Source organism: Schistocerca piceifrons, chromosome 10 (genome assembly GCF_021461385.2).
Source record: "Schistocerca piceifrons isolate TAMUIC-IGC-003096 chromosome 10, iqSchPice1.1, whole genome shotgun sequence".
NCBI lineage: Eukaryota > Metazoa > Arthropoda > Insecta > Orthoptera > Acrididae > Schistocerca > Schistocerca piceifrons.
The window spans coordinates 117,122,500-117,266,678 of NC_060147.1; the positions used below are offsets into that span (position 1 = coordinate 117,122,500).

General features: G+C 44.2%; 1 protein-coding gene and 1 pseudogene across 1 annotated transcript; both read right to left on the reverse strand.

Annotated features, from left to right (window-relative positions):
- Positions 1 to 41,803: 41,803 nt before the first annotated feature.
- LOC124718738 lies at positions 41,804 to 107,842 on the reverse strand. Its single transcript, XM_047244354.1, has 2 exons — positions 107,799 to 107,842; positions 41,804 to 43,028 (listed from the first exon to the last, which is right to left on the reverse strand). The coding sequence occupies exons 1-2, from the start codon at positions 107,840 to 107,842 to the stop codon at positions 41,804 to 41,806; spliced, it is 1,269 nt and encodes a 422-aa protein (XP_047100310.1).
- A 27,166-nt stretch (positions 107,843 to 135,008) lies between these two features.
- LOC124719314 lies at positions 135,009 to 135,126 on the reverse strand (annotated as a pseudogene).
- Between the last annotated feature and the right edge of the window lie 9,053 nt (positions 135,127 to 144,179).

The window sequence follows — 144,179 nt, forward strand, 5'->3', positions numbered from 1 at the left end:
TGCACCTGTCTGGTTGGAAAGTGTACATGTGAAGAAGGTAGGCACAAAACCTAACGACACAATGCGCTGCATTACTGGTTCCGTCAGACGGGCCGACTTGGAGCAGGAGAGGCACCACAGGACCTTTTAAATTCCACTGTCTATACTTTTACAAATAAATTCATAAAACTTTGTCACCATGACCAGCAAGGATTCAGGATTCACACTCATAGCGGTGGAAGTTTACAAACTTGACAAAATATTTTTTTTTACCTGTGAAATTTCATCATTTTTCAGTTACTGTTGGCAGAATTTGTTGCTATAGTTACACTTGTCTTCATAAGTAGGAGAGACTCTTCAATGAATTTTGCACAGCATACAAACCATACTTACAGGTGAATGAAACTCCAGAATTTATTTAATTTATGAAAAAATGAATAAGCTGTTACATTTTAAACTTCATGATTAGAAAAAACCTCAAATTTTATAGTTAATTATATCAACTTTTACCAGTTTTTAATAGATTTTCAAAATTCTAGTGTTTCATGCACCTGCAACTATGGTTCGTGTGCTGTGCAAAATTCGTCGAAAAATCTCTCCTAGTTCTGAGCAAATGCAGCCAATAATAACTGAAAAACTGATAAAATTTCAGATATAAGAAAAAATTGTTACTTTTCTGAATTTCCACTGCTATGGGCGTGAATCCCGAATCCTTCCTGGTCATGCTAAAAAAGTTTTATAAATTTATTTGTAAAAGTATAGACAGTGGAAATTAAAATGTCCTGTAGTGCCTCTCCTTCTCCAAGTCGGCCCGTCTGACGTCCTACCACCCTTCATGCTCTTTGGCCGTTTATCGCAGATGTGTGTGACAGTGAATTCAAAAATAGTTCAAATGGCTCTGAGCACTATGGGACTTAACATCTGTGGTCATCAGTCCCCTAGACTTAGAACTACTTAAACCTGACTAACCGAAGGACATCACACACATCCATGCCCGAGGCAGGATTCGAACCTGCGACCGTAGCAGTCCCGCGGTTCCGGACTGAGCGCCTAGAACCGCTAGACCGCCGCGGCCGGCTGACAGTGAATTATCCCGCTAAAAAAAACTTACTTGTCCCAACCTTGGTCTCTGAGCCAATTCAAGCTTCAAACTATTCCACAGTGAAGTATAATCGTGTGAAATTTCCAAGCAATCTGAAGATTATTCCTTGGGAATCACAAAAAACGGTGACCATCGTCGTACCAGTGATAAAATTGTTTTCCTTCTTCGGTGCACTTTAACCAGCCTGTGGCCATTGTTTCGACTGGCTTTTCGATCCTGGGGGATAATAATGGCTCCAGGTTTCATCAACAGACACAAATCGTCGGCAAACGTCCTGCGGATTGCGATTACACGTCGCCAGACATTGTGCTCAAATGTTGTGCTGGAAACTATTTCGGCCGACTGTGAGCAATCGCACCCAGCACACAGCTTCTTCAAAGCCAATGCTGCTTGCAGGATATTATGTACTCCCTCGGTGGAGATGCCTATAGTCTCAAGTGTCAATTTTTTTTTTTTTTTCTTCGGCCGTTTTGTGTTAACATAACGTTTTTGACGATGGTTTCGTCTGTGCTGACCTCAGTCGGATGGTCGGAGCGCACTTAGTCTTGGGTGCTTGTCCGACAACGTTTAAATTCATTAATCCAGTCAGTTGCAGCATTAGAAAATTGCAGCGAAATGCAAGATGATCTGCAGCGGATAGCCACTTGGTGCAGGGAGTGGCAACTGACTCTTAATATAAACAAATGTAATGGATTGCGAAAGAAAGCAGGATCCTTTATTCTATGATTATATGATAGCAGAACACTGGTAGTAGTTACCTCGGCAAAATATCTGAGTGTGTGCCTACGGAACGATTTCAAGTGGATTGATCATATGAAATTAATTGTTGTTAAGGCGGATGCCAGGTTGAGATTCATTGAGTCCTTAGAAAATGTTGTCCGTCAACAAAGGAGGTGGCTCACAAAACACTCGTTAGACCTATACTTGAGTATTGCTCATCAGTGTGGTATCCGTACCAGGTCAGGTTGACAGAGGAGATAGAAAAGATCCAAAGAAGAGCGGCGCGTTTCGTCACAGGGTTATTAGGTAAGCGTGATAGCATTACGGAGATGTTTAGCAAACTCCAGTGGCAGACTGCAAGGGAGGCGCTCTGCATCGCGGTGTAGCTTGCTGTCCAGGTTTCGAGAGGGTGCGTTTCTGGATGAGGTATCGAATATATTGCTTCCCCCTACTTACACCTCCCGAAGAGATCACGAATGTAAAATTAGAGAGATTCGATAGCGCACGGAGGCTTTCAGACAGTCGTTCTTCCCGCGAACCGTACGCTACTGGAACAGGAAAGGGAGCTAATGACAGTGGCACGCAAGGTGCCCTCCGCCACACACCGTTGGCTGGCTTGCGGGGTATAAATGTAGATGTAGATTGGTTGTGTTGGGGAAAGAGACCAAACAACGAGGCCATCCGTCTCATCGAATTAGGGGAGGATGGGGAAGGAAGTCGGCCGTGCCCTTTGAAAGGAACCATCCCGGCATTTGCCTGGAGCGATTTAGGGAAATCACGGAAAACCTAAATCAGGATGGCCGGTAGATGTAGAATCGAAAGTAATGACGGTGCAGAGTCCACGTGCATTTCATCCAGTTGTGTTCTGATTTGTGAGGCAGTCCAACCCTTCAAATGAAAATGCTTAGTAGCAGCACGAAATTCCGTTTTCTCCAGTTCCAGTCGCAGTCGACACACTGACCAATTCAGACGGCACTCAGCGATGAACTGTTCGACGTACATTGTTGACATCTTTCATTGGAATAATCGTGCTCAGCGAGCATCACGACGCAACAAAAATGTCCCATTGTTTCATGGAAATTTACCAGACTCGACTGACGACGCTCTTATTTTTACTTCCGCATACATCTCGCGAAACGACCGTCACGAGAAAATTCGGGAATTCAGAGCCATTCCAGAAGCTTACCGACCATCATTCTTCCCACGCGACATTCACGAATGAAACAGCGGCAGAGGGATGGGGAGGGAGGGGGGGGGAGAAGAGTATCATATAGTGCTCCTGGAGTGCTCTGGAGAATAATTTCACGACTGAGGATACACTTTCAGAGATCAGATTCATGCTCTGTCGATTGTATGTGGATTTTTGTTCGTACCGGTCTGCGTGTGTAGTCGGCAGACGATAGAGGGGGAGCTCGTATTTCGCGCTGTCGGCCAGATCGCAGTGAGCGGCTGCTAGCAGGGGAGAGGTTGCCAAAATCCCGGCATTATTCTGCGGTCGCGCGGGCGGAAGCAGCAGCAGCGTAGGGCCACCGAGCCCTGGGTGTGCGCGTGCTGCCGACTGCGCTGAATCTCGCGCCATCGACAGCGCTTATAAATCTCGCCGAGGATTTTACGCCGCGATAAACGGTCCTCGCCTAGAGCTCGCTGGCTGCCTGCTACGTTATGGATGTCTGCTTTTTAAAGCACTGCGCGGCGCGGCGTGCTTTACGGCGCCGGCGACAACAGGGCAATTACCGCGCGCGGTCGTAAGTCAGAAGTGGCGTCCGTGTGTCCAACAGCCGATATCCACACGCGCACTGCTGTTGGATATAACAGGCAGTAGGGTCTAAATTGTGCGACTTTCTGGTCAAAATAGATCGCTCGTCTGATATCAGCGTGCAAATCAACCGCCGGATACCTTGCGACAAAACCTGTGACGTCAACGAGCCCCTGATCAACATGTATACTCCAAACAACTGGGTCTGGACTGTCCTAATTATTCGGCTCATTCCATGTCCATTCACATATGGAGTGCGGGAAGAATGACAGTTTAAAGGCCTCTGTGGGTGCTTTAATAAATCTAACCTTGCCCTCACGATCCCTACGGGACTGATAAGTGTATGGGATTATAGTATGTGTCCAGATTCATCATTTGAAGCCGGTTATTGAAACTTCACTCGGAATAGTTTGCATGTATCTTGAAGAGTCTACCAGTTCAGTTTCATTATCTGACTCTCCCATGAGCCAGACATACCTGTGACCGTTCGTGCTGACCTTCTCTGTATACGTTCAACATCCAGCATTAGTCCAGAATGAGATTGTCACTCTGCAGCGGAGTGTGCACTGATATGAAACTTCCTGGCAGATTAAAACTGTGTGCCGGACCAAGACTCGAACTCGGGACCTTTGCCTTTCGCGGGTAAGTGCTCTACAATCTGAGCTACCCAAGCACGACTCACGCCCCTTCCTCACAGCTTTACTTCCGCCAGTACCTCGTCTCCTACCTTCCAAACTTTACAGAAGCTCTCCTGCTAACCATGCAAGACTAGCACTCCTGAAAGAAAGGATATTGGGGAAGTTTCATATCAGCGCACACTCCGCTGCAGAGTGAAAATCTCATTCTGGAAACATCCCCCAGGCTGTGGCTACGCCATGTCTCCGCAATATCCTTTCTTTCAGGAGTGCTAGTCTTGCATGGTTCGCAGGAGAGCTTCTGTAAAGTTTGGAAGGTAGGAGACGGGATACTGGCGGACGTAAAGCTGTGAGGACGGGGCGTGAGTCGTGCTTGGGTAGCTCAGATTGTAGAGCACTTGCCCGCGAAAGGCAAAGGTCCCGAGTTCGAGTCTCGGTCCGGCACACAGTTTTAATCTGCCAGGAAGTTTCAACATTAGTCCTAATTCTTACAGGTCCCACACACTTCAGCAACACTCTAGAACCGGTCCCGCGAGTGATTTGTAACCAATCTCTTAGGTTGACTGACACCACTTCCTCAGTATTCTACCAATAAACCGAAGTCTACCACCTGCTTCACCCACGACCGAACATTTGTGACCATTCCATTTTATATTCCTGCAAGATTTTACTTCCGGGTATTCTAGTTTGATTGCAGTTGCGACTCGCTGAATTATAGTCGTAGTATCTGCCTCGAAGTGACTGGGTGGTTGTGTTGTCATTATTTCAACATCATTCATGAAAGTGTCGAGATTGGACTGAGCAAAGATTGGGAATTTGTACCTGATAACCACGCAGTCGAGCGCCCCACAAACGAAACACCATTATCATATGAAGGGCTTACTTAAATAGTGGTACAAGTCCACTTTTGTTCATTCTGAGATACAGAGCCCTAAAGTTAAATGAGCGCTGAAAAATCTGCAGTTGAGATACCAGAAATATTCAGGCATATGGCTTCTTGCTAGAAATAAACCTTTCTTCATGTTTGTTTGGACCATTGTCAGAAGCATTATAGACAGAAAAGTGGAGGTAATGGACTTGTCCCACTATTGAAATAAGCCCTTATATAGTTGTAGTATACTAATTCTCTTCGTTTTCTGAAGTGTACAGTTTCTTTTGTAAACGTTTAAAGGAAGTCGACAATTTTTGCACCACTTTAAAGTCTTATAAAAATCTGACTGAATATTTTAAGCTGCTTGTTTCAGGCAGTACTTCTCTCTAGGTAAATGCATTATCTACTAAATCGGAGATGTTGGTAGTGTCTAAGATCGTTAATATTCAACATGAACAGGAAGGAAGCCGGCCAACTTCCCAGAGGTAAACTAGAAGTTATTTCTACATCTGTCTATGACTGTTATCAACGGTAACATTGTGTGTCCTCGGTACGGAGAAATCCACAGTCCACGCCGTTTCATCTGATACTCCATACTCCATACTTTCGTACTTTTTATGCAGAATGTAGACTTCCAAATTTGAGTAAGCTGAAGAAAGAAAGCGCATTCGCAAGCGTGGAGACGGGGGACGCACGCGAACAGGCACTATTACCGCATTCCATTCTGGGATCACAGTTTGTCCGTGATTGAAGGTGATTTTGAGAAGGTCTCATTTGCGAGAGAGAGAGAGAGAGAGAGAGAGAGAGAGAGAGAGAGAGAGAGAGAGAGAGAGAGAGAGAGAGAGGGGGGGGGGGGGACGACACGACGAGAAGAAAGGTTTCGTTCCTATGACCTCTCCGGAGTTCTATGACGTTTAATGTGCAGGCTACATTCCACAGTGAGTGCCTTGCTACTCCTGCACCATCATTTGTAGGGTACCGGTTCGAATTCCCGTCTGCCCATCCAAATTTAGGTTTTCCTTGAGTTAGCTAAATCGTTCCAGGTACATTCCAGGATGGTTCCTATGGAAAGGACACAAGTTATTTCCTTCCACGTCCTTTCGTAATCCCACCGTGGGCTCCGTCCGCCATGACTTGTACTATCGAAGGGGCGCTCTACAGTTATCCTTCGTCCCTCCGTCCTGTTCCACCCCCCCCCCCCTTCACCCCATCCGCTATCACAATTTGCAGTGACTTAGCGGGCACTTGACGCGCTAAAGAAAATCTAACAGATAAATGGGAATAGTTACTGACTACACGGTCCACAAATAAGAAAATCTCAAAACTTGAGTTTGTCCAAAGGACGGATGTCGCGGTGCATTAGAACGAGCATCTGAGAAACAACGAAGCTAGTTAGCTGTACACATGCTGCTCTGGTTATCGTTTGTGGACAGTAGTTTAAGGACGGCGAAACAAGTAGTAGGCGATAAGGTGTTGGCTGTTCACGCCCAATCACAGAACATACACGTCGGCATTTACCAATTCGGCAAAGTAGGTTACCCCTTTCCACATACGAGCGCTTTTGTCTGCGCTTAACAGTGAAATTTCCATTTCTTAATGTCGCCATCCTTCGTTTCATTTACACCGATAGTTGACTTTCCTGTACGTTGAATCACTCCTTCCGACGATCACTGATTTTTAGATTTCTTCACATTTTTCCTCTACCAGTTTCGCCTTAGCTGCCGTGTACTTATTTACTTCATTCCCAAGTGATTTATGTTACTGTCTTCCTATCATTCCGTGAACATTTCTGCATTTCCTTCTTTCGGCGCTGAATTGAAACATTTCTGCTGCCCTTCTTTCGGCGCTGAATTTCTGCTGCCCAAGGTTTCTTTGCAGTTACCTTCTTTGTACATGTTTGACTGTCCAATTTTCGTCATTGCACTTCATAGAGGTGTCCACTCCTCTTCTACTGAGCGGCGTACTGGATTTTTCCTTATCATAGTATCCAAACCCTTAGGATTTGTCGACCTGCAAGAAGTATTAGAATTGTCCTAACACCGTGTCTTGATCGTCCTTCACTTTTGCTTCCATTCTCTCGTAACTTACTACACTGCCCTTCAGTTTTCGTACGGGAGAGGGGGGGGGGGGGGTGTCCAAAAACATGATACTAAGTAAGAGATCATTGTGGAAAACATCGAAGTTCATCAACCTTGTTATACTGAATACAATTATGAATATTATTTAATGTACGAGATGCTCGAAATGTTTATCGTCCCGGCAACAGTAGAACACAGCCGGTTCCAAAACTGTCATAACGCGATGGAGTGTGACTGACTCAAGTGGATCCATCTCACTTCCGATCGCCGATTTCAGACGCTCCATTGACTTAGGGGAATCTCTGCAGATTGTGTCTTTGATATAACCCCGGAAGTAGTAGTGCCATGGGTTGAAGTCTGGACTGAATGGGGGCCTCAGTATCTCGTGCCCCGTGAATTTCTGTGCATCCAGTGCAATCAAACGCTCACCAAACGTAGTTCCTAGCCACGTGAAGACGTCAGCAGCTCTGTGGGGACGAGTCCATCCTGCATGAACCAGTAGCGGCGAGTCATTTGGCACGGGCCGCTTCTTGGCCAAAGTGCCGCTCCAGCACCTCTAGATACTGTGATCGTGTGCAGGACGTTCGGTGATTATCGAACCAATGATCCGCTTTGACGACACACCAAACCATACCGTGACCCTTTGCGGATGCAGTGGCGAAACCACACTGTGATAAGGATTTAAAGTACTTTTGGCTGTTGGCGTAACGACTCAATCGAAAGCGGGCCTCGTCACTGAACCAGATCTTTTGTTTGGCACAATTTTCGAGTTCCTCGACCGTGTAGTTTGGGGAATCTCGCCGTCACACAGTGTTCACCACCTTCAGTGGCTGGCACCTCTGGTTCTTGTAGCGACGCAACCCCACCGCTTTAGTGAGCCTTTGTAATGATATTTTGGACATGCTTAATTGCTGGGACGTCCATCTAGTAGATGTGGGTGGCTCATTCTCAAAGAATGCGCGGACACGCTCCCCGTTGCCATCGGTAACGACTGTATATTTTCGGCCCGACCCCTTGCTTCTTGCATCCCAGACACTCCCGGTGGATTAAAATCTGGCCAATGCCCCGTAAACAATGAAAATCGGTGTGAGATGAGGACCAGAACATCGACCACCTGATGGCTTCAAAATCGGTGCGACATTCTAGTGCTGTAACTTACCGCGCGATAACCACATCACTAGACGTCCTTTTCTTTCCTAACTCTGACATGCCTGTCGAATGGTAACATTACTGAGATTATTTTCTCGAAGTTTTCTTGCGATAAATAATTTTTCCAAGGGCAGTCATTCCATATTGCTTCATTTCCGTTAATGAAGCATTCACCTCAAATGTCAATATATGCGATATTACAATATGGACAAATTATACAGGGTGCTACAAAAAGGTACGGCCAAACTTTCAGGAAACATTCCTCACACACAAAGAAAGAAAATGTTATGTGGACAGGTGTCCGGAAACGCTTACTTTCCATGTTAGAGCTTACTTTCCGTGTTAGAGCTTACTTTCCGTGTTAGAGCTTACTTTCCGTGTTAGAGCTTACTTTCCGTGTTAGAGCTTACTTTCCGTGTTAGAGCTTACTTTCCGTGTTAGAGCTTACTTTCCGTGTTAGAGCTTACTTTCCGTGTTAGAGCTTACTTTCCGTGTTAGAGCTTACTTTCCGTGTTAGAGCTTACTTTCCGTGTTAGAGCTTACTTTCCGTGTTAGAGCTTACTTTCCGTGTTAGAGCTTACTTTCCGTGTTAGAGCTTACTTTCCGTGTTAGAGCTTACTTTCCGTGTTAGAGCTTACTTTCCGTGTTAGAGCTTACTTTCCGTGTTAGAGCTTACTTTCCGTGTTAGAGCTTACTTTCCGTGTTAGAGCTTACTTTCCGTGTTAGAGCTTACTTTCCGTGTTAGAGCTTACTTTCCGTGTTAGAGCTTACTTTCCGTGTTAGAGCTTACTTTCCGTGTTAGAGCTTACTTTCCGTGTTAGAGCTTACTTTCCGTGTTAGAGCTTACTTTCCGTGTTAGAGCTTACTTTCCGTGTTAGAGCTTACTTTCCGTGTTAGAGCTTACTTTCCGTGTTAGAGCTTACTTTCCGTGTTAGAGCTTACTTTCCGTGTTAGAGCTTACTTTCCGTGTTAGAGCTTACTTTCCGTGTTAGAGCTTACTTTCCGTGTTAGAGCTTACTTTCCGTGTTAGAGCTTACTTTCCGTGTTAGAGCTTACTTTCCGTGTTAGAGCTTACTTTCCGTGTTAGAGCTTACTTTCCGTGTTAGAGCTTACTTTCCGTGTTAGAGCTTACTTTCCGTGTTAGAGCTTACTTTCCGTGTTAGAGCTTACTTTCCGTGTTAGAGCTTACTTTCCGTGTTAGAGCTTACTTTCCGTGTTAGAGCTTACTTTCCGTGTTAGAGCTTACTTTCCGTGTTAGAGCTTACTTTCCGTGTTAGAGCTTACTTTCCGTGTTAGAGCTTACTTTCCGTGTTAGAGCTTACTTTCCGTGTTAGAGCTTACTTTCCGTGTTAGAGCTTACTTTCCGTGTTAGAGCTTACTTTCCGTGTTAGAGCTTACTTTCCGTGTTAGAGCTTACTTTCCGTGTTAGAGCTTACTTTCCGTGTTAGAGCTTACTTTCCGTGTTAGAGCTTACTTTCCGTGTTAGAGCTTACTTTCCGTGTTAGAGCTTACTTTCCGTGTTAGAGCTTACTTTCCGTGTTAGAGCTTACTTTCCGTGTTAGAGCTTACTTTCCGTGTTAGAGCTTACTTTCCGTGTTAGAGCTTACTTTCCGTGTTAGAGCTTACTTTCCGTGTTAGAGCTTACTTTCCGTGTTAGAGCTTACTTTCCGTGTTAGAGCTTACTTTCCGTGTTAGAGCTTACTTTCCGTGTTAGAGCTTACTTTCCGTGTTAGAGCTTACTTTCCGTGTTAGAGCTTACTTTCCGTGTTAGAGCTTACTTTCCGTGTTAGAGCTTACTTTCCGTGTTAGAGCTTACTTTCCGTGTTAGAGCTTACTTTCCGTGTTAGAGCTTACTTTCCGTGTTAGAGCTTACTTTCCGTGTTAGAGCTTACTTTCCGTGTTAGAGCTTACTTTCCGTGTTAGAGCTTACTTTCCGTGTTAGAGCTTACTTTCCGTGTTAGAGCTTACTTTCCGTGTTAGAGCTTACTTTCCGTGTTAGAGCTTACTTTCCGTGTTAGAGCTTACTTTCCGTGTTAGAGCTTACTTTCCGTGTTAGAGCTTACTTTCCGTGTTAGAGCTTACTTTCCGTGTTAGAGCTTACTTTCCGTGTTAGAGCTTACTTTCCGTGTTAGAGCTTACTTTCCGTGTTAGAGCTTACTTTCCGTGTTAGAGCTTACTTTCCGTGTTAGAGCTTACTTTCCGTGTTAGAGCTTACTTTCCGTGTTAGAGCTTACTTTCCGTGTTAGAGCTTACTTTCCGTGTTAGAGCTTACTTTCCGTGTTAGAGCTTACTTTCCGTGTTAGAGCTTACTTTCCGTGTTAGAGCTTACTTTCCGTGTTAGAGCTTACTTTCCGTGTTAGAGCTTACTTTCCGTGTTAGAGCTTACTTTCCGTGTTAGAGCTTACTTTCCGTGTTAGAGCTTACTTTCCGTGTTAGAGCTTACTTTCCGTGTTAGAGCTTACTTTCCGTGTTAGAGCTTACTTTCCGTGTTAGAGCTTACTTTCCGTGTTAGAGCTTACTTTCCGTGTTAGAGCTTACTTTCCGTGTTAGAGCTTACTTTCCGTGTTAGAGCTTACTTTCCGTGTTAGAGCTTACTTTCCGTGTTAGAGCTTACTTTCCGTGTTAGAGCTTACTTTCCGTGTTAGAGCTTACTTTCCGTGTTAGAGCTTACTTTCCGTGTTAGAGCTTACTTTCCGTGTTAGAGCTTACTTTCCGTGTTAGAGCTTACTTTCCGTGTTAGAGCTTACTTTCCGTGTTAGAGCTTACTTTCCGTGTTAGAGCTTACTTTCCGTGTTAGAGCTTACTTTCCGTGTTAGAGCTTACTTTCCGTGTTAGAGCTTACTTTCCGTGTTAGAGCTTACTTTCCGTGTTAGAGCTTACTTTCCGTGTTAGAGCTTACTTTCCGTGTTAGAGCTTACTTTCCGTGTTAGAGCTTACTTTCCGTGTTAGAGCTTACTTTCCGTGTTAGAGCTTACTTTCCGTGTTAGAGCTTACTTTCCGTGTTAGAGCTTACTTTCCGTGTTAGAGCTTACTTTCCGTGTTAGAGCTTACTTTCCGTGTTAGAGCTTACTTTCCGTGTTAGAGCTTACTTTCCGTGTTAGAGCTTACTTTCCGTGTTAGAGCTTACTTTCCGTGTTAGAGCTTACTTTCCGTGTTAGAGCTTACTTTCCGTGTTAGAGCTTACTTTCCGTGTTAGAGCTTACTTTCCGTGTTAGAGCTTACTTTCCGTGTTAGAGCTTACTTTCCGTGTTAGAGCTTACTTTCCGTGTTAGAGCTTACTTTCCGTGTTAGAGCTTACTTTCCGTGTTAGAGCTTACTTTCCGTGTTAGAGCTTACTTTCCGTGTTAGAGCTTACTTTCCGTGTTAGAGCTTACTTTCCGTGTTAGAGCTTACTTTCCGTGTTAGAGCTTACTTTCCGTGTTAGAGCTTACTTTCCGTGTTAGAGCTTACTTTCCGTGTTAGAGCTTACTTTCCGTGTTAGAGCTTACTTTCCGTGTTAGAGCTTACTTTCCGTGTTAGAGCTTACTTTCCGTGTTAGAGCTTACTTTCCGTGTTAGAGCTTACTTTCCGTGTTAGAGCTTACTTTCCGTGTTAGAGCTTACTTTCCGTGTTAGAGCTTACTTTCCGTGTTAGAGCTTACTTTCCGTGTTAGAGCTTACTTTCCGTGTTAGAGCTTACTTTCCGTGTTAGAGCTTACTTTCCGTGTTAGAGCTTACTTTCCGTGTTAGAGCTTACTTTCCGTGTTAGAGCTTACTTTCCGTGTTAGAGCTTACTTTCCGTGTTAGAGCTTACTTTCCGTGTTAGAGCTTACTTTCCGTGTTAGAGCTTACTTTCCGTGTTAGAGCTTACTTTCCGTGTTAGAGCTTACTTTCCGTGTTAGAGCTTACTTTCCGTGTTAGAGCTTACTTTCCGTGTTAGAGCTTACTTTCCGTGTTAGAGCTTACTTTCCGTGTTAGAGCTTACTTTCCGTGTTAGAGCTTACTTTCCGTGTTAGAGCTTACTTTCCGTGTTAGAGCTTACTTTCCGTGTTAGAGCTTACTTTCCGTGTTAGAGCTTACTTTCCGTGTTAGAGCTTACTTTCCGTGTTAGAGCTTACTTTCCGTGTTAGAGCTTACTTTCCGTGTTAGAGCTTACTTTCCGTGTTAGAGCTTACTTTCCGTGTTAGAGCTTACTTTCCGTGTTAGAGCTTACTTTCCGTGTTAGAGCTTACTTTCCGTGTTAGAGCTTACTTTCCGTGTTAGAGCTTACTTTCCGTGTTAGAGCTTACTTTCCGTGTTAGAGCTTACTTTCCGTGTTAGAGCTTACTTTCCGTGTTAGAGCTTACTTTCCGTGTTAGAGCTTACTTTCCGTGTTAGAGCTTACTTTCCGTGTTAGAGCTTACTTTCCGTGTTAGAGCTTACTTTCCGTGTTAGAGCTTACTTTCCGTGTTAGAGCTTACTTTCCGTGTTAGAGCTTACTTTCCGTGTTAGAGCTTACTTTCCGTGTTAGAGCTTACTTTCCGTGTTAGAGCTTACTTTCCGTGTTAGAGCTTACTTTCCGTGTTAGAGCTTACTTTCCGTGTTAGAGCTTACTTTCCGTGTTAGAGCTTACTTTCCGTGTTAGAGCTTACTTTCCGTGTTAGAGCTTACTTTCCGTGTTAGAGCTTACTTTCCGTGTTAGAGCTTACTTTCCGTGTTAGAGCTTACTTTCCGTGTTAGAGCTTACTTTCCGTGTTAGAGCTTACTTTCCGTGTTAGAGCTTACTTTCCGTGTTAGAGCTTACTTTCCGTGTTAGAGCTTACTTTCCGTGTTAGAGCTTACTTTCCGTGTTAGAGCTTACTTTCCGTGTTAGAGCTTACTTTCCGTGTTAGAGCTTACTTTCCGTGTTAGAGCTTACTTTCCGTGTTAGAGCTTACTTTCCGTGTTAGAGCTTACTTTCCGTGTTAGAGCTTACTTTCCGTGTTAGAGCTTACTTTCCGTGTTAGAGCTTACTTTCCGTGTTAGAGCTTACTTTCCGTGTTAGAGCTTACTTTCCGTGTTAGAGCTTACTTTCCGTGTTAGAGCTTACTTTCCGTGTTAGAGCTTACTTTCCGTGTTAGAGCTTACTTTCCGTGTTAGAGCTTACTTTCCGTGTTAGAGCTTACTTTCCGTGTTAGAGCTTACTTTCCGTGTTAGAGCTTACTTTCCGTGTTAGAGCTTACTTTCCGTGTTAGAGCTTACTTTCCGTGTTAGAGCTTACTTTCCGTGTTAGAGCTTACTTTCCGTGTTAGAGCTTACTTTCCGTGTTAGAGCTTACTTTCCGTGTTAGAGCTTACTTTCCGTGTTAGAGCTTACTTTCCGTGTTAGAGCTTACTTTCCGTGTTAGAGCTTACTTTCCGTGTTAGAGCTTACTTTCCGTGTTAGAGCTTACTTTCCGTGTTAGAGCTTACTTTCCGTGTTAGAGCTTACTTTCCGTGTTAGAGCTTACTTTCCGTGTTAGAGCTTACTTTCCGTGTTAGAGCTTACTTTCCGTGTTAGAGCTTACTTTCCGTGTTAGAGCTTACTTTCCGTGTTAGAGCTTACTTTCCGTGTTAGAGCTTACTTTCCGTGTTAGAGCTTACTTTCCGTGTTAGAGCTTACTTTCCGTGTTAGAGCTTACTTTCCGTGTTAGAGCTTACTTTCCGTGTTAGAGCTTACTTTCCGTGTTAGAGCTTACTTTCCGTGTTAGAGCTTACTTTCCGTGTTAGAGCTTACTTTCCGTGTTAGAGCTTACTTTCCGTGTTAGAGCTTACTTTCCGTGTTAGAGCTGACTTTCCGTGTTAGAGCTGACTTTCCGTGTTAGAGCTGACTTTCCGTGTTAGAGCTGACTTTCCGTGTTAGAGCTGACTTTCCGTGTTAGAGCTGACTTTCCGTGTTAGAGCTGACTTTCCGTGTTAGAGCTGACTTTCCGTGTTAGAGCTGACTTTCCGTGTTAGAGCTGACTTTCCGTGTTAGAGCTGACTTTCCGTGTTAGAGCTGACTTTCCGTGTTAGAGCTGACTTTCCGTGTTAGAGCTGACTTTCCGTGTTAGAGCTGACTTTCCGTGTTAGAGCTGACTTTCCGTGTTAGAGCTGACTTTCCGTGTTAGAGCTGACTTTCCGTGTTAGAGCTGACTTTCCGTGTTAGAGCTGACTTTCCGTGTTAGAGCTGACTTTCCGTGTTAGAGCTGACTTTCCGTGTTAGAGCTGACTTTCCGTGTTAGAGCTGACTTTCCGTGTTAGAGCTGACTTTCCGTGTTAGAGCTGACTTTCCGTGTTAGAGCTGACTTTCCGTGTTAGAGCTGACTTTCCGTGTTAGAGCTGACTTTCCGTGTTAGAGCTGACTTTCCGTGTTAGAGCTGACTTTCCGTGTTAGAGCTGACTTTCCGTGTTAGAGCTGACTTTCCGTGTTAGAGCTGACTTTCCGTGTTAGAGCTGACTTTCCGTGTTAGAGCTGACTTTCCGTGTTAGAGCTGACTTTCCGTGTTAGAGCTGACTTTCCGTGTTAGAGCTGACTTTCCGTGTTAGAGCTGACTTTCCGTGTTAGAGCTGACTTTCCGTGTTAGAGCTGACTTTCCGTGTTAGAGCTGACTTTCCGTGTTAGAGCTGACTTTCCGTGTTAGAGCTGACTTTCCGTGTTAGAGCTGACTTTCCGTGTTAGAGCTGACTTTCCGTGTTAGAGCTGACTTTCCGTGTTAGAGCTCACTTTCCGTGTTAGAGCTCACTTTCCGTGTTAGAGCTCACTTTCCGTGTTAGAGCTCACTTTCCGTGTTAGAGCTCACTTTCCGTGTTAGAGCTCACTTTCCGTGTTAGAGCTCACTTTCCGTGTTAGAGCTCACTTTCCGTGTTAGAGCTCACTTTCCGTGTTAGAGCTCACTTTATTACTTTTCTTCAAATCACATTAATTATGGAATGGAAACATACAAGAACAGAACGTACCAGCGTGACGTCACACACTTTGTTACAGGAAATGTTCAAAACGTCGTCCGTTAGCGAGAATACATGCATCCACCCTCCGTCGCATGGAATCCCTGATGCGCTCATGCAGCCCTGGAGAATGGCGTATTGTATCACAGCCGTTCACAATACGAGCACGAAGAGTCTCTACATTTGGTACCGGGGTTGCGTAGACAAGAGGTTTCAAATGCCCCCATAAATGAAAGTCGAGAGGGTTGAGGTCAGGAGAGCGTGGAGGCCATGTAATTGGTCCGCCTCTACCAATCCATCGGTCACCGAATCTGTTGTTGAGAAGCGTACTAACACTTCGAATGAAATTTGCAGGAGCTCCAACGTGCATGAACCACATGTCGTAACGTACTTGTAAAGGCACGTGTTGTAGCAGCACAGAGTATCCCGTATGAAATCATGATAACGTGCTCCATTGAGCGTAGGTTGAAGAACATGGGGCCCAATCAAGACGTCACCAACAATGCCTGCCCAAACGTTCACAGAAAATCTGTGTTGATGACGTGATTGCACAATTGCGTGCGGATTCTCGTCAGCCCACACATGCTGATTGTGAAAATTTACAATTTGATCACGTTGGAATGAAGCCTCATCCGTAAAGAGAACATTTGCATTGAAATGAGGATTGACACATTGTTGGATGAACCATTCGCAGAAGTGTACCCGTGGAGGCCAATCAGCTGCTGATAGTGCCTGCACACGCTGTACATGGTACGGAAAAAACTGGTTCTCCCGTCCATACAGTGACGTGGTCAACGTTACCTTGTACAGCAGCAACTTCTCCGGCGCTGATATTAGGGTTATCGTCAACTGCACGAAGAATTGCCTCGTCCATTGCAGGTGTCCTCGTCGTTCTAGGTCTTCCCCAGTCGCGAGTCATAGGCTGGAATGTTCCGTGCTCCCTAAGACGCCGATCAATTTCTTCGAACGTCTTCCTGTCGGGACACCTTCGTTCTGGAAATCTGTCGCGATGCAAACGTACCGCGCCACGGCTATTGCCCTGTGCTAATCCATACATCAAACTCCGCATTTGTAAACATTGCACTGACTGCAAAACCACGTTCGTGATGAACACTAACCTCTTGATGCTACGTACTGATGTGCTTGATGCTAGTACTGTAGAGCAATGAGTCGCATGTCAACACAAGCACAGAAGTCGACATTACCTTCCTTCAATTGGGCCAACTGGCGGTGAACCGAGGAATTACAGTACATACTGACGAAACTAAAATGAGCTCTAACATGAAAATTAAGCGTTTCCGGACACACATCCACATAACATCTTTTCTTTATTTGTGTGTGAGGAATGTTTCCTGAAAGTTTGGCCGTACCTTTTTTTAATACCATGTACATGTGAAATCAGGAACTAATATACTGTAAAGTTTTTAGGACCACCCTCTAAATGAATGGTATATAAAGGGAATAGGGGTACATCTGGACGTGAGACTGTCTCGCGCTGTTGCAGGTTCTTGCGAAGCTCACGAGAAAGACAGACCTTACCGCCGTCTGTGCCACAGCACGAGACACACCATGTCTTAGTAGTGCCAGCAACCTTTTCCGACGTGAAGCGAGTAACTTGCGGCGTTCGCTGTGTTATTCAGTGGTTTGGTATTTAACTAATTTGTAAATGAAAATCTTATTTTATTACAGTGAGTAATTACTAAATAATTTTTCTCCCGGCTAAAGATTTGGTCAAGTTGCTAAAGAACTAAGTTAACATTGTGTCACCAAATAACAGTTCATACCACAGATTCTATACAACTATTAATTATGATGGAAGCAGTTATCTTCAGCAAAATGATCATTAACACTACCGAATATCAGCCGCGCACAACACTGACGTATGTTACCTGAAACAATATTCTTCGCAACTCGTGCGTAATTAATTTCGGCTCCATACATCAGCAAGAAAAGTTTATCTGGATCGTGCTATGAGCACTGTTTTTTAAATAACCAATCTGATTCGAATTATTTTCACTAAATGAGTTCGGGACAACCGGTGCACATTTATTTTTACACATTTTTATTACCTTCGGCATTTATGTCTGCAGAGCTGCGTAATTTGAATATGCCGCTGAGATAATTGTTAAGATGGTGGCAGACAATTGATAGAGACTTTCTATTATTAGAGCAAATTTCCTTTTAACAGGATAAGTATTTGGAAAGCTTATTAAACTTAGCTTTCATATTGTGCACTATTTAGACTTTCATAAGAAACACAGATAAAAACGCGGTACAAATGGCTATCAGTGGCTCCACTCCTTGCAGCGGAAAGAAATAACCAAGATAGATAATGCTTATTGGGAGAGGAATTACAGTTACAAATAATTATTCTCATATTTATTATAATAATGAACGCTATTCTCAAGAAATAAGTAACAAATAATTAAAATTTCTTAACAGACCTCAGTTTGATAAGTCTTGCGTCCGCAACCTACAAAAGCCAACCAACAACAGGTAAAAACAAAGGAAGACAAATTCAGATCGTAAAAGGAATTTAAAATTATCATTGTCTTTGTATGATACACATCGATATGTCCAATTACATCATAAAATATTACAAATAATTAATATTTATCATCGTTTTCACTGTTTTTCATATGTCGTATAGATAATACACTCCTGGAAATTGAAATAAGAACACCGTGAATTCATTGTCCCAGGAAGGGGAAACTTTATTGACACATTCCTGGGGTCAGATACATCACATGATCACACTGACAGAACCACAGGCACATAGACACAGGCAACAGAGCATGCACAATATCGGCACTAGTACAGTGTATATCCACCTTTCGCAGCAATGCAGGCTGCTATTCTCCCATGGAGACGATCGTAGAGATGCTGGATGTAGTCCTGTGGAACGGCTTGCCATGCCATTTCCACCTGGCGCCTCAGTTGGACCAGCGTTCGTGCTGGACGTGCAGACCGCGTGAGACGACGCTTCATCCAGTCCCAAACATGCTCAATGGGGGACAGATCCGGAGATCTTGCTGGCCAGGGTAGTTGACTTACACCTTCTAGAGCACGTTGGGTGGCACGGGATACATGCGGACGTGCATTGTCCTGTTGGAACAGCAAGTTCCCTTGCCGGTCTAGGAATGGTAGAACGATGGGTTCGATGACGGTTTGGATGTACCGTGCACTATTCAGTGTCCCCTCGACGATCACCAGTGGTGTACGGCCAGTGTAGGAGATCGCTCCCCACACCATGATGCCGGGTGTTGGCCCTGTGTGCCTCGGTCGTATGCAGTCCTGATTGTGGCGCTCACCTGCACGGCGCCAAACACGCATACGACCATCATTGGCACCAAGGCAGAAGCGACTCTCATCGCTGAAGACGACACGTCTCCATTCGTCCCTCCATTCACGCCTGTCGCGACACCACTGGAGGCGGGCTGCACGATGTTGGGGCGTGAGCGGAAGACGGCCTAACGGTGTGCGGGACCGTAGCCCAGCTTCATGGAGACGGTTGCGAATGGTCCTCGCCGATACCCCAGGAGCAACAGTGTCCCTAATTTGCTGGGAAGTGGCGGTGCGGTCCCCTACGGCACTGCGTAGGATCCTACGGTCTTGGCGTGCATCCGTGCGTCGCTGCGGTCCGGTCCCAGGTCGACGGGCACGTGCACCTTCCGCCGACCACTGGCGACAACATCGATGTACTGTGGAGACCTCACGCCCCACGTGTTGAGCAATTCGGCGGTACGTCCACCCGGCCTCCCGCATGCCCACTATACGCGCTCGCTCAAAGTCCGTCAACTGCACATACGGTTCTCGTCCACGCTGTCGCGGCATGCTACCAGTGTTAAAGACTGCGATGGAGCTCCGTATGCCACGGCAAACTGGCTGACACTGACGGCGGCGGTGCACAAATGCTGCGCAGCTAGCGCCATTCGACGGCCAACACCGCGGTTCCTGGTGTGTCCGCTGTGCCGTGCGTGTGATCATTGCTTGTACAGCCCTCTCGCAGTGTCCAGAGCAAGTATGGTGGGTCTGACACACCGGTGACAATGTGTTCTTTTTTCCATTTCCAGGAGTGTATTTATAAAGAGGCATAATTTCCTCTCGTCGCAGTGTAGCTAAAATTTATCTCGTAGATGTTACAAACTATTTCAAAACAAGAGTTCAGTAATTCTTGACTGCGCGGTTAAATGCACGTAGTCTCTCGGTAGTACACGACCATGTTAAGATCTTCAGTGGGTACCTTCCCAATTGCACACTGATCTCACGTGGGCCGTTCGCGAAGTGTGGCGCACAAACCGATTCGGGGCCAACCAGAAATACGGGCAGTGCAACGAACTTATGACGTCACGCTGCTTGCCTGTCTGCCACACTTGGCGAACGCTCGGCTCCATGCGGGGCCCATGGGATTAAATATCTAAAATTGAAAAAGTCTTGATTTTGTCGTGTGCTGTCGAGAACATACTTGCATTTAAACACGCGGTCGACAGTTAGTAAACTCGTCTAAAACAGTTACGAGCGCCAGCAGTCATTGTCAATTGCTGTGACGTACGCGCTACCGCCTATCGTTACGAAGCTGGTATCTGTAACGGGTATCATTGGTGATCTTGCAGATCTCGAAGAATGAAATTGTAATGAAATCTAGACCTTTCGCTGCTTACAGGCGTTTATAAATATCAACGGGAATTTCGTTATATTTTCAATTCTTAGAGCACGCCAGAGATAAGTCCCTGCAGTCGCACTAACGTGTGTGTCCTCGGTGGCTCACAAGGAGACGGCACGACCGTGGGGTCTGGGATTTTTCCTAAATTTTGCGTGGTGGAGGAGGACCCCTAACACCCCACGTGGTTAAAATATTAGGACGCACTGCCCGGAAAATCCCGGGAAAAGTCGATCGGAAGTTTCTTAGGCGCCTTATGAGTGTAAAATGTTAGTCCATTGCCGAGCCGCCGTGTGGCCTAGATGTTTAGGGCTCGGACTCTTATGCCAGAGGTCTCGGGTTCGATTCCTCCTCGCACACTTTTTTCCTTCTGTTTCATTTTCTTTTGTTATTCCACGAATTATTCAGAAAGTTTCCCAAACCTACATTATCTTTAACAAATTAGTTTCATTATTGAATAAAAATTATTTTCTTTTTTTCCAACAACACAATTCATGGCAGTCGGTTTTTCATTGTAAAGTATATGAGGAGAAACATTGAGTTCATCAGAATAAGAAAGTCGATTGGGAAACATTCAATTTTTATACATATAATTATAAACAAGAACGGCAATGGTAATTACCGTAAAATCAAAGCAATAGTTTTTGCGACATCTTGCGCAACATATGAAAGCGCATTTTTTACAATCACAGGGCGTTTGCAATAAATCTGTACAAAAACATGCCTCATTAACATTTACGAAAATGTTTTGAGTTTCTGATAATTTTGAGGCAAACCAGGAATATCGAATAATGTCTCTGAATATTGGTGACTATAATTGATAGTGAATTACAGAATGAATTTTTATACAATCTTCCCGGGAATTAATTTCACGATTCTCCTGTAACAATGCGCTGCAATTTTGCAAGCAACAGAGGAAAAAATGTGCTGGAGGAGGAATCGAACCCGAGACCTCTGGCATAAGGGTCCGAACGCTAACCACGTAGGCCAAACGGCGGCTGGGCAGTGGACTAACATTTTATACTCATACAGCACCTAAGAAACTTTGGATCGATTTTTCTAGAGATTTTCCGAGTAGCGCGTCCTAATATTTTAACCACGTGAGGTGTTAGGGGTCCTCTTTCACCACACAAAATTGCGAACAAGTCCCCGTCCCCACGGTCGTGCCGTCTCCTTGTCAGTCGGATAGAGCGTCTGCCATATAAGTAGCAGGTCCCAGGTTAGAGTCCTGGTCAGGGCACACATTTTTCAACTGCCCCTGTTGACAATTACCAACGCCTGTAAGCAGCGAAAAGTCGAGATTTCATTATAACTTCATGCCTCTTTCCCGTGGGCCTCGAGCCGAGTAGTATGACGTCAGAAGCCCGTTGCGGGGCCCGTATTTCTCGCGAGCTCCAGGCAGTAGTCTGATGACGTCACGCGGAGACTTCCTATAGCTGCTTAGTGCACTGGCCCTGCCTTGTTAGCCAGCCTGGTGACTCGGGAGGTGACGCTCTCTGCGTGTGCCGGCAGGTGTCCGACGTGGACAACGGGTCGGACATCGTGCAGCGCATCACCGCCATGCTGGACACGGCGTCGGCCGAGCAGCCGTCGCCGTCGCCGCCGCCGGCGCTCGCGGGTTCGACGCCCGGCGGCTCGTCGGGCTCGGCGTCGCCCACGCCGCCCCCGGCGCTGGCTGGCGCGCCGCTGCACCACGCCCACCCGCAGCACCAGGCGCTGCACCACCACCATCACCACCACCCGCTGTCGCCGCTGCGGTCGCTCTCCGTCGCTCCGCCGGGCGTGCTGCCGCCGCAGGCGCACCGCTCCCTGTCCGAAGGTCAGTCGCTGCACACCCTCTGTACATATCCTGCCTAGTCCACAGTTCCCTGAATTGATCGGAGATCAACCAATTGTAATGCAGATGAAACTAGACACCAGTATTAATTTAGTAGTACATACTTACGCGTTTCCAAGATGCCTATCATCAGGTGTTGCCTTTCACCAGCTTTACCTGGCGCGATCAGAACGTTGACTAGATCATAGTGCTTTTCTGAGGTGATTCACCTTTCACAACCTTCATAACGGATATCAAAGGGAGAATGAATCTCCTCGGTTGAGTGGGCGTTTGCTAACGCAAATATTGTCGCTTATAAAGGAGAAGTGTTGAAGATTCTGCAGAAGTTGTAAATTATTACTTCGACGTAACACTTCCATTAAACTGTTCGATACAAGCGAGATCAGAGAGAATTAAAGTAGGTGAGGTGTGAGATACACCAACCTCAACAACCAAAATGAATCGCCGACGAGTGCTGTTATACTGAAACCTTCAGATGTCAGACACTGACCGGTACCAAACGTTGCATATCGGTAGGCTATCAACCAAAACACAGGAATAGTGCTATGTGCTGCCGTCTCTGAGAGAGTGCGTAAACGATAACTACCACATGACCTACGGCGAACAGGTAAAGTAAAATTCTGAACATCTGTTGTGTCGAGTTCATTTCGGGAGGTCGGTAGACAGTTGTACGAAGGGTCCTGTATTCGATCCCAGGTACTATTTTTGTGCTCTACTACGTGTGACACTATTACATGGCAGAACATGTTCCTGAAATGTAAAAGGACTGCTCGGAGTTCATAGCAATGTTCTGTTGGCAGTCCGCTTTAGCTTAGTTTATTTGAAAGCAACAAACTTACGTGGCACGTTGTTAGTTTTCACAGAATAAACACAAAGATCAGAATAGAAGAATAAACACACAGTTATCACACGTGCGGAAGTATTATTATTAATATTAAAAAAAATCCGTATGTTTTTGGATAGGGTCCGCCTTCAGCAAAGTACAATTTTGTTTTTAACCCGAATATGTTTCACTGCCGTTGCAGCATCTTCAGTGGGCTTCTATTTTACGGCTGTTAAAAATAATGTTCTTTGTGTTTGTATGCATGAAACTAATACTTTTTAAATCGTAATTACAGATATTTGAAAAACACACAATTATGAATTCATACCTTCTTACCACAGGGTGTGGTTTTTCTGGTGTCTTGTGTTTCTATAGAGTCAGTTTTGTTCCACAGTTTGTCATCTGCAACCACTTACATCTTAAAGTAGATAAATTTTTTAAGCCAAAATTACGATTTGAAAATTATTTCTATGCCTGACGCACGCACGCACGGTCTGTAGTAAGACACTCGAAATTTGCATAGGAATAACACAAAATAAAACAAGTAAAAATTACTTATGGCGCTGTCCATTACCACATTTAATAGTAAACATAGAAAATTTAAAAACCCGGATTCACTCCACGCGAGTCAGTTGTTTTTAATCATCGTGACGGGTGTGCGGTTCCTCGTATTTACTGAATAGTGCATACGTGGCGCCAAATGTGAGCAAGATGGTGTATTAATCTCCACAGAACTCGAATTGTCCGTTTGGCGTGTTGTAACTGCAAGTGGTGTGCTTACTCTTATTGTTAGCAAAATTTTATATGAACTGATTGGGCATGGAACTCCCAATACCAATAAAGGAATACAGTCACTGCAAAGTACATTCAGTCCCTTACATACTGAATCATCTGCCCCTGTTCAAAACTGATAACTTCGGTCCCTGTGCACATAACAAATTAAATTGTCTCTCATAAAAAATATAAATATGCTAACTACAGGCTCAGCGGTGTGCAATGCTGCCCATAATGCTTCGAAATGCACGTGAAATTCTTTTGATGATGATTTGTTTGTGGGGCGCTCAACTGCGCGATTACAAGCGCCCGTACAAATTCCGAACATTTGCTCAGCCCAGTCTCGCCACTTTCATGATGAGGAAATGATGACAACACACACCCAGTCATCTCGAGGCAAGTGAAAATCCCTGACCCCGCCGGGAATCGAACCCGGGACCCCGTGCTCGGGAAGCGAGAACGCGCCCGCGAGACCAGAAATTCTTTTGGCTGATCAACGAGAACATTTAACAAAATTCAATTTCTTTATAAAACATGACCTGGACATGGAGGCGCTACTGATTATGATGAATTACTAACACTGTTTTTTAAGCAGAATTGTATTGCAAGTTTGTCTCTTTAAAAACATTTGGCAATTGAAGTTACGTTACCCACAATTGATTAACAAACAATGACATTTATACAGCAAACATCGTCTAACTTCATTAATGAAACATAAACGCAAATTACCAGGCGAGCGGTCTACCCGACGAGCGGCCCTCGTCACACGACATTTCATTTCATTTCATCAAATTAAATGCAGCTCTGTTAACAAATCTTAGAAACACTACAAAATGAAATTTCTAACTAGCCTTCTCATCATTATGGGGTTGCCCAACAATTACAAACTACCAGCCAACTTGTCTATACCACCGCGCTGGCAAAAACTGGAATCATAATTATTTAACCTCTCTACCTTGGTTGCATAAAGACTTTTGCTTCCATGTTCATCAATATTGACATACGTACATCAGTGTAACACTTGGTAGCTTCACACAGCACACCACAAAAACAGCCTACTCCATAGTCTTTCCCTCAGACAACTACCTAAAACTGTGCGCCCATCGCTCTCTTACTCAAAGACTATAATAATCTCAGGTCAGAGAGCTTTGAGTCTGCGGTCCCGCGCAGTCAGCAATCCGCGTTATCGAGCCTATCAAACTTTCATCGTTTACTAGTTTCATTTTAATTTATTAAAAATACCTTTTCTGGTGCCACATAAAAGCGCGCCCCAGTATACTCCTTTCAGACTAATGTTTCCGACAGGCCATACCTCGTGTGTGAGAACGTAGGCCGATTTAACCGAAGAAAAACTGTTTTGAATTTCACTGTTTGTCGTCCGAAGTCTATTCGTTCGGAAGATTTCAGAGTGGTGTAGTGGCTGGAAAATAATCGCCCGTCTTCGACCGAAGTCGATCGTCGGCGGAATCCACCGATACAGGTGTCTCTGGGATACACAGACTTACGCCGGTATTACACTATCAAATTTCTTTGTCAAAGATTTGATCAAAGATGTGATCCAATATTCCGTCCAATATATTTGACAAAAATCTTTGACGTCATCAAATTTTTCGTCAAAGTTCAAGATGGCTGACAACAACTTGTTATTAACCGCAGCAATTCTACGTACTCCAATTGCATTGTGTGCACATGCGGAAAAGAAGTGGGGGGAAAAAATGGAACCATACATACGAGGTTTACAGTCTTAAGTTTCTGGGATTACAACTTGATAATAAATTCAGTTGGGAGGAGCACACCACAGAACTGCAGAAAGGCCTTAACAAATCTGTATTTGCAATTCGAGTTTTAGCAGACATAGGCAACATAAAAATGAAAAAGCTTGCATACTTTCATTCCATAATGTCATATGGGATAATATTTTGGGGTAAATCTTGAAGTCAAACAAAAGTTTTCAAGGTCCAAAAGCGTGTAATACGTATTATTTGAATTCACGGGCCTCCTGCAGAAACCTCTTCAAAGAACTGGGTACTTCAGATTCTTGCATTGGTACTGGGGGAAAATAAGAAAGAAAATGATACTGTTGGCGGGCCAGAAGTACAGTGAGACTGTCGTTTCGACGTACGAGATTTGCAGGTTAGCTTTTTTTGTTTTGTATTTCATGCCTAGATACTTCCGTAGAGATATTGTTGCATGTGGATCATTATATGTAATGATTATTACAATACATGCAACGATATGTTTGTACAGTTATCTAGGCATGAGAAACAAACAAAAAAAAAAACTATATCTCTCGTAGGCCCAAATGACAGTCTCACTATACTTCCGGCTCGCAGGTTAACTACTGCCTCTCAGTATATTTACTTCTTAGTAAAATTTGTCGTAAATAATATATCTCTTTTTCCAACAAACAACTCAGTTCATACATACAATACCAGGAACAAAAATGATCTGCACAAGGACTTAAAAACACTTACTTTAGTTCAAAAAGGGGTCCACTACTCAGGAACACTCATCTTCAATAATTTGCCAGGAAACATAAAAAATTGAGTTGGAAATAAAGATCAGTTTAAAAGGAGCCTGAAAGACTTACTACTGGCCAACTCCTTCTACTCCATTGGCGAAATTTTTAATAGAAACAAATGATGTATTTATTCATACTATTAGTATTTTTATTTCAGCTTAAAAAAAATCGACATGTTCCACATCCACGAGGATCTCCTCAGCACGGATCTATGGAACGAAAAACTAATCTAATCTGGGTGAAGCCGTGGGTTTTACGACGACACGATAAAAGCATTCAACAAAACTTGTTACGTGAGCTTACAGTGGAAGACGTCAAGTCGTACATCAATTACTTAAGAATGGATGAGCATACATTTCTGTATGTGCTCAATGAAGTGTATCCTCATATCACAAAGCACAATTTTCACTTAAGGACTACTACATCTTCAGAAGACAGGCTCACTATAACACTCCGATTCATTGCTACAGGAGAGGGTTATGTTATGTTAGGTTATGTTAGGTCAGGTTAGGTCTCCAATCTTCTTAATCTATTTTTTATTCAGGGTGCCTCACGTTGTAAAGCGCCTCATAAGCTTCAGACATCTCTATTAATTCTGTAGTTGTCGGCACACACCAATTGTATTTACCGGCAATGGTTATAAAAACACTACAGACGACAGAACGCTGCAGCGATGCTAGCGCTCCGCGTGGTAACATTTCGCATTGCAGTGAACAGAAGACAAGCGATTTCTTTGATCAAATATACGGCCTCGGCCTAGATTTGATCAAATATTGGACGACATTTGTCAAAGATCCCTATTACACTATCAAAAATCTTTGACAAAGATATTGGACAAAGAAATTTGATAGTGTAATACCGGCCTTAGCAAGTGACATATCAAGTGACGCACGTCGGCAGACGAGAAGGGGAATCCCCGAGCGGCTGTGGTCAGCGCCACAGGTGGCAGGCGTTTGTCGACTCCAGGCAACTGCCGGGAAGGAACACGTCCAGCTACAAGGCTGAGGTTCGATGCGCACAAGTGATTTATTACCGCGAGGTCGCAGCTTCATTTTCACGCTTCTCCGAGTAACTTTGAGCTACGCACGCTACGTCTGTGACGCTGGGAGTACGGCGCGAGAACGCGACGGGTGAATTGTCATGCCCGGCCACTGCCAAGTGAATGGGACAGTGCCCCTGTGTTGGCAAAACTCGGAACAGCTGCCACCACCCACCGTGGAATTTCTTCCCCAAAGAGGTGAAGAAATTCCCGTAACTGTGGGATACATGAAGCAAGGCGTATCGTGAAAGCATTAGAGCAAAGGCGCACGGTTTAAAGTATGTGAGAGAGAAGTTTTGTGAGGGCTTTGCCTAGCGGATCAGCAGAAAAAATGATACAGGTACCACTGTTAAATTTCATCGCTGTTAAACCATTTTGCGTTAAACTGGTGGCGTGTTTGGTCAAATGTGACCGCAGCGGTAAATCTTCAATAAATATATACAATTAAAAATAAATTATTTTCGAAAGTTAAATGTAATCGCTGCTTCATTGCTCTGTATCCACAAAATACACAATTTTCAATATTGACGTGAATTAGTCTTATGCGTTCGGCAATAGAAAGATGCAGTGGTTGTTCACGACTGGGTTCACATACATTAGCCAGCATTGTCTAAAAAGCAGTCGTTGAGAATATTCTTCAGGCTTTCCGGCGATCTGTTCACATTTTAAACAAACGGACCGCGTAGAGAGCACCCGATGCGGCGCGGACAGACTAGGAGGCACCCATCACCTTACGGGCATAAATACGAGACTCGATCCGCCCTAGAACCATTCTCGGGTAGCACCTGAAGAAGACAGCGACTTACGTCGTCGAAATATCGTTTGAGAACGACGCGAACATCCGGCAGCAGTCGCGTGTGTTCAAAATGTCAGTGAGAATATTGGCAAGTCTACTTGGTCCTAGCGTTGCTGGGATTTTACAGTCCAGATTACACAGCCTCTGTATACGTAAAGTTTAAAACCATCCCCGGATCGGCAGTAGTCGTGAAAGATAAACCAACATTTGACAGCGCTGGCATCAAAGTCCAGCACAGCGTTGGCAGGTTTGTGAAACACGCTCCATTTATTAGTTGTAATTCCAAATGCGCGCTCGACGTCTTTGGTGACGAGTTACACGGTACTTTAAATACCCGTATCTTGTAGGAGAGGAAAGATCCAGTGCAAGGTCTCATAACAGAATTAGACAAATTTGCGCAGGCGGTATTAAAAACAACGTCGGATGTCTTAATTTTTGCTGGATTATTGCAGATTTACTGTTAGCCCATCAATTTACAGCATACTCATTCCAAAATAATTTACTTAAACATTCTTTTAAACACACAGTAAAATTTTTTGGATCACCTCGGTTCCGAGGGTTCTAGAACCTGTACAGAAAATTGGAATAGACATGATTTCCGCCCTTTTTATTGTTCGTGAAAACACAACATGGCATGTTGAACCACTGTACAACGAGAACTTCAGAGGTGGTGGTCCAGATTGCTGTACACACCGGTACCTCTAATACCCAGTAGCACGTCCTCTTGCACTGATGCATGTCTGTGTTCGTCGTGCCACACAATCCACAAGTTCATCTAGGCACTGTTGGTCCAGATTGTCCCACTCCTCAACGGCGATTCGGCATAGTTCCCTCAAGAGTGGTTGGTGGGTCACGTCGTCCATAAACAGCCATTTTCAATCTATCCCAGGCATATTGGATAGGGTTCATGTCCGAAGAACCTGCTAGCCATTCTAGTCGAGCGAAGGAAGTCATTCACAAGATCAGCACGATGGGTGGGCGGGGGGGGGGGGGGGGGGGGGCGGCGATTTGTCGTCCACGAAGACGAATGCCTCGGCAATGTGCCGCCGATAGGGTTGCACTATCGGTCGGAGGATGGCATTCACGTGTAGTACAGCCGTTACGGCGCCTTCCATGACCACCAGAGGCGTAAGTCACCCCCCCCCCCCCCATAATGCCACCACAAAACAGCAGGGAACCTCCACCTTGCTGCACTCGCTGGTAGTGTGTCTAAGGCGTTCAGCTTGACTGGATTGCCGCCAAATAAGTCTCCATTTGAAGGCATATGCGACACTCATCGGTGAAGAGAACGTGATGCCAATCCTGATCGGTCCATTCGGCATGTTGTTGGGCCCGTCTGTACCGCGCTGCAAAGATTGACTTGGCCGTGGACGTCGGGAGTGAAGTTCATGCAGCCTATTGCGCACAGTTTGAGTCGTAACACGACGACCTGTGGCTGCACGAAAAGTTTTATTCAACATCATGGAGTTGCTATCAGGGTTCGCCACCGACCTCCTATCGATATAAACCCGTATGTACGAGGGTCATTCAATACACACGCAAATTGGTATGTAGAGAAAAAGTTTATTTAAAAAAACAATACTTTTATTTTTCAACGTAATCCCCTTGAACATTTACGCACTAGTTCCAACGAGCTACAAGCTTTTTATTCCGGTTGCGAAGAACTCAGTCTTGAACCAATTTCCCACAAACTTTTTCACGTCCTCGTTATCCTGGAACATCTTCCCACGTAATTCCTCCTTCAATGCACCAAACAAATGGAAATAACTAGATGCTAAATCAGGATTATAAGGGGGATGAGGCAGTACTTCCCAGCCCATACTGTTGATGGTTTCATATGAGTAATATGAGGACATGCGTTGTCTTGTTGGAGAATCAGATCTCTGCTCTGAGACCCACGACGTCTCTCTCACGGCCAACTTCACCCTGCTTAAAATCAAATCCGAGTAGTACTGGCTGTTCATTGAACGCTGCTCGTAGACATAATCACAAAAAACTGGACCTTCACCATCCCAAAACACCGTCAACATGACTTTTCCTGCTGATGCTTGGGATTTGAATTTTTTCTTGACAGGTGAGTTGGTGTGCTTCCACTCCGTGCTTTGTCTTTCTGATTCTGGCTCATAATACTGAACGCAAGATCCATCACAAGTTAAAATTTTGTTAAAGTGCTCACCTTCTCTTTCGTTACATCCCTTTAGCTCTGTGCACACTCAATCTTGTTTCCCGGTGTAGCTGCGTCAGCTCCTTTGCTACCCATCTTGCACATGTTTAGCGGTATTTCAGCTTGTTACAGATAACGTTGTGAATTGTACCAGTACTAACTTGAACCTTATCACCTATCAATTCCAGTGTCACAGCAGTCGGCACGAATAACGCCATCAATTCGACTTTCAGGTGAGGGAGTTGTAACTGCAAATGGTCGGCCAGAACGGTATTCGTCAGTCGCGACTATTTTTTGAACTGCTCTACCTACTTGCAAAAATTTGCACGATTCATACCTTCACCATAAATTTGACACGATGCAATATATATTCACTGGTTTCTCGCCCTCAAGTAAAAACGAATAGCAGAACTTTGTTCAACTAATGCGGATGTTTCAAGTGGACTCGCCATCTTGAAGTGTAGTTTTGTGGTTATAAACAAAACAGTGTTAAATCAGCTGATCAGGGTTCATCCCAGTGATGCCATCTTTAAGCCTTAAAAATGCCAGACTTGCCCCCACTAACAGTTTCTTCCCCCAGACCTACTTGTGCTTCTAATTATTGAATGACTCCCGTAGTATCAGTGAACGTGCTGTCAGTCTGTAAAATGGGAAGGCGCGGTATGTATCTGTTTCACTGAGGACAGATTCTCATGGCGTGGAAGATCGGCAGGAGCGTTTCGGAAGCAGTAAGGACTGTCGGGTGTTAGAGGAGTGATGTGGTGTCTTAAACTCCTGGCGAAACAAAGGTGACACAACCTCCAGACGTTAGGTTGGGCGGCCACCCCTCATTACAAATGTCGACATCGTAGTCTGGAGAGACGGGTAAAACAGGACGGGCGGCGAACTATGGCGGAACTAACATTAGACTTCAATATTGAGTGGAGTACAAGTGTATCTGAACGCACAGTGGACCGAACGCTCCTAATGATGAAAGTAGTTTGCGAAAGGTTGGCCATGCATTGAAGGCAGGGCATCAGGTCTCGCCATTTACTCCTCTGCACGGCCCTCTGTTCTTCGGCGTCTAGATTGTGTCCATCACCGTGGATTGCGTTTAGCATCTGGAACTTCATACACCAGTCCCGTGGAGAGCCTTTACGCTCAGCCTGCTGAACCTCCGCTGTCCAATAGGCGAGCTGTCATACTGAGTCGTTATGCTAACCATCTGTCTTCCATACCTGCCCATCCGACCCATACCAATTTTTGACACCCCCCCCCAGGGGGTCCACAACTCTTTCGTGGATACGTGCGTGGCGAGCACGGGGCCCCGAGCCATTGCAGCCTTCTTTCTCTCCCGGGCTGCATTTCCTTTCCCTTCCCCTCCTTTCCACTCCATACCCCTTTCCCCTCGCCCTCTCCTCTCCCTCTATTGGTGTCCTTGCTTATGTTGGCCCCCGCTATCCTCCTGGTTCTGTTGGTTTTACACTCTGGCTTTGCGTAATCATCTCCTCCTTTTGGCATTCCTTGGTCCCCCTCTGGGGTTTGACCTCCATTCCAAAATTTCTCTTCCGTAGTGTGAGCCATTTGGGGAAGAGCACCTTACCTAGTGTCTCCGACGTGTGCCCTCCTAGTATATTCCACCTTTTCTTCTACGTCGTTGTCTGATGCTAGGGTGCATAGCCAGCACGGTAGCCAGCCCGTGTGGTGGGGTCGCTATGTACCCTTTTGGTTGAGCCCCCTGAACACACAGGGATCACACTTATGATACCTGAGCTGTGACCTCCTCATGCATGCCTTGGAGTGGTTGCTCGTCATTCTGGAGCATCGGAACTCCCGGCAATGGCCGCCGTGCCAGACGGCCCTTGCTGTGGCTGGGTGGCGCCCGTGAGGAGAGCCCCTGATCGGAGTGGGTGGTATCAGGGCGGACGCTATGCAGATGAAACGCATAAGGGTCCAAACCTCTGGCCGCTCTTCTGCGGCCGTCTCTCTGCGTGGTACTGATTCCTCAAGTGCTGCTTCTCTTGCCCCTTCGGCCTTCCCTTCCGTGGCTACCCCCTGGGAGGAGGGTCAGGCCCGTCGTCTAGGGGCAAAACCTTTCCCCCGTTATCTAGTTTGCACCAGGACTGATGGAGATACTTTCACCAGTGTCAAACCTTTATTCTTTGTGGAACACATTGAAGACAAGTTCGGCGAAGTGGACCCCCTGAGCAAGATGCGGTCGGGTTCATTACTGATAAAAACTGCTTCGGCTGCCCAATCTGCGGCCCTTCGTGCCTGTACCCATCTTGGCACAATTCCCGTGTCCATTACCCCTCACCAGTCTCTAAATATGGTACAAGGTGTGATTTTTCACAGAGACCTCATCCTTCAAACTGATGAGGAACTTCGGGACAATCTCGGACGGCGGGGTGTTCACTTTGTTCGGCGTGTTCAGAAGGGTCCTAAAGATAATCGTATTGATACTGGTGCCTTTATCCTGGCCTTTGAAGGGGACACCCTTCCTGAGAAAGTTAAGATTATGGTCTATCGCTGTGATGTGAAGCCGTACATCCCACCTCCTATGCGGTGTTTTAAGTGCTTGCGTTTTGGCCACATGTCTTCTCGCTGTACCCAGGACCCTCTCTGTGGTGACTGTGGACGTCCACTCCATGAGGGGAGTCCCTGTGTTCCCCCTCCTGTATGTGTAAATTGTCATGGTAGTCATTCTCCACGTTCAGCAGATTGCCCAGTCTATAAGAAAGAAAAAAAGATACAGGAGTATAAGTCTCTTGATCGTTTAAGCTACACAGAGGCCCGTAAGAAATATGCACGATTGCACCCTGTGTCCATGACATCTAGTTACGCCTTGGTTACATCTTCATCCCTTCCTCCCCCTTCCTTACCCCCGTCCCGGACCCCTCTCCTTCCCCCCTCCCCTGCGGCTCCCACACCTTCTCCTCTGGGCGCTGCTCCCCCTCCCCAGCCGGAGAAGTGTCCCACTCCTTCGGCGTGTGCCGGTCAAGGGCGCCTCTCCCGGGATGCCCCTTCCCGGCACCTTCCAGGTCAAAGGTCTGCTGCAGCGCGGCGACCGCGAGAGCCGCGGTCTATCGGCCCCCAGGTCGCCCGGTCTCTTTCTGTTCCTGATCTTGCTGCAGCTGGCTCCATTATGCCACACAGCCCTCCTCGATCTCAGCCTGAAAAGAAGAAGAAACATAAGTCCCGGGACAAAGAGCCTCTGGTGTCACCGGAGGTCCCTTCCCCGGCTTCACAACCGGATTCTGACCTGTCGTTTATGGATGTCGCCCCCTCCTTGTCGGTGACAGGTGGGGACCCGGCGGTATGACTGGATTTAGCGTGTTCAGCCCTCATTTAAACCATCGTTCTGTGGTTCTCCAATGGAATTGTAATGGCTACTATCGTCACCTTCCGGAATTGAAATCCCTTCTTTCGTCCTACTCAGCAGCTTGTGTGGTTCTCCAGGAATCTCATTTTACTGATGCTCACTCACCGACCCTCCGTGGGTTCCGTGTTTTCTGTCGAAATCGGGTCGGACCCTTACGGGCTTCTGGTGGCGTTTGTACGTTGGTCCGTACAGACATTGCTAGCACGTGGATTCCTCTCCAAACTACATTGGAAGCAGTTGCTGTTAGGGTCCACTTAGACTCTGCAGTCACAGTATGCAATCTTTATCTCCCTCCTGACAGGACTCTTACACCTGCTGCCTTAACCACCCTTCTTCAACAACTTCCTCCTCCCTTCCTCCTCCTTGGGGATTTTAATGCTCATCATCCTTTGTGGGGCAGTGCCTTTCCATCTAGACGAGGTCTTCTTATCGACCAATTTATTGCAGACCACGACCTGTGCCTTCTTAATGATGGCTCCCCTACTCATTTCAGTGCTGGTCATGGTACCTTTTCTGCCATTGATCTTTCTCTTTCTTCTCCCTCTCTCCTCCCTTCATTACACTGGTCGCCACACGACGACCTTTGTGATAGTGACCATTTCCCGTTGATTATCACGCTCCCTTCCCGCTCCCCGATGGAGAGGTTACCTCGTTGGTCTTTCCACCGCGCCGATTGGCCTCTATATACTGCACAGGTCGAGTTTTCTCCCTCTTTGTCGGGTTGTATTGATGACGTCCTACGTGACGTGTCTGACGCGATTGTTCGCGCTGCTAACCTTGCTGTCCCGCGCTCATCTGGACAATTTCGTCGTCGGCAAGTCCCGTGGTGGAGTACGGCCATTGCCATTGCCATCCGTGATCGCCGTCGAGCTTTGCAACACTTTAAGAGGCACCCATCTGTAGCCAGCCTTTCTACCTTTAAGCGCCTTCGCGCTAAAGCCCGTTATTTAATCAAACAGAGCAAGCGGATATGTTGGGAACGATTCGTTTCTTCCCTTGGTTCCACTGTCCCTCTGTCACGGGTATGGGCTACACTTCGCTCTCTCCAAGGTTGCCATCGGCAGTCCACCCTCCCAGGCCTTCACCTCCCAGATGGCATTTGTACGGACCCATTAGTTCTTGCAGAACATCTTGCGACCCATTTTGCAGTGGCATCAGCGTCGGCCTCCTATCCAGCTGCTTTCCTTCATCAAAAACAGCAGGCTGAAGCTGTCACCTTATGTTTCACCACTTGTGAGTCAGAATCTTACAACGAACCTTTCACTGAATGGGAATTTCTTTCTGCTCTATCTGCTTCTCATGATACGGCTCCTGGCCCAGATTCCATTCATAACCAGCTGCTTCAACATCTCAGTGCTCCACAACGGCACCATCTTCTTCGGGTGTTTAACCGTATCTGGCTCCAGGGTGACTTCCCTTCTCAGTGGAGGGATAGCATTGTGGTTCCTGTCCTTAAGCCTGGTCAGAACCCCCTATCTGTTGACAGCTATCGGCCAATTAGTTTGACCAATGTTGGTTGTAAGTTACTTGAACGGCTGGTAGCCCGTCGGCTCACTTGGGTCCTCGAATCTCGGGATCTATTGTCCCCTTACCAGTGTGGCTTTCGAGAGGGACGATCTCCAATCGATCATTTGCTTCGCTTGGAATCCGCAGTTTCGGCAGGCTTTTTCCCAGCGCCGCCATTTGGTTGCAGTGTTTTTTGACCTTCGCAAGGCCTATGACACGGCCTGGCGCCATCACATCTTACTAACCCTTCATCAGTGGGGTCTTCGGGGCCCACTCCCGATTTTTATCCGCCAGTTCCTGATCCATCGGTCATTCAGAGTTCGAGTTGGTACTGCTTTTAGTTCTCCACGGACCCAGGAGACGGGCATCCCACAGGGTTCTGTCTTGAGTGTCCTTCTTTTCCTCATTGCTATCGATGGACTTGTGGCCTCTGTCGGTCCCTTGGTCGCCCCTGCCCTGTATGTGGATGATTTCTGCATTTGGGTTAGTTCCTCCTCGATGCCATCTGCAGAACGGCAGCTCCAGGTGGCTATACGGCGTGCCTCTGCATGGACCCTCTCCCACGGGTTTCAATTCTCTCCTTTAAAATCGCGGGTGGTCCACTTCTGTCGCCGTACTACGGTCCACCCTGATCCAGAGCTCTATCTCGCTGCACAAAGATTGCCTGTGGTTCCACAGTTTCGTTTCCTAGGTCTTCTTTTCGACAACAAGCTCACTTGGCTGCCCCATATCAGACTCCTGAAGGTAGGATGTTTCCGTAAACTCAATGTCCTTCGCTTCCTTGCCCACTCCTCCTGGGGTGCGGACCGTTCCCTCCTCCTCCGTCTTTATCGTGCTCTAGTTCTGTCACGTTTGGACTATGGTTGTCAAGTTTATGGTTCAGCTGCTCCTTCCACGCTGCACGTGCTGGATCCAGTCCACCATCGTGGTATCCGTTTGGCCACCGGTGCCTTCCCTACTAGCCCTGTTGATAGTCTCCTGGTTGAAGCTGGGATCCCCCCCCTTTCTGTTCGGCGGTCCCAGCTTCTGGTGTCTTATGCCCTTACTATCCGTTCTTCTCCCGCTCATCCTTCCTATTCTATCCTATTCCCAGACCATGGACGTCGCCCGCCTGACTCCCGCCCTCGGGCGGGTTTACCGGTTGGGCTGCGCCTTGCGTCTCTTACCCGTGATTTTCGGCTTCCTTCTTTGTCCTGTCTTCCTCGCTCCCTCCCCTCCACCCCTCCTTGGTTAGTTCCTCGGCCTCGACTTCGGATGGATCTCCGCCGCGGACCGAAAGATTCCATCCCCCCGGTGGTGTTCCGTACCTTTTTCCGCCAAATTTTATGGGAGTTTCGGGATGCTGTTATTTTTTACACTGATGGCTCTAAATCTGCTGATCATGTTGGGTATGCCTTCACGTCCTCTGTTGGAACGGAAAATCATCTGCTGCCACCTACATGTGGGGTGTTTACTGCGGAATTGATGGCAATTTCCCGGGCCCTTACCTTTATTAAACAATCCCAACACAACCGCGTTTTGTTATGTACGGACTCGATGAGTGGCCTTCTTGCTATTGACCGGTGTTTTTCGCGCCATCCCTTGGTCTCTGCCATCCATGACCATCTCGCTGATCTTCACCGTGCTGCTTGTTCCATTGACTTCTTATGGGTCCCGGGCCATGTGGGTATCCCGGGTAATGAGCTCGCTGATCGTTTGGCTGGGGGAGCAGTTACTTACCCCCCGTTTTCCGTAACCCCTCCTGCAGCGGATTTACGGCTTCACATCAAATCCCACTTTGCACAGTCATGGGCCAATTCTTGGGAGGCTACTCCACTGTCTAATAAACTTCGTGCCATTAAGGTGAATACAGGCCCATGGCGTTCTTCCTTTAGCCTCTCCCGCAAGGACTCGACCACACTGTGTCGTCTCCGCATTGGCCATACCAGGCTGACCCATGGTTTCCTTTTGCGTGATGAGCCACCCCCGCTATGTGGTTGTGGAGCCTTTCAGTCAGTGGCCCACATTTTGGTTGCATGCCCCCTTCTTTTGGCTCTGCGTGCTAAGTACAGACTCCCCCACACTTTACCTTTGATGTTGGCTGACGATTCCCGGATGGTCTCTCTGGTTCTAGGTTTCCTCCGGGAGAGTGGTTTTTATTCTCAGTTTTAAAGTTTTTAATCTCCCTCTGGTGTTGGGGCAGGGCGGTGAGTGTTTGGGTGTCTCCCACTGTAGGCAGTGTTCAGAGATTCCCGATTCACCTCCCTGACCAGAATCCTCTTTTCTTTCCCTTTTACTCTGTTTTTACCCCTTCTTTTTAAGGCTTGGTTAGTTTTTCTATTCCCATACGTACTTTCTGCATTATAGCAGTTGTACCTTTTAAGTCACAGGTGGTCTTGCCTATGCTGTTTCAGCATAGTGTTGGGTTCGTTCTCTTGCCAACTTCCCTCATTTGTTTTTACTAATGACATCGTGACTGCCCTTTTACGTTTCCCCTTTATCCGTTTTATTTTTCTGACTATACTGAGATGTCCCGTTAGCAGAATGGAGTCTATTTGAAACAAGGGACTGATGACCTTGCTGTTTGGTCCCTTTAACCTCAAACAACCAACCAACCAACCAACCAACCAACCGATTGGCCTCTATATACTGCACAGGTCGAGTTTTCTCCCTCTTTGTCGGGTTGTATTGATGACGTCCTACGTGACGTGTCTGACGCGATTGTTCGCGCTGCTAACCTTGCTGTCCCGCGCTCATCTGGACAATTTCGTCGTCAAGTCCCGTGGTGGAGTACGGCCATTGCCATTGCCATCCGTGATCGCCGTCGAGCTTTGCAACACTTTAAGAGGCACCCATCTGTAGCCAGCCTTTCTACCTTTAAGCGCCTTCGCGCTAAAGCCCGTTATTTAATCAAACAGAGCAAGCGGATATGTTGGGAACGATTCGTTTCTTCCCTTGGTTCCACTGTCCCTCTGTCACGGGTATGGGCTACACTTCGCTCTCTCCAAGGTTGCCATCGGCAGTCCACCCTCCCAGGCCTTCACCTCCCAGATGGCATTTGTACGGACCCATTAGTTCTCGCAGAACATCTTGCGACCCATTTTGCAGTGGCATCAGCGTCGGCCTCCTATCCAGCTGCTTTCCTTCATCAAAAACAGCAGGCTGAAGCTGTCACCTTATGTTTCACCACTTGTGAGTCAGAATCTTACAACGTACCTTTCACTGAATGGGAATTTCTTTCTGCTCTATCTGCTTCTCATGATACGGCTCCTGGCCCAGATTCCATTCATAACCAGCTGCTTCAACATCTCAGTGCTCCACAACGGCACCATCTTCTTCGGGTGTTTAACCGTATCTGGCTCCAGGGTGACTTCCCTTCTCAGTGGAGGGATAGCATTGTGGTTCCTGTCCTTAAGCCTGGTCAGAACCCCCTATCTGTTGACAGCTATCGGCCAATTAGTTTGACCAATGTTGGTTGTAAGTTACTTGAACGGCTGGTAGCCCGTCGGCTCACTTGGGTCCTCGAATCTCGGGATCTATTGTCCCCTTACCAGTGTGGCTTTCGAGAGGGACGATCTCCAATCGATCATTTGCTTCGCTTGGAATCCGCAGTTCGGCAGGCTTTTTCCCAGCGCCGCCATTTGGTTGCAGTGTTTTTTGACCTTCGCAAGGCGTATGACACGGCCTGGCGCCATCACATCTTACTAACCCTTCATCAGTGGGGTCTTCGGGGCCCACTCCCGATTTTTATCCGCCAGTTCCTGATCCATCGGTCATTCAGAGTTCGAGTTGGTACTGCTTTTAGTTCTCCACGGACCCAGGAGACGGGCATCCCACAGGGTTCTGTCTTGAGTGTCCTTCTTTTCCTCATTGCTATCGATGGACTTGTGGCCTCTGTCGGTCCCTTGGTCGCCCCTGCCCTGTATGTGGATGATTTCTGCATTTGGGTTAGTTCCTCCTCGATGCCATCTGCAGAACGGCAGCTCCAGGTGGCTATACGGCGTGCCTCTGCATGGACCCTCTCCCACGGGTTTCAATTCTCTCCTTTAAAATCGCGGGTGGTCCACTTCTGTCGCCGTACTACGGTCCACCCTGATCCAGAGCTCTATCTCGCTGCACAAAGATTGCCTGTGGTTCCACAGTTTCGTTTCCTAGGTCTTCTTTTCGACAACAAGCTCACTTGGCTGCCCCATATCAGACTCCTGAAGGTAGGATGTTTCCGTAAACTCAATGTCCTTCGCTTCCTTGCCCACTCCTCCTGGGGTGCGGACCGTTCCCTCCTCCTCCGTCTTTATCGTGCTCTAGTTCTGTCACGTTTGGACTATGGTTGTCAAGTTTATGGTTCAGCTGCTCCTTCCACGCTGCACGTGCTGGATCCAGTCCACCATCGTGGTATCCGTTTGGCCACCGGTGCCTTCCCTACTAGCCCTGTTGATAGTCTCCTGGTTGAAGCTGGGATCCCCCCCCTTTCTGTTCGGCGGTCCCAGCTTCTGGTGTCTTATGCCCTTACTATCCGTTCTTCTCCCGCTCATCCTTCCTATTCTATCCTATTCCCAGACCATGGACGTCGCCCGCCTGACTCCCGCCCTCGGGCGGGTTTACCGGTTGGACTGCGCCTTGAGTCTCTTACCCGTGATTTTCGGCTTCCTTCTTTGTCCTGTCTTCCTCGCTCCCTCCCCTCTACCCCTCCTTGGTTAGTTCCTCGGCCTCGAATTCGGATGGATCTCCGCCGCGGTCCGAAAGATTCCATCCCCCCGGTGGTGTTCCGTTCCTTTTTCCGCCAAATTTTATGGGAGTTTCGGGATGCTGTTGTTTTTTACACTGATGGCTCTAAATCTGCTGATCATGTTGGGTATGCCTTCACGTCCTTTGTTGGAACGGAAAATCATCTACTGCCACCCTCATGTGGGGTGTTTACTGCGGAATTGATGGCAATTTCCCGGGCCCTTACCTTTATTAAACAATCCCAACACAACCGCGTTTTGTTATGTACGGACTCGATGAGTGGCCTTCTTGCTATTGACCGGTGTTTTTCGCGCCATCCCTTGGTCTCTGCCATCCATGACCATCTCGCTGATCTTCACCGTGCTGCTTGTTCCATTGACTTCCTATGGGTCCCGGGCCATGTGGGTATCCCGGGTAATGAGCTCGCTGATCGTTTGGCTGGGGGAGCAGTTACTTACCCCCCGTTTTCTGTAACCCCTCCTGCAGCGGATTTACGGCTTCACATCAAATCCCACTTTGCACAGTCATGGGCCAATTCTTGGGAGGCTACTCCACTGTCTAATAAACTTCGTGCCATTAAGGTGAATACAGGCCCATGGCGTTCTTCCTTTAGCCTCTCCCGCAAGGACTCGACCACACTGTGTCGTCTCCGCATTGGCCATACCAGGCTGACCCATGGTTTCCTTTTGCGTGATGAGCCACCCCCGCTATGTGGTTGTGGAGCCTTCCAGTCAGTGGCCCACATTTTGGTTGCATGCCCCCTTCTTTTGGCTCTGCGTGCTAAGTACAGACTCCCCCACACTTTACCTTTGATGTTGGCTGACGATTTCCGGATGGTCTCTCTGGTTCTAGGTTTCCTCCGGGAGAGTGGTTTTTACTCTCAGTTTTAAAGTTTTTAATCTCCCTCTGGTGTTGGGGCAGGGCGGTGAGTGTTTGGGTGTCTCCCACTGTAGGCAGTGTTCAGAGATTCCCGATTCACCTCCCTGACCGGAATCCTCTTTTCTTTCCCTTTTACTCTGTTTTTACCCCTTCTTTTTAAGGCTTGGTTAGTTTTTCTATTCCCATACGTACTTTCTGCATTATAGCAGTTGTACCTTTTAAGTCACAGGTGGTCTTGCCTATGCTGTTTCAGCATAGTGTTGGGTTCGTTCTCTTGCCAACTTCCCTCATTTGTTTTTACTAATGACAACGTGACTGCCCTTTTACGTTTCCCCTTTATCCGTTTTATTTTTCTGACTATACTGAGATGTCCCGTTAGCAGAATGGAGTCTATTTGAAACAAGGGACTGATGACCTTGCTGTTTGGTCCCTTTAACCTCAAACAACCAACCAACCAACCAATTTTTGACGCCTCCTTGCATTTAGGGTATGCAGGCGGACCTTCCTCTCTACTACCGCCAGGAGTCCGCTTCTGTCAGCTGCTACATTCCATTCCTATTTCCAAAAACTTTCTTGACAAATGGCGGTGCAGAACCATCTTGGTTTCGACCCCGGACCTGCCTTTTCCGTGACCATTGTCGGCTTCCCAAGGATAGTACCCCACTCTCAATAGTTGTTAGGCATTTGCTGTTCTATGTGCACAAATGGAGGATGCCACATTTATTTACACTGTGTCGGGGGAGCCTATATTATTGACGACACCCCAATTGTATTTCGCCTTCCCGACCAGTGTTCGGTTTATACCGCGGAGCTTTACGGTGTTATCCAGGTGGTCCAATACATCCGTCGCCATCAGCGGATACAGTATACTATGTGCTCGGATTCGCTCAGCTCTCTTCTCAACCTCCAAGCTTTTTATCCCGTCCATCCTCTGGTCCAACCGATTATAGACTGCCACCATATGCTCCACTTGCGGGGTATTTCTGTGGCGTTCCTCTGGATGCCAGGTCACGTTGGTATACGCGGAAACGAGCTGCCGATATAGCGGCCAAGGCTGCTGTCTCTGTTCGTCGGCCTGCTGTTATCATGGCTCCCTTTGCCGATCTACAGATAGTTTTATGTCGTCGTGTTGCTCTTTTATGGAACACACATTGGTCTGCACTTCAGGATAACAAATTACGGGACATAAAATCTCTTCCCTGTGCTTGGACCTCGTCTTCTCGGCCTCGTTTTCGGGAGGAGGTAATTTTAACTAGACTCCTCATTGGGCGCTGTCTTTTTAGCTTTCGATATCATCTCCCGATTTGTCCCCACTTCCCTCAACTGTGGACGGTGAGATACCTTTTACTTTAGTGCCCCTATTCCAATCGCCTACGCGCCCGTTTATACCTGTCGCCTGATATACCTACCGTTCTAGCAGACGACGCGCGCTCAGCCGATCGCGTCCTTGGGTTTATAAGCGTTAATGAGAGGACATCGGTCATTTGAAGCTCTTTCTGGGGAAAACAACCCCCCTTCAATAACACTTTTATGATTTCCTCCCATTTTTTAGTTTCCCTCGTCCCTGAGTTTCCCTCGTCCCTGAGTTTCCCTCGTCCCTGAGTTTCCCTCGTCCCTGAGTTTCCCTCGTCCCTGAGTTTCCCTCGTCCCTGAGTTTCCCTCGTCCCTGAGTTTCCCTCGTCCCTGAGTTTCCCTCGTCCCTGAGTTTCCCTCGTCCCTGAGTTTCCCTCGTCCCTGAGTTTCCCTCGTCCCTGAGTTTCCCTCGTCCCTGAGTTTCCCTCGTCCCTGAGTTTCCCTCGTCCCTGAGTTTCCCTCGTCCCTGAGTTTCCCTCGTCCCTGAGTTTCCCTCGTCCCTGAGTTTCCCTCGTCCCTGAGTTTCCCTCGTCCCTGAGTTTCCCTCGTCCCTGAGTTTCCCTCGTCCCTGAGTTTCCCTCGTCCCTGAGTTTCCCTCGTCCCTGAGTTTCCCTCGTCCCTGAGTTTCCCTCGTCCCTGAGTTTCCCTCGTCCCTGAGTTTCCCTCGTCCCTGAGTTTCCCTCGTCCCTGAGTTTCCCTCGTCCCTGAGTTTCCCTCGTCCCTGAGTTTCCCTCGTCCCTGAGTTTCCCTCGTCCCTGAGTTTCCCTCGTCCCTGAGTTTCCCTCGTCCCTGAGTTTCCCTCGTCCCTGAGTTTCCCTCGTCCCTGAGTTTCCCTCGTCCCTGAGTTTCCCTCGTCCCTGAGTTTCCCTCGTCCCTGAGTTTCCCTCGTCCCTGAGTTTCCCTCGTCCCTGAGTTTCCCTCGTCCCTGAGTTTCCCTCGTCCCTGAGTTTCCCTCGTCCCTGAGTTTCCCTCGTCCCTGAGTTTCCCTCGTCCCTGAGTTTCCCTCGTCCCTGAGTTTCCCTCGTCCCTGAGTTTCCCTCGTCCCTGAGTTTCCCTCGTCCCTGAGTTTCCCTCGTCCCTGAGTTTCCCTCGTCCCTGAGTTTCCCTCGTCCCTGAGTTTCCCTCGTCCCTGAGTTTCCCTCGTCCCTGAGTTTCCCTCGTCCCTGAGTTTCCCTCGTCCCTGAGTTTCCCTCGTCCCTGAGTTTCCCTCGTCCCTGAGTTTCCCTCGTCCCTGAGTTTCCCTCGTCCCTGAGTTTCCCTCGTCCCTGAGTTTCCCTCGTCCCTGAGTTTCCCTCGTCCCTGAGTTTCCCTCGTCCCTGAGTTTCCCTCGTCCCTGAGTTTCCCTCGTCCCTGAGTTTCCCTCGTCCCTGAGTTTCCCTCGTCCCTGAGTTTCCCTCGTCCCTGAGTTTCCCTCCCATTGCTGCTGATTTAAATTCCTGTTTTTTACACTACACTAAGCCACAGGAGCCGGCCGGAGAGGCCGTGCGGTTCTAGGTGCTACAGTCTGGAGCCGAGTCATCGCTACTGTCGCAGGTTCGAATCCTGCCTCGGGCATGGACGCGTGTGATGTCTTTAGATTAGTAAGGTTTAATTAGTTCTAAGTTCTAGGCGACTGATGACCTCAGAAGTTAAGTCGGATAGTGCTTAGAGCCATTTGAATCATTTTTGAACTAAGTCACAGGTTGGGCGCTTATGACCATAGCTGTTTTCCGTCCTAAAACCATAACAAACTCCTAACGATGGACCTCCGCAGGCAACGACCCGTGCGTGTGCCAATGTTAGCAAGAAGACATCGGCAACTACGACTGAAAAGAGCACGTCACCATCGGCAGTGGGGTTGGCGGAGTGGTAGAGCGTTGCACGGTCTGATGGATCCCGATACCTTCATCATTCCGATGGCAGGACGTAAATCGGTCGTCTTTAAAGGGAAACAGCTTCGTGACACCTATACTGCGGGACAGAAACAAGCTGGCTGCGACTCTAATATGGTCTGGGGAACATTCACGTGGGCATCCATCAGTCCAGTGGCGGTCGTTCAAGACACCGTGACGGCCAAGGAGTATCGCACACTGGTTGCAGACCACGTACACCCCTTCATGACGATCATGAGAGCAGCAGCACTTTCCAGCACGATAATGCGCCGTGGCACAAGGCCAGGAGTCTGTTGAAGTGTTTCGAGGAACAGTGGCGAGTTCCAGTTACGTGCTGGCCGCCAACTCGCCAGATCTGAACCCGACCAAACACATCTGAGGTGTGATCGAACATGGCGTCAGAGCTCATCGCCCTCCGTCCTCCCCGCGGCCACTACGCGGAATGGGAGACTTCTTTCGTGTGCAGATGTTTAGCCAACTTCCACCAGCGACCTATCAACGCCTCATTGCTTCCATACCACGACGCGTCGCCCCTGTTTTCCGTGCCTAAGGTGCACATACCGACTATTAGGTGGGTGGTCATAATATTGTGGCTGACGAGTGTAGATAGTGATCGCTGCGATGCCGTCGTGTGTGCACTAAAACGATTTGTGACGCCGTGATATGGCTGCGCCCGTGTGCATGGAGCCTAAAGCGTGGCGAGCAGCGTGCGTTGTGTAACTACTGTGCTGAGTAACCGGACACGTTACGTCACCACTTTTGCACGCTCTGTTTGTCAGGCTGGCCCAACCAGCTTGTCCGTGCATCAAATACAGACAATTTTTAAAAAAATCAATGTGTATTCTATCCAGTATACCGCATTGTGGCGGTGATCTTACAACGTTATGTCGACGAAAATAATAGTTTCCAATACATCAACTATTTATTAAAAATTGTAATGGGTGTGGTTTATATAGGGTATACCTGAAAAGGGAAGAAAGTTTCATATGTAAAACCTGCTATTAAAATTTTTAAATTCGAATTTCTTTTATTTTTGCATAAAAATGTAACTTAATATTTTTGCGCTTTCAAATGATTGCTTTTTATAGAGAATTTGCACCGGCTGCCAAACCGCTCCCTCAGATAGAACAGATATGCCGACCATTCTCATATTTATAAGCGATTTTATAGCGTTATGAAAATTGTATTTTAGAACATTTCCAGCGGATGTATGTCCATTTTTTTTCTACAGGAGTTCTCGGGCACATTCATCTTAAGATTGATTGCCGGTACAGTTTCGATGTACCTGTACTACTTCCTGTCTCCACTTGGAAAAAGTCTCTTACAGCACTTGTCAGTCGGATTCAAATAACTCCGTTTTGACGCAAATCAGTTTTTGTACCTTTAACCCAGGAATGCTACCCGGAGTACAGTGTCTGCCCCATTGGGGGAACTGGATGCAACCATTTCCCACTAGTGCCACAGGTTTGCACATCAGTTTCATATCACCGGTAGCCAAACTTGATACTGCCTTGGCTACTTGGACTTCTGTGCTTATATTTATCGTGCAGACGGTCTGGGGTACATCTGTACTCAAACGCAGCTATTTTGTATAACGTTGTAATCATGTTCTAAATGAAAATCCAGGCTTCAGTGAGCCGTATGTAATAAGTACATATTTGGAAGCATCAAAAGAAAACATGCCCTACCACTGGATGAATCATTTTGCTTTTTCATCGACTGTCTCCCATTATCTATATAAACGGCAATGTACTTTAAGTTACGCGTTAACTTAAAATATACACTAAAAGAAAAATTTCTTTTGGGGTACATATGTACCCCAGAGTAGTTGTTTTAGTATAAAATGTGTAGCATTCCATGGTTAAAATATTATCAGAGAACTGCTACAAGTAATACTGTTGGGTGTAATACCACTTTTCCACGGTCTTTCATTAATAAATTTACGCACGCACACCCACCCCTCTCAAATACGAATTACAATGTTGCTAACATACTTCGGTCTGTGTTCTCTTACTGCTTTTGCCTGGCTGTGCTGGAAACGCACTAGAGGTATTCCATCGTGCACCACATCCCTTTCATAAATTATACTGTAACGTGTTTCATAAATTATACAGTAACGTGTTGGCAGCATTATTTGTATTCCGTGTATTTTTACCAGTTAACACAAATACGTCGAATGGTATTTATGTTTACGACAACTTCTCACAACTGAACACGATAAGGGCGTTCTTTTTTAAACCACGGACATGCACGAAAAATTGGATCCCGTCATCTGAATGGTAATGCAGTAAAGTAGATGACGTAATGTTTACATCAACGCAAAGCTCAGGATGAACGGTCTCTCCTGATCAAACTCACAACTCGAATTATTTAAAACTAAACAAGAAACAGTGCTAACTCGGCTAATGTTTCGTCGCTTTTTTACCCTGCTTGATACGTGAGGCTTTGGCCATTAGTTTGGTATCGCTCAAGTCATGATTACGTTCCGATGCACGAAGCGAATATCTCTGCTGCGATTCGCGTCCTCCTCCATAAGAAAAATGATTTTACTTCAGTTAAACTTAAGAAATACGGAAACACCAAAAGCCCAACATACACACATAAAAAAAGTATTGCATCACCTCGATTCCGAAAGTTCGGGAACCTGTACAGAAAAATGGAATAGATTAACATAAACATCATTTCCGAACTTTTTTTATTGCTCATGAAAACCACGCATTGCATGTTGTACCACCATACTGAGAGACCGTCACAGGTGGGGGGGGGTTCAGATTGCTGTACACACCGGTACCTCTAATACCCAGTAGCACGTCCTCTTGCACTGATGCATGCCTGTGTTCGTCGTGGCATGCTATGCCCAAGTTCATCAAGGCACTGTTGGTCCAGATTGTTCCACTCCTCAACGGCGATTCGACGTGGATCCCAAAGTGGTTTGTAGGTCACGTCGTCCATAAACAGCCCTTTTCAATCTATCCCAGGCATGTTCGATAGGGTTCATGTCTGGAGAACAGGGTGGCCACTCTATTTCGAGCCACGTCGTTATCCTAAAGGAAGTCACTCAAAAGATGTGCACGATGGGGGAGCGAATGCCTCGCCAGTATGCTGACGATATGGTTGCACTTTCTGTCAGAGAATGTCATTCACGTATCGTACAGCCGTTACGGCGCCTTCCGTGACCAACAGCGGTGTACGTCGGCCTTACATAATGCCACCCAAAAACTGCAGGGAACCTCCACCTTGCTGCACTCGCTGCACAGTGTGTCTAAGGCGGTCAGCCTGACTGGGTTGCCTCCAAACACGTCTCAGACGATTGTCTGGTTGAAGGCATATGCGACACTTACCGGTGAAGAGAACGTCATGCCAGTCCTGAGCCGTCCATCCGGCATGTTGTTGGGCCCATCTGTGCCGCACACACGGTATCGTGGTTGCAAAGATGGACGTCGGGAGTGAAATTGCGCATCATGCAAAATATTGCGCACGGTTTGAGTCGTAACACGACGTCCTGTGGCTGCACGAAAAGCATTATTCAACATGGTGGCGTTGCTGTCAGGGCTCCTCCGAGCCATAATCCATAGATAGCAGCTATCCACTGCAATAGTAGTGGTTGGGCGGCCTGAGCGAGGCATCTCATAGGCAGTTCGTGTCTCTCTGTATCTCCTCCACGTCCGAACATCACTTTGACTCACCCTGAAACTCCTGGACACTTCCCTTCTTGAGCGCCCTTCCTGGCACAAAGTAACGATGCGGACGCGATCGAACCGCCGTATCGATCATATAGGCATGGCTGAACTACAGACAAGAGCCGTGTACGTCCTTCCTGGTGGAATGACTGGTACTGATCGGCTGTAGGACCCCCTCCGTCTAATAGGCGCTGCTCACGCATGGTGGTTTACAGGTTTGAGCGGGTTTAGTAACATGCGTGAACAGTCACAGGGACTGGGACTGTGTCTATGTCTGTGATAAAATATCCACAGGCAACGTCTATCTTCAGGAGTTCTAGGGACCGGGATGACGAGGTACTTCTTTTGATGTATTACCGTGGGGCGGGTGCCTGGTCTGCTTGGACAGGAACCTATTGCTGTAATAAATATGAAGAAAATATTTTCTATGTAATACTGCTCCGACGCAAGAGACGATCGACAGGAAACGTTAGGCGAATGAAAAAACTACAATCAAGAGATGACGGAACGGTGCTAGGCACTTAATTTACGCAACAGGACACAGTAAGGGCATCTTAGGTAAGTCAGGAGAGGAGACTAAGTTGATAAGTCCTCTCTGAAGTATACCACGTGCGTAAATGTCGCTCCAGGACGATTTGCATGTCATTCCGCGGAGAAACAGAGCAAAGGGGACCTACTTTATACTTTGTGCAATGTGAAATTCGTCTTCAGTTGGCTTCGTACATTTGCATATTTCTAATCAGTACTAGTATGGAGACTGCATTTTGAACGCTGCAGGTGTCCTAGGAAAAAGTTAACATTTCGTCACCACTTTGTCCCGAATCATATTAAAGTTACGTAGGACCAAATTGTGAAGGAAATCTCAAAGATCATGGAACATGTAAGTACATGAAATTACAACATAAAAGTAATAACAGATAAAAATAAACTGTTCATGAACCCTAAAAGTCAAGACATCAGTTTAAGTAAACGCAATCAACAATACAACAAAAATCAGCTGAATTTTTGAAGGAACTCCTCGACTGAAGTAGTGACCGATAAGGAAACTCTCCACACCTTTCTGTGCAAGAGTTAAGGAAGTCCGATCCAAATGCAGGTTTGATTACTGCCGGGTATTAACTAAGTGAAAGCTGCTTATGCTTGGGAATAAGGTAATATTGTTAACAAGAAATGACAGTAAGGAATATTTTTTTATTTTTTTTTTATTTTTGAGAAGCCATTGTCAAATACCCATACTCGTAAACAGGGGTCGACAAGAGGCTCGTGAACTTACACCACTTATTGCCCCGAAACGCCCGGTTCTATGCCAAAAATGGTCCTTTAGAGTGGGAAGAGTTGCCCCAAAATACAATACCATACGACATAAGCGAATGAAAATAAGCAAAGTAGACCAATTTTCGTGTCTAACTTCAGACAACACCGTTCGAATAGTGAAAACGGTAGCAGTAAGTCTTTGAACAAGGTCCTGAACGTGGGCTTCCCACGACAGTTGACAATCTATCTGAACGCCTAGAAATTTGAACTGTTCAGTTTCACTAATCATATGCCCATCCTATGAAATTAAAACGTCAGGTTTTGTTGTATTGTGTGTTAGAAACTGCAATAACGGAGTTCTGCTGTGAATTAGCATTAGTTCATTTTCTACAAGCCATGAACTTGTCATGAACTGCATTTGAAACCGAGCCAATGTTGCGCACAACATCCTTTACTATCAAGCTAGTGTCATCATCAAACAAATATTTTTGTTACTCGTAATGCTAGAGGGTACATCATTTATATAAATAAGCAGGAGTGGCCCCCAACATAACGTTTCTCAAAAAAAGACGAACTTTAGGAAGAGATTCCTTACATCAAACAAAATCCCTGGTAAACAAGTTCTCTGAAGTGCTTATCTCAAAAGCTATCAGCACTTGCTAATGAGAAAAGATTTCACAATAGCGAAGATGAAAAAGTGGTCATTGCTCTTAAGGTTTGCATCTTAGGTCCCATGTTTACTAGATATTATTCACTTATTTCTTTATAAGGAACTTGTCCCTAAAGTTTGTCATTTTTCTGGGACACCCCTTGTAATCTCCATAGGAGTAACGGCGTTGCGGATAGCTGAAATTGAACATCATGATGCTGAAAAAATTAACTAGACTTAGTTCCTTTACATAACGTGCTAGTATAAAGCAGACTCAACACACAGTGCACACCAGAAGTACAGCATCGAGGAGACACTAACGGAGGCCAACGTAACGATCGGTGGGAACGTGAATTATTATAGCTGCACTTCTCTATTAACACTTCGCCGTCCGCACGTCTCGCACAAATTTATTCGCTTGGCGCCGGCAGCGCTAATTCGGATTACTTGGCTTGTCGCCGGCCGCTTGTCACCTTTCCGTCGATAAGCTTCAAACACATTAACTTTTGCGCGCTTTAATTTTCCGGAAGTACTCTATTTCGCCCTATCGTTCCACAAACTCGAATTTTCTTTTCAGGTAACTTCTCTGCAAGTTGTACACTGTTAAAATAATTATCCATGCAGAGGTGATGCCACTTTCGATCAGAAGGTGTCAATAGTTCCGTCACTGTTTTTGCTAAAGGCTGTCCAGCGCCGGAATATATCTTGAATGAGGAAATGTATCCGTACTCTCTAATCACACAGCATCCGAATGAGTATGCCGTATTTCGTAGTTTTCGGCGGATTATAAACTTTAAACTTTAACGAAATAAAATTTGGCTTTTCAGTCTTCGATCGCTATACTTTATTTTCAATTACCGGTTTCGGGCTAGCTGCCCATGTTCAGATCATATATTGTAGTTACAGAGTAACTTGTCCGTACAGAACACTCGGTTCGCTGACAGTGTTCTGTGCGGACAAGTTACTCTGTAACTACAATATATGATCTGAAGATGGGCAGCTAGCCCGAAACCGGTAATTGAAAATAAAGTATAGCGATCGAAGACTGAAACGCCATATTTTATTAATGAACGATCGCGGAATTCCCAATCAGACAATTATGTCTAGTTTTGATAAACTTCAACGGTCCACACCACGCTATCATTCCTTCATCGAGATATTTTGACTTAGCTTAAACGTTTCTTTAAACTTTTTGGAAAATATTAAGTCACGAATTGCACTTTGACAAGCCGGTCGGCATTATGCGGTTAATAGTTACTGTCGGAAAAATGTAAAAACGATAATATTTGTGTTAATCGGTTGCGGGATATCGTTTTGCGAAATATCGGTGTCTATCAACGGATTCGTTGACCAATAACCATTGATCCTTGGTTTTCTTAAAATTCCCATAAGGATAGCCAGCCCAAACTATTTCCTAAGTTCGGGTCCCGTAACGTAGACAAACTTGGCATTTTTTAAATCCATTTTCCTTCTATTGCGATTTTGACTGTAGTACTTGTTTGTTTCGTTGCTAATATATTCAAATAGATGGTTCCCAATATATAATTGTACGCTATGTGTATCTTCGGGAAATATATTTGGGCCCGGGATCCTTCAAAATTTTTATCGGTCCTCTGTAAATCAAAGTCTGACCACTGTGCACTATCTTCTTCGTCTGACTCAGCCGAATCAGTTGGCAACCGTAGCGTTCGCCGAATTCTTCTTGGACGTATTTCACTATCTTTCTACGATTCCGCTTCACTTTAATTTTTTTTTTCCATTGTCTTCTTCCCAATCGGCAACGTCATCCGGAAAGTCAGGCAAGACGTCCGCGCATTCATCGTAAATAATCCTGTTCTCTCTGTCGTGCGCCATGACGAAAGGGCACAAGTACTTACAAAAACAAAACACTTGTTGACGTGTGTGACTTATTGTTACCTAAAGAGAACACCAACAGAATGCAAAAGATACTAAAGTGCTGTCGCCGGCCAGTACGCTCACGACACCACTGTGGTGTCGCCGGACGGCAGTGTGTTAAAAGTAGAACTTAATACATTAGCGTTCTTCGTGTTTGGTGGTGGTAGCAAGCCCGGTAGGGTACGTAATAGGAGTAAAGTGTTTAGTGTTCAGTGACAGCTGTGAAGGACAGGGAGATGCCTCGTACTCGTGTGAGACAGCGTTATCAGTACCTGCCAGAATTTGATAGGGCATCATTGTGAGAATCCGTTTGGCCAGCTGGTCCAATCGTATGAAATCCACGCTTGTGGGGCATTCAGATCTGACAGTGGCCCCATGATGGACTGCATGGCAACGCAAGGCAGACGAACTCGGGAAGGTTCAGGCCGACCACGTGCGACCACCATAAGGGTCAATGGCGGTACTGCGCACCGAGGACATGGTAAACCCTTCACATCTCTGGCTGCCACCTGAGACTGAGTATTGGAACCTGCGACAGTGTGTGTCGTCCCGCAACATTGGTCGTAGACAAGCAGGATCCAGACTAGGCAACTGCAGTCCCATGCATAGGCCGACGATAACACAACATACAAGAAATGATTGCGTTTGAAGTGGTGCCATGAGCGGGAATCGTGGACCACTGATGAATACCTGGACATTTTATTCAGCGATTAAGCGTGGTTCTGCACTAACCCAGATAACCATCATCAGTGAAAAGGGCTGCGACCGTAGCAGGAGTCCCATTCTTGATCTGTCTTGCATAGACACAGTTGTTACCCAAGTGCCATGCTTGGGAGAGCCATCGGGTATCATTTGAGATTACGGCTGGTAATGACTCGAACTCCGGTGGCACAATGGTAACTCTACACCTACACCTACACCTACATCGGTACTCCCCAAGCCACTGTACGATGCGTGCCGGAGGTAGCAGTTTCAATTGCCAGTTCTCCGAATTTTGTCAAATGTTCATCGAAAAGAAAGTCGCCTCCCCTCCAGGGATTCTCATTTGAGTTCCCGAACCATCTCCGAGGCACTTAATGGTTGTTCGAACCTACCAGTAACAAATCTAGCAGACCGCCTCTGAACTGCTTCGATGTCTTCCTTCAGTCCGCCCTGGTACGGACCCCAAACACTCGAGCAGTTCTCAAGAATAGGTCGCACCAGCGTCCGATATGCGATCTCCTTCACTGGTGAACCACTCTTTCCTAAAATTCTCAAAATAAACCGAAGTCGACCGTTCGTTTCCCTACCAGAGTTACCGGATGGTCGTTCCAATTCATATCGCATTGCAACGTTACTCCCAGATATTCAAACGACTTGACGGTGTCAAGCAGGAGACCAGTATATCTGTCTGAACTACAAATTTGATCATTTTACTCATCCGCATTAACTTAAATTTTTCCACTTTCAGATCTGGAAATTTTGCCAAGAGCGTCTTGTATCTCCCTACAGTCACTCAACTTAGACACCTTACCGTACACCGCAGCAAACAACTGCAGATTGCTGCCCACTCTGTCCACCAAATCTTTCGTGTGTATACAGAGCACCAGCGATCCTATCACACTTCCGTGGGGTACTCCTGTCGATGAGCCCCATGTCTCTGTTGAACACTCGCCGTCGAGGACAACATACTGGGTTCTGTTACTTAAGAAGTCTTCGAGCCACTCCCATACCTGTGACCTTATTTCATGTGGTCGTCCCTTCGTTTACATCGTGCAATGGGGCACCGTGTAAAGTTCAAATGGTTCAAACGGTTCTAAGCACTATGGAACTTAACAAAAATGGGATTCAAAATCTGAGGTCATCAGTATCCTAGACTTAAAACTACCTGACTAACCTAAGGACATCACACACATCCATGCCCGAGGCAGGATTCGAACCTGCGACCGTAGCAGCAGCGTGGTTCCAGGCTGATAGGCCTAGAACGGCTCGGCAACATCGGTCGGCACCGTGTCAAGTGCTTTCCGGGAATCTACAGCTTTGGAATCTGGCTGTTGCCCTCGTAACCGCCCTATTAAACTATTAGAAACTTAATCAGCCGGTGTCGTAATTTTGAATTGCGAGTTAGTATGAATGTCGCGTAATAAATATTGCACGTGAAGCTCCGTTCGGACACACAAAGGTCAATTGCGGAAACTAAGCCAGTGAATGTTAAAACTAACGTTATTAAGGAATACGTCAGTCACTACACAAAATAAGAAGGCACGTAGATTCGCGAGAGCGTGGTTCAAAGCAAGAATTAATACTGTTGGAGAAATGGGTCATTAGTTACGTCGCTACACACTTAATTGTACGCCAACTTACGATCGGGATAGAGGAACGTACGTTCGAACAAGGGAACCTCCCAATCGCACCCCCCTCAGATTTAGTTATAAGTTGGCACAGTGGATAGGCCTTGAAAAACTGAACACAGAGCAATCGAGAAAACAGGAAGAAGTTGTGCGGAACTATGAAAAAATAAGCAAAATATACAAACTGAGTAGTCCATGCGCAACATAGGCGTCAACAAGGAAAGAGCAGGCTCATGGGTGCCGTGGTCCCGTGGTTAGCGTGAGCATCTGCGGAACGAGAGGTCCTTGGTTCAAGCCTTCCCTCAGTGAAAAGTTTAACTTCTTAATTTTCAGTTTCAGACAAACGCTTAAGTTTTCATAATTTTTTTGGGAGTGATTATCACATCTACAAGAACCTAAATCGGGCAAGGTAGAAGAATCTTTTTACCCATTCGCCAAGTGTACAAGTTCGGTGGGTCGACAACATATTCCTGTCATGTGACGCACATGCCGTCACCAGTGTCGTATAGAATATATCAGACAGGTTTTCCAGTGGAGGAATCGGTTGACCTATCACCTTGCGATCAAATGTTTTCGGTTCCCATTGGAGAGGTACGTCCTTTCGTCTACTAATCGCACGGTTTTGCGGTGCGGTTGCAAAACACAGACACTAAACTTATTACAGTGAACAGAGACGTCAATGAACGAACGGACAGATCATAACTTTGCGAAAATAAAGAAAGTATACTTTTCATTCAAGGGAAGACTTGAACCAAGGACTTCTCGTTCCGCAGCTGCTCACACTAACCACGGGACCACGGCGCTCCTGAGCTCACACTGTCCTTGATGTTTCCTACATTGCGCATGGACTAATCAGTTTGTATATTTTGCTTATTTTTTCATAGTTCCACACAACTTCCTCCTGTTTTCTCGATTGATCTGTGTTTAGTTTTTCAAGGCCTATCGAATGTGCCAACCTATAACTAAATCTGAGGGGGGTGTGATGGGGAGGTTCCCTTGTAAGTGCTTCCATTCCCCGTAGCCTGGGTAAAAAAGTTGTGGTTAAAATGCGTTCATCTGAGAAAAAAATCAGTTTTCGTAATTAAATGAAAAGAAAGATAGCGGTTTCTGAATGTCGCGGCAAATAAGATCTAGATATTTAAATTGACATTGGCGGCCACGAAGGGAAAGTGATTAACACATTCACATACCTCTATTATTGAGCAGCGCCGTCGGAAAGATGGGCGCTTCCATCAATTTCCCCATACAAAATTAAAATGATAGTAATCTTCCAGAGTCACAGGAGCTGGGATCCATGATATCGTAACTGAGAAAGTCGTATTGTTTCAGAAGTTGCTTCCATTATTTAGCACAGTTTCACTTAAAATTACGGAGCACTTGGTTTATGCGTGAGAACATGAGAACGACGACAGGTAACTACTACTAAAAGTAAAAAACGAAGGGCGTAAATAGTTTGTCCGTCAGTGTAACATACTCTTCAAACGAATCTTTGCTATGAGAGTCCAATTTTCTATTCATTTTATCAATAAGAAAAAATTTTCTTTTCCCCCTTTCATCTATAGTTCGTAGTATATCGTGTGACAGGAGGGCAAGCTAAGTCTCGCACAAGCGATGCTTTCTAAGACCATGCTGATTCGTGGACATCAGCTTCTTAGTCTCAAAGAAGTTTAATATATTCGAACTGAGAATATGTTAAACTATTCTGCAGCAAAGCGAAGTTAAGGGAATTGGTCTGTAATTTTGTGGGTACATTCTTTTACCCCTCTTATACATTAGTCACCTGCGCTGTTTTTTCATTCCCTTGGGAATTTGTGCTGAGCGAGAGGTTCACGGTAAATGCCGGCAGCTAGGTAAAAGGGCCAATGCCGTAGAGTACTCAGAAACATTTTGCGTCGTTGTGTGTTACCTCTCCGGTGACAGTATCGTGGTGCGACTTTCCCACACGACAATCCTGGTTGGTGCATTGCGCATGACCCGATCAACCTTCTGCGTGGTGCTGATGCACTCCCGTCGCGAGCAAGACCTGTGCATGATAGCACATGTGTGGGAGCGTCTCGGCTGACAGCTTTCTTCCTGTGGCAGTATGGATGTTATAAAGGACCAGTTAAGTTTTGTGGGCCTGCTCGGTCGAGGACGGGTTGCACCTGCTTCGACACAGTTCTCAGTGCGTGAGTTCAGGCCAGAGAAGGGCTGACATCGTGCTGATACGTGAGCGCATGCTGGCAAATCCTTTCTAAGAGTGATTCGACGTTGTAATCACCGAAATAACATCACAGATCTGTCGACTCGCGAAGTTTCATGTAAACAAGTCATGCACTTCTGGTTACTTAGCTGTTGTTAGGCTGTGTAGTTACATAAACAATGAAGCAGTAAGTGTGAATAGCACGAACAGAAAGACATCATGTGTAGTAAACTACTAAATTATTATTTATTGGCTTACTTGTTCTGATACTAAAAGGTATCAGATAGATTATATAATGGTAAGACAGAGATTTAGGAACCAGGTTTTAAATTGTAAGACATTACCAGGGGCAGATGTGGACTCTGACCACAATCTATTGGTTATGACCTGTAGATTAAAACTGAAGAAACTGCAAAAAGGTGGGAATTTAAGGAGATGGGACCTGGATAAACTGAAAGAACCAGAGGTTGTTCAGTGTCTCAGGGAGAGCATAAGAGAACAATTGACAGAAATGGGGGAAAGAAATACAGTAGAAGAAGAATGGGTAGCTTTGAGGGATGAAGTAGTGAAGGCAGCAGAGGATCAAGTAGGTAAAAAGACGAGGGCTAGTAGAACTCCTTGGGTAACAGAAGAAATATTGAATTTAATTGATGAAAGGAGAAAATATAAAAATGCAGTAAATGAAGCAGGCAAAAAGGAATACAAACGTCTCAGAAATGAGATCGACAGGAAGTGCAAAATAGCTAAGCAGGGATGGCTAGAGGACAAATGTAATGATGTAGAGGCTTATCTCACTAGGGGTAAGATAGATACTGCCTACAGGAAAATTAAAGAGACCTTTGGAGAAAAGAGAAACACTTGTATGAATATCAAGAGCTCAGATGGAAACCCAGTTCTAAGCAAAGAAGGGAAAGCAGAAAGGTGGAAGGAGTATATAGAGGGTCTATACAAGGGCGATGTACTTGAGGACAATATTATGGAAATGGAAGAGGATGTAGATGAAGATGAAATGGGAGATACGATACTGCGTGAAGAGTTTGACAGAGCACTGAAAGAACTGAGTCGAAACAAGGCCCCCGGAGTAGACAACATTCCATTGGAACTACTAACTGCCTTGGGAGAGCCAGTCCTGACAAAACTCTACCATCTGGTGAGCAAGATGTATGAAACAGGCGAAATACCCTCAGACTTCAAGAAGAATATAATAATTCCAATCCCAAAGAAAGCAGGCGTTGACAGATGTGAAAATTACCGAACAATCAGTTTAATAAGCCACAGCTGCAAAATACTAACACGAATTCTTTACAGACGAATGGAAAAACTAGTAGAAGCCGACCTCGGGGAAGACCAGTTTGGCTTCCGTAGAAATACTGGAACACGTGAGGCAATACTGACTTTACGACTTATCTTAGAAGAAAGATTAAGGAAAGGCAAACCTACATTTCTAGCATTTGTAGACTTACAGAAAGCTTTTGACAATGTTGACTGGAATACTCTCTTTCAAATTCTAAAGGTGGCAGGGGTAAAATACAGGGAGCGAAAGGCTATTTACAATTTGTACAGAAACCAGATTGCAGTTATATGAGTTGAGGGGCATGAAAGGGAAGTAGTGGTTGGGAAGGGAGTAAGACAGGGTTGTAGCCTCTCCCCGATGTTACTCAATCTGTATATTGAGCAAGCAGTAAAGGAAACAAAAGAAAAATTCGGAGTAGGTATTAAAATCCATGGAGAAGAAATAAAAACTTTGAGGTTCGCCGATGACATTGTAATTCTGTCAGAGACAGCAAAGGACTTGGAAGAGCAGTCGAACGGAATGGATGGTGTCTTGAAGGGAGGATATAAGATTAACATCAACAAAAGCAAAACGAGGATAATGGAATGTAGTCTAATTAAGTCGGGTGATGTTGAGGGTATTAGATTAGGAAATGAGACACTTAAAGTAGTAAAGGAGTTCTGCTATTTGGGGAGCAAAATAACTGATGATGGTCGAAGTAGAGAGGATATAAAATGTAGCCTGGCAATGGCAAGGAAAGCGTTTCTGAAGAAGAGAAATTTGTTAACATCGAGTATAGGTTTAAGTGTCAGGAAGTCATTTCTGAAAGTATTTGTATGGAGTGTAGCCATGTATGGAAGTGAAACATTGACGGTTAATAGTTTGGACAGGAAGAGAATAGAAGCTTTCGAAATGTGGTGCTACAGAAGAATGCTGAAGATTAGATGGGTAGAGCACATAACTAATGAGCAAGTATTGAATAGGATTGGGGAGAAGAGAAGTTTGTGGCACAACTTGACCAGAAGAAGGGATCGGTTGGTAGGACATGTTCTGAGGCATCAAGGGATCACCAATTTAGTATTGGAGGGCAGCGTGGACGGTAAAAATCGTAGGGGGGAGACAAAGAGATGAATACACTAAGCAGATTCAGAAGGATGTAGGTTGCAGTAGGTACTGGGAGATGAAGAAGCTCGCACAGGATAGAGTAGCATGGAGAGCTGCATCAAACCAGTATCGGGACTGAAGACCACAACACCACCACCACTTGTTCTGACATGGTATTGATAAAATAATTCTTTAAGCAAGTAACCTGAGTTCTCAGGAACCTGCTACTTCTTCTTTTAAGTTATCAGCACAAGTACATTCTGCGTTTGCCAACGAAGCCTTTAGGCCCTTAACAATCAATTTAGGGACGATGTTTACTGACGTTTCTTTACACAGGACTTTAACCTCTTTCGCCATCTCTCTGCCTGTTGCCTACTTTCAAAATTCTGGGTGTAGAGTAGGCCTACTGCTCTCTATTTGAGGAAAGTAACCTGCTTAGTTTTACTGGACATTGTCAGATGGACTACAATTGGTAAGACGCCATCCATCCATTTATCTACGAGGTATGGAACACTTAGTGGCAACTATTTATTCACGACCGATATAAAAGTGTTACATGTTTGCACCTCTTACTGTCCTTGAAAGTAGTCACCAGCGCTGTGTAGAACCCGTTGCCGGCGATGTGGAAGGCGTAGTATACCGCTAGCAGAGCCTGTTCTGTTGATGGCGCGAATGGAGCGCTCTACTGCCTCTCGAATCTCTGGAACAGTTCTGAAGCGAATGCCACGAAGTGGTTCCCTCATCTTTGGATTCAAATCAATCACAAGGACTTAAGACCGGGGAGTATGGTGGACGGTACAGTACTTCGAAGTCCCATCGACCGAACAGAGCAGCCACAGCTGGCGCTGTATGCGCCTGCGCATTGTCGTTAAAAATGATGGGTAGGTTGCGCAGAAAGTGTTGCCGCTTCTATTGCAAAGCTAGTAGTAGGTGATGCTTCAAAAACGAAAAGTAATACTATGCACTGACGCTGGCATTAGCTTCAGAACTGTCCCATAGATTCGACGGGCAGTAGACCGCTCCATTCGCACCATCAACAGAACAGGGTCTGACAACGGTATACTTCGCCTTCCACAGCGCTGCCAACGGGTTCTACACATCACTGGTGACTACTATGAAGGACAGTAACAGGTGCAAACTCTTTTTCTATCGGTTGTGAGTAAATAGTTGCCACTATTTAAGTTGCAGCATTCCTATATATTGTCGTCGTTGTTGCTGCTACGTCGTCTCAATATTGCGAGAGGATCCCTTATAATCTAACATATGTTTGCACTTTTGTTTTTAAATGGTGTTCGCAACATTTCGTATCACTCTATATGGATGTGGTTTTATATTGCATTGAGCTTCTTGTGGATACAAAATAGGACAATACTACGCTGTTTCACAAAAATTATCTTCTCTCTCTACAGCTATACTCTGCAAACCAGTATAAAGTGCATAGCAAAGCGTACATTTCACACCTTCTTTACTGCCTTTAAAGTGTGGAACGTGCGAACAATGATTGCTTAAATCTGTATATGCGCTGTAGTTAGTCGTATTTAAGTTCGCGGTCTCTACTGGAATAATACGTAGAGGGCTGCCGGGCATTTTACATTCCTCGCTAAATAACTGTCTTCGGAAGCTTCGGAAGTAGTATTTCGCGGAGCAGTTGACTTACATTACCTAAGCACCTGCAACCTCAGATTTTCGGCGGCACCGTCGCCCTCTCGCGTTGAGTCAAACAAAATACACTACTGGCCATTAAAATTGCTACACCAAGAAGAAATGCAGATGATAAACGGGTATTCATTGGACAAATATATTACACTAGAACTGACGTGTGATTACATTTTCACGCAGTATGGTTGCACAGATCCTGAGAAATCAGTACCCAGAACAACCACCTCTGGCCGTAATAAGGGCTTGTACAGGTACAGCTGCCCATGCAGCTTCAACACGATACCACAGTTCATAAAGAGTAGCGACTGGCGTATTATGAGGAGCCAGTTGCTCGACCTCAATTGACAAGACGTTTTCAATTGGTGAGAGATCTGAATAATGTGCTGGCCAGGACAGCAGTCGAACATTTTCAGTATCCAGAAAGGCCCGTACAGGACCTGCAACATGCGGTCGTGCATTATCCTACTGAAATGTAGGGTTACGCAGGGATCGAATGAAGGGTAGAGCCACGGGGTGTAACCCATGGCACCCCATACCATCACGCCGGGTGATATGCCAGTATGGTGATGACGAATACACGCTTCCAGTGTGCGTTCACCGCGATGTCGCCAAACACGGATGCGACCATCATGATGCTTAAACAGAACCTGGATTCATCGGAAAAAATGACGTGGACCCAGGTTCGTCGTTGAGTACACCATCGCAGGCGCTCCTGTCTGTGATGCAGTGTCAAGGGTAACTGCAGCCATGGCCTCAGAGCTGATAGTCCATGCTGCTGCAAACGTCATCGAACTGTTTGTGCAGGTGGTTTTTGTCTTGCAAATGTCCCCATCTGTTGACTCAGGGTTCGAGACGTGGCTGCATGATCAGTTACAGCCATGCGGATAAGATGCCTGTCATCTCGACTGCTAGTGATACGAGGCCGTTGGATCCAGCACGGCGTTCCGTATTACCCTCCTGAACCCACCGATTCCATATTCTGCTAACAGTCATTGGATCTCGACCAACCCGAGCAGCAATGTCGTGATACGATAAGCCGCAATTGCGATAGGCTACGATCCGACCTTTATCAAAGTCGGAAACGTGATGGTACGCATTTCTCCTCCTTACACGAGGCATCACAACGTTTCACCAAGGAACGCCGGTCAACTGCTGTTTGTCTATGAGAAATCGGTTGGGAACTTTCCTCACGTCAGCACGTTGTAGGTGTCGCCATCGGCTCCAACCTTGTGTGAATGCTATGAAAAGCTAATGATTTGCATATAACAGCATCTTCTTCCTGTCGGTTAAATTTCGCGTCTGTAGCACGTCATCTTCATGTTGTAGCTATTTTAATGGCCAGTAGTATATGTGACCGTTCGCGCTGCCCTTGTTTTGTTTGGTTAACTTTTTTGCGCAACCTTTTATCGCCAGGAATGTCGTGAGAAGGTGGCCACATTTTAGAACGGCGTACCTAGTGTCTACTTGTCGACGCACAGGCAGACAGGTATCGTGTGGGCGGATCAAAGTTTCTCTAACGCTGTCTGTTTTTACGCCGCCCAAGATTTCGATGTGTTGCTTTACTGCGTCTAATTTCTAAAACTGAGCTGGGCTTGCCTTTGCGGGGACGTCAGAAGTTTTGATTAGCCTCCGTGTTTGATGGTAATTAGCGTGGGATTTAATTATTAATGAGTTAGTCAAAGTTGGAGGGGAAAGTGGCGCCCCACGCACAATGCCTAGAGGAGATGAACTTGGCGCCTAGTCGCTATTAACGACGCAGCCGTCGACGTCACGTTAAATCCTGACGAAAAGGACAACCAGGAGGAAAATTCTCTAGGCTTTCTCCAGCGAACGGGCCTTTGGCAATAAGCAGCCAAATACAGGCGTGGAGTTGTATTTACGCTATGAATCAGAGTTGCACCGACAAAATTTCGGCAGCAGTACAGAGGTATTTTGTGAGGACTTTGCTGTAAAGTTCCATTGTTTCATGTGCCTCGTTGCGTAATTATTAGGGCCCGGATTTGAATGACAAGTCATTTTTTTTTCTGAACTGTAGGGTGAATTTTAGAACAATTTATACACAAATCTAGGCATTTTAGTGTCGAAAAAAGTATTTTGATTGTGCATATAAAGTCATACTTCAACAAATTTTAGTAATAGGTCATATTGCGGCTAAATTTTAATATAATAGGTCATATTGCGGCTAACTTTTAATATAATAGGTCATATTGCGGCTAACTTTTAATATAATAGGTCATATTGCGGCTAACTTTTAATATAATAGGTCATATTGCGGCTAACTTTTAATATAATAGGTCATATTGCGGCTAACTTTTAATATAATAGGTCATATTGCGGCTAACTTTTAATATAATAGGTCATATTGCGGCTAACTTTTAATATAATAGGTCATATTGCGGCTAACTTTTAATATAATAGGTCATATTGCGGCTAACTTTTAATATAATAGGTCATATTGCGGCTAACTTTTAATATAATAGGTCATATTGCGGCTAACTTTTAATATAATAGGTCATATTGCGGCTAACTTTTAATATAATAGGTCATATTGCGGCTAACTTTTAATATAATAGGTCATATTTCCGTCAACTTTTGCCAGAAATGCATATACCGTTTTTCTCGTATCTTAACACGAATAATAAAATGGATATGTTGCTCACGAGACAATATTTAACGTGCTATCATGAAAGATAAACAGATAAAGTAGTACACAGCTTTATTTCTCAGGACTGTAGCAGAAAATCGGTGTACTACATCAGTCTTTTCGCGAACATAAAGACATTCTTGCGCAGCGTCGACAATATGCTCTCAAATCCAACAAAGGCGGCTTCTGCCGTAGTAATCACCGCAGTCGCACAGTTGTCCCCAGTAACCAGTTTGAATACAGCCTTTGCCTTGTTAATTACCCTGACGTGGACAAATTAATTTTCTGTGGCAAGAAAATGTGTGTGAAGGCTCCGCTACGGGTGCAGAAATTAAAGGAACAAGGACCTTCAATGCCCCTCCCACCTAAACTTGTTCTTACACGATGGGGTTCTTGGCTTAATGCTGCTGAGTATTACTGCATCAACTACACTCAAATAAAGACAATCTTCTGTGAGCTTGATAGCGATGAATCAAGTGCTATCAAAATAGTGAAAGAAGTTTGTACAGATACATTGTCTCGAAACTTGGCATACATCAACGCCAATTTTTCAGTGATATCAAAAGCCATCAAACGACTGGAAGGCGTTAGCACTCAGCTATGTGAGGCCCTGAGTATTGTGCAACATGTGCAGAGTGAGTTGGGTCGAGCTCGTGGTCATGTGGCTGACAAAGTGAAAACCAAATTGTAAAGTGTTCTCCAACGGAATCCTGGATATTCTACACTGTGCAAAATTAGTGACAGTCTTTCAGAGAATGCCGCAACATTTGAAGATACTGAAGCAAAGCTAAACTCCAGTGACCTGGCTGCCTTCAAATACGCTCCAGTAACGTCTTGTGAAGTGGAGAGGAGCTTTTCCAGGTACAAAATTATCCTCAGCGACAACCGTAGATCTTTGACAATGGAAAACCTGAAAATGCACCTTGTGATACAGTGCAACTTTGCAGATACTGAAGATAGACATACGGTATTAATGTGAATCGCTTTAAATACTATGTAGCAATGAAAACATCGTTTTACTGTTTCGATAGATGATGTTTTCACTGTACTTTGTGTTTAGAAAATAAAACATTCAGACATTCAAAAAATAGGTGCAAATTAGCCACAAACTCTACAGAAAGAAAGAACTGTACTTACATACTTACAATATTTTGAGAAGTGAATTTTGTATTACTTTATGGTGAATAAAAATTAAATAAACAAGAATGCTTTAAATAAACTTCTATTAAGTCATACTTTATTTTTTGTCATATTTGTGTAACTTTAAGGTCATAAATGCTTGAATATTTCACTGTGTTTTAGGTAACTAAAATCCGGACACTAGTAATTATTGCATTGTTCGTTAGACCCATTTGTGTATTCCGCTGGAAATATACTCTCAACGGTGCATATGTAGACTGTCGTATTAACTCAAGATACCTGCTGTTGAGAACAGTGATGCCGACTTCACCGAAGCGTGCTTTCAGTACTTTTGGGGTCTGTCGCGGGTTCGTTCTTCCCGGCGGTCTTAGCTGTACATAAACAGTGGTACACAGCAGTACTATGGCTAGGTTTACTAATGAAGATGTGGCAGATATGCACCTCTCGTACGGTTTCACAGAATGAAGCTGGAGACCAGCACATCGTAGCTGTGCTGACAAGGAAACCGTACCGACTTCCCGTCACCGGTTTGATTCATATTGACTGAATGTGTAGGACACGACTAAGACTACAGCATACACTGGTGTCCAAAATTAAAGCAATAAACTATTTCCTCATCCTGTGTCAAAATCAGGATATAATCATACAAACTGCCAACACACGTCGTTAGTATAATGTTGCGCACAGAAGGTGGCATTCCGTTCAACGGCCAACCACTCCAGCAACGTCGTCAGGGCACCTATCGAACGAGATAGTGGTTGCTAGGTAGTAGAAATCCACAATTGTTTTGTACAGTCACAGACGCTGCACATGGCACAATAAAGAGACCCACAGACTCTTTGCTACAGAAAGAATGGCAGCAGGACACTCGCAAACTGATGTGGTCCGATGGCGCACCGAATCGTTCAGTTGTTCTCGAGGATGTGGTAACAGTCTGAATAGAGAACTAAACTGTATCCCGAAGACCGGGGCAGGGCCGACCACGTGTGATATGAGAGGACCTTTGTGTGTAAGGGCACGCCTTAGTTCTGCGCTGCAACTGGTATCTGACCTCGCAGCATCCCCTGGAGATGCTGCAGCGAGACAAACGTAGTCCCGAAGGCTTCAGCTGAGGGTCCTTTATTGGTGGAGACCTGCTGTTTGTTTGCTTCTGGCGTGTCTTCGCAGAAGGCAGCGTCTAGAGTGGACCCGTCAACATGCAAATGTTCTTTTCACAGACCAGTCCCGATTTGGTCTGGAGAATGACTCTTGACGGATTCGCATCTGGAGGACACGTGGAACACCATTTAGGGACCCAAACATTGTGGAAAGAGACATCGAGGCGGCTCACTGATGGTGTCGACAGGGATTATGTTGACCAATTGAACACCTCTTCATGAAATTCTACGGGTGAATCGGCAACATTTAACTGCTGTCTGGTACCGTGAGGAGATATGATCTCGTGCGCGGTTGTTCCGAGGTGCTGTGGGCCGAGACTTTGTATTGGACTATAATGCACGACCCCATAGAGCACGGGTGGTTGACGTTCCTTTGGAAACTGAAGATTCTGTACGAATGGCGTGGCCTGCTCCCTCTCCTGATGTGAAACCCATACAGCGTGTGTGGGATACACTAGGGAGACGGGATGCATCACGTCAACATCCACCAAACACTCTCCAAGACTTGTTAGCAGGTTTGCATGAAGAGTGGGCGTTATTGCTGAAGGCAGGACTGATAGGGTCTGTCATTCACACCATGTCCCGTCGTTGTCAAGCCTGTATTGGTGCCAGAGATGGTCACACCCCATACTGAACACATTAACCAGTTGTCAGAATCTTCGTGCAAATCCGTTAAGCTGGAAAAAACTAAGATTTTTGTCTGGCGTTATGCTTGTTGCAGTTGATTACGTTCTGTATTATTTACGTTCTTTCTACTTTACTATCGTCTGATTATACTGTTTTGTGGCAAATAAACGCAACCTTGCAAAATTTCCGTTTGTTACTTTACCAGGTCTACCGGTATGTAATGAGGTTTTTTTTTGTGAAAATGAAACACTAATTTTGAATTTAAAATCAAAAACATTTCATTCAAAGTACTGACTATTGCTTTCTATACATTTTGACCACCTTTCTGGCCATTTGTGGACGCCACGCCAATACAAATGTTCGTCTTTTGAAGCAAACCAGACACCCAATTTTTCGACTTCTTCGTAGGAATCGAAGTGTTCCTCAGCCAATGCGTGTCCCATTGATAAAAACAAATGGTAGTCGGAAGGGGCCAAGTCTGGTGAATACGGCGGGTGGGGTAGCAGCTCCCAGCCAAGTGTTTTGATTGTATCCTGAACCAGTTTTGCTTTGTGTGCAGGTGTATTGTCGTGTAAAAAAAAAAAAAAAAAAAAAACTTTGCCATGTCTTCTGCCAATTCTGGTCTTTCTCGATCAGTGCATAGTTCAAATTCATCATTTGTAGTCTGTAGCGATTAGTATTCAGTTTCACCGGGTTGTAGAAGCGCATGACACACCACACCTTTCTGATCCCATCAAACACAAAGCGTTGTATTCTTGCCGAATCGATCTGGTTTTGCAGTCGATGTTGCTGGTTGTACTGGATTAACCCATGATTTTTCCCGTTTAGGATTCTTAAAATAAATCCATTTTTCATCGCCAGTAACAATTCGATGCAAAATTGATTTTCTTTCATGTCTTTGAAGCAAAATTTGACAAATGGTCTTTCGGTTTTCCATCTGTCTTTCATTCAATTCATGTGGCACTCATATTTCACACTTTTGGCTCTTTCTCATAGTTTTAAAACGGTCATAAATAGTTTGTTGCGCAACATTCAGCATTGCTGCCATTTGCTTCTGACTCAAAGTATCATTTTCATCCAATATTGCTTGCATTTCGGCATCTTCAAACTTTTTTTGATGGTCCTCTGCGTTCATTTCTTACTTCAAAATCATTATTTCTGAACCGCTGAAACCATCTTGTGCATGTTGCTTCTGATAGAGCACGATCACCATATGCCTCGACAAGCATTCGATGCGACTCTGTAGCACTTTTTTTTCACATGAAAACAAAAAATTATGCTTTCCGCAAATCATCACTTTCTGGTACAAAATTCGACATTAACACGATGAAAACATATGTTTGTTCCATGACTTGATGTATACTAAATATCTTTGACAGATGTAACACAAACCAGAAGAAATTAAGGCTCGTTAACAACAAATATTCACTATCGACAAATTTGTAACTTAACGCTCATTTCATACCGGTACACCTGGTACGTTTGGACACCAAAGTGTATAAACAGAAAGACGCAACTCTCAAACGTTTTCGAGAAAATAAAGTTTGAAAATTTTTACGCGTGTTTATATATTTTGTAGTGTCGCTCTAATCAAAAATGCCGCAGCCGACCGTGTTAAGCGGGTGGTCCAGAAATGCTAAGGCCGGGGGTCGAATATCCCTACCTTTAGTTCTTTTCCTCTTCTCATATAATTATTGTGGCTATGCAAACTGTCATTATTGAATGATTAATTTATTATTTTCATAATCGTCATCCTGAAAAAGGAGAATTTTTGTAGGGAGATCAGAAATGAAAACAGATACACAATTTTCAGTCAGGTCAGTATAATCTTTTTATTTGTACAGGTACATACAAACTTATCGGTCTTGTAGAAGGGAATGAACATATCTTATTTTGAATGGGAGCCAAAGGTACAGTTTCCGTGCTGCAGCTGTTAGGAAATATGTTCGCCTGGTAGGTATGCAATACGGTAGTCACCGTAGGGGGTGGATACCTCACATCGGCTGATATCATTTGGCGTGTCGTACCTACCTGACCTGGTTCGAGCCACATTCGCGTGTCAGTGTGTGATTGGCCAACGTGATTGAGTACACGTTTGGAGAATGCACAGACATGATCCATCTGAATACCGAAGCTCAAGGTAATGGAAGAGCTGATCGTAGTATTTTTGCTTTTATGGAAGACCGTTCTCTACGACGTCTGAGTGCATCGCATACCCTTTTCGCCACCGTTACGCAACTACTTCGAGAAAGGGTGCCTTCACCGTCAGCAGGCGAGACCGTGGTGTTCTGAGGAGACGCCGCACACCCGAGCTGCAGGAGGCTGTACTGCATCACATTGAGGAGAACCCGTCAACGAGTACACGAGCAATTTCTCTGGCTCCTAATAAGTGTAAGTGTAAAAGAAGTGAGAGCACTGCGTCACGCCTAATCAATTGCTTGCAAAAGTGGTCGCGTTACCAACATGTTTCCAAATGATCGTAGCACGTGTCCGGACATGGGCTACAATACAAAACACTACTTACCCACTCACCTCCACAAGTCCTGGAACTTTAACTGGAATTTTCAAACACCATGTATTGTCGTATCTACATTTGTCACAAGTATGATGTTTAGGCTATGGAGCACAACAGGAATCACGAAGATACTGATCGTAGGAATATGTGAAACAATCTTGACACGGCAGTTGATGTGAAAATTATGAGTGTTGCGTCGATCAATGACTGTGGCGAAGGTGACTTGTTCAATCCCTGGAACCGTCAGATAGGCGGCACCTGCAACTGAAATCGGGTGCTTGTTTTAGTCGTTCAGTAATTCAGATAACTCCGAAGGGCAACGTTCCGATACGTATTTTCTCATTTGGAGCCTCGCTTTAACGACATTGAAGCGTAGAGAGCCTATTGAAGACACTGATCCCGAATCTGAAATCAAACACCTTTGTTGTTGTTGTTGTTGTTGTTGTTCTTGTTGTTGTTGTTCTTGTTGTGGTCTTCAGTCCTGAGACTGGTTTGATGCAGCTCTCGATGCTACTCTTCCTGTGCAAGCTTCATCTCCCAGTACCTACTGCAGCCTACATCCTTCTGAATCTGTTTAGTGTTTTAATCTCTTGGTCTCCCTCTACGATTTTTACCCTCCAAGCTGCCCTCCAATACTAAATTGGTGATCCCTTGATGCCTCAGAACATGTCCTACGAACCGATCCCTTCTAGTCAAGTTGTGCCGCAAACTTCTCCCCAATCCTATTCAATACCTTATTAGCTATGTGATCTACCCATCTAGTCTTCAGGATTCTTCTGTAGCACCACATTTCGAAAGCTTCTATTCTCTTCTTGTCCAAACTATTTATCGTCCAAGTTTCACTTCCATACATGGCCACACTCCATACAAATAATTTCAGAAACGACTTCCTGATATTTAAATCTATACTCGATGTTAACAAATTTCTCTTCTTCAGAAACGCTTTCCTTGCCACTGCCAGTCTACATTTTATATCCTCTCTACTTCGACCATCATCAGTTATTTTGCTCCCCAAATAGCAAAACTCCTTTACTACTTTAAGTGTCTCATTTCCTAATCTAATTCCCTCAGCATCACCCGACTTAATTCGACTACATTCCATTATCCCCATTTTCCTTTTGTTGATGTTCTTCTTATATCCTGCTTTCAAGACACTGTCCATTCCATTGAACTGCTCTTCCAGGTCCTTTGCTGTCTCTGACAGAATTGCAATGTCATCGGCTAACCTCAACGTTTTTATTTCTTCTCAATGGATTTTAATACCTAATCCGAATTTTTCTTTTGTTTCCTTTACTGCTAGCTCAATATACAGATTGAATAACATCGGGGAGAGGCTACAACCCTGTCTCACTCACTTGCCAACCACTGCTTCCCTTTCATGTCCGTCGACTCTTAAAACACCTTTAAGCCCTCTAATTTTCGAAACTGCTGTTTAATTGGCCTACCAGTCCCGGCGATATATTACACGATCTTCAGGGCCGCTTACCGACGTGTGGCAAAATTCTAAGCTGCGTTCCGGTCGGCAAATGATGGTTGAAGTGATCGCTGTATCAAGCGATCTGCAGATATCACTCTTTGTATGCTTCCCCCCCCCCCCCCCTCCCACCGTTTTGAGCGGAACCGCTGTTGGAGCCCTTCTACACGTCCCTCAGGAGGCGTGAAGATGTCGTAGTATATCTCCGAAACTGTTAGCCCAGTAAAATACCATTTGGGAATTTAGACAGCTTAAAGGTTTTTCATTCGACACTTTACTGAATAGCCGAGGTCGTGCAACCATGCCTGAAAAGATGGACCTACAGAGCTCTGATACCGGGCGTATTTTGTCATACATGTTGAACGGAATGTAGCGGTGTGCTCACCACATGCCCCTCTATATCCACATGGAGTAACGCCTTTGGGATGAGGATGACACGGCGGCCGGTCGGTACCGTTGGGCCTTCACGGTCTGTTCGGGAGGAGTTTAGTTTCGTTGACCGGGATGTGAACCTCCGGTAAGGGCAGTAGAAGTAAAATGTAAAGTGTGTGTGGTTGCTGCATACTTCTAGGTTCGATTCATGTTCATGACTGCCAGGGTAGAGCATCACCTAAAGCGTCGGCATTTAAAGGCAGAAGTCGGTCAGCGGGCAGAGCCCGGAGCTCTTATCCCGGGCCCACGCCGTGCCAGACCACGCCCCCCTCTGGCCGCAGATTAGATAGGAACCGCGGGCGACGCCCACGCATTCCGCACTCCTGATAGCCCGGGCGGCGGCAGCTGCTGCTATGCGCGAGCGTCTACGTGCGTGGGAAGGTGGGCGTGTGGGTGGGCTACCATAGTGCGGGCGCTATCTGCCCCACTAGGGCGCTCCATTCACCGCAGCCTGGCCACCGGGTTGCGGTACGCGCTTCCCGACAATGGGGGTACTCCAGCAGTTACCAGTGCAGCGGTTAGGACGTGCTCTGCCTATACCCGTAAAGTGCTCCCCGAACGCAGCTTGTAATTAGACGATGCTGTCCCACCACATATTCGTGAAACCCACATTGCTTCGGAGTTAATGGTTCAAATGGCTCTGAGCACTATGGGACTTAACATCTGAGGTCATCGCTCCCCTAGAGTTAGAACTAATTAAACCTAACTAAACTAAGGACATCACACACATCCAGGCCCGTGTCAAGATTCGAATCTGCGACCGTAGCAACAGCGCGGTTCCGGACTGAAGCGCCTAGAACCGCTCGGCCACAGCGGCGGGCCTCTTCGGAGTTGCAGCCTGTTATTCCAGAGTGTCAATAGTGGTCTCTCTCAACTCATCTTCCCACGTTCCCCCTCGAGCTTTCATTTAGCGTTTAATCAGCTGTCGGTCCGAGCATCTACATAACTACTCCGCAAGGTACCTTACGGTGTGTGGCGGAGGGCACTTCTGGTACCGGTGTCGGATTCCACTCCCCTCACTCGCCCTGTTCAATGGCGGTAGGAAGGATGACTGTCAGCAGTATCGCTCTGATTTTTCAAATCTCTTTGTAATCATTTCTCGAGACGTATGTGGGAGGAAGAACGAAGGCATAGTGAAAAGTAATGGCTCCTAATATTTTACGTGAAAACTCTTAAAGCTTATCATAACATGTAAGCTTTCACATTGTTATACCCGCATGTATAGAGAAAAATAATTTTAATAAAAAAGGATTAAAGATAGACAAGATATGGCGGTCAACTCTGTACCAACGAAGTGACTATAGATTACCTGTAATCGAGAGAGACGGCACTAGCCAGAGATAGTTTTAAAGTTGAAAGCATGTGATGAGTGTTGGCGCCATCTAAGCGCTCTATATAAGCGGGACCTCCAGCGCCTAGCAGCCAGTCGCCGACTCACCTCGTAAGATGTAGCCCGCAGTAGGCAACGAAACGTCAGGCAGAAGCAGTTTTATACATGGACCACGGCAATTCAGCCCGGAAGTTTTAATTAATGACTCTTAAAGCATTTTATGTAAAACAAAGATGTTAAAATTCTAAATCTTTATTCTACATGCCTACGTATTTATTTCTCTAAATAGTCACCCTGGCGACGAAAGCTTCTCCCAATGAGACACTATTTTGTTGAAACCATCACTGTAAAATGTGTGACTTCATTGACGGAGCCACAGCCTCACCTCTGCTTGCACTGCTCGTTCACTATCAAAGTGAAGTCGTCGAAGGTATTATTTATGTTTTGGAGACCTGTGGAAATCGGTTGGGGCCAAGTCGGTGTTGTATGAGGGATGAAGGATGATCGCTGGCAGCGAAGCCCAGGCGTTGCATTGTTGCAGACGTCGCAGCGCTCGCCTGTGGTCTATCATTGTTATGCTGAAGGAAGAGGTGCTCCATGTGTGAACGAATTCTAAGCTCGATTATAGTACGCTGTTCCTCATACGCCACGTATATATGTTACAGACCGCCACGCTACGCCCAGCAATTCGGAGCCCTCTAGCGGCATACGGTTCCATCTTGCGTCAGCGCAGCGCAGCGGGGAAGCCCAACGAGTAAAGTGCATCACATGTAATAAAAGTAGCTGAACCAGTACTGAGAACAGAAAATTCGGAGGCATTGCTTTTGACCGCGCCGTCATAATGTGTCCCCTGATTCTTCTTGGAACGTAATCTCTGACAAAGTAGTAAACCTCTGTGATGTGCAATACCTCTCTTGTAGTGTCTGCCGCCGCAGTATGTTGAGGATCTGCGTAACACTCTAGCGCCAGTTAAACGATCCCGTCACGAAACGTGTCGCTGTTCGTTGGCTCTTACACATCTCTTCTATTAATCTAACCTGGTGTGGGTCCCGGATTGTTGAGCAAACATGAATCAAGTGTTTGTATGCAACTTCTTTCGCACATGAATTGGTTTTTCTCCCAGTGAATTTCAGCCTGGCATCTGATTTCCTACAGTTTTGTGTGATCATGCAATTTGTCGCCTCCAGATGGTGACTCCTAGTTGTTTCACAGTAGTTAATGTCACCAAAACTTCATCACCAATAGGATAATTGTGCAGTAGATGATTTATTCTCCTAGTCGATCGCAGTCTGTTACACTGATTTACAATCAGGGTCAACTGCCACTTCCTGCATCATTCATCGGTTCTCAGCAGGTCTTCTTGCAGATAGTCTTCTGGCCCTGCTATCTTCATCTGGAAAACCCCATCACCGGCCAGCAGCATTACAGACGTTCCGCCATTTTCTACTAGATCATTTCCACGTCTAGCAATATGAAACTGGAATTTGATTGCACTAATCACGTGTCTGTTGTTTGAAACTAGTGAACAGTATTTTATTCAAAATAATGTCCATTGCTATTTATACATCTCTCCCACCTCTCTGGAAAGCTATGAATACCACGCAAAAAAAAAATCTTCTTTAGAAGCGTACCAGTCAGAACGCGTTTTCGTTCGTAACGCGTTTTCGTTCGTAACGCGTTTTCGTTCGTAACGCGTTTTCGTTCGTAACGCGTTTTCGTTCGTAACGCGTTTTCGTTCGTAACGCGTTTTCGTTCGTAACGCGTTTTCGTTCGTAACGCGTTTTCGTTCGTAACGCGTTTTCGTTCGTAACGCGTTTTCGTTCGTAACGCGTTTTCGTTCGTAACGCGTTTTCGTTCGTAACGCGTTTTCGTTCGTAACGCGTTTTCGTTCGTAACGCGTTTTCGTTCGTAACGCGTTTTCGTTCGTAACGCGTTTTCGTTCGTAACGCGTTTTCGTTCGTAACGCGTTTTCGTTCGTAACGCGTTTTCGTTCGTAACGCGTTTTCGTTCGTAACGCGTTTTCGTTCGTAACGCGTTTTCGTTCGTAACGCGTTTTCGTTCGTAACGCGTTTTCGTTCGTAACGCGTTTTCGTTCGTAACGCGTTTTCGTTCGTAACGCGTTTTCGTTCGTAACGCGTTTTCGTTCGTAACGCGTTTTCGTTCGTAACGCGTTTTCGTTCGTAACGCGTTTTCGTTCGTAACGCGTTTTCGTTCGTAACGCGTTTTCGTTCGTAACGCGTTTTCGTTCGTAACGCGTTTTCGTTCGTAACGCGTTTTCGTTCGTAACGCGTTTTCGTTCGTAACGCGTTTTCGTTCGTAACGCGTTTTCGTTCGTAACGCGTTTTCGTTCGTAACGCGTTTTCGTTCGTAACGCGTTTTCGTTCGTAACGCGTTTTCGTTCGTAACGCGTTTTCGTTCGTAACGCGTTTTCGTTCGTAACGCGTTTTCGTTCGTAACGCGTTTTCGTTCGTAACGCGTTTTCGTTCGTAACGCGTTTTCGTTCGTAACGCGTTTTTCCCAGTGTCAAAACTAAATGCCTCGATCGTTTCCCTGACCCGTTTTGCTGTATATGATGGGACGTTACCATGTAACAAGATGACTTTGTGCTGCCCTTTTTTCCATATTCCGGTCGTGTCTCGCGTAATGCTAGATTTAAATCGATCGTTTGCTGTTGGTAGCGATCAGTGTTAACGGTTTCACCAGGTTTTAACGGCCCATAATAGACGACACAGTTCTGATCCCACCAAACAGAGCATTGTCTTCTTTCCAAAGCGATTTGGTCTTGCAGTTGTCGATCGTTTGCCTGGATTCACCCATGATTTACGAAGCTTAAAATTCACAAAATGTCAATTCTTAATCACCTGTCACTATTCTATGGGGAAAAACTTTCTTTTCTATCTGGTGAGCAGCATTTCACAAGCGGTCTTTAGATTTGCTTGCTATCTTTCATTCAGTTCATGTGGAACCCATTCTCCCACTTCTTGCACCTTTCCTATAGCTTTCAATCGAAGAGAAAAAACTTTCTACGTCACATGTGTATAGTATTATGCATAAATAGGTGGAAAGGCCCTTAACTGTCTTATCACAAATGAGTCAGTTGCACGCAAATTAAACTGGCATGCTGGGGAGATTGTGGTTACTTTTGGACTTGCGACACTATTACATAACAAAGTAAAATAACTCTCCAGCAGTATCTTCACACGGAAGAAACCCGTTGCGAAATTTGCTACCAGTGCTATCTTCGGTGATCGAGCTTGACCTGATAAATTATACAAGTTTGAGTTAGCACAACAGTTTTTACGTGGTTCCCAAGATGGGCCTATTCTTTCACATCCGGCTCCGAATTCTGTTTCTCCTAAACAGATCTTCAAATAGCGCTTCTAGTTGCTCGTGTACTCGCACATTTGTCATATAAACGCGGTTCTAGCTGTTCAATTGTTAGTGAACAATCGATGTTCCCTCCCATTTAAAGGCTAGACCTATTTTTTTTCTAACGTACTGGGACGGGTTGTTGGCTTCTTGCTTGCTATTACAAATTTTGGTAGGGGGATATATATATATAGATAGATAGATAGATAGATAGATAGATAGATAGATAGATAGATAGATAGATAGATAGATAGATAGATAGATAGATAGAGAGAGAGAGAGAGAGAGAGAGAGAGAGAGAGAGAGAGAGAAGCAGGAGGAGTATTGGATTGAGCAGGAAGTAATTCATTACGTGTAAATGAGCAGAAACATATTTTACCTCACACTACTTATGCCTCTTGTCAGTGAGCAATCGGGTATGCCCCCACTGCGTGTATCCCGACCTGGGATCTGTCTATCTATTTATCCTTTGGATCGAAAGATTTAGTTGACCTAATGGTATTTCACCGCCTGTTCCTGATTGTCCTCGATGCACTTCACGTTTCAGAAGTGGTACATACACTGACAGCTCAATGGTCGATTGACGAACCGATCTTGCATACACCATGCAGTCTGCAGTGTACTACGCTCCCTCTGCGAATGGACGCAGTGTCTTCACTTCTGAATTGCTGGCCATCAAACGAACCCCTTAGCCATGCTCGTTACTGAATTGGCAAGATGCTTCTAACATACTACGACTCCCTGAGCAGTCTTCAGGCTATAGACCGGTGCTACCCTCGTCACCCATTAGCCACGACTATCCAGGATCTTCTTTCTGACGTCCATCAAGCTCGACGGCCAGTATTTATTGGACATAGTGGGATCTCGGGGAATGAACATGCTGATCCTTTAGCAAAGTTAGCTGCCAGGATGCCGATTTTGGAACAGGAACTGAAGTTTCGGTCGACTCTACGCCACCAATTGCTGGATGCCTGTAACTTTGAATGGTCCGTCTCATTGTATCTTGCCTGCAGTCGGGCTTCCAATAACGGATCTTTTGTATCCTCCTGCTGAGGGTTATTCATGGTTCGGTACATGTAGGATGAAGGGACTGATGACCTCACAGTCTGGCCCATTTAACTCCAACAACCACCCACACAACCAAATTCTTTCACAGGGCGCTTTATCCAGTGCTAGATCTGTAAAAGAAGATACCGGTACTGCGACCTTCTGAGTGGTGTTTGTGAAATTTTAACGCGCTTTTTTCGTCAGAGGTACTGATATGGCGTACCGGCGCATGCCATCACTGATAGAGCGCAGGTTTTATTCTTAGTAGGGTCGGCAATAGGTCCCTGCCAGTTGGAGTGTGCTTAGCGCGGTTGCTTCGTACGTCAGCCTCAGCCAGTCACGCAAGTAACGCGACTGTACCTGCGTGTGTGTGGCAAAGTCTGTGTGGTCGCAGCTCTACAAGCGACGGTTTTCTCCTGCAGCCAGTTTGGAAAGCCTTCATTGCGTTGAACAAAAAGTTCAAGTATTTCTTCTTGTACGGTCGTCTCCTACATCCTTGACATCCACAACGTAATCTCAATAGACTGGATTATATCATTTCATCGTGCACCACAAAATCAGGCAGTTGTTTCACGCACTATTCTTAAACTGTCGTTTAACCGATATTTGGCCTATATAGCAACATGTAAACACGGCAGCGGAAATCAGTTGTCGGGATCCGGCTTTCGTCATCAGTCAGTCGTTCCGTGAAGTCTGACAACACAAACCCAACGGAGCAAGAGGCAGGGGCGAGGTATGCTGCCCACAGCATGAGACGACGTAGCTGGCTGCCTGCTCACAAGGCGCTGTTCCCTGTAAGGGCAAAACGGCCACGCCAGTTCCACACCTCAGCAAACACTGTTTCGCAGCTAAGTTACGTACTTTAATCTGTACTATGTCTGTTGATAAAATATCGATATATCGGCACGTTTACCAGAAACTTTGTATAGATATCGGCGATGCTATTTTGTCTCAAACTGACATGGTGAGACAATTAATGTAGGTTGATCCTCACAAAGAAGACAGCAACGAGCCACTACTAATAGTGCTATTTAAGTAAATAGCGCCGTAACCAGTTTCGAACTGACAAGTTCATCATCAGACGGCTGTTCACAAGGTTTAAAAGATGCACTTTACATAATCGTTGGTTTTCGATATTTATTCTTCCGCTGTAGCGAAATATTCTTGGTGTGTTGGTGCCATCGAAAATTCCGCGCAGTTTTGTTGCGAAGTTGCAGGCTTGTATTTATCAAGCAAGATTATGCAGCACTTACATGATTTGCGCATCACCATATTGTGCAAAAAGTGTGTGTGTCCGCTTTGCAGAATATCGTGATATGCAAATCATTTAAGTGCTGCATATATTTTGCAATATTTGAAAAATACAGCCCTGCAACTTCGCAACAAAATTGCGCGGAATTTTCAATGGCACCAACACAGGAAGAATACTTCGCTACAGTGGAAGAATACATAATCGCCAATTTTCCATTTTTAAAGTGCATGGTGTAAATCTTGTGAACAGCCGTCTGATGATTAACTTGTCAGTTCGAAACCGGTTAGGGCGCTATTTACTTAAATAGCAGTATTAATAGTGGCTGGTTGCTGTCTTCTTCGTAAGAGTCAACCTACATTATATCGGCGATACTTTTTCATCTATATATGAATATCGAATTGGTAATATCGCGTGTCAATATTTTTGGTCTGTTATATTTTTTCACAATTATCGGTAAATAGTAGCTGTTCTTCTGAAATTGCGGTAGGGTTATAATTTTACTTTCACTGTGTGAAGGAGTCTTACTACTTTCTGAGTTTTCATCACGTCCACTCTTTGTCTTAGATTGTTTGAAGCAACTATATGTGGCACAAAAGAAACTCCGATTGCACTGGGAGGGAGATGGGGGTGACGGTGTGAATGGAATAACAAGATTTCCGATGTGAATAAATAGCACACCAGTTCCGTTAAAAAAAAAAAAATTTAAGGCAACTAGTGCTGTTTCTCCACATCGGCGTTCTTCAAAAACATTTGCTGAAAATAATGAATAAAAATAATGAACAAAAATCTAAATGACAAGGTTGGTGTTTGCAGTGGGCGCAGACTTGAGAGGAAAATGCTGACGTAATCGGCGCTCGGCGATGCCAACATAAACTACAACATTTAACTCCGCCAAGCAATTTTGAGTATTGCTAGGTCGCTGGCGTTTGCAGAAATGAAAGAACAAGCAAAGCGACATAAAGTGTTTGGACACAAGCGATATGTGACGAAACAGAACGACCGACCCAATGGACACGTTTTAGTGCTACTTAAATACGTTTACCATTGTCAGTCAAGTAATCACCAAGCGTGAACGTGCATCGTTTTCCTTTCAATTTTTGCTCTAGGGGAATAAGTAGGCTGATAACTTGATGTGTAGAATATCTAATAACAAATCTACATATAAATATACAGATCTAAAACCGACGGTACTTTCCCGATGTACAACAGATATATTTATAGGCTGGTACGTAGATATTCCTTCAGTTGATATGTCGACACTTTTTCTCGGTAAATCGACGACCGATAATGACATCTTTCTAAATGTCGATGTATAAGAGTGCCGAAATTTTTAAAAATATGTCCAGTCTGTACGCAGAAAACCACTATGGAATGTGGTATTTCGGTGTTTTTACTATTCCGTTTAACTCCTACAGTTATAATATACTCAGGTAGGTTCAGACATACCATACGAGGTGTGTGAAAAAATAAATGGCAGATAAAAAACCAATCCCTACATTTTCTCAAACAATAGTTTTGTCCCCTTCAAAGCAATTCCCTTCAGCAGCTATACACTGGTGGTACCGTTGCTACCTGCGCTGGTACCAACGCTGAAAGGCTTCAGCTGGTAGCACCTTTCAAAACGCCAGTCATATTCTTTTGAATCTCCTCCAGAGTCCCAAAATGACGTCCTTGCAAGACGTTCTCCAGTTTCGGGAATTGTCACAAGGACTCCGATCAGGTGATTAGGGTGCATGTGGGATGTCAGGAATGCCATTTGAGGTGAAAAATACCGTGTGGAAGTCGCCCTGTGTCATGGGGCTTTGTCATGATGCAGAATCCACTGCCTCACTCGATTCACTCTTTCCTTAGCTTTTCAGGGATATCTTTGTAAAACCATTTTTTGACATTGTTCTGGACGAAGAATTTCTTTGTGCAGCACAATACCTCTACTGTCGAAAACGCAAATCTGCATTGCTTTGGTCTCAGATTTGCTCATTTGAGCTTTTTTATCGAGGAGCTGGCTGAGTGTACCACTCTTCACTTTGTCACTTTCTCAGAATCGTACTCAAAAGTCTAGGAATCATCGGTGATCAGACGACTAAACCATTCTCAGTCATTGGCAGACCTCTCAACGAGATCAACGCACATGTTTGTTCCAGTGTTCTTCTGCTCAGTTGTTAGGTTTTTCGGCACCATTTTGGCACAATTCTTTCGCATGTGCAAAACTCCAGTCAAAAATTGGTGTATGGTGAAAGTGTTTGACAGTCCACCCATCGTCATTATTGTTAAAAGTCGGTCCAGTCTCCCAAGAGCCCGCATCCGTTCGTCGTTTTGTGTCGGTTTTTGGATCGAAAGCCTCCCTGAGCAAGATTCACCTTCAGCGGGTTCTCTGCATTCCAGAAATGATTTGTGCCGACAAAAGATTTGTGGTCTTGATGAGGAATGTCGCCTATAAGCCTGTTTCAACTTTTCAAAGGTCACACTCGCGGATTTAACATAGAACTTGATGGTATAACGTTGCTGTAAATTTCTCTGTTCCATTTTCGTAACACACAACTCCACTGATGGCACTCTCAAAAATAACTTGGTGGCTGTACGGAGTTGAAACTCGGACTGAGCATCTGGAAGGGATGAAACCGCCGATCTAAACTATTAGAACAAGACAGCATTGCCAGATACCTGAGTTCTGCCTGTCTCATCACTTCTGTCACAAACGTAGTATGAATGTTACCTTAAATACTGCCTTCCTATTTCCTAATTCAGCACTTGACGTAAATTGCGTGCGCTAGTCTGAGTGTCGGTCGACAAGAACATCACATACAGGGTGTTTCCGTAAGAACGTGCAAAAATGTAAGAGAACGTAGGGAATGCTCCACTGAAGAACTTGAGATAGGGAACCTGGGGTCGGAGAAGCCAGCCTACTGTACTTGCCCACAGCATTTGTAGACGTAGAGAAAGCTTTCGACAATGTCAACTGGAATACTCCTTCAAATTCTGAAGGTGGCAGGGTTAAAAGACAAGGAGCGAAAGGCTAGTTAAATTTTTTACAGAAATTAGATGGCAGTCATAAAAGTTCGGGGGCACGAAAGGGAAGCAGAGGTTGAGTAGGGAGTGACACGGGGTTCTAGCCTTTCCCTGTTGTTGTGCTATCTGTATATTGAGCAAGCAGTAAATGAAATAAAAAAAATTTGGAATTGGGTTTAAAATTCAGGGAGAAGAAATAAAAACGTTGAAGTTTGCCGATGACATTGTAGTTCCGTCAGACACCAAACATTTCGGAAGAGCAGGTGAACGGAAAGAAGAGTCTTAATAGGATATAAGATGCACATCAACAAAAACAAAACGAGGACGATGGAAAGTAGTCGAATTAAATCAAGTGATACTGTGGGAATTTGATTAGGAAATGACATTTAAAGTACTAGATGAGTTTTGCTGTTTGGACAGCAAAATAATTGATGATCGTTGGTCGAAGTAGGGAGGATACAAAATGTCTACTGGCAATTACAAGGAAATCGTTTCTGAAGAAGAGAAATTTGTTAACATAGAGTGCAGATTTGTCAGCAAGTATCTTTCAGAAAATGTGTATGCAGCGCTGCAGAAGAAAGCTGAGGATTGGATGGGTAGATCACGCAAATAATCAAGAGGTACTGAATAGAATTTGGGAGAAGAGGGGTTTGTGGCAGAACTTCACTAGAAGAAGGGATCGTTTGGTAGGACTCGATCTGAGGCACCAAGGGATCACCAATTTAGTATTGGAGGAAAGCGTGGGGGGAGGGAGACCAAGAGATGAATACACTCAGCAGATTTAGAAGGATGTAGGTTGCAGTAGGAACTGGGAGATGAAGCAGCTTGCACAGGATAGGGTAGCATGGAGAGCTGCATCAAACCAGTCTCAGGACTGAAGACAACAACAACACAACATAATTTCCATAATGTATGTAGTGCCATAACAATCGACAATAACTAAAAAATGACACATTTGTCATTATTTAGTGTCCAATGACCCTAAGAGCTACAAAACGGTATATGGCAAAACAGTTTATTTACGTCAGTGTTGTAACGTACAGCCATTGACTGTTTTCCCTTAATAACAAAAAATTTCTAGTAAAGACCAGAAGACCTGACCTCCAGAAAGACGACTTAAATTTACCGAACAAAGCAGAGTTACGCTTGCTATTCTTTCAGTCAAAGCAGTGAATGTGGAACGTAGGAAACCTATACGGAATGTATACATTATTTAACGTAACAAATAAGCCACCACAACTGTAGCTTAATCCAAGACCACGAATACCTGCTATTCAATCCACAAAATCAATAGAACTGTTTCTGAACACAGGAGAAATAAATTTAGCCATTGTACATCTGTCACAAAGGCAAAAACGTTCAAAACACACCCTTCTGAAGCAAAAGCATTTAGTTTTCAAAAATTTGCGTATATTAGGAAGTCGAGTGAAGTGCAAGAATGAAAGAATCATTTGACTCCATAAATTTTAAGTGTCAAGGAAAGTGCCTATGATCACAAGACGACGACAACAGAAATATATTTTCAGGCGTGATTGTGTGTGCGTGTGTGCGTGTGTGCGTGTGTGCGTGTGTGCGTGTGTGCGTGTGTGCGTGTGTGTGTGTGTGTGTGTGTGTGTGTGTGTGTGTGTTCTGTTGCTTTAAGCGGAATAAGCTGCAAATATACACACATTGGAAAGTATTTCTTCATGAGTAAGTTGTTTGCCAATGAATCAGTATGATTCGGCTGTTTTTACATGTATTTTACGAAAATTCATGTCTCTTCGTAATTTACTAACGACGGAACGCATAAAAACAACTATTTCGTTAATTAATAATAATAATAATAATAATAATAATCAGGACTCTGCTTTCTCACCACTTGGGGCGCTAGTGTTTTCGAACTGTCAAACGGTGAAAACTTTCATGCCATTGTGTGTCGTGACTACATATTAGACTGGCATTGCTCATGAATGATGAACATCACTCTCAGCGACCACCGTAAATCAGCGGTCTGCTTCTTTCTCATTTTGTGGGGACAGTAAGGAGAAAAGTATCGAAAATGATTGAAATTTTATGTGAAGTTCGTTGGAAGCGTCGTCCTCAAATTATGGATGAATATTTGGAATTTCAGAATCGATGGTCAATAGTTCACACGTGGAAAGTATGGGTCAAAAGTAGCTAAAAGACTCCAATAAACATGGATAAACAAGTTTACCGTTGTCGAGATAAAACACGTTCTCTCACAGTTAATCAGTATCTAGAAACACATAACATCTCTAAACATTAAAGTAGGTGTTAGAAATGTTTTCCAAGCGTCAGAGTGAAACACTGAACTCGTCTCTGAAATGAATAGCGAATCCTCTCAGCCAGTCCTGGGAATTCTGTAAATAATAGAAGGCTGCTTCAACCCAAAAGCGTAATTTCTCAAGATTGTTGATCTCGGTAGCGTAGATCAGGCCTTAGATATGACACCACACATAGAAATCCATGGCGTTTAAATCCGCAGACCTTGGAGGCCATGACACAGGTCCTCCTGTTAACCATACGTTCGAGTTTGAAGCCGGCGCACTCTTAAATGAAAATGTGCTGGCGCGCCATCATGCATGAATCACATGTTGGTTGGTTGGTTCAAATGGTTCTGAGTACTATGGACTTAACATCTGAGGTCATCAGTCCCCTAGAACTTAGAACTACTTAAACCTAACCAACCTAAGGACATCACGCACATCCATGCCCGAGGCAGGATTCGAACTTGCGACCGTAGCGGTCGCGCGGTTCCAGACTGAAGCTCCTAGAACCGCTCGCCCACAGCGGCCGGCACATGTTGGTTCACTGGGACATCATGGCGTACATCTGTACTGGCCGGAGAAACCGCATGTACTGCTGTCAGGCTAGTCTCTGTGGTAGGAAGTCCATTATGCGGTCTCCGAGCAGTCCTGCCCAGACGTTCAACGAATAACGGTGCTGATGTGATATGTTGTATTAGTATTAACATAGATTCAAATGTTCATGTTAGTTAAAAATATCGTTACAGGTAAATCCAGCCTCATCCGTGAACAGAATGCTACTAACGAACATAGGATTCAGAACACACTGTTGTTGCACCCATTGGCAGAACTTCTCTAGAAGGGAAGGCTGCATTGTTGAGGGCTTGCGCTTGCTATAATTATGGATAGAGTACTTGCCCATGTAAAATGCGCCACACCCTGCTATGACATAGGACGCGCTCTTCGGTAGCAATGCTCCTCGTTGAAGTACTCGGACGTTCGTGTACAGTGCCCAACACCTTTTCGTCAATATCGAGTGTTACGGATCTGGGTCGACTTTCTCGTACATGGTGCGAAACTCCGGGCGCTGATGTAACCGGCTAAATGTACGCTGGCCGGGCTGCCTGCGGAGAGGAAAAGCTGCTTCGTACAATCGTGCAGCCTCAATGTCGCTGCCGTACATGAAAAGCATATCAGCGTACTCTCCATTGGCGTAACCTGTCCATGGTGCTTTCACGTTCGTAGCTGATTGTGAGGTCGGTACGGCACAGTGCAGAGAGTGGGAAAGGGAAGTAGTTGCGCATGCGTAAACAAACAGATAGTCGATCCCAAACCTTGAGATACCATCGGTAAATACCGCAGTGTCCAAGAGCGTTTACTGTTGGTTCCCCATACGAATTAATGCGATACCTCGGCAACAGTTGATTTGTCGACACGTGTTCATTGGAGCTTTTTGCTAATTTGGGCTGTGAATTATTGACCATCACTTTTGAAGGACCCTGTATAGTTCGCGTAATTTGCGTGTTGATCTATGCTGTCTTATTACACAGCCACAGTTAGTAACTGTAATACGTCTTCACTCTTGAACCTGTAACGTAGGTTATACCTCTCACTTAGTAGGTGGAAATGCCGTGTGGCTAGAGCCTCCTGTCGGGTAGACCGTTGACCTGTTGCAAGTCTTTAGAGTTGACACCAACTCGGCGACTTGCGTGTCGATGGGGATGAAATGAAATAAGGCCAACACGACATCCAGTCCCTGAGCGGGGAAAATCTCCGACCCAGCCTGGAATCGAACCCGGGTCGTTGGGTATGACATTGCGTCGCGCTGACCACTCAGCTACCAGGGGCAGATACTTAGTAGATTGTGGCAGCATATTATTCAGTGAATAATTATATATGACACTGAAAATCAAATTTTCCTTGCCCCTGGAAGCTGAGAGATAGAAAACCTAAGATTACAGGGGTTGACGTTTCTGGGTTTTAGTAATACGTTACATAGACTTTTTTTTCACTATCCTAAATTGTACATTTATCTCCAGGGTCACATTTGACAATTTTAGCGTCATTATTCACCCCACCTGCCATCAGTTTTCCAGTACTTTCTCGTCCTTTCCTTTTCTCCTTTCCTTCGTCTATCATCGGCTCTTTCTCGATCTCCTGGCACACCAATACCCTAAATTCTTCGCGGCACGTGCACTTCAGTTCTCGGCTGGCTCAGTTGTCTCTTAGCAAATCAACTGTGGCAAACTTTTCCATAAGCGAAAGAAGCTGGAAGGCCTTGCCGTTGTACGTATTTTATAATAAATACCCATAAAACTGTAGCCCGTCCTTAAGTCAGTGATGCATCTATCACCTTCTCCAGGTGGAAGTCGCTTTTCCCAATTCTTTTCTTTTGTGCTGTTAAACTATTGTGGCAAAATAAATAAAAAAATTAAATTTATTGATTTTTGTAAAGAGAAAAAAATTATGGATATGGAACTTTAAGTTAAAAACTTTTGAAAGGCTTTCTTACGGACTGTATTGGCCGGTTTGAATGCGGACAGATTCAGTGTTGCGTGAAATTTGCCTGTAATAAATGTATATTTCCGATTAATAACAGTTTTAATTCTACGTCATTGTTGATTTAATAAGAGTTCTCACCTTAGACGTAGAATTAGTCCTTCTGCCACAATGTTAGTTGCCATCGAGGTTATTTTTGTTGACTGTGTGTATCTTTCTCCCCTACAAGGTAACAATCGAGAGTGTATCTTAACTCCTCCTTGGAGCGTGAAACAAAACGGAATCCAATATGAACGTTAGAGACACTATTCTAGATTAAATTTTATCTTTGGCCCAGACTTCAAAGAATTGTATCTCTCTGCGTCGGAATGTGTCATTACACTTTCAAAGTTGTTCATCTGCTGTGACAAACGTGCGAATTATTGCGCGAATCGTGCGACGCTTGTATGTTAGTAGTTTCGAGCGAGACAGATACTTGGTACGTAGTATGGCTGGCTTACGAAAACAAAAGCGCCACTCCGCGTCTGAGTGTGTTTCAAAGCAGGCTGTTCGTAGCTCCTGGAAAATGACGGATTCTGCACACCAGTTACCTCAATATATTTCGCTTTAACACAAACTGCGGCCATTACTCAGAGTACGCTGAAACTCGCCACACGGGAGCAAACATAGAGACACGAAACTTGGAGACGACTCGTAACTGATTAGAATTACAAAACCGAGTTCCAATATGTAAACGAGGTGAGGCGCCGTCATACTAGTCGTGTACGTGTTCTGTAGCAGGGCACTCGTAATTCGTGTATCGCCGAACTTCGCTCGGGATGCCGTCGCAACTCGGACGCCAAAGTACGTGCCGTACTGAATACGAAGGCCGCGTGTTCACCAGTTTCACAAAAACCGAGAAAAAACTTTTTTGTGGTACAACTCTTTTTACAATCTTCACTTTCAGGGATTACGCACGGGGCCGATTGCGACTGCGACTTTACTGATAATGGAAGCAGAGCTTTAGGCCCAAAATAGTTACTCCTAAGAGTCTATATGTCGATAGTATTAATACAAGGTCAAATTTATTGATCATCAAAATTTGTCAGATTTCTTTAAAATATTGTCTGTATAAGAGAAAACGGAATACATTGATTTCGGAAACTTGCTCATACATCATTTACTTTAGATAACGTATTCAATTGTTGAGCAAAACTGTTAGCTGGCCGTGTGGCGCATTTGAACAATGACGCGAAATAAAAACTTTTAAACTTCATAAAATGCAAAATTTGAAATTAAGAAAATGAATCTAATAAAGTGCCAAAAGACGAGTGTGCTCAATGAAAACTACGTAACGAAAACTATAGCTCATTATGAATCTTAAGTCATATGAAAGGTAAAGTTTGCCGTCGAATGTCCACAAAAATAAATTGCTGCTCTACTCTAAAGGAAAGAACTGTTCGAAATTACCACTACTGTTCACTGAAAATTAATCTGTTTGCTAGCACGACACGTTGCAATCCCGTCTAAGCACTGCAACAATGCAAGGTGAGATCTGCCCTGAACTAAAATAGACTTACCTCTTGCTCATCATGGTGTTTTTGTATCTGGGGTACTGACTTTCTCGGAAACAAATACAAATCAGCAGATGCAGCGGGTAGAAATAATCTACTTCAAATTTGCCAGAACCAAACTGTCGCTTCGTGTAGCGTAAAGTGCACTGCCCACACGCTGAAAAATTCAAAACGAGAAAAATGGATCATTGATGTGGGTTGTACTTTAAAGGATGTCGTTTCCGAGAAATGTAACTCTGATTGTTGACAAAAAGACTGCACAACATAGATTATTAGGTTACAAAATTCTCTCATTACAAAGAAACAACAAGTATACCTTCAAAATTCCTCTTCTCTATTAGTAACAGCAACAAGAAAATGTTGTCAGGTTTGATCTGCATAATAAAGTATTTTAAATACCTTCTCCCATACTCACAGAAAACATCTCATTCTCTGAAAAACTAAGCTGCTCGCTGCTATGGCTGAAACAAGAATGCTGCAGCGCTGCACAATTGACTAGCAAGTCAACCGCAGATAAAACTAAACACAGTCAAAGATATTATTTACTACTCATGCAGTGCGCTCATTAATCTTTGTCCCACAGAGTAAAGGTGTATTCTTTACAATAGCAGAAAACGTGGCGAAGTACAAATACCCACAAAATATAAATATCCTAACGAGTACAACGTAACTGCTGCAGATTAATATAAGAATGACTAACAGGATGAAGCTACTAAAGTTAGCACCACGGCCATTTACGGACCTAAACTTGCTGCAGTATAATCTGTAGGAAAAAAAAATCTTCAAAACATAACTTTCTAACCCTTAACTTCCATTATATAGTTTCCGATAATCAAAGATTTACCAGTGTGGTGTTAAGACAAGAATCTCTAAATACAGACATAAAATCCAATTTATAACTTTCATAAAACCATAATTTATATCCCTCTCTACAGAACAGATCTTGATCATGGAACCCACTGGCCTTTCAATGCAGGTTAGAACCCAGTGGATGAACACACATTTACCGCATCAATTACAAAATACAAAAGTCTGTAATGAATACAAAATAATGATTCACTTCGGTTGAAACACGTCTCAACCGCTGACACTAACCTGTCCAGTAATTCAGCAGCATAGAACGTGTAAATTGATGAGCCGAAACTTTATGACCACCTGCTTAATAGCTTGTTTGTCAGTCTTCGGAACGAAATAACTGCTTCTGCGTATCAGAGATAAGACAGTTTGTGGGTAGGTTAGTGGAGGTACGCGGCGTTAGATGTCTACGCACAGGTCATGTAATACGCGTAAAAAACGGGCTGCCGCCTTGCTACGCAGTGATGGCAGCCGATAGCCATCCATAAGGTTTCCATGACATTTACACCAGGCTAATTTGGTCTCTCGAGACATCGTCACTTCACTATAATGCTCCTCAAACCACTATACCATGGTTCTGGCTCCGAAATACGGACAATTATACTGCTAAAAGATGACATTGCAGTCGAGGAAGACTTGAAGCATGAAGGGATGCAGGTGGTTCGCAGCTATCGGCGGATTATTACCACAGGTCCCATGCAAGCGCAGGAGAATGTATCCCTTAACATAATACAGCAGCCACCAGCCTGCGTCTGTGGCGTGCTGCAGGTTTTAACAGCTGTCCAGATACTCGTCCACACGCTCTCAATAATAATAATAATAATAATAATAATAATAATAATAATAATAATAATAATAATAATAATAATAATAATAATAATAATGGCGACGAAAAGAACAAACCACTTATAGGGCAAACCCCCTTTTTTTGTGATCACTTGGTTCAGGACACAACTAAAGAAGCCTCGGACAAGCGCTGTCATGGTCGGGGACGACGCTTGAACCCTATGCCCGCCCACAATGGTAACGACACTGCTAGCCAACTGGAAAATGATTTAAATCCAAATAGAGGTGTTTTGCAGGATATGCTTCCTGCAACCACCCTAGAAGGAAAACAGACAGAGGATGAGATGGTCAGATGAAGTTAATCGACACATCATGTTCTGTTATTACCAAGCAACAAACCTAGGAACCAACACAACTGGATACAGATCACAAGTATACCCAACATTTATTACCAGATATCCAGAATTAAAATTTTTAACAGAACGACTAGCTGATCAGATCCGTGTAATAATCAAAAATAACAGGATACCCCAGTCAGAATTAGAACACATCAAACAACAAGTACAACAAATATTGGAACAAAATAATGTGCAGTAAGAAGAAGAAGAAGAAGAAGAAAATACAGTAATAGGCTCAAACATCCCAGAGCAAGCAAACAAAGAACAACACGCATCAATTAAACAATCAGAGGAAAATGAAATATTAAGACAGCCACCAGAACAAGCACAAATAGAACACGAAGTGACACATGTTACATACAGAAGAAAAATTTCAGCTGACATACATAGAATACAAAGACACAAATACAGACATTAGACCATTCTTGCATAGACCACCAAATAACCCACAAGTTGAAACAACTATCAACACAATCATACACAACAAAATAAATGAAAATAAAACTATGGAAGAGTTACAACTACTGATTATGTAGGAGCACTCGCTACCCTAAATATACACATTAGGCAGAGATCAGAACCAACCAACCAACACACAAGAAACCCACAAAACCAGGATGGCAACACAGGCTACAGATCAGCGTAGAAAAACTGAGAAAAGACATCGGACAGCTAACACAATTTATAATAAATGAAATATCAGACAAAAAACGAAAAGGGTTAGGTAAAATCTCACAACAAGAAGCGACAGAGCAATTACATGAAAAGAAGCAGAAATTGCAAGCATTGGCCAAACGACTTAGAAGATACAAAAAAAGTGAAAATAGAAGGAAACAAAACCAAATATTCACCACAAACCAAAAGAAATTTTACCAGACAATAGATAACACACACATTAAAATAGACAATCCACCAAACATGACAGACATGGAACACTTTTGGAGCAACATATGGTCAAACCCAGTACAACATAAGACATGCACGGTGGATACAAGCAGAAACAGACACATACAAGATAATACCACAAATGCCTGAAGTGATAATCTTGAAACATGAAGTCACCCGAGCAATTAATTCTATGCACAATTGGAAAACCCCTGGAAATGATAAAATAGCAAGTTTCTGGCTAAAGAAGTTCACTTCAGCACATTCACATCTAACTAAATTATTTAACAATTACATTGCAGACCCATACACAGTCCCCGATACACTTACACATGGAATAACTTATCTGAAACCTAAAGATCAAGCAGGCACAGCAAACCCAGCAAAATATCGCCCCATAACATGCCTACCAACAATATACAAAATATTAACTTCAGTCATTACACAGAAATTAATGACACATACAACACAGAACAAAATTATAAATGAAGAACAAAAAGGCTGCTGCAAAGGAGTACGAGGATATAAAGAGCAATTGATAATAGATGCAGAGGTGACATATCAAGCTAAAACTAAACAAAGGTCGCTACACTACGGATACATTGATTACCAAAAAGCTTTTGATAGTGTACCTTCACCTCTCGCGGGCAAGTGCTCCACCATCTGAGCTATCAAAGCGCGACGCACCACCCGTCCTCACAGCTTCAATTCTGCCAGTACCTAGTCTTGTACCTTCCAAACTTAGCAGAAGCTCTTCTGCATACCTTGCAGAGCTAGCACTACTGGAAGAAAGGATATTGCGGAGACGTGGCTTAGCCACAGCATTGGGAATGTTTCCAGAATGAGATTTTCACTCTGCACCTGAGTGTGAGCTGATATGAAATTTCCTGGCAGAATAGAAGCTGTGAGGACGGGTCGTGAGTCGTGTTTGGGTAGCTGAGTTTGGAGAGAACTTGCCCGTGAAAGGAAAAGGTCCCGAGTTCGAGTCCCGGTCCGGCACACAGTTTTAATTTGCTGGGAAATTTGATATCAGTGCACACTCCGCTGCAGAGCGAAAATCTCATTCTGGACACGTAGATACTGTTCAGACGGCGTTAAAAGCAGCGTTGAATAAAAACACCGCCAATACTTAGGTTTGCAAGGTCCGCGTAAATTCTGGTACCAAAGTATCCCGTAATAGCTTATAACAATTTTCGGGTGGGGGGCGATTGCTTCATCTCTTTAGAAGAATGTCAAAATTCTGCTACAAGTTCTTTTATTTGTTTAGGTTCAAAATAAAACTTGCCGTAACAAATAACACTGTCCTCAGCTCACAGTTCAGGCAACCCAGTACACAAAGGCAGCCAGGAATGTACTTAGGTCCAACCCGATTTATCACGCGATTTACAATCATTACTGTGCTACAATAGAAGAGTTTCACATTCTGTCCTTTTTCAGTGGATATCTAATAAAGAAATTGCTCGTCAAATATTCCATAGACGAATATGAAACATGTCACGCGGAATTTTACAAAGGCCGAAAGTTCACACGCGATTCTCTTTCCAACAAAACAGTCCAAAAACTTCCACACTTCACAAAACTGTCCGTAAATGCAGCTACCATTACGGCCACGCGAGAAACAAATTATATCTTCATTTTACATATAATAAAGACGGAAGCGTCCAACATGACCCTGCACGTCCGATAGCTGACTAGCGACCGACTGATGCTGTTCCTTCCAGGGCCTATAACTACTTGCAATGCGCGGGAAATGCTTAACTGATTGGTTGTTGAAAATAACCAGCCAATCAAAACGATCCTTAGAGGTCCTTGTCGCGCTAAAACTGTCGTACGCCAATCAACATTCACGGAGGAATTTACGTCACTTCACCATGCAAATCTTAATAAAATGTTTAACAAAACCAAACGAAAAGAAAATTAATCTTAAAATGACTTTAGAAATTCATTACTCGGCAAATGGCTATTCTGGCTGCCCTCTTACAAAAGCAAGTACCCTTGGACGTACGTCATCAGCAAGGTAGGGAAATTACAGCTTTCATTGCATCTGCTTGCTTCGTAGTTTCCCATGACATAGTTACGTCATGTTTAACATCAGATAATATTGAATCTTTACGTATGTCCCACATATACACTCTTACTCACTCTTTTATTCACACAACAAAGCAGTTATTATATAAATATTAATCCTTTCTGAATTATATGTTACGAAAATGAAAATAATTAACGTTTTAATTATAAAAGATGTAAATAAATTGTTCTGCCATTTACTGAACTTCAGTAATTGCTAATTACACTAAAAGACAAACTGCTATCAATCCTGACTGACTTTAATCTTATAAGTGTCGGTTTTTGGTGTCTTAGGTAAATGTCTCTAAATCTGAAAGTATCTCAGCTAGATGGCTGAGATTTTAACACAACCTTCCTTCTAATAAGAAAGGGCTACATACTGACTTTTAACAAAATTGAATAATGTCTAATACAGTTTATTTAGAGTCATATGGGCTCGAATATTCCGTCGATCGAACTAGCAAAAGTTGCGCTTCCCACGACTAGGCTAGCGACAGGTGCGAGTCAGTCGCACTTTAGATACCAGCGGCTGTATATTGTCACCGTCATCGGCTCCAAAGCAACGAGTCCGTACTGCAAAGTAGCTCACTGCAATAAAATGCTATTGCGTATTGACTCGCGACGTTAGTGTGTCTGCTGTATTTCCAGTGTTGATAGAGGATAAATAGTGAATAAAATACATGTAATACATCCAATACAGTAACAACTGCAAGATGAGTGAAAAGTGACTGCATGAAGGAAGGACTGTGATCATGCAAGTGCAAATTTTGAAACTGCCCCAGAGTTTTCACCAAAGGCTTTGATCCGTTACTTTCTATTAGAGGGTGGGGCGAATAAATGGTCCTGAGAACAGAGTTCCAAGGTCCAACGAAACGCAGCTGAAAAGGAAATACAGTGCTAACCTGACTACAGCAGATGTTGAAAGTGGCCGCCATTCATCTCTTGGCACTTATGCGCCCTGATAAGCAAGTTGTTGAAGGCGGATCGAAGCATGACTGCTGGAATTTCTGTAGTCTCATCCGACATGTTCTGCTGCAGTTCTCGAAGACTAGGAGTGTTGTTGCGATACACATTGAGTCCCACAGAAAGTAATCGCGTACTGACAGATCAGGTGACCAGGGTGGCCAGCTAGGACCGCGATCAGACTCACCTCTCCTAACAACTGTCAGGCGTGAAGATTGTGTAAATGTGCTGCGAGTTTCAGCCGGCTGTATGGACAGTTGCTCCATCCTGTTGGAAATAACTGCCTTTACCTCCTCCGCTAGTTGTCACAAATGGTGTAAGATATATTGGCAGTGTAAGGCGCCGAATTCAGTCACTCGTCCTGGCCACTTTTATTTGTCCCACCCTGCATTTAAGCTCGCACTACGAATCAGAATGTCGTTCGTGATAGTGTTTACAGTACAGAGGTGACCCTAGTTGTTTTGATGTAAATACGTACAGGGGTATAAGCAGAGCTCAAAAATTTCCGATAAACCTCAAACGGAAAAAAATTCCAACGTTAAAGTACAGAGAGGTTCGGATTTGAAAGTTTCAAACGGTTGTGCACTTAGCGTGGTAACGTGTTACGTAATAAAAGATGAGAACAGTTCATTCCTTGCCACACAAGAATCAGCTGACTCCGACTGATGCGTTTCACAGCTCAATAATTTTGTGTCGCATGTCCGAGTATAGTTCAAACGCTTGAGCGAGTGTCCTAACAAACTGCAGACTCCCAGAAGAGAGCGAGAGTTGCGAGGCGACTTCCGTAGAGGCTCTACGCCGAGCGATATAAAATGAGGCAGTTACAAATTGCTCGAACAGTTATTAGACGAACAACGTTAAATCGACTATCAGGGTAAAATAGAAACGGAGATTGCATACATTTCAGTTTTAACGAAATAAAAAAATACTGCACCTGTCACCTCCATTATCATTTTATTAAACATATGTTTCCAGAACCTACTACAAGCAGGAAAAGGAAAAAAGTATTTTTTTGATTTGGGTCAGAAAGATTGTGTTAATTCTGCTTCGTTACGCCTAGAGATGTTTATAAAAGCCTATCTGAAAGTCTTAGAAATCCCTTCAGTACGACAGTAATGGCAAATTTATCATAGCTACGTATGGTTTTACACTTTGCTTCATAACTGTATTGCCTTTTAATCGAAGCAGTTGGGAGTAGGAGGGGATTGAAAACTGGTTCTGTAATTATAATAAAATTATAAACAGCCGACCAGTTGCAATGGATAAAGAAACTCTTTACCTAGGTTTCGACAAATATAAATTTGTCTTCTTCAGAAGGTAGCAATTTTACATTAGTAAGGACAAAAGTACCATCGCCTTACTAATGTCTTCTGAACAAGACAAATTTATTTATGTCGAAATCTAGGTAAAGAATTTCTTTATCCATTGCAACTGGTCGGCTGTTTATAATTTTATTACGAGAAACCGTTGCTGTTGTGCAGCTATGTTTAAAATATTCTGTAATTATGTATGAGAACATTGAGCTCCATGGCTCCATATTCAGTTAACTGGAGAAATACTGGAGCCACCTACTTTCTGTATAGCTTATTTATGACAACATACATTTCGTGCTTTCGACCATCAACACATCTTTAAGTCTGACGCTTTTATGGGCGTCACTTCGTACGCAGTAGCTTTCATTTTCCTCTAACTTCCAGCGCATATTGTTTTAGTATCACTTGTACACAGTTTCGCTAACGTACAAGTTACTGAAAAAGGCAGCAGCGGCATTCAAAACGTCGTGAAAAAAGCTGTAAAAAAGTGACTGCTAAATTTCTTAATTATTTCTGTATTTGCCAGTAGTCCCATATCCTGTGTTCTTTAAATCTTTAAAAATCGAACTTCCGTATATAAAACAATTAAAAACGTTTGCACATTTCAGTGTTCGTGACATGTCTCCTGATCTATCACACAGTGATGTAATTGTGCACGTACATTCGGTGAGATGTGTGAATACTGTTGGCGAAATGTGATGCGAATAAAGTTAGCACTGAAGTAATAAGTTAAAACGTCATGCCTGATCTGGCAGCTCTAATGCATGAACAGTGAAATGGTAGTAAGGGTAAACTTTTTTCCCTTTCATTTTGTAGGGGTGTGGAGGAGAGAGCTGCGAAAAGTTTCGAAATTGTGTAAAATAAGTTAGAAGCCGCTGAATTGCGCTGCCTTATAGATACACACCTCAACTTCCATACAAGGTTATTATAAATGACTGGAGTGATTCCATAAATTCATCGTAACTACATTGACGTACTGTCACAAAACTCAAGTCTCTTACAGAAAAATTCGCGTCGTATTGTTGCAACATCACTTCAGATTCGTGCCACGAGATTGCAGCAGTGAGCAGATGGGCAAGCTGGCGACAGGCGAAAGGAAAGCGTACGTTGTGCTTGAAATACATTAAAATCTGTCTGCCGTAACAGTGCAACGACACTTCACAACGAAGTTTGGCAAAGGTATACAACCAACTGCCAACTCCACTCGGCGATGATATGCGCAGTTCAAAGCTTCAGGATGCCCCTGCAAGGTGAAATTGGACGGGTGGGCCTGCAGTTGAATGAAGAAGCGGTTGATCGGGTGCGAGCGAATATCACAAGTAGCGCACACAACTTGATGGACGGAGAAAACGGGGCGCTGGACATGCCACAATCAACCGGTTGGAAGATAAGTAAACTACTGAAACCGAAGTCTTACCACTTGCAGTGGCTACAAACTCCTGACTCTCGATGACGAAATTAGACAATTTGAAATTTCGGCACAGTTGCAACAGCTTACGGAACGGGATGGGTTTTGTGAGAAACTTATCTTCAGTGACGAAGACGAATGACGCAATGAAGAGACAGAATATGGGAATCCGGGGGACAGATAATGTCCAAGCTCTATTGTACCAAATTAGAGATTCACCAAAAGCTGTATTCTGTGCAGTCTGACGTGTAAAGTTTACGGATGTTTCTGCGAAAACACAGTTACAGGAGAAGTGTATCTGGACATGTTGGAAAATGGGATCGAGCCACAACTGGAGACCGACATTGAGGACTTCATCTACTAAGAGGACGGTGCCCCACCCCACTTCCGTAATAACGTTCGTGAATTCTTAAACAGGAACTTGAGAAACCGATGGTTCGGTTGTAGTGGGATTCACGGTCACAAATTCACATCACGGTCTTCACACGTCTGTGAAAGATTCATTGTTTGTGCCTCCTTCACCAACAAACCTACCAGAACTGCGAGCTAGCGTCAACAGTACGTTTAAATTGATTGATACTTACATGTTGTGTCGTACATGAGTAGTAGTTCATTATCGATTTCATATCAGCAGAATCATTGTTTGTGGGGCACATACAGCGCACTTGTAATGCCAAAATTTTTTTGTGTTTATGTATTTGTGTGTGCAAAGCCCTGTGACACTACGTCAAACAATATGGCTTCAACAAATATGCGAAATCTTTTTTCATTTATAATTTTGTGGTGTACTTGGTTCATTGTGTTAGACCTCTAACGTAAGCTTGTACCTTTTAATGAGTAGACTGGCTGCTTTCAAAATAAAGTGAAAAAGGTTGTGTGAGTATAAAATGACTATTTTTGTTTTTGAAAAATTGTTTGTAGTTTCATCTTTGATTCGATGTTTCATTGGTTTTGGATTACTATTTTGAAATAATTTACTGTGCATTAGTACAGGATCCATGAGTACTTGCTCACTTAAGATACATCGGGAATATCTTCGAGGTCTTGACAGCATAATTTTAAATTACAAAAAATGGTTCAAATGGCTGTGAGCACTATGGGACTTAACTTCTGAGGTCATCAGTCCCCTAGAACTTAGAACTACTTACACCTAACTAACCTAAGGACATCACACACATCTATGCCCGAGGCAGGATTCCAACCTGCGACCGTAGCGGTCGCGCGGTTCCAGACTGTAGAGCGTAGAACCGCTCGGCGACCCCGGCCGGCCTTAAATTACAAATCACCAATACAGTATCGGTCTTCGTTCCTTCGCCGTTGCTCGTTTGAGAGACAACCCTCTTCGATGTTGGCATTATGGCAAAGCAATATTCTACCAGTTTCAATAACTCTGGAGAAAACGCTTGATTTTGGATTTTGGTTCCTCAGCAGGGATGGGAGGGATGCGTGAGCTTTAAGCGTCAGGCGAGGTTGGCATCAGCCGAACGGTACATTCTGTGGCATTGTGTACATTGTATAGGCTCGTTCGCCCAACGAACAACACAACAAAGACGTAAGATGATCATTGATTGGTATATCTATATATCATGGTGTATCGTTATTCCTTATTCCTTATTTTTTCGTCGTGCTTTCGTCATTAACTAGGAATGGTCCTATTCCATCGCTGAAAAGGCTGACAGACCGCAATGTAGTCTGATTAAAATTACTTGGTAGTTGACACTTCGTGTGTTCGAAGTGTCTTTCTCCAATCAGAGCGGGATTTTCTCTGCCCGGGGACTGGGTGTATTTGTTCTCATCATTTCATCATCGTTTGTGAGAGTGACTAGATTGGATTGTGAAAAGAAAATGGTCTGCGTGAAAATTGGAAGTTTGTACGGGCGCTGATGATCACGCCAATAATCATCTAATCATAGTGTTCAGCGTCACGCCCGAACTGTTCGCCGTTGCCAAACTGCCACGACAAACGGTCAGTTCAGTTACAAATCTTTGTGTGGATCCCGAATCCTGGGTGCCGCCGTTTTTATTTCTGTTTCGAAGTTCAGCGCGCGCGCGCGCGCGCACACACACACACACACACACACACACACACACACACACACACACACACACACACGATGGTAACAAAGCAATGCGCATTTCGTACACACCGCTAGCCGAAGTCTGGAGAGATATATATATATATATATATATATATATATATATAATTTTTTTTTTTTTCGCACAACAAAAGGTTCGGCTTCACATATTCAAATACCATCGTCACAGACATCGGCTTACAGAAGCTAAACTTCATACGACACAGTAAGACACCGAACTTTTTTAAGGCAGACGATCGTTGCAACCGGCGCTATGCATGCGTAAGTATAACTCCACAGCCTGAAAGATCTCCGTAGCGCAGTGGGGAAGTTGCAGTGTGGGTTGCTTAGTGGCAGGGGTCGAATCTCGTCGGATGACTATTTTTAAAACTTTTATCAGAATCCCTTATTTTAAGTTCCTTGGTTTCAGTGTAATTATTTTTATTTTAATCCAATGTCGCATCATTTTATCATTGTATTGACTTCTTTATTAGCTGTTGTCTTTCTTCTATCACTCTTTTTTTCGTCTGGAGTCTGACTGCGTCATCTAAACCTGTACAGGAGTTCCAATCACAACTACAGGTCTATCGGTATCGTGTCACCTCGCGTAGCAACAGCGAGATGGTACAGTTCGCTTGTAGCCCCGAAATTTAATATTTTGTCTTGAGTTTGTTCGTAAAGATTAGCCTTAATCACCGTGAACAAAGCGATCGTGATGGTATTTCCACCGCAGATCAAGCGCCGCTTTCTCGGACATGCTGCACATCACGAGGCAGTGGTTATCGTAAGGCACGAATTCAAATTCAGGACTACAAAATGCGTAGTCTCCCACAGCAGTCGACAAAGCATGTCGCATTTTCGACATACCCACGGTGGCCACTTCAAACATCAATGGCATTTCTGAAGCGACGGCTATAATCGAGCGGTAGCTGACAGCCGATGCGGCAACACTGTAGCGGCAAGTAACAGACGTCAGTGATCAAGTAATTTTAATCGGACTACAGGCGTAATGAATTGTCCTAGCTTTGTGCTACACCGATCTGCCTCTTCACTACACTTTCCATTTGACAAGGCAGGGAGGCGGGTAGTTGGTTCGGTCGCGCCCAGTTGGACTGCGTGTTTACTGCCGGGGGAGCTTGGCGGCAGCTCCGCGGCGCGGCGCCACGTCCGCCGCCAACAAAAGACGCTCGCTGTTGTGCGCTCTCGCATCTCACAATGAGAGCTGTAGCCAAGCAGCCAGCGAGAGCGGGTAGGGAAGCGGGCGGCGCCGCGGATCGCATCGCCGGCCATCTCTCATTTAAATGAAGGCGGGGCCAGGGCAGAGCGGAGAACGGCGTGCCGACTAGCGCAGAGTCTTCTGCCAAAGGCCCCGGACCTAAAAGTGGCTGGCAGGCCGTCTGACAGCGGGTGGGGGAGCGGCGGCAGCAGCTCGGCGCCCAGATTATAGGGAGGCTCTGGTCTCTCTGCATTGCGTATGTGCGCGCCGCGCCGTCGAGGCGCAGACACTGTGTGTGGCACAGCACAACACAAAAAAAATCATGGCCGACAGCCCAGCCCAGTAAGGCACGGAGCTGCGTTGTATCGCCCTCCAGATCTGACGGCCCTATGTTAAGTGACCCCCCCCCCCCCCCGCCAGGCGCCATACTGCGGTACATATTAGCAGCTGGGCACGGGGCCACGCAGCACCCGCAATACTAATCCCCCTCCCCACCCCCCACTCCTCGCATTTCGCCAGATTCCAACCACACTTCCCCTCCATTACTACCCCCTCCCCAAACCCTATGCTTCATCTCCTCCTCCTCCTCCCCCCCATCTCCCCCCCCCCCCCCCACACACACACTTGTATTCTGGACTAGACTATGGCAGTCGCTGCCCGCAACGACGGCAGAGGCAAATTCTTGCAGAGATTTGTTTCGGGCCTTTTGTTTTATGTGCCCCAGTTCCGTCATTGCGTCCCAGCAACGCACCGTAATACACACACACAAATATTCTGGCCAGACGAAGAAGGAAAAGAGCCGAAACAGCGTTTAGAGTAGCTCTCCACCTCCCTCACCCCCCCCCCCTCCCACCGCCTTCATTATTCTCCTCGGGCGTCTCCCCTCCCTCTCCATCCAACCCCCCCCCCAACACTACTGACGTCGGTAGAGTTGTGAAGCAATGCAGTCATGTTCAACAATGCCGCGGTTGACACCGTACCATTCATTTCTCACTCGTGAATGGTCTGCACCCCACTCAGTGTGTGAATAGTCTGGTCTAACAAGAGAAAACTACTTGATTACAGATGAAACTGATGGAATGATTAAGCTCATCCAAGTTACGACAAATAGAAAGTCTGATGTTGCATTCCTTGGAAACATACTGCAAAAATGCTATAAAATGTGGTGGCCCATTATTTTGGCACTGTGATAAGTCTTGAACGCAATTTTGATATACCGGGTGATCAAAGTCAGTATAAACTTGAAAACTGATTTAATCACGGAATAATGTAGATAGAGGTGTACAAATTGACACACAAGCTTGGAATGACACGGGATTTTTATTAGAACCAAAAAATACAAAAGTTAAAAAAATGTCCGACAGATGGCGCTTCATCTGATCAGAATAGCAATAATTAGCATAACAAAGTAAGACAAAGCAAAGATGTGTACAGGATGGCGGGTATGGGCAGGCGGTGGGCGTTATGGAATAATAGAGTAATTTTTAGAGAAAGGCCATTTATTGGGTAAAGCATGATGAAAAGGGGCTACAAAGGCCTAGGGAGGTGAGGGTGAGCCAGAGCTTACAATTTGCCGAACATTGTTCGGCAAAGCTACCGAAAGTGGTTGTCTGCCAAAACTAAGTCCACAGTGCCGTAGCACCGGGAGAAGCGGGAGATGTTCAGTGCTACAGGACGCGCATCCGACTCGCGGGTGAGCAAGAATACAAGAGAGCGGGCCCGGCGACGGGCGGCCGGGTATGTTCGACGCACCACGTGGCTTCCTCCACCCTGATTGGTCAGGACCGAGCAAACCGTGCGGGCGGCATGGTTCTTTCCAGAGCGTTGCCTGCTAAGCGACGCCTGGGACGGCGTTACCTCGTCAGCACACGAGAGAGGCGCGTGAACAAGGTGCCCTTTCTCGGTGCTGACTTCCTGTTACTAGACCGTGAGACGAAAGAATTTACAGGCAGCTAACACTGCCGGCCGTGGCTTGGCCGTAATGGAGTAATGAAGTTACTAGTTGGAGGCTCATATAATAAAGTAAAATCTCCTATTGTCTGGCTCATCCTTTACATTCCTCCCCCTTCCGTGGGAGCGGAGAACGTATGTGAATTCGCTCAATGTAATTAGCATTTAAATGTAAACAAATTTAGCTTGCAAAACAAAGTAAACATTACTTGGTTAAGAATGGCCCTCACGGAAGACGGCAGGGGTCTTAACCTACGGGAGGATATAGAGACTCTGAAGACCTCCTAGGGGTCGCAAAGGAACTTACACATGTCAACAATATTGGGTGTATACAATAATCATCATAAAACATCAAAACATCATAAAACATCAAAACATCATAAAACATCAAAACAAAATTAGAACAAAACCTAGCAGTGTGAATTAGATAAACATGTCAAGTGTTCTTGTTGATAAGTTGAGGTAAAAATGTCTTTTTTTTTTGCTTTTGTTGGAATAAGTTGAAAATTTAAACACATCACCACTGATGAGTCACGGCGGGGGCGCCTGGCGCGAGGCGGTGTGGTGTGTTGTCCTCAGCGTGCAGCGCGCAGGCTGTCGGCGGGAAGGGGGCGTGGCCGTGGCCAGGTCCGTGCACTGGAACTCAGCGCAGGGGGAGTATGAGGGGAGATTCACACGTTTCAAAACACAGTTGAAAAGGGAGTTATTACTAAGGAAACACTTCACTACACTACGCTAGTTTTTCCACATTAACTGATATCTCAGTTTCACTCTTAAAACTAAGGGAGGGCACATGCCTGATAGGTTCTTGTTTTCTCTTTTTTGTTTGGTTTAATTTGCGAGTGTTTGCCATTCATTTAAGTGTGCCAACAGGCGAACGTAAGAAATTTGTCCTTTTTTCATTTTTTTAGCAAATCATCAATTGACGTTAGGATGTGATTATTTGATTTTTTAGGTAAAACTTGAGCGTTAGCTGACAAGGGAATCATGAATGAGCTTTCAGGTATAAAAAACATAATTAAAGGGGGTGCGAATACTAAGTAAGGCGTGGTGGCATGAAAGGTTATAAGTGGTGTTCCAACGGGAACCGTTTGCTAAAGACCTGCGCGGAGGCTACGTCAGAAAGGCGCGCGGCAGATAACTTCAAAAGCCAGCGCGTCGTCAGGGCTGCACGCGGCAGCTGAGGGGTCTATGACTGTCAAATGCCGACTGTCAAATGCAACAAAATAGAAGTGGGATTACGCGTGACATAAAGCTAGATGAGCTGTTACAGTGAGTTCAGTTTAAAATTACATTATGCATCAGTAAGTTGGTTCGTAACCAAGTTCCTATGAAATCCATTTGAGCCCAAACATAATTCTTACACAAACATGAAAATATAAAAACGAAGCACTCAAATATCATATTAAATTTACTGCATATTCCATATCGATAAACAAAGAAAGTTAAGTGCCTCTTTGGGCTGACCCTCTACGTGTAATAACATTCACATTTTGAGAAGAATTTTCTCGTCACTCAATATATTTGCTGCACGCCGTTAAGTGAGAGTGACGAAGAAAAGTGACACCAGTTTGGTGCATGTGGGACATAGATTGTGTCGTAGGATGTCAACGCTGTTGCTAACAAGAGGAGAAAAACAAAACTCGACAAGAATCTAGAGATTTCCATAATGGGAACAGAAAGTGTAAGGAGTTGAATTAGAGAAGACTAAACTGAGCGTAACTTCTGAAGGACTTTCCCTTTATGAAGGTACAGTGCAAGGCGCATCGTTTACACGACGTTATCGCCTACTTAACTGTGTATATGACAATTCTGCGACTCCAAGATAGCTGCTACTTACTTCTTCCTAAAACACGACTGCTCTCACTTAAAACAAAACTTTACTGTGCGACAAAATTCACCGTCTTTATCCTCTCAACATCTTGCGACTAACTTTGCGACCAAATTCGCCGTCTTCATCCTCTCAACATTTTGCGACTAAACTCGCCGTCTCTATAACTCCATGGTGCTGGCCTCCTCGGGCACAGCTGGTTGCTTAAAACTCCGTCTATCCTTGCTTGTATCGCAGTGTCCTGGGACACGTCATACAGTTAAATGCTACTACTTCAATAGTCGGTATTCCTTCGGAAAATACAACGGGAAAACAAAGAAGGCTCAAGGTTTTGAACAGAGATTTCCGCTTACTGGCGTTTAGCTGCGGGCTAGACGCGGTTCGCGTCTGACGTTGCCTGATCAGCTGTCGTCAGAGAGCACGGAACACTGTTCTCGTGAACTCTTCTTCGAGATGGAAGATCAAAGTCTGGGCTGAATAGTATTGTGTCTGTTGAAAGTTGACAGATCAAAGTGGGTAGAACGGACTATGCCGCGAAACGGAAAAGTGAAGGAACGACACAGACAGCTAAGGGACCGCGCGGGTGCCAGCCGCGTCACGTAAGGTACGTGCCCTTGCGGGTGGAGCATGACTCTTCATGTGTTGTGTTGAGAGAGGAAAGATGAAAGTGGGTAGGATGGACTATGTCGCGAAACTGAAAAGTGAAGAAACGACACAGACAGCTAAGGGACCGCGCGGGAGCCAGCCGCGTCACGTAAGGTACGTGCCCTTGCGGGTGGTGTATGACTCTTCAAGGGTTGTTCTGTTGATAGTGGAAAGATGAAAGTGGGTAGAACGGACTATGTCGCGAAACAGAAAAGTGAAGAAACGACACAGACAGCTAAGGGACCGCGCGGGTGCCAGCCGCGTCACGTCAGGTACGTGCCCTTGCGGGTGGAGCATGACTCTTCAAGGGTTGTTCTGTTGATAGTGGAAAGATGAAAGTGGGTAGGATGGACTGTGTCGCGAAACTGAAAAGTGAAGAAACGACACAGACAGCTAAGGGACCGCGCGGGTGCCAGCCGCGTCACGTAAGGTACGTGCCCTCGCGGGTGGTTCTCTTGTCCATCCAACAGACTAGGTATATAGCCAAAGCTTGCTCGTTCTGTGGGTGCGATTCACTCTGTTTACGTTACCTCTCACGGCGGCAGGCATGTGGTATATCCCTCCAGATAAACATTCAGATACAAATGAAAATAAAGCATGGTTACATCCTAAATTACCCTTCCAAAACAATTTATTACCTAAGACATCATTATTATTAAACAAATAATTGGCAGTACTCGGGAACTTACTCTAGCATACTTGAAATCCTACAAAATGACTATCCTCATCAATATAGTAACACAGCGACACATGGAAACACTAGGTTGATACAAATACTAAATTACTGGTGCTGGCAAAACTTTAGCAAAATTCTCTAAATAGGTAGTAATAAAACAGTCAAAATGAACAACAATAATACATGGACTTAAGTAATTGGACACAAGTAATTAGACATAAGTAATTGGACGTAATCAATTAGACACAAGCAATTTGACATAAGTAATTGGCAACTCGTCATAGTGATATAAGCGGTGGCAAAACCGTAACAAAAGCAAAAGTTTAAAATATTATTTCCTTCAAACAAAACTTCCTTACTCTCCAGTTACATTTCGTAGCAAAATGAATGTAAGCATCCCTTGGTATTCCTTTATGCTCTCGTTTGTGTCTTCATACCAACTAATAGGCTTTGGTACTTTTACCTAGAAGAAAACTGTCGTTAAGTCATGGCAATGTTATGTGTAATGCTGTGGAATAGTGTAATGTCACGTTAATACTTCCTGTAACAAGATTCTGATGAAAAATGATTTTATGTCTCCTTCAATGAACAGACCAATAATTATTAAACATGTGATATGCTGTTTGCTGTGTTGATTTGTTTTTGCAAATATTTGTGATTATCAGTCACCCAGTCAATCGTTCAAGGATATGATTGTTGTTCCTTTTGTTAATTCTCTCACTTACCTGCTTCCATATAATCAATATTGGTGGCTCGACGAAGCTAGTTGCATCTCGGAAGACGTCGATATGACTTACCTGCCGGTGCTTAGGTTTTTAATAAAATTAGAGTTCATTTGTCATATAAAAAGTGTGTAGGGAGCAAAGTAAGTTCCTGACTATTGAAAATGTGCATAAAGTTATTCATAGGGTTAGTTATATCGTGGTTAAGTATTTCTGTGTTGAGATTCAGTGCAGCTTGAGGTGCTAAGGTGCGACACGCGTCGAGCTCGTGAGATTGTAAGTTGCTGACAGCACAGCTGACAGTACGGCTGCGTCCGGTTTCACTGGCTGGGCGGCAGAACTGGCGTTCACGCTGGGTCCGTCCTCTTGCTACGCGTGGAGTTTAGTCTCTCGGTACAGTCACGAAATTTCCTTCCAGAATTATGTTGTCCACGACAGTTCTGCATGGAGGATGTTCTTTTCTAAAGGACTCTAATAACTTCAATCGCTAGAGGTCACAAAACTATCGGCTTCCAATTATTTTATTTAAACACTCTGTTCTTCTAAAATTTAGGTAACTGGCAGGTGTTAGGCTTCTAGATAAACTGTATTTTGCGATGGCATTCCAAACCAAACTCCTTGGCTAACGCGTTTCCCACACAGCGGTCGTTTACAGGACAGATATAGCGGCAAGTGCCGGCTTCCTTGACACCATATAGATCCGTTTATTAACCGTGGTGGTAATACAACATAGCCGGAGATCGATCTGAAATTCCAATGTTTTCTAATCCTGATGGTTTAGACAATGCGTACCAGGAAAAAGTTCTCTCTCCGACAATACAAATAGATCCCCATCTTTAGATCAGACTAGTAAAATCTGTAGGGCAATATTAAGCTGGTGATTTTATTTTTATAACCATCCCTTTAGGTTTGCTGTTTAAACTGCAACGTACGAATGTAGGAATGTGTAGCGTGGCTGAGGCACGCGGCCTGCTGGGTGAAGGGCGGGTGAAGAGGAGGGGGCGAGGGGAGAGGTGCAGATGCTGCACGCATCAAGGACAGAGGTGGTGGGTGGGGAAGGGGGAACTGCAATGGCCGCTCTCTCGGCAGGCCGGTGGATGGGGAGGGAAGGGGGGCCGCGTCGCCAGCTGACAGGGAGGGGCGGGACTCGGCGCATGTGAACAGCTGTAGACAACAGTGGAGGTATTTACGCACTCCTTCCGTGGCATTTAATATACAGAAATACGTGGTACCAAAAGACTTACCTTGTTGTCTGTTCAACATCGCATCATGAAAACAATAAAATAGCACTTCAGGAAGACTCCTTTTACTTTAGAGTAGCCTATTTGTTGTTTAACTTGGACGTATTTATTCTTGTTATTATCGTTGTGTGATCATTTTGCAAAACATACATGTAATAGGGCGTCTTTCAAAGTACAGGTAGACGGCTGCATGTAGTCACTGATCTACTGGCAGTTACGAAGGCGTATTAGTATCATGTTTTTATGGTAAAGCTTTAATACCTGTGTTCGTGCACTATTCACTAAATTAACAAGTGAAATGTGAATCTCTTTGAAATATACAAGATTAACTGATTCTTTCTCTACGTGTTCTTTTGACAAGGACAACTTTCCCCTTAATTCCATGATTAAAGAATGTTTGTGGTTTTAATTCTCGACTGCTACGATAACATGACTGGAGACGTTAAATGACAAGACAAAATGATCACATAACTTCAGTCACTTCCATTAACATGTGACGTCATAAATTCTATTACCAGTTACCAACAGTTGCCAATTCTTATGTCTACTTATAACTAACATGCACAATTTAATTAAATGTATAGTAACTACGGTGTTTTCCGTCAATTAATTCTCTTGCTGCATGCAGGACTTTGCCAACTGTTTACATACCATTCCAGACCTACTTTCAGGAACGCAAATCATAGGGGTTTGACCTTAGAGCATATCTACGTTGCTGTCTAGGCGGTTGTATTACCTTCTTTCTTGCTTTTTTGGGTGCAACTACTGGCGCAATAGGCCCGGCTTCTCCGGTCGGAATTTCGTGCTGAACCAAATCCGTAGCCGGTAGAAACTGCCTCTCTTCAACCACGAAAATTCCTCTAATACGGGCTGCAACATCCTTTTCTCCTCACTATTTAAATGACCTAACTTCTCCGCTAACTGACTCCTTATCGTCGACGCGACATATCGCACTTCTCTAACTGAACATTTCTTTCTTCTCCTTCCTTTCTTATCTTTATTTCGCTGCTTCTCAGCTCCTCTTATTTCCTCAAAAATTTCCTGGCCACTGGCAACAATAGTACCCTTCGGTATCACAACATCTTCTACACCAAAATTATCTATACTTACTGGTATCGCAAAACCCTTCTGTCTCCTCTCCGGTCGGCAGATACTTTTCTTTATATGTACTGACTGACGATCTAAAACATCATTCTGGGTGAGCGGGTCAACCAGAATGTCTGTCTTGGGGCGTTCTTGATTTTTGACATCTATCCAGAGAATCTTTCCACTTCCGCCTTTTATCCTCACAGGGTTAGTGGTTTTTATCGCCCACATCTGCGGTTTTATGGGAAACTGTGAACGGCGCCTTTCGCAGCTCCCTCGCGTCTGACGGGGGTGCGCACTGCCAAATCGGTGAATTGCTTCGCCGAACTGCACAGTTCGCGTTCGATAGTCCACTATCCCCTGATAACGGTGCAGGAAGTCATTCCCTAGTATGATGTCAAATTCACCCTTCTTTAGCCTCACTACCTCCATCCTCTGACTGTATTTACCACCGTCTATTTGCAGATTCACCACACACGAACCTGCAGGGACAATTACTTCCTCTCCAAGGCCACTGATATTGTACCGGGGTGGCTGTAACACCCTTCGATCATTTTTCTCCACAAACAATACACTAACTTGAGCACCAGTATCAACTAAAATTCTAACTGATTTGTTCCCGAGTACGCCAAATAGACTAACGTGTTCCACCTCTTTACATTTTTCGGTCCTAACCGGGTGTATTATTTCTGTCGGGGGCGCGGGTGAGTGGCGGAACCTGCCCCCCAAGCGTTTCCCTGATTCGACCACGCGTTGCGGCGGTGGCCGCGCATCTGATTAGAAAATGGTGACTTTGTGGGGCAAACATTATTAGCATGACCTACTGTCTGGCAAATAGTGCAATACGGCGCGCGACAGCGCATTGCCGTATGGTTGGGCTTCCCACAACGCTGACAAAGTACTTCTTTTGCTGGGACCGGTACTGGGTCCGTTGGGCGCGGTGCGGCAGCACAAAAACGCAGTACCTCTTCGCGTAACATTGCCAAACGAACAGCTTCAAACAGAGAAGTGGGGGAGGCCGCTTTGACTTCTCCTCCGATGCGGGGGTCAATACCGCGAACAAATGCATCAATTGCACGCGCTTCCGCTTCTGAGCGCAAAATTCTGTTTTCACTGGCATTTTCACCTAGCTTATAGGTACGACAAGACACTGCTCGTATGCGATCTGCAAAGGCATCAAAATCCTCGTTAGGCTTCTGCCTAAGGGTTGATAACTGATCTCTGTAATATGCGGTACCTCTGGTATCGGAATAACGTGTAGTCAATCCGCGGGCCAATACTTCAAATTCATGCGTGTCACGCAATTCGTCCACCGTTTCTATGAACATTCGTGCTTCCCCTGTCAACTTGAGTCTGGCTACATTGACCAATAGATCATCCGGCCAGGCACACGTGCGACCCACATCACGAATATTTTGTAAGAACATAGCCACATTTTCGTGGGACTTCCCAGAAAAGGTGGGAATGAAATCAGCCGCAGGAAAATTGCTTACAGTCGCCATGTTAGCAGAAATTGTGGCGTTTGTATTAGAGACAGAATTAGTGTTAGTTGCAGGGGCGGAGCTAGCCACAGGTATGGAAGTTCGCGCACTAGCTTCCAGCGTCTGTTTCAAGACGCGGTTTTGCTCAAGTAGCTCCTGATTTTGTGCGAGTAACTGGCGCATTTGTGCATTTATGGCCTCGAGCGGGTCTTGCGAGGCAGGTGCCTCTACGGGGGTATCCCGTTCCGTCGCTCGTGTTCCCATCGGCATGTTTACAATTTTATGGGACGCTAGTGACCAGAAAAAAGTAATGATTGTTACAAAAAAAGGACGGCCACAAAGATTCTCAATCCAGCGGCGGAAGATCGTCGAAGATATAGTTGTAAGCATCGCGGCGACTTACATGGTGATGGCGATGGTGCGACGCATTGGTGGCGGCGACGGCATGGTGCAGTGGCGGCGAGCGGTGGTCGGCGGGCGGCGGCGTCCGGACCCGTGGGCGGCGGCAAATGTGTTGGCGGCGGACGGCGCTGGCTCGGCCGGTCGGCGATGGCGGCAGGCCCCTGGCGCGTCGTTGACAGCGGCGGGCGACGGTGGGCGGCTCGGCGACGGCGGATGACGGCGCCCTGGCCCCGTCGCGCAGCGCAGGCCCCTCCAACTCAAGCAGCGGTCAGCGCGGCGGCGTCCAGCTCACGTGGCTGACTAGCGTGGGCTGCCTCGCTGCAGCGCGCGCCCTGTGCGTGTTTAGTGGAGCAGCCACGGCCCACGTGGAGCAAACGTGGCGGCCGGTTGGCGCATTCCATGCGCGAAGTGTACGGCGTCTTGCCGGGAGAAATTTAGTGTAGCGACAAAGTCACTACGGGAACGGATCCAAACTTCTGACACCAATTGTACAGGATGGCGGGTATGGGCAGGCGGTGGGCGTTATGGAATAATAGAGTAATTTTTAGAGAAAGGCCATTTATTGGGTAAAGCATGATGAAAAGGGGCTACAAAGGCCTAGGGAGGTGAGGGTGAGCCAGAGCTTACAATTTGCCGAACATTGTTCGGCAAAGCTACCGAAAGTGGTTGTCTGCCAAAACTAAGTCCACAGTGCCGTAGCACCGGGAGAAGCGGGAGATGTTCAGTGCTACAGGACGCGCATCCGACTCGCGGGTGAGCAAGAATACAAGAGAGCGGGCCCGGCGACGGGCGGCCGGGTATGTTCGACGCACCACGTGGCTTCCTCCACCCTGATTGGTCAGGACCGAGCAAACCGTGCGGGCGGCATGGTTCTTTCCAGAGCGTTGCCTGCTAAGCGACGCCTGGGACGGCGTTACCTCGTCAGCACACGAGAGAGGCGCGTGAACAAGGTGCCCTTTCTCGGTGCTGACTTCCTGTTACTAGACCGTGAGACGAAAGAATTTACAGGCAGCTAACACTGCCGGCCGTGGCTTGGCCGTAATGGAGTAATGAAGTTACTAGTTGGAGGCTCATATAATAAAGTAAAATCTCCTATTGTCTGGCTCATCCTTTACAGATGATGAGCTTTACAGGAAATGCTCAATATGTCCACCATCATTGCTCAACAATAGCTGTAGACGAGGTATGACGTGAAAGCATGTCCGGAGTTATGGTGAGGCATTGGCGTCGGATGTTCTCTTTCAGCATCCCTGGAGACGTCGGTCGATCACGACACACTTCAGACTTCAGGTAACCCCAAAGCCAATAATCGCACGGACTGAGGTCTGGGCACCTGGGAGGCCAAGCGTGGCGAAAGTGGCGGCTGAGCACACGATCACCACCAAACGACGCGCGCAAGAGATCTTTCACGCGTCCAGCAACAAATTTTTTTTTTTTTGTTCTAATAAAAACCCCATGTCATTCCAAGCATGTCAATTTTTACCCCTCTATCTACATTATTCCGTGGTTTATTAAGTTTTCAAATTTATACTGACTATTTGATCACCCGGTGCTTTTACTAATCCTAAGTTGGATTACTAAAACTTAAGAAAGAATTGTGAGCAGGACTACAGTCTTATTATTTTACATTGAAGTGAAATGATCGTGTGATATTGATGGATGACGATCCCCACCTGGGGAAATTCGGTCGCCGCGTTGCAAGTATTTGTAGTTTACGCCACATTCGGCCAGACGAAATAACAGAAAACCCAGTCTCGCTGTCCACATTAATTTATCCAGGGAGGAACCAGACTCCGTGTGATGGCTCATGACACCCCAAAAAATCGCGACATCCCGCGAATATGGAAACACTAACTAGGGGATTTTCTCAGAGTTCACTCCACCGTGGCTAAAACATTTGAGCTGTCTCAACATAGGCAGATGTGTTCCCCAAGCTACAACACACCTGCTACCGTTTCATCACCTGCGTGGAGCGGCGCTTCGCGAAGTCGCCATCCCGAAGCACAAATCGCGAAAGGCGCGCCAACACTCTATGAAATACCCTTTATAGGGCTGACAGGGTAAAAAGTTTAAACGTCTATAGACGGTGTTCCACAAAACTATACAGCTAATCAATAACAACTTTTCGTATTGCACCGAAACGTAAACTTTACGCGAAAGTTGTCTCAAATTGCACTGACACCACCAAAGGAAGGTGTCTCACCAATGTTGCGCAACTATCGCACGATAAATGTTTTGTTCGAAACTTATCAGAAAGCGACAACTGATGTCAATGTCATAAATTTAGTGATTGGTAGCAGGTCCAAAAACAGAAAAACCAGATTCTACGTTATGTTTGGCGGGACGTTTGATCCTAAAACCGGATACGTATGTTAAACAGAAAGTTAGTTAAAGACTTTTAGTCGTCCATAGTAAGTTTTTTGCTAGAGATCAAACATAGTGCCGAAACGAAAATTTGTAAACAGCGTTAGTGTTAATAATTACAATAGCTACTAAGTGCTCACCATTCTTGATGGGGTATTTAACTGTTTTCTAGAATTTGTCGTAAACAATTGATTACGTCATTTTATGCTCTTAACATGCTTTCTTAATTTCCATATTCTTTCACATAAACGGAAATGAAATTCAAAGGCTACGTTAGTCACATAACGCCACAATCTATCCACTTGCTACAAAGACCAATGTGTAGCTATAAATAATACATCCCACAAGCGAACGAACCGCGAGAATCAGTTCTTGCTAACACGATTTTCCTTTTTTTCTGTAAAACTTTTAAGACTGACCCTTCCAGAATCGAGCACGTGACCCCTTATTTGCAGTCGGATGCGCTACCCAATGATCAGTATCTCTGCTGAGAGTATTTTGCAGAGAAAATCGGCACTAACTTTTGCCAACAATAATTTTATTATGCTTTGGATCATAGTTCACGACTGATTGTCGACAATCTAGTTAAAATATACGGACACATTTGGAAAAGTTCTACAGTTCCTTAGCTCCGAGAGTGTTTAATGACGCTGCAGGGAAGGGGAAAAGAATATCCCTCGTACAACAAAAACGCGTTAATTTCCGCATGGCTTCCATATCAGCTTTCACAAAACTCCTTTGTACTGTTATTTGAAAGTTGTAATTGCGTTTTCCATCATTAAATATCTAAACATTCTGCAAATAAAACGCGTAAAAACCTCGTAACTTCGCCTAACACTTCTATTACAGGTAAACTTAGTCTTGTTCTTAATCTGTGACGTCACCGGAGCATCAGGCAATAAGTCTTCGGTCATCTGACCAGTTCTTGCTATTTAATGATTTTTAAGCTTCAATTACGTCAAAATAAGATAGTTGAGAATATTGACAGTAAATGCCATTTAAATGTTATAATCAATCAGTATAACAATCCGAACGTTATTTTTAACGTAGGAAAATAGCCTGTGGCACAGTCCTCGTTCTAAGATAATCTTACGTCAAAGTAAAAGCTCTTCATTTAAACAAAGCAAACGATTAACTGGTCTTGCGTGACGTTAAACGAGAATATATTGAATAACTTCGGTCATTTCCATGACATTTATTTGGTAAAACAACCTGAAGTCAAGTCCTATTATTCCTCATTGTAACCCTCTCCATCATGAATGTTGTTTTTCATGAAAGTCCTTTCGCGGAACTCTTGACAGAAGCCGACCGCGGTGGTCTAGCGGTTCAGGCGCTCAGTCCGGAACTGCGGGACTGCTACGGTCGCAGGTTCGAATCCTGCCTCGGGCATGGATGTGTGTGTCCTTAGGTTAGTTAGGTTCAAGTAGTTCTAAGTTCTAGGGGACTGATGACCACAGATGTTAAATCCCATAATGCTCAGAGCCATTTGAAACATTTGAACTCTTGACAGAATGACTTTAGGCACCAACATCGACATCATCTTTGTGTGTCGGTCTGCAATATGTTGCGTTCCTTTGTCCACTGGGAGTGTGTGACACTCACCTCGACGTTGTCACTATGAGCATAGTGATAGACGGTAAATCATCGAGTAGAACAAAAACTGATATCTGGCGTTCCACAAGGCTGAGTATGAGGCCCTCTGACGTTCCTGATTTATATAACCATCTAGGTGATAATTTGAGCAGCCCCCTTAGATTGTTTGCAGATTTCGCTGTAATTTACCGTCTAGTCATACCATCAGAGGATCAGTTCCAATTACAAAATGATCTTGAGAGAATTTCTGTATGGTGCGAAAAGTGGCAATACGCACTAAAGAAAGAAAAGTGCGACGTCATCCACGTGGGTACTAAAAGAAATTCGATGAATTTTGGTTATATGATAACTCGCACAAATCTAAAGGCTGTCAGTTCGACTAAATACCTAGGAAATACAGTCACGAGCAACTTAAATTGGAAAGGCCACATAGATAACATTGTGGGGAAGGCGAAGCAAAGACTACGCTTTGTTGACAGAACACTTAGAAGATGCGACAAACCCACTAAAGAGACAGCCTACATTATACTTGTCTGTCCTCTACTGGAATATTGCTGCGCGGTATGGATCCTTACCAGGTAGGATTGACGGAAGACATCGAAAACGTGCAAAGATGGGCAGCCCGTTTCGTGTTATCGCGCAATAGGGGTGAGAGTGTCACTGAAACAAAGGGGTTTTTTTTTTTTTTTTTTTTTTTTTTTTTTTTTTTTTTTTTTTACGGCGAGAACTATTTATGCAATTTGTCACCAAATTTCTCTTTCGAATGCGAAAATATTTGACACCCACCTACGTAGGGAGAAATGATCATCATAATAAAATAAGAGAAGTCGGAGCTCGAACGGAAAGATTTAGGTGTTCCTTTTTCCCACGTGCCATTCGAGAGTGGATTGGTAGACAAGTAGTATGAAAATGGTTCGATGAACCCTCTACGAGGCACTTACGTGTGAATTGCAGAGTAACGATGTAGATATAGGTGGCTGTTGCAAAGTAGTAACCTCCTAATTTCAGTAAGTCCGAAGAAAATTCTGAATTCTGCACTGATTTGAAATGAGCTGTTAATTACGCCTTACTCTCATTCCTCGCACTAGTCTTAGTTGTTCCTTCTTTACTCCACCTTCGGCCGTAAACGACCGTAAAAAGCCGGATGCGTAGCAACCCACGCTGCACTACACACGTTGACTAAGTAGCATCAGCAACATAATGCGACCAATTTAATGCAATGGATGAAACAGAGATGGCCAAATTAACTCTTACGGACGAAGACGGCTTCTAATGGGTCTGTGCTAAGCTACATTCCTGTTTATCGTCATGGCATCGGACTTGCCTGCAGACTAATGAGTATCCCTTTATCACTGACGTAAAGTTCTCCGTAACACGAAATATCCAGTAACGCCAAGACGTGAATAAAAGTAGAAAAATCGTTGACGAACTTCATTCACCATGAATTATACAACTTTATATATACCCACTTGGTTTATTAAGAGGTGCTGCAAATCCTGTGAACTCTGTTAATGTACAGCCTAGTAAGAGAACAAGTAATCAGTTATAGCATGACACGAAAGCAAGCAAAAAATTTCAGTGTCTTGATTTGTTCCTAAACAAAGCGAGATTTTTGCAGATATCTTCGGAAATAGAGTAGTCAAAAGCAGTGTGAAAATCATGTCTGTCTGCAGGGACGTTTGCACTGGAAAATAACTGATCAGAAAAAACCGCATACGTTGCGCCATTTTCGAGTTGATTAGCATTGAAGTTAGTTCATGAGGCCGTTGAGCACTGCCCAGCAGGCACGGTGTCGCCAAAAGCGAGCTTAATTCTGTTTGATTAAACCGAACAAGAGAGCCATACAACAATTGGATGTGGAGCGGTAGGAAGGATCGAACGCGAGCTAACGGCTGAACAGTCTCGTGCGCCATCTACTACGAGAACTGACATTAATTGGATCTGTACTGAATATTCGCGCGCATCGCTGCTTGGTTAATGTCATTGCTAATGAACTCGGAAACTGCGCAACGTAAATAATTTTTTTCCTTAGCAATTATTTTTCGGCACAGTCTACACTGCTACATCATCTGAGCAGTATTTGACTGTTCATGACCACCCTGTATATCCATTCCTCTTACATATATTTTCAAACAGAAACTGTATCGTAACAACGTGCTCCTTTTTCTTCTTCACCATCGATTTTACAGAAGTCAGGAAATTTGTATTTATGGCCTATCGGCTTATAATCAGAATATTACTACGGAATCCGAATGTTTATGATCCTCCCCTACCCATTTGCAGATTAAAACCGTACGAAATGCTGTCATCGGTCATTGGAACAACCAGACGCTGGAGAGGTGTCTGTCATATTTCATATACCAGTTATCCCAAGCGATTTTCCTAATCATTTTAAGGGAGTTAAATTCCCAATCAGTTTAGTTTGCAGTAGTAATAAACAAGACTCAGCGTCAGAGGGGGAGGGATAAGATGACATAATGTTAAGGGAGGAGGATTTTGGGGGGGGGGGGGGAGATGGGGGGAGAGAGAGAGAGAGAGAGAGAGAGAGAGAGAGAGAGAGGGGGGGGGGGGAAGGAAGGAGATGGGCAGAGCGAAAGTGTGGGACAAGTGTTTAAAATGCATAATTAATTGCCATATTTAGCAGTGACGGATTGCCGATTTCGCATCGATTCTTTAGCCACCCTGTATTAAAGTACGGGTGCAAGACGGTTTTGTATGCTGCGTTCATCGTCGATGAGCTACACATCCAGAGAATACTTCCAGTGAACTTGGCTCGCATCTGCCTTTCTTGCGATCAGTTTTGTGGTAGTGGGTCATTCCAAATCAAATCAACTAACAGTCTGAACCTTGATATCTCAGATTTGGATGACATTTCTCAGGTAATGTACCCACTAACACTAGTTTAAATTTGAAATTTCAAATTTTTCTGACCTTTGGTTTTTGAATTTCAAGGGCTTAAAAATCAAAAAACCTCTGTTTTTGATCGATCGATGATTGTTTTAAAATGTTGTAGCTCAAAAACTATACAGCCTAGAGAGCTCAAACTTGCACCATTGTTTTCCTCTAAAAATTCCCTTCAATTTGATATGTAACATGACTATTCTACCTAAATCTGAAAATTTTAAACTATTCCAAACAATTTTTTGAAATTTACAAAATACGTACCATCGGATTTTTTAATAAAAATTGTGTGTGTTGTCCAGTCTGACTACATGCATGTTAAATTTCAAGATGGAGTCTCAATGGGTTCTTGTATAAAATATTTTATTACCGCAAAACACACTAGTGAGGTGAAAAGCAGACTATTTCTAGGCTGTGAATACTAAGGTAGGCCTATGTAATTCTAACAAACTTAAATTATTATCTTAGCCTTTTTATGCAACATTACCCTCTTATTGTTTGTTAATTCATTAAATAATATTTTAATGCGAGAATAAAATATATAAAAAATTAATAACTTAAGAATCTTACGATTTTATGACATTCACTTATTTTAAAAACGACGTGAGATTTTCATATAGGGTCAAGGCTCTAGTTTTGGCCACTACCCCACTTACGGCCACCTTGATGTAACGGGTGCAGTTTTAAGCAGTTTAAAAAGTACTGATGACTTTACGGATGAGTTTTTGGACACTGAAGGTAAAAAATCATTCCATTCAATTATAACTAGTCAGCAGAAAGAATACTACTGCGAAATCAAGGGCAATTTAACTGAAGGCCATGCAGTAGTCAACTGTAATTTTGCAGAAAACTACTCTTTCGTAGTAAAAGATGAAATAAAATCATTCCACTGAACTACCGCCCAAGCTACACTGCATCCTTTCATCGTATATTATAAATGGGAGGGAAAACTAAAACCTCTGCAGTATGTCTTCATATCAGATTGCCTGAAACATAATACAGTCGCTTTCTATGTATTCCAGAAAAAACTGCTAGAAATCATAAAGCAAACCTTGCTTTTTGCGCTTAAAAAGAATACTTACTTTTCTTATGACAGTGCTGCACAATATAAAAATAAGAAACTTCCTTAATTTGTGTTTGCATAAAACTGATTTTGAAGTTGAGGCAGAGTGGGAGTTCTTTGCAACATCCCATGGAAAGAGTGCATGCGATGGCCTTGGCGGAACTGTTAAGCAGCTAGCTGCTGAAGCCAGCTTACAAAGGCCATATGACCAACAAATCTTAACACCCAAATCACTTTATGTATTTGCCATGGAAAACATAAACATTGACTTTGAATATTGCACAACAGAGGACTATGAACTGACCAACGAATACTTACTTTCTCGGTTTAGTGAATCAAAAGCGATTGTGGGAACACAAAAGTTTCACTCATATAAACCGTGCACAGAGAATCAAATTACTGTCAAGCCTTATCATTTTAGTTTGGATGAGTCTCTTGAATATGTGACAACACTGAACCAAATAACACGGTCACATATGGAAAATATTGCTGCTAGTTTTGTGACAGTAGCATATGATGACTCTTGGTGGCTAGGATGCATTGAAGAAAAATACAATAACATGTACCGAATAAATTTTTTACACACAAAGGGTCCAGCCCAGTCTTTTACTATCCACAAACAAGAGATATATTAGTTGTCCCAGGAAATAATATTTTACAAACAGCGAATCCAACAACAGCTACGGGAAGAACCTACACTTCAAGTGCTAAAGAAATGAAGTTGTCTTCTCTAGCTTTAGAAAAATATCTTAAAAGATCATAAAAGAAGCACGTTTAAATTATTACACCTACAGTCACTAAACACTAAGTTGTATAAATACTATGTGTATTAAATTTGTAAATACCAATTAGTATTATAAATACAGTTATATCCATGCAAATATCAGCAAGTTAATCTTTTTCCCAAGTGAAATTACTTATATGCCAATTTCTAATATCAGGAACTTGTTGTAAATGATTACAAATAACACTGGAAAACCAAGAAAAGATAATGTCTCCCATTTACAACGAAGGATGAAGGTGAGTGGCTTTATTCAAAATTTTAACTTGTAGCACGTATATTACCAATTAAAATGTGTTCACTTCCTTCTGATGCATAGTTAAAAGAATTATGAACATTAAATGAAAACAACACTACATCATTTGATGAATTAACAACCAGTAAGAGGGTAATGTTGCATAAAAAGGCTAACATAATAATTTAAGTTTGTTAGAATTACATAGGCCTACCTTGGTATTCATAGCCTAGAAATAGTCTGCTTTTCACCTCACTAGTGTGTTTTGCGGTAGTAAAATATTATTTTATACAAGAACCCATTGAGATCCCATCTTGAAATTTTGAATGCATGTAGTCAGTTAGACTGGACAACACATAATTTTTATAAAAAATCCAAGGGTACGTATTTTGGAAATTTCAAAAAATAGTTTTGGAATAGTTTAAAATTTTCAGATTTAGGTACCATAGTCACGTTACATATCAAATTGAAGGTAATGTTTAGAGTAAAACAATCATCGATTGATCAAAAACAAAGGTTTTTTATTTTTAAACCCTTGAAGCTCAAAAACCAAAGGTCAGAAAATTTGAAATTTCAAATTTTAACTAGTGTTAGTGGGTACATTATCTGAAAAAATTCATCCAAATCTGAGATGTCATGGTTCAAATCATGTAGTACAATCCGTTGATTTGACATGGAATGACCCTAGTACCACTTTAAATCGGTTGGTACGCACACTGGCACTCTCATAACAATGGAAGTGATCAGTTATCTATAGAGATGGTCCTGCAATATTGCAGTCTCATTTCCACCTATTTGTCTACACAACACATTATGTTTATGTTGAGGGCCAACTGCCAGTCTCTGCACCGACTATCGATCTTCTGCAGTTCTTCCTGTATTTCACTAAAATATTCTAGCGTTGCAATTTCTCCGTGCACAGTAGCATCATACTTCAAAAGACTCATTGAGGTTACAGCAGTATAGACTATGTCACTTACTTGGACGATATTACGTCCACTGTAACGTCCCTTCCTTAACGAATTTTTTAAATTGTCTGAACTAGCGGGAGAATCCAATACAATCTCCATCAGGCTCCACTAAGCCCAGTATAAGTCGACGGAAAACGAAAACAGCGTATAATTAAAAGGACGCCATATGATGATGATTAGGTCGTGGGTGGACAGAACTTCTATTTCCAACTAGTTTCGATCGCACAGATAAACAGGTATCATAAAGTATCGACGCAGCTCATTTGACGTAATTTCTTTTGATTTCACTGTGGGTAGTTAGCGGAACATTACAGTATAAAAAACACGCTTATTTTCCAGTTCTTTCACAAATTTGCGACTAGTTTCGTCTTATTAGTCCAGAACCTAGCAGTACCGGAATGTGTGTGCATAGTAGTAAAAACAAAAAACACCGAAGAACATACAATTATCAAAGAAATTAATTTTTAATACTAAGAACACAGAATTTATAATTTAATTTGAGTAATCATACGCAATCAAGTACATTCAGTTAGTCGCTGTTTGATGAAAGTTTTATGTACCCGAATATAGATTCCACAGCACGAGGGAGTTGTTACACGTAAAGCACTGTTTGTGGTTAACGCATCAGATTTATTATGTTACCGTAAAGAATTCACAATTCTTAAACGAATGATTATAAGTATTCATGTATTAGAAGAGATAATAGTACTCGGAAGTAAACGTAATTATCTACTGAGCTAACAAAATGCGGTCAAGCTAAATTATCTACTTCACAACGTTTCCAGCCAACTGGAGTTTTTCAGTGTGATAAACTTATTTAAAGCTTATCGTATTGCGCGAATTACTTACCACAGACTCGTATTCGTATTTCATAGAAAATCTCATCCGAAACAAATGTGGGAATGGATATAGAAAAGTAAACGTTTCACTAGTTGATAATACACCAATTTCCGTAGCAAAAACTACTGACGCAAACCTTTCATTAATGTGATTGAGTCCAGCGACAATTACGCTCTCTTGTTCCATAGATTTAAACACGGTATCAGAGATCAATCTGTCAGGTCAGCGATATAATTTGCTACCTACACCGGCTGTCTTTCATTTTGGTTTTCTGAAACTTTGGTTTCCTCAGCTTCGGCGTATGCAGTTAATTTGTACTATAAATCATTTAAACACACTTTATGGATCTGTGCTTCTTAGTTAATCCCTTTTAATAATTACCTTTTTCTTTCAAATTAGTCTTAATGTTACGAAATTAATCTTCACTGCAAATGACACTGGCTAGGGAATATTTAATATCAATGCGCTTCACTTGATAACACTTTCCGAAGTTACTATTTTCGTGACATCTAAAGTCTTGACTTCGTAAAATAGATCGTTCAAGGATTTTTATTTTAAATCGAAAGTCTTCAATCAGTTTTCCTTTTATCACCGTGGTTTTACTTTCTCTCTATTTCAAAATTCAGTATAGCCAGTTCCTCTGCGTAAGCAAAAAAATTTAGGTTCCTGCTCGCGGACAGCAATCAACAAAAAGAACAAAAAACTCGGTTGCCTCCACATCAGCCAATGAAATTAAAAAATGAGATCAAACTTAAAACCGCCGGTGTTGGCATCACGCGTCGCACTAAATCCCTAATTGAAATAGTCACGCCGCACAATTAATATCAAGCAATACCTTTGCTGTACATTTGCCATTTCTATAATGGTTCATTAAATATTCATGGTCTTTCGTCATCGAAGTCAGGACATATGTTCACTAAAGTAAAAGTAAATCGTCTCTGTAGCAACAAGATGTTCAGTCTCTCAAATTCCGGGGACTGTCATGATTTAAACGCTCGTACGTTACTTCGATCAAATCCAAATCCACCAATCCTTAATCAATAATCAACCACAACTCTGTCCTGTAAGACTGTGCCACACGGTAAAACAGCCATGACTTATCTCTGTGTGGTTACAGAACAAGTGGGTTTCTAACACGAAAGTGTACGGATTCCAGTCTGCCGCCGTCAATCATAACTCCCTCTTTAAAGCCCATTATACTTCACTACCAATAAATAAAAGCAAGCTAGGCAAACTCTAACTAGCAAACAGAAATCTCCCTGGATGATATAAACTGTTGGGCGAACCCTAACTTGTCAACCACTTCAGTCGGCCAGATGCTCCCAAGATTTGTAGCGGCAGGACTCTCGAACTCATACAGTCATTAGTCTCTTATACGGGTTAGTGCGTAAGATCGTAGCGTTTTTGCATAAATTTAATACACACAAGATATACATAAGAGACGTGTCATGAATACTATATACCCCTTCACCATTTACAACAGTCTTCCAACGACGGGGTATTCAGATTCCACGACTCTAGAAATCACGTGGTTTTGAGGCGAAGAACTCGTAAAGCCATGTTCGGAGCGCGTTTTTATCGGGAAAGGAAATTCCTTGATGGTTGTTAAGGTAGAGAGCGGAAAAGGTGAAAAATCGAAGGGCGCAAGATGTCCTGTATGGGACAATATTTGTGTGTAAAGCGTCATCTTTACGCGAAAATTAACGTAAAGTAAGAATCCAATAACACTGGTATTGGCTGTTTTTACCGAGCGGTTCTAGACGCTTCACTCAGGAACCGCGGTGCTTGCTACGGTCGCAGGTTCGGATCCTGCTTCGGGCATGGATGTGTGTGATGTCCTTCGGTTAGTTAGGTTTAAGTAGTTCTAAGTCTAGGGGACTGATGACCTCAGATGTTAAGTCCCATAGTGCTCCGAGCCATTTGAACTATTTTTTGCCTGGACTCTACAGGACCATCTGCATGTATAGGACGCTGCCGGTATCTTAACAACGTGCAGCATATCGACAACCGTCAAAGATGTTAAGATGTAATGAAGTACAGGGTGTACATAAACTCCGGGAACACTTTAAATTATTTATTGCACAAAACTGAACATTGTACTGATGTCAAACCTATTGCATTTTGAAGAGAAACTCTGAGAATTTTTACGAACATTCGATATGCGACCCATGAGGTACCCGGCAGATTCTTGCCATGCCCGTCCCAGTATGGCATCATCGACTGTGGCAGTTGCTTTCCGTATTCTCTCCCGGAGCTCTGCTACGTGGTAGAGGCGGTACATACACCAGATCCCTAATGTATCCCCACAGAAAAAAGTCACAAGGAGTGAGATCTGGTGATAGGGGAGGCCATTTCATTTCATGAAACAGCACACAGAAAGCTGGCTCCCGACCTGAACTCGCCATGTTGCGACTAGCGCTGAGTATCGGCAAATTACCAAACTAAGCTGTGGCGGTATACAAAAAAAATAAAAACTACTTTCAGGGTTTCTCTTCAAAATGACATATGTACGATATCTGTACAATGTTTGGTTCTTGCGCAATAAATAACTGAAAGTGTTCCCGGACTTCATGTACACCCTGTATTTCTAACATGTTGCTCTGTGTGTTGGTTGTAAGTTAACCGGCAAGGAAAAACAATTGTAAAAAACCATTTAGCTGTTCCGCAAAGCTATTCGTTAGTCGATCAAGTAAGCACAAAAGAGCATTTTAGTAAAAACGGATACGAAAAATAATTGCCACAAAACATTGAAGGTTACCTGGTGACAGATGTAGCATAAATACTGCTAGTAATAGAAACTTAATTGCTAATCCGTAGCTATCTGTAGTAATAGTCGTAAGAAACCCTGATTATATCTTCAGCATTCAAAAACCTTCATACGCGCTTTGTTTGTTGGAAAATGGACGTTGTCGACGGGAATAGTTGTGCACGGTGTATATAAAACAGTAAGAGACCGGTATACGGACAGTGCAGCCAAACGGTAACGCATTTGATGCCAATACTTCAGTATGACCGAGCGAGGTGGCGCAGTGGTTACTCTGGACTCGCATTCGGGAGGACGACGGTTCAATCTCGCGTCCGGCCATCCTGATTTAGGTTTTCCGTGATTTCCCTAAATCGCTCCAGGCAAATGCCGGGATGGTTCCTTTGAAAGGACACGGCCGACTTCCTTCCCTAATCCGATGAGACCGATCACCTCGCCGTCTGTCTCCTTCCGCAAACAACCCAACCCCAACTTCAGTATGTGGCAAGGCATCGACGCTTCAGGTTGCTGATGGTGGAACTCAGTACAAAGGCAGTCAGCTCTGTGCGGTGTTAGTGTGCGCCTTTACTGCAGACAGGCAACAGACACCATTAGTGACAGTGCATGCTGCGTACGTAAGTCGCGATTGTGACAATGCCAGGCTGAAAACAATGGTCATACACTGTAGAAGCAAAAAACTGTGCGTACAGGGAAATGGGGCAACCTAATCGTCAAACCATCACGAAGTTGAACCGTTCATGTACAGTGATTGATAACCTCGTTAGATTGGGCGCACCATATGGACAGAACGAAAAATCTGAGCAAATTGGGGAATTATGACGCATCGAAAGTTACTTTTGCGCAAAGCAAGGTCCACAAGCCGTTGTTCTCAGCTTGTTGCCGATTTAGGGTCGCCGGTAACTGTCAGGCGTGTACGACAAATTTTGTCACATGAAAAACCTCTTGCCACGCGGAGTGGCCGCGCGGTTTAGGGCGCCATGACACGGATTGCGTCGCCCCCCCTCCGTCCCCCCCCCCCCCCCCCCGGAGGTTAGTCGTCCCGTGTGTGTGTGTGTGTGTGTGTGTGTGTGTGTGTGTGTGTGTGTGTGTTTGTTTGTTTCGTTCTTAGCATAAGTAGTGTGTATGTCAAGGGACCGATGGCCTCGGCAGTTTGGCCCCTTAGGAATTCACACACATTTGAAAATTTGGAAAAATCTCTTGCATTCAAGAAAAGATTGCAAGAACCCACTCATAACACCCAAGTAATAACAGGAAAGATTGTAGCTTACTGATAGACATCGTCATGGAGTTCAGAATGGGTTAAAGTGATCTTCAGTGATGAGAAGCGCTTTAATGTAGACTGTCCGGATGGATTTCAGTATGGTGCAGATGATCTAAGAACAGAGCAGCAAGTAAGAATCAACAGAAATTTTGGTGGGAGAAGTTTGATTTGGGCAGCGTTCTGCGCTAAAGACAAGTCGCACATTTCTTGGATGAACGCTAGAATGAACTCTGATTTTATATAGTGCAGATGCACACATACCATCGCAGAATCAATATAAAGATGGCCGCCCCACTTGAGACTTGCACCAGGGAAGAACAGCGTTCTGTTATTCGGTTTTTGCATAGTGAAGGTGTGAAACCTATTGAAATTCATCGACGAATGAAGGTTCAGTACGGTGATGCATGTTTGTCACAGCAGCAAGTCTACGAATGGGGTAGGAAGTTCGCAAATGGTGTGACTTCAGTGGAAGATGCTCCTCGTCCAGGTCAGGCACAACGAGTTGTGACTCCACAGAACACTTCAGCAGTTGAAGCCGTAGTGAAGGAAAACCGCCAAGTGACACTGAATGACATTGCAGCATGTTTACAGATTAGTCATGGGTCAGCACAACACATTGTGCATGATGTGCTCCAATTTCACAAAGTGTCTGCAAGATGGGTGCCACGGCAGCTGACTCCTGAAATGAGAGAACGACATGTTGATGCTTGTGAAGAACTTCTTGGGCGCTTTGAACGAGAAGGTGATGGTTTCCTTGCAAGAATCGTTACTGGGGACGAAACCTGGGTTCACTTCCACGAACCGGAAACGAAGAGAGCGAGCAAGGAATGACGCCATTTCTCATCACCAAGACCAAAGAAGTTTCGAACAGAACCATCAGCAGGGAAGGTTGTACTGAATCTTTTTAGGGACGAAAAAGGCGCCATTTTCGAGCATTACATGCCTAGAGACACCACTGTCACCAGTGCATCATACACAGTTCTCCTAAAAAAATAATCTGCGGCATGCAATCAAATCAAAGCGACGTGGATTGCTGTCAGCAGGTGTCCTTTTGCAACATGACAATGCAAGTCCTCACACTACCCATACAACAGAGAGCGAGCAACCCAGACCTTGCCCCAAGTGATTTCCATATGTTTGGACCACTCAAAGACGCAATGGGAGGAAAGAAGTTCCGTTCTGATGAAGAGGTACGCCACGCGGTGCATGAGTGGTTGCGCGGACTACCAAGAGAATTTTTTTCTAATGGAATTTATGCACTTTGTAAGCACTGGAGGACTTGCATTGAGCGTGGGGGAGATTATGTTGAAAAGTGATACAGCTTTGTACCACTTCTGCACAATAAATATTTAAAAAATATTTAAGTTTTCCTTTTGACTCGCCCTCGTACATATACACTGAGATGTTAGACATAACTGATTACAATATGGGACATAAAAGATGAAAGTCTACTGTTGAACGAGATGGTGCATCCGTGGATGCTTCTGCCAGAACCAAGAACTGCTTTGCAGATAGATACCGATGTCTTGCCCTGTTCTGCACGTGGCCCGGATCTGAACTCCGTGGAAAGCATTTTGAGATTAATTACGGGACATGTTTAAGGGAATGGGAGGCAATTTTAAGCCGTAAGCCAGCTGAAAAGAGCGAACATTTACAAAATCCGTACTGAAGAGGTGGTTTGAGGTAATTAGGAAGAACGGAGCTGGGACAAAGTACTAAAACTGCAACAACACATGAAGACAGTGTCTTTGTACCAAATTCCATCCAGGAAATGCAACCGCCTTATTTTGTTACTTGTCTATTGAAAGAAACTATCTAATTGGCTCATGACTAATTATGTCGAACGTGTATCTACTACTTTAATAACAAATTGAATACATGTATGCTTCAGACATTCTACTATTTCTTTCGTAGGAGCCTTGCCTTCATACTGATTTCCGCTACTGTTTATAGTCGTCAATTAACCGTGAGATGATACTACAGACGAGTAAGTATTAATTGCATGCTAATTGCTGGCACGGAAAAAGTGAGTCAAGGGGAGGCGCGTATAAATTGTCAAAGCAGCGAACTGTATCGTATCGCGAAACAAGACATGCGCCGGAATCGGTGGTGATAGGGAAAGACTGGAAGGGGTCACCTTGGCTGAGTCCAGATACCAACAGCGCAGAGATTCCGGGCAAGATTAATAGTCGTACGCGAGCGGGTCAAGGCCTGAACTGCGCACCAGCTCAATAAGTGCTTCAGAAACGATTCATCATTCGTGCTCCAGTCGGGGTGAGGGGCTGTGGGGGGGAAACAGCGGCTTTCTACTGTCGAACATGGAACAGCACCGTACCCTTGGTGCAACACGCAGCGGCCATCACGTAAACCAAAACACGGATGGACTTAGAAACAGCACGCCAGTGCATAAAGATGCGCTTACAAGAATTATATTTTCGTGTAGTATGTTGCCACAATAGACTAGCCGTAAACATTGCTGCCCCATAGCCGATTGGTAACGAAGGTGCGAGCATACAGAATAGGTTCCCAGATATGCAATTGGCTCAAAGACTTCTTAAGTAACAAAACCCACTACGTGGTCGTGGAGGGCAAGTGCTATAACCAGAGACAGAGATATCGTTAGGAGTGACCCAGGGAAGTGTAATAGGGACGCTATCATCCACTATACAGGGTGTTACAAAAAGGTACGGCCAAACTTTCAGGAAACGTTCCTCACACACAAATAAAGAAAAGATTTTATGTGGACATGTGTCCGGAAACGCTTAATTTCCATGTTAGAGCTCATTTTAGTTTCGTCAGTATGCACTGTACTTCCTCGATTCACCGCCAGTTGGCCCAATTGAAGGCAGGTAATGTTGACTTCGGTGCTTTTGTTGACATGCGACTCATTGCTCTATAGTACTAGCATCAAGCACATCAGTACGTAGCATCAACAGGTTAGTGTTCATCACGAACGTGATTTTGCAGTAAATGCAATGTTTACAAATGCAGAGTTGGCAATGCCCATTTGATGTATAGATTAGCACGGGGCAATAGCCGTGGCGCGTTACGTTTGTATCGAGACAGATTTCCAGAACGGTGGTGTCCCGACAGGAAGACGTTCGAAGCAATTGATCGGCGTCTTAGGGAGCTCGGAACATTCCAGCCTATGACTCGCGACTGGGGAAGCCCTAGAACGACGAGGACACCTGCAATGGACGAGGCAATTCTTCGTGCAGTTGACGATAACCCTAATGTCAGCATCAGAGAAGTTGCTGCTGTACAAGGTAACGTGGACCACGTCACTGTATGGAGACAGCGCGTGCAGGCACTATCAGCAGCTGATTGGCCTCCACAGGTACACCGAATGGTTCATCCAACAATGTGTCAATCCTCATTTCAGTGCAAATGTTCTCTTTACGGATGAGGCTTCATTCCAACGTGATCAAATTGTAAATTTTCACAATCAACATGTGTGGGCTGAGGAGAATCCGCACGCAATTGTGCAATCACGTCATCAACACAGATTTTCTGTGAACGTTTGGGCAGGCATTGTTGGTGATGTCTTGATTGGGCCCCATGTTCTTCCACCTACGCTCAATGGAGCACGTTATCATGATTTCATACGGGATACTCTACCTGTGCTGCTAGAACATGTGCCGTTACAAGTACGACACAACATGTGGTTCATGCACGATGGAGCTCCTGCACATTTCAGTCGAAGTGTTCGTACGCTTCTCAACAACAGATTCGGTGACCGATGGATTGGCAGAGGCGGACCAATTCCATGGCCTCCACGCTCTCCTGACCTCAACCCTCTTGACTTTCATTTATGGGGGCATTTGAAAGCTCTTGTCTATGCAACACCGGTACCAAATGTAGAGATTCTTCGTGCTCGTATTGTGGACGGCTCTGATACAATACTCCATTCTCCAGGGCTGCATCAGCGATTCCATGCGACGAAGGGTGGATGCATGTTTCCTCGCTAACGGAGGACATTCTGAAAATTTCCTGTAACAAAGTGTTTGAAGTCACGCTGGTACGTTCTGTTGCTGTGTGTTTCCATTCCATGGTTAATGTGATTTGAAGAGAAGTAATAAAATGAGCTCTAACATGGAAAGTAAGCGTTTCCGGACACATGTCCACATAACATATTTTCTTTCTCTCTGTGTGTGTGTGTGTGTGTGTGTGTGTGTGTGTGTGTGTGTGTGAGAGGAATGTTTCCTGAAAGTTTGGCCGTACCTTTTTGTAACACCCGGTATATGAAGATAGTAACTGTTCTCGAAAGAACAGCTATTACTGATGACCGTGAAGCTTCTCTAGAATCAACGATAGTGAACTGAAACCCTCAGCTGACGACAGGTGTTGTTGATATACCTCAATGGGGACAGATGATATATATTTTATAAAATAGTAACTCTCCTCCAAAGAGAAGCGTCCCGGTCGGGGCACAAATTTTCAGCTATCGCCATATGTCGGCAGCTAAGGGTTTCAACTAATTATGATTTATTCTAGGCAAGTTGCACGGTCATCAATATCAATAGTATCTATTCTTTAGAGAGCAGTTACTAATATATATATATATATATATATATATATATATATATATATATATATATATATATAATGGCTACCCAGCCATTTATCCGCGTCTGTGCGAATACCCACAGGTTGCCCGAACTCTTAAGGCAATCGTCACCTTAGTGTCCGCGAGTAACGAGTGGATGAACAAATATCTATTAGTACATTACGTATGTAGTTTGTGGGCATTTGGCAGTGTGGGTCTCAAGGGAAGCGTGCAAGGGATAAGTCCCTGCAGTCGCGCTATTCATGTGTGCCCTCGGTGGCTCAGGTGGATTGATCATCTGCCATGTAAGCAGGAGATCCTGAGTTAGTCCTGGTCGGGGCGCACATTTTCTGCTGTCCCCATCTAGGTATATCAACAACACCTGTCGCCAGTTGAGGGTTTCAATTATCATTTATCTTAATTAAGGTTTTTCGTGATTTTCGTAAATGGCTTAAGGTAAATGCCTGGATGCTTCCGTCGAAACGGCATGGCTGCTCTTTTTCCCCATCCTTCCCCAATCCCATCTTGTGCTCCGTATCTAACGGCCTCATTGTCGACTGAATGTTCATCTCCTCCTCCCTCGCCTACATGAAGATAAACTGGGACTCGTACTGAGGCGTGTAGAGTTACGCTTCTCCCCTCGCTCTGTTTGCGAGTGGAACACGAAAGGAAATTACTAGTAGTGTACAGGATACTCTCCGCCATGCACCTTACTGTGGCTTTCGAAGTATCTGCGTAGATGATAAATGAAGATTGCTGGAATGGAGCTGCAGTACACGACAATATTGCTTGTGGGTCGGTCTGTTGCAGGTAGCTGTCGAGATATTGCAGAGGTGTTAATGGCATTCTGAACCAAGGGTGGAGTGTGTTGAGTACGGCTGGGCCATCCCACATCTTTCCTTACCTCTATGCTTCCTTCGGTCTGGGCCTGCCTTTCTCTTCTCCACGCCAGTACCGCACAGGCAAAAAGTGCATTCCTGGCCAAGAGAAGTCTACTAGTATCAAAAACAGGCCTTAAACTGAGGAAGAAATTTCTGAGAACGTACGTTTGGTGCACAGCGTTGTGTACTAAAGAAACATGGACTGTGGGGAAAACCGGAATGGAAGAGAACGAAGCATTTGAGATGTGGTGCTACAGAAGAGTGTTGAAAATTAGGTGGACTAATAAGGTAAGGAATGAGGTGGTTTTGCGTAGAATCTGAGAGGAAAAGAATTTGTGGGAAAAAGTGATACTGAGAAGGGACGGGATAAGGCATCTGTTAAGACATCAGGAAATGACTTCCATGGCACTAGAGGGAGTTGTAGAAGGCAAAAACTGTAGAGGAAGACAGATTCGAATAGATCTTGCAAATAATTGAGTACGTTGGTTGCAAGTGCTGCTCTGAGATTGTGAGATGAAGAGGTTGGGACGGGAGAGGAATTCGTGGCGGGCCGCTTGAATGCTGGACTACGGTCACACACGTTAGATCCCATTGATATCTCTCATCTTTACCAGTCACTTTCATCTCCTTCACTGTCGCAACTCGTGGCCTAGTTGCTAATGTCGCCTCTAGATCTTGGGGGTCCCACGTTCGATTCCCCTTCGGGTCGGAGATTTTCTTGGTTTAGAGATTGGCTGGCCGTCTTGTCACTTGATTTCATTCTCAGCGACACGGAAAAATTACTATAGGAGAGAGTGTAGTTAGCATTCCAGTCAAAAGCTACAGAAAAATCGAAATAAGGCAGCAATTGTGAACTCTTATAATCCATCAAATTTTTTGAGTCTTCAAAAAATTTTTATTAACTGCCGCAACAATTCCTTCAGAAACTATGGAAAAGATAAAAAATAACGTAAGACGAAGTAAAACATGGACATGCAGGACTCTGACAGATGGAGGAATAAAAATGTAGTACGAATTGCGTCCTCTAACAACCATCTTGGAATCTGAAAAGTAAACAACTGAAACTGAATATTTAACAAATTCGTACAAGGTTATTCACATTAACTTCGGAGTTTCGGAAGATGACTACAGAAAAACCAAAAGAGGAACAGAAACAACAAACACAAATCAGTGGCTAGACCGTCTCTCAAACTTTTTTAACTCGCACTATATATGGTCAGAGAAGCACGTTGGTGGCGTGGGAAACACTGAGACGTGCGTACAATTCATTGAAGTCGCTCAAAGGCTCCGTGCACGATCAAACAATTTGTCACACTTCGGTAGCTTCGTCAGATATCTGAACGTGTAAGCCGCAGTTTGACGTGTTTCTCAAACGTAGAATGAGTTTGACATGTAAGAGAGCAGCTGATTGACGGCAGATTTGGCAAGATGTCGGATGTCATTTGTCTCTGTTTCGCCGCGCATGTTTACACAGCGAATTTTATAGTTCACCCCGCTGTATCGTGAGTTTCCGCAACTTTGGAAATGGCTATCAAATAGGGGTGGCTAGTTTAACACCACAAACATACCTGTTTGGTAATAACTTTTCATCTTCATTTTTCATACAATCCATATTTTTCAAGGTGTTTGGTTGTTCCAAGTTAAACGGCCTCTATACGTAGATTTAGAACTTCTTACATCAAACATAAAATATATTAAATACCATAAATATACAATACCGTGCATATACAAGGTATAGAACAGTGAAGAGGGAATAATAAGACTGGACGACGAGGAACGAAGTGCTCGGGCTCACAAGTCTGTAAGACAGGGATGTCACCTTCCGCCCCTACCGTTAAATTTGTACATCGACGAAGCAATGATGGAAATAAAATAGAGGTTCAGAGAAGAACTAAAATTAAAGTTTAAAGAATATTAATGATACGATTCGCTGATGACGTGGCTATCGTGAGTGAAACTGAAGAATAATTAATCTATCTTCTGAATGAAATGAAGTCTAATGAGTACATCGAAGAGACGAAAGTGATGAGAATGGCGAGAAACCTAAAAACAGAATTGATGGTCACGAAGTAAATGCTCAGGAATTCTGCTACCTAGGCGTCAAAACAACGAATGACAGATGGAGCAAGGATGACATCAAAAGCAGAGTAGCACTGGCAAAAAAAGGGCATTCCTGGCCAAGAAAAGTCTACTAATATCAAACATAGGCGTTAAATTGAGGAAGAAGTTTCTGAGAATGTACGTCTGGAGCACAACATTGTATGGTACTGAAACATGGACTGTGGGGAAAACCGGAACAGAAGAGAATCGAAGCATTTGAGATGTGGTGCTACAGAGTAAGTTGAAAATTAGGTGGACTGATGAGGTAAGGAATGAGGTGTTTCTGAGCAGAATCGGAGAGGTAAGGAATATGTGGAAGACACTGATAAGGAGAAGGGACAGGATGATGCGGCATCTGTTAAGACAGCAAGGACTGACTTCCATGGTACTAGAGGGGCAAAAACTGTAGAGGAAGACAGAGATTGGAATACATCCAGCAAATAATCGAGGACGTAGGTCGCAAGTGCTACTCTGAGATGAAGAGGTTGGCCCAGGAGAGGAATTCGTGGGGGGTCGTATCAAACCAGTCAGAAGGCTGATAATTGAAAAAAGCTGCAACAAGTCACTTTATCAACTACTTTCTTGTTCGATGAAAAAGTTTCTGAACTTTTCAGGTTCATATTCTGATGGTGCATATGAAAATTACACGAATATTTTATAGCAGGATGCTGGATACTGTTTCTGCTACAAGAAGACGTAGAAACGCTTTCATTCGCCAATCTGAGTTATGTTTGTATGGCGAGTTGTATTGAAAAGTGGAGTTTCGTACTTATTGTTACAATATGGCCAGCTTTTGTAAGTGGTATCCACCTGGCACGGCACGGTACGTTAAGTTACTATATCCACTTGGTTACAGCTACAGGTCACTCACATTACAGTGGATGTGAACTGATTGATTGAGCAGCTCCTGGCTATGGGTTTTATGCAACCCACGACTTAAAATACCACGAGCAAGATTTTCGTGTTCTCCCCCTCTCTATGCACAAACTATTAGTCCTATAGCCAGAAATGAACAGGCCTTTTTGTAGAAAATTTAATGTAGCTAAATTTTATACTGCGATAAGCTTTCGCTACAGGCAGTAGTTTTCAATATATTAAAGAAAAACGCACAAAAGTGATCTTGTAAAGCGTTTTTGTTGAAAACCTCAAAAGCCATGGCTTAAAGTGAAAACAAATACCAGTTCAGAATTTACAGTAAATTTGCTATGAAAAGGATCTGATTTTATTTTTATTTTAGGACTACTAGTTCTCGCGAGATAATAGAAAAGCATAGCGCGCCCGACTGCCTCTTGAAAGCGTTGCGGGTTGCATAAAAACAGCAGGCATGGGCAGCTGGATAAACAGATGACTGACGGCATGTGCTATACAACTAGCGCGTTTTTAAAATATGTTAATGAAAAGATACGACAAACTTGGTTCTGTGACATTTTTTGTGCGCGTAATACAGTCGATGTGTGAGAAAATACTTCGATCAGAGCTGGTGTTTACGTAAATGCCCAAAAATTGTCTGTATATAAATACATGACCTTCACGTTTAAAATAAGTAATTTAAAGTGAACTGCAGCCTTACTTCTATTCTTATGCTAACATCGTCCGGAACTATTGCTAACAAGAGCTTTGTTTCGTTGTAGCTAACATGATAGCAGGTACGTCAGTATCGAGAAATTTTATGAAGCTTACACATTTAATTACACAATTAATAAATCATTCTCTAGGGGATTACTGACACATACAAAAGTGGAGCTGGGGTTTGCAATTTCCAGTATTTAATTTCAATAAAGTCACAGGTTCTAAATCATTCATAACAGACGAGCTTAATATTGAATATTACAGCACGAGGTAATAAAATTGTATTATATAGTCTGAATATATGTGATGTCGAATTATTTTAAGTTTTAGATGTGAAGGTGATTATTTGAGGCAGTCGAAATCGGTAATCTAAACATGTTTTTTGTGACTCGAGGAAAAAACTGCAACAAATACGGCAGTCACTGTCGTTCCCAAAAGTTAAAAATGATTTCGCTACGCCAGTGACAGACTTGGATACAAATAATGCACCAGAGTTCCGAACCAAAGCGATGCGCTTGGCCGTAACGTGTGGGCGGATGGAAGGGAGGGAATTAGGAATGCTTGCCAGAGACATCAGCATAATGTGGCGACGACATTAAGCGTCTGTGTCGGGGTCTTCGTAATGGATGACGCGGGACGAGTATGTCGAGGCATTAGGGTCGCTGTCTGTGCACTGTGGAGGCACGACCTCGCCCAATTACCACGGACTTCCGTCGCCATGATTCACAGCACGTCTGTCTGTCTGACCTGTTAACTCTTTTCAGCACTACCCTCAACTGTATGGGGTCTAGGGATGTCTTACATTGAAAGTAATTTTTCTCAGATAGCAATTGGTACGTGTGCCAAGTTCGATAGAAACTGCTTTAGCTGTTAGAGAGATGTCGATGTGTCACTGTAGTTGCCCTTACCGTGACCTCCAGCGGTAAAACGTCATATGCACCATCACCAATGGAGCAGGCCACATCAGAAACTGTGGATTCGATTCTACGAGGGGCGTTTAAAAAGTCTATGCAAAAATAAAAACTATTACGTGTTTGGGGTAAACCTTTATTTTTCGACATAGTCTCCTTAGACTTAACCACTTCGTCCAACGCTGTTCTAAATTGTTGACACCTTTCGAATAATAGGAATTGTCAGACTCTGCAGAATAGCTATTCGATGCTGCAATCACCTCGTCGTTTGAATAAAATCTTTGTCCCCACAGCTATTTCTTCAAATTGGGGAACAAACAGTAGTCCGAGGGAGCCAAGTCTGGAGAATAGGGGGGGGGGGGGGGGATGTGAAACGAGTTGGAATCCTATTTCCATTAATTTTGCGACCACAACTGCTGAGGTGTGTGCTGTTGCATTGTCGTGATGGACTTTTCTGCGATCCCATCTCCGACGTTTTTCTTGCAGCTCAGTTTTAAAACGATCCAGTAACGATGAATAATATGTACCTGTAATAGTTTTCGACTTTTCCAGATAGTCGATGAGGATTATCCCTTGCGAATCCCAAAAGACAATTGCCATAACCTTTCCGGCCGAAGGAATGGTCTTTGCCTTTTTTTGTGCAGTTTCTCCCTTGGTAACCCATTGTTTAGATTGTAGTTTGGTCTCAGGAGTGTAGTAATGTATCCATGTTTCATCTACACTGACGAAAGGGCGCTTAATGTCCTGCGGATTCTTCCTGAACAGCTGCAAACCATCCTTGCAACACTTCACACGATTCCGTTTTTGGTCAAGCGTGAGCAGTCGCGGAACCTATCTTGCGGATAGCTTTCTCATGTCCAAATTTTGGTGCAAAATATTATGTACCCGTTCATTCGAGAAGCCCACAGCACTAGCAATCTCACCCACCTTAACTCTTCTGTCATCCATCACCATATTATGGATTTCATCAATGATTTCTGGAGTCGTAACCTCCACAGGGCGTCCAGAACATTCATCCCCACTTGTGTCCATATGGCCAAGGCGAATATTTTGAAACCACTTTTAAACTGTTCTAGTCGAAGCTTCTCTTTAGTCTTGCCTTTCATAAAGGTATGTTTAATCAACACACGAATTTCGCTTTCGTCCATTTTGACAATAACTCGAATTCACGAATGCCAAACCAAAGAAATAGATCAATATGACAGACTTGGTGTGCGTTCTTTCCAAAGATGATACTAACTAAACATGACCTCAAAACGCGCCGGTGGTGCCATCTCTCCGACTTTGCACGGACTTTTCAAACGCCCCTCGCAATATCGGTTGTTGCCGAATATGTTTGCAACTCATGGATTCTTATCCGTATCCCTGCTACTTAGGATATTTTGGAGAATATTACCCAGACAGTATTTTTGTGGAAATAATTATTTAACACGTTCACGCCGGCGTCTACTACCGGTGGCTCACCGTAGATTCTCCCATCGAGCGGCGAGTACCACCGCTGGCGCACGCTTGACCCTACAGATTATTCTACCAGCAGTACACTAACGTGCGCAGTAGCCTATCAGCCAGGCGCAACGAGCAGCTGTGAAGAAAATTTTGAGAGACCCACGCGGTACACCTTTCTGTTTTCATTATTTAAGCAGAACACCCGTCCTTCAAACCATAAAATTTTGTTAGCCATATATACGTTTTAAAATAGGTGTCAACAGTTTTTGAAAGTAACAGTAATCTCTCCAATAAGGCACTGTCCCGACAAAGTAATTCACTCACTGATTAATCATCGCCCACCCCAAACCACTAAGAATAGAAACTTGAAATTTGCAGAGGATGTTGATCTTCCACTGCAGACATCATTTAAGAAGGGATTCTTCGAAATTCCATCACAAAAGAGGTGAAGTATGGAATGAAAGATCTTGAAAAATGTCTCTAAGGCAGGTTTGAAGCTAAGCCTACGAAAATTTGTATTTGGTTTCTTTGTCAGAAATAAATGTTTCAGCCTTTTTTTGGAAGTAAACCCTTCGGGGTGAAAAATTGACTATTTTTTGAAAATAGTTATGAAAGTACTACTAAAGTATTTTTAAGGCTATATCCATGAAAACTGGTGTTCGACTTCAGTTGTTATATATATATATATATATATTGTGTGTGTGTGTGTGTGTCAGTCTTCTGATTGATGATTCCTCTCCTGTGCTAACCTCTCCATCTCAGAGTAGCACTTGAAATATAAAAGCTCTCCGTCTTCGGGCCACGAGTGGCCTACCGGGACCATCCGACCGCTGTGTCAACCTCAGAGGAGGATGCGGATAGGAGGGGCGTGGTGTCAGCACACCGCTCTCCCGGTCGTTATGATGGTTTTCTTAGACTGGAGCCGCCACTCTTCGGTCGAGTAGCTCCTCAATTGGCATCACGAGGCTGAGTGCACCCCAAAAAATGGCAACAGCGCATGGCGGCCTGGGTGGTCACCCATCCAAGTGCCGACCACGCCCGACAGCGCTTAACTTCGGTGATCTCACGGGAACCGGTGTATCCACTGCGGCAAGGCCGTTGCCCATAGTTGTAACATACGTCCTCAATTATTTGCTGGATGTAGTCCAGTCTCTATCTTACTCTACAGTTTTTGCACTCTACAGCTCCCTCAAGCACCATGGAAGTCATTCCTTCATGTCTTAAGAGATGTCATATCATCCTGTCCCCCCTCCTTATCGGTGTTTCCCTCATACTCCTTTCCTCTTAGGTTCTGCGTTGAACCTCTTCATTCCTTACCTTATCAGTCCACCTTATCAGTCCACCTTATTTTTAACGTTCGTCTGTAGCACCTCATCTCAAATGCTTCGATTCTCTTCAATTCCGGTTTTCCCACAGTCCATGTTCCATTACCATACAATACTGTACTCCAGACGTGCATTCTCAGAAATCTCTTCTTCAAATTAAGGCCGATATTTGATACTATTAGACTCCTCTTGGCCAGGAATGCCCTTTTTTGTCATTGATAGTCAGCTTTTGATGTCCTCCTTGCTCCGTCCGTCATTGGTTATTTTACTGCCTAGGTAGCAGAATTCCTTAACTTCATTGACTTCGTGACCATCAATCCTGATAAGTTTCTCGCTGTTCTCATTTCTACTACTTCTCATTACCTTCGTCTTTCTCCGATTTACTCTCAAACCATACTGTGTACTCATTAGACTGTTCATTCCGTTCAGCATATCATTTAATTCTTCTTCACTTTCACTCAGGATAGCAATGTCATCAGCGAATCGTATCATTGATATCCTTTCACCTTGTATTTTAATTCCACTCCTGAACCTTTCTTTTATTTCCATCATTGCTTCCTCGATGTACAGATTGAAGAGTAGGGGCGAAAGGCTACAGCCTTGTCTTACACCCTTTTTACTACGACCACTTCCTTCTTGGTCGTCCACTGTCATTTTCCCTCTCGGCTGTTATACATATTGTATATGGCCCGTGTCTCCCTATAGCTTACCCCGGTTATAAACAAAAATTGTCACTGTTTTTTCGTATTCAATCCCGAAGGGGGTGAAATAGGGATGAAAATTTTAAAGAAAATATCTAGTTATATTGAAAAAAAACCTACAAAATTAGTATTTCACTTCGCGGTTAGATATAAAGAAGTGTGTGTTAGGGGATGAAAGTTTCTATGGAAGTATGACCACAAGAACGCAAAAGTCATGATTAACGAAGAGTTGAGACTCGAGCTACCAGAATCGCATTTTGGTCGTAAGTACATTCGGAAGAGACCTTAAGTAGTGTGAAACTTTTAGGTTGTGGTGCAATTTGTGAACATCACCAAAATTCGATTAAAGAGAAGCAAATATATCTGCGCAGTCCATACAGGTACGCGAGAGAAGCAGCGAATGCCAAGCTAGTATATTACATTGTGCAAAATATATACGTACACTGTCTCAGAGGAGGGGTGGGGAAGGAGTCATGTTTCGCGCTCTATGACTCGCATTTCAAAGTAAGAGGGTCGTTCAATAAGTAATGCCCTGCATTTTTTTCTCAGAATATGTTTGTTGCCAAGTCCGAATTTCAAGACAATATACGTCTTGATGTCTTGTCAATGTCCTATTTTTCTACGTAGTCTCCATCACGCTCTATTGCCGTACGCCAGTGTTGTGGAAGAGCATGTATTCCCTGCTGGTAAAAACTCTTGTCCTGTAGGCGTAGCCATGTTTTCACTGCATGACTGACCCTCTCGTCATCTTCAAAGCGTATTCCCCGTAGAGAATCTTTAAGCGGCCCAAAGAGATGGAAGTCCGAGGGAGCCAGGTCTGGACTGTAGGGTGGATGACGCAATAATTTCCAACCCAATTTGGCTCTGTTTCTGCATTTCCTGAGGCTGTAACTTTCTTTACCCATGGCCCAACTATACTCCTATCAACTGCAGCATCGTCTTACACTGCACACAAACGTTTATGGATGTTCACCACGGTTTCTTTTCCTGCACACAAGAATTCAATAACGGTACGCTGCTTGTAACGTGAGCCGTACGTAGACGCCATTTTGACGCTGTACTCGGTTCTGCCATCTGCCAGAAGGGTTCGAAACTTCACCGGCTCACAGAACAGACATAAAGTGTGAAGCATCAACAAGGACGTTTGTCTATTTACAGGGTCATTCAATAATTAGACAAATTGGTCTGAAGAAAAAGCGTCTATTTTTGCAAAACAATACTTCCCTAATTTTCAACATAATTCCCTTGGACGTTTATGCACTTGTATCAAAGGGCTACAAGCTTTTTTTTTTTATTCCGGCTGCAAAGAACTCCTCATTCTGATGTTTGAACCAATTTCCCACAAACTTTTTCACGTGCGTTGTCTTGCTGGAGAACCATGCCTATCCTCTGACATCCACGACGTCTCTCTCGCATGGCTAGCTTCACTTTGTTCAAAAGCAAATTCGAGTAGTACTGGCTGTTCATTGTATGCTGCTCTTAGAGATAATCACTAAAAACTGGACCTTCAGCATCCCAAAACACCGTCAACATGACTTTTCCTGCTGATGCTTGGGATTTGAATTTTTTCTTGACAGGTGAGTTAGTCACTCTCCAGTCCATGCTTTGTCTTCTTGATTCTGGCTCATAATAGTAAAGCCAAGTTTCATTACAAGCTAAAAATTTTGTTGGAGAAGTTCTCACCTCTTTCATAACGTTCCTTTAGCTCTGTGCACACTCAAAAAGTCACTGCATAACTGACTGTCTCACTCGCGGGCGCTGCCAGGACCAAAGCAACACGAAGGGAGCTCCATAAGCAGAGAATTGCAGGCCAGGTTGGAATTCCAAAACGACACAAGCTATAAAAATGCTCTTAACCGGAAGACACGGTGCCGAAGCCATTGAATCTGAACTATGGAGCAATGGAAGAGTAATTTGCTCGTATTGGTCTTGTTACGCACAGTTTCCAACTTCTGGCAGAGTTTACGTCCCAAGTGAAACATGGCGGAGGTTCGGTGATGATCTGGGCGGCATTCCATGGGGCGCGCGGTTACTCTTGGAAGGTCACATTACTGCCGGGGATTGTGTGACCGTTCTGGCTGATCGGGTCCATCCCAGGTTACAGTCTTTGTTCCACAATGGCAAAGTTGCGTTAAGACGACACCTAGGGCTCGGTTTTGTGAGCACGAGGATAATCGTTGCGTCTCCCCTGGCCAATACTCACCAGACTTCAGCATTACTGAGCCTTTGTGATCTTCTTTGAAGAGAAGGCCTTGGGATCCCTATTCACCTCCATCATCGTTCCATGGAAAAGCCACTATTTTACCGGACGAATGGTATAAACGTCCCTTGAAGACCGTACAGGACCAGTATTTATCCATCTCGAAACGACGACAAGCTGTTTTGAATGCTAACGGATTTTCTGCATCCTGTTAGGTATGGTAAGCATGGTAATTTGTCGTATTTATGGTGTTCCCGTATTTTTGTCATGGATGTATGTGCGTATGTACACTGTGGTGAAAAGTATCCGGATACCTGGCTGAAATGACTTAAAAGTTCGTGGCGCCCTCCATCGGTAATGCTGAAATTCAGTATGGTGTTGGCCCGTCCTTAGCCTTGATGACAGCTTCCACTCTCAGAAGCATACGTTCAGTCAGGTGCTGCAAGGTTCCTTGGGGAATGGCAGCCCATTATTGACGGACTGCTGCACTGAGGAGAGGTATCGATGTCGGTCGGTGAGGGCTGGTACTAAGTCGGTGTTCTACAGAATTCAGGTCAGGACTCTCTGCAAGCCAGTCCATTACAAAGATGTTATTGTGTAACCACTCCGCCACAGGCCGTGCATTATGAGCAGGTGCTCGAACGTGTTGAAAGATGCAATCCCCATTCCCCAATTGCTCTTCAACAGTGGGAAGCAAGAAGGTGCTTAAAACATCGATGTAGGCCTGTGCTGTGATAGTGCCACGCAAAACAAGGGGTGCAGGCCCCCTCCATGAAAAACACGACCACGCCATAACACCACCGCCTCCGAATTTTACTGCTGGCACTACAAACGCTGGCAGATGACGTTCACCGGACATTGGCCATGCCCACATCCTGCGATCTGATCGCCACATTGTGTACCGTGATTCATCACGCCACACACTTTTTCCACTCTTCAATCGCTCTTTACTCCAAGCGAGACGTCATTTGGCATTTACCGACCATAAAATCAGTTTTATCACCTCCCGCCTAATTGTCATAGTACTTGCAGTGGATCCTGATGCAGTTTGGAATTTCTGTGGTGGTCTGGATAGACATCTGCCTATTACACATTACGACCCTCTTCAACTGTCGGCGGTCTCTGTCAGTCAACAGACGAGGTCGGCCTGTACGCTTTTGTGCTGGACGTGTCCCTTCACGTTTCCAATTAAGTATCACATCGGTAACAGTGGACCTAGGGATCTTCAGGAGTGTGGTACTTTCGCGTCCAGCCGTAGGACAGAACTGACACCCAATCACCTGGCCTCGTTCGAAGTCCGCGAGTTCCGCAGACCTCCCCATCCTGCTCTTTCACGATGTCTAGTGACTACGGAGGTCGGTGATACAGAGTACTTGTCACTAGGTGGCAGCACAATGCACCTAGTATGAAAAACCTATGTTTTTGGGGGGTACATTTTGATCACATAGTGTGTGTATACTAAATTTGGTTGAAATTTCTGCTGTCCTGGCTTGGGCTTCTGTGTCAATCCTTCTCACCCCCCAACCATCCACGAGGTAGTGATTGTTACCCCCACAGTGCTGCTCTCCTGATCGTGTTGCGTGCCCCAAATTATTCTGCAAAGTGATATGAGAGATGTGCAACGTGTAACCTTAAACAGTGATTACGATAAATATAAAAACTAGCTCACTCGCATTTACAAGGTATTGATTTAATAAAGGTTTGAGTACCAAGTTACGACTAAGTGAACTACACTTAAGAGCGGAAGAAACTGGTGCCAAATATCGTATAGGACCTCCGCGAGCACGCATAAGTGCCGCAACACGACGTAGTATGGACTTCAGACTTATGTCTGAAGTAATCACACAGTCAATCCTACAGGGCTTCCCATAAATCCACAAAAGTACGAGGGGGGTGGAGATCTCTTCTGAACAGCATGTCGCAAGGCATCTCATATATGCTCAAGAATGTTCATGTCTGTGGAGTTTACTGGCCAGCGGAAGTATTTAAACTTACAAGTGTGTTGGTAGAGCCACTCTGTAGCAATTCTGGCCGTGTGGGGTGTCGCATTGTGCTGCTGGAATTGACCAAGTCCGTCGGGATGGACAATGGACATGAATGGATCCACACGGCCCACACCATTACAGAGCCTCCACCAGCTAGGACAGTCCCCTGGTGACGTGCAGGGTCCATGGATTCATGAGGTTGTCTCCATACCCGTACACTTCCATCCGCTCGATACAATCTGAAACGAGACTCGTCCGACCAAGCAACGTATTTCCAGTCATCGACACTCGAATGTTGGTGTTGATGGGCCCAGGCGAGACGTAAAACTTCGTGCCGTGCTGTCATGAAGTGTACACGAATGGGCCTTCGGCTCCGAAAGCCCATATTGATGATGTTTTGTTGAATGATTCGCACGCCGACACTTGATGGCCCAGCATTGAAATCTGCAGCAATTTGCGGAATGGTTGCACTTACGTCACGTTGAACGATTCTCTTCAGTCGTCGTTGGTCTTCATTGCAGGGTCTTTTCCGACCTCATTGATGTCTGAGATGTTTTACCGGGTTCGTGATATTCACGGCGCTGTCGTGAAATGGTTGCACGGAAAAATCCCCACTTCATCGCTACCTCGGAGATGCTGGATTCCATCGCTCGTGCGCCGACTAAATACCACGTTCAGACTCAATCAAGTCTTGATAAGCTGTCATTGTAGCAGCAGTAACCGATCTAACTACTGCGCCAGGCACTTGTCTCACATAGCCGTTGCCGACCGCAGCCCCTTACTTTGCCTGTTTATATATATATTTGAGACGCATGCCTGTACCAGTTTCTTTGGCGCTTCAGTGTTCATTGAATGTTAAAGAATGTAGGCGAGAAAAAGCTTATGGAAGGTACGAAATTACGTGTGAAGTTTGTTGGAAACGTGTTATCATTCTCGGATACTGAATGTATAAAGTGTGGGTAATTTGTGCGCCTTGAGTAAGTTACGCTGCCGTAATACTTAAACACAGTTTCTAGCTTTAATACTTGACTTGGTATGTTAAGCCGTATATGTAAGGTAACGTCATAATGGCAGCATTACAAACTTTTAAATTCGGGTAATAACAACGCGTAAATTCAAAATAAAATTTTTGTTGTCCTTGGAACCTATTAGACAACCTGCCACTGGTACCGGTTTGCAGGTCCCTGGGTAGTCGCTAAGTAGTGGAGTATAAACAAAATCTGGATGTTAGTTTTTTAATAATTAATAACCTAAATTATTTATGGCGCGGAAAGTGGAATGTAATCTTTATTTCATTGCACCAACTAATGGGAATAGATGCAGGCTGTTAACGGAGTTATGAGCATTGGGAATAAGATAACAGATGTGTGAGAGCTTCGAAGGCCTGTTAAATAACAGAAGCTAGTACGTTGTCTTCGAAGACAACGGTTCATTAGAGACCAGGGTGTCGTCATGGGGTGCCCCATGGGAGTATGATAGGACCGCTGTTATCTCTGTACGTAAATGATTTGGCAGACGGCGTGGGCAGCAGTCTGTGGTTGTTTGTTGGTAATGCCGTGGTGTAAGGTGTCGAAGTTGAGTAACGGTAGGAAGGTACAAGAGGCCGGCCACCGTGGCCCAGCGGTTCCAGGCGCTTCAGTCCGGAACCGCGCGACTGTTACGGTCGCAGGTTCGAATCCTGCCTCGGGCATGGATGTGTGTGATGTCCTTAGGTTGGTTAGTTTTAAGTAGTTCTAAGTTCTTGGGGACTGATGACCTCAGATGTTAAGTCCCATAACGCTCAGAGCCATTTGAACCATTTTGAAAGTACAAGACGACTTAGACGAAATTTCCAGTTGGTGTGATGGGTGGCAGCTAGCTCTGAATGTGGAAAAATTTAAGTGAATGCTGATGGGTAGGAAGACCAAACCTGTCATGTTCGGGTACATTACTAGTAGTGTCCTGCTTGATACAGGCAAGTTGTTTAAATATCTGGGCGTGACGTTGCACATCAGTATGAGATAGGACGAGCATGTGAGAAGTGTGGTAGGAATGGCAAATGATCGACTTGCGTTTATTGAGAGAATTCTAGGAAACTGTATCTGTAAAGGAGACGGCGTATAGGCAACTGGTGCAACCTATTCTAGAGTATTCGAAGAGTGTTTGGGAGCCGTACCAGGTCGGATTGAAGGAAGACACGGAAGCAACTCAGAGGCGAGCAGATGAATTTGTTACCAGTAGTTTCGAGAACACGTACTCGCAAGTGTTACGGATATGCTTCAGGAACTCAAATGGGAATCCCAGGAGGGAAGGCGTCGTTCTCTTCGTGAATCACTGTTGAGAAAATTTAAAGAACCGGCATTTTAAGCTGACTGCCACGTGATTGTACTGTAGGGAAGCAGCCTACTCACGCTGTAGTAAATTCACATCAGTTTCCATTGTGTGCCAGCCAGTCTGCTGTAACTAGCTCTGACGTCATAAATGTTGCGCAATACCTTAAAAATCAAGCAAATGACCTAAAACTTTTCTAGCATGTCAGGAATAATACTAAATTAATGTGTGTTAAATATCAGTTCGATAACTTCAGCCATTTTCGAAATTTGGACGTTTTTCTGAAAAAATCATTGGCGCAACAGAAAAGAGCTAGAGACTTCAAAATTTATATTTAGATTCGTCTTTCATAATGATTTAATAAAAACAGTACTTTGGATTTCACAATTTAAGATTTTAGTGGAAATTCATGATTTTCTGGTTTTCATCTCAAAACTGAAGGAAGCAAGATAGATTAAGTAGGCTAATAAATAAGGCTAGGATGTTTAGGTTTAAATAGGTTGAAGGTCCGCTATGACTGTGAAGATGTGAAAAGTTTCTTTTGAATACCTATAAAATTATAGCGATAGCGGATCTCAAAAGGGCCAGTTCAGAGCTCATCTACTGCGTGCAGTGTAATTAAATTAATTCTCTCGCCCAAAATTTTTAACTTAGCCACGACAAAATTTTATTATCAATACTTACCTGCGTGCTGAATGCACGTTTAAATTAAGAGCTTCATCGGCCATTAGCAAAAGAAGCTATAAATTATTATGTAACTTGAAGTGGTGCGTTACTAGCCCAGCGGCTAGTCGGGAGAGCCGATTTGATCAGGCGTTCCCTTAGCCGTCCGCACCGCGGCTTTATATATAAGAACGTTGCGCGAGAAGGAAGGCCCCAGTTCTCTCCAGACGCTGAATAACACGACATCTGTGTCGGGAGTCGCGTCGCATCGGTATCACTGCCACAAACAGCCTCGGGTGCCGTATTAAGTTACTAGAGATACGCGGAACCATGAAAACATTTCAAGTGAAGTGTTAATTCTGGGATGATTTTCATTATCTAGCTTCAGTTTGCGTATTGTCGTATTTTCACGTGCCGTCGCGGGACAGACATTCTACCAAATATTTAGCGTGGCGTTTGATGAAATATTTTCATCAAATTATGGCGAGCATTCTTTTTAACATTTAATTCGGACATTTATAGTTGCATCAGCGCATTGGACTCTGAACTGCTCTGTTAGTTAGTTTGTAGGGATACTTGTTTTTTATCAGTGAATTTCAGAATATACTCAACTATTTTGGAAAACCGTTTTTGATTAGAAATCCCGGACAATCTCCTAATTCCTCAGAGCTATAAGCTGCAACCATAATGGTATTCTCCGATGAAGTGGGCACTAGGAACTCCAATTACAAGCTTCACGTTTTGTTAAATCACTTTCTGGGGGCTAAAAAGTAAACAGAGAGCCAGTGTTGAGAACGGCGAAAGACAACATTAATAACATTCTAAAAGCCTGAAACATTATTCAACATGCAAGCATTTATACAGCAATTCATTAGATTTTTTTTTTTTTTGCTACAAATTAAGCGCCGCCCCACAGTACTGTCGCCAACGTACATTGCGCGTAAGGACCACGAAGATGATAATCGAGAAATT

Excerpts from the sequence above, each read along its gene's own strand:
- LOC124718738 (XM_047244354.1), bottom strand. The coding sequence starts at position 107,842 with ATGCCGTCGCCGCCACCAATGCGTCGCACCATCGCCATCACCAT. Across the intron at positions 43,029-107,798 it reads CGCACCATCGCCATCACCAT|CAATGGGAGGGAAACTCAGG; the intron begins GTAAGTCGCCGC and ends TTAAATCAGCAG.